Raw genomic sequence first — 144,179 nt, 5'->3', positions numbered from 1 at the left:
TCATGGCACTCAAATCAAAAATACATTTAAACCATTAACACACACTTAAAGTAAAATCAGACATCAGTGAAGAGTTTGCTGCAGAACAACAACAGACAGAGGAGCAATGAAGGTACGCCTGGCTTAACAAGTGGGTTTTGAGGTGGGATTTGAAGAGAGAGATGGAGACTTGACATTTTGTTGTATTATCTTGTCAGCGATTCGAAAAAAAAAGTAAAGTTCTTTTTTTCTATTTTGGATGATGAAAATGATCGATTATTGTTCACATCAGTGCTCTCTACTTTTTCCACACAGGATATGACATCGGACCAAAAAGATGCACAGAACTTCCACTTTTAAGTAGCGCCCTCTGATGGGGAAATATTAGTAATGCAACATGTGTCCCCTACTTTAACTAGCATACCTAACCTTTGCATACTGTGTATTTGAGCTAGTAGGGCCAGAACCTGCCGTAGCAGGCTAGTAGGTTCTGTAATGTAACATTGTGTAAGGTAACATAAATAACACCACTCAAATGAAGTTTTTCACATCTGAACTTGACCAACATGCACATCAAACAATTATGTCTTAAGGAAAAATACATCTTTTGTTTGGGTACAGGATGTATTTAAGATATATCGGTAAATTATAAAATATGCCTGTAGGTCAAGTTTGCCACATCGGACGCAAGGCACCTCTATTTTAGGAGCACTCATAGCATTTGATTGGTTCTGTTGTGTGAGTCCAGTGTCAGGTGAATGGAAGTCAACTCTTTCTTGGGAATATGTGTGATTGAATAGTAAGTTTGGATGGCTATCGCCATATTTAACAGGTAACCCTCTCTCTCTGGTCAAGCATGTCAAAAACCTGCATTCTCAAAATTTGCATTCCTGTCCACTATGTTTCTGTTGTCTTCCCTCCTGCAGTCTGAGATGGATGATGGAAGTGATTTATTGTCAGATAGTGAGTAGGAAGAGAAGGAGTGAGGAGGATGGGGGTTGGTTGTCTTAAGAGGAGTAATAGATGGACAGGCAGGGATCATGAAGGGACACAGGAGGCTAGAGAGGTGACATGGAATCACTTGAATAAGGGCTTCTCAAGGACTTCTGTGATTCACAGTTTGATCTTGGCCTGAGGGATCGAGGAGAGACGAATGGAGGGAAGGTAGAGGGGTGTGTAGGATCAGAGAGGAAAGGAGGGAGGGGCTCTCAGAGGAGCTGAACAAATTGAGAGAACAATCTGGTGTTGTAGAGAGAGAGGAGATGGATTGGTGTCTGATGCAGGATGACAAACGGGCCCTGTTTTTCCTAACCAAAGAAAGCAGCCAGGGTGATACTTTGTGCTCCTCTGTTCTTAAAGTGTGGAGAGGAGGCCAGTGTTGACAATTAATGAAAAGGGGGGCTGTCCAACAGAGGAGATTAATGTTGGATGGACGCTGCCAGGTTAAAGTGTCTAGAGTAATGAATTGCTGTTAAACACACGATTCAGTCCAAAACAGCTCAGTTGTTGCTCTTCGCACCTGTTACAAATTGGTCCCAGTGACAACAAGTGACCCAACATGCTACTCAATTCAATAGTATTCTTTGTTTTACGATCAATAAAGTTACAGCAGCATAGCTAAAACAACAGAGCACTAATTGTCTCTTCAGTTTTCTTCAATTTGCAGCGTCTTTAAGTCTGGAGAGGATCGCAGTCTTATCAGCGCCGAGCCAGGCGCCAGGAAACGACGACGGAGTCTCACACAAAAGCAACACACAACGATGATGCAAACACAGACATGCACAAGTGTACATGCAGGTGGGTATTGCATGGATACACACGTTAATAGAGCCCTACCTGTGAGCGGACAGCCTCAGAGGCTTTTTCATCTGTTCAGTCATGTATGTGTGTGTACTTGAATACCTCAAAGACTCGTGCTGCTACCTCGTTCGCTCTGCAGCCCTAAGCTGCAAGATGCAGAAGAAAAGGGATTTACAGGAGTTCACCAGTGGCTGCTGAAATGACTGCGATGCTTTGGCGAGTTCTGCTCATGTGGGATTTAAGTGACTGAGAAATTTGAAGGCAGTTTTTACTCCTTTGATTCAATCCACTGACTGTCTTTGGCAAATTTAATACACAAATCTAAGTTTTAAAGCCTTGGGGGTGAAGTAGCTCTAGACCACTTCACTTTCAGAGTGATGTAATAAGTCGGGGGGAAAAAAATCAAAACTTTGCATATCCCTCTGGGTACACTTCACAATATATTTGCGTATCATCAACCATGCATACATGCCTATAGTCCAAAGAGTTGAATCACAACTGTTTAACACTGTGAAATATATCACGAAATGGCGGAGTTAATGATTTATGACTGGTGAAATTCTACATTTCTTTAGGTTCCAAAATCTATCCAAAGTGTCAGTTCCAGTGGTTTTCCTTTGCTTATCCTTAAGCCAGGACCAGCTTAGACTGATAAGGGGAGCTAGCCGAGGGTCATCAGCTGCTTAGCCTCTATGTGCCTGCGTGTGTTTGATGATAGGCTATATGTGCATGTGTGCATCCTTGCATTTCCATATGATGTGGTATGTGCACGTTTGGTTGTGTGCATGAGCACATACTGTATGTCATTGATTCATTACAGTACGTGCAGGCATATGCAGAAACATTTTCTCAACAGTGCTGATGTGGAATGAATACGTGCAGAGGTCTTAAGCGAGGTTGGGGATCTGTCGCTGGAAATGATATCATGTTCTGTTCATATTCAGGGACCAATCCAGTATATCTGCAACTGCACTGACACACAGTATGGTCAATATGGCTGCTGCACAGTGCTACAGTGTTAGCCCTGATGCCAGCAAAATACAACTGCAGCAAAAACAACAAATACAACTAAAACGGATTATTTGAGAATTAGCAGAGTACCGCACTATGGCAACGTACATTTAACTTTACTAGACTTCAGCAAATAGGTTCAGAAATGTGTTTTAACAGAAGTTTTGTTTTGACTGGGATTCCCTTCATGTTAGGGTTAATTTCTGTGAACATGTGGCATCTGGACCCACCACAGTTGTAGCATACAGTTACTAATAGTTAGCACTATGACAGTAATTCACTGTCGGGGACTTTGTTTTCTTTTATAGCTTTCGGCATAAGCATCACTTTGTACCTGCGTGCGTGTGTGTGTGTGTGTGTGTGTGTGTGTGAGCGAGAGAGAGAGAGAGAGAGAGAGAGAATATGACTTATGATTCATTATACTTGTATAACAGATGGGTGTTTATAGGATGCATTATTGCATTATTGCCAGGTACTATACTAAACTATCTGTCTTCTTTTTTTTTACTATATCTAAAATGACTGTCACAAATAATAAATCTAACATAAAGTGCATTGTTGCTGAAACTATGTCCTGTACTATGCAGCTAAGAGAATGCCACTTAAACCCTGGGATGGTTCGTAACACAATTCTAAACTTTCCTTTGCAAATTATTGAATTAAAAACATATCTTCCCAATGTGTAAAACACAACTGAAATGGGAACAAATATTTAAAGGTACTGAGATGTTTACTAATCGATATAACTAGCCTGTGATTGAAGAATTAAGTACTGTTGATGTTTTTTTTTTAAAGAGGTAAGGACACAAAACTGCAGTCTAATTTGTTCTGCTCATAATGCGATCCACTGAATTACACTTCCCTCCTCTTCATTCATGTCTTTCAGTCTGTAGTGACGAAAACAACAACAACAAAAAAACAATTTAAACTGGCTCACGACAAGTTTAGTGAGTTGGTGTAAAATTGGAAAATGATAAGACGGAGAGAAGAAGTAGAGGAAAAAGAATATTTCGGGAGTATAATGAGGGGAGGAGAGGAGAGGAGGAGGAGGTCATCAGGTCTTCATAATGTAATGGAGAACACCAACTGCCAAACACTGCAAAGAGAGGCAGCAATGGCAGTAAGGAAATTATATGGCTCTTAGATGATTTGAAGTTTCCCTTTTATGATATTTCGGGACAATCACATTATTGTATAAAAACTGTTTACCGTGACGCTTGTAAATCTTGCTTCTTGTATTTTCGGATTATTTACAGTGCAAATTAATTGAAGACTCAAAGCGTCATTATTCTGGGAGGATTACTGGAGAAAATACGAGGTTTGAACCAACCCTCTGTGTTAGCAGAGCTGAAACTAAATCTTTCGTAGTTACACTGGACATAAATTATGTCTGCTCCTTGGAGCGCAAAAACACCGCAGAGTTAAGCAACATACAGCTTTACAGCACATTGAAGATCATCAGATATGAAAGTTTAATATTGGAAATTTATGCCTGTGGTTAATAAAGTAAAGTGGATGTAGCTGTTTCTGAACTGCAGAAATTAATTGGATTGCTACAGCTGTACATGTCAGCCAGACACCTACTTGATATTCTTTACAGTTCGAGAAATTCCTGTCTTTGATGTCAGAGTTTTCTATGGCACGATTATTGATTCCCTTTAACTCCAACTGTAAACTGGGTCCAGCTCCGTGAAAGAGTCATTAATGAAATCCGAACTGGTCAGATGCAAACAACTCAATCTCATACTCACATACATCTAAATAAATCATGTTTTGGATAACAAATAATTCTTTCAAACAGGATTCTCAAATGTTGTTTATCAGGATTGAATCACGTATCTCATTAAATGCTATTTTCTTCATTGGGATTCGTATTTTTCTTGTCTGAGTGAATTCACGCCACGAGATCAATACAACAGCTTTGTTTACTTGGTCTAGGTGAAACAATCACATCCAGAAGACCATTATTCTGCATCTCAGTATGATAGTTAAAGCACTTCATTAATATCTTCCATCTGGCTTGATCCTCTGAAATTGATAGTGATTTTATTGACACCTACCGCTGCGTGTCATATAGTGTCGGTAATGATGCATAAAAAGCCTCTGACAATACAATCTTCCCCGTTTGAGAGAGGCTGACCTTGACCTATGTTGTCGTTGCGTAGAAAAGTCTAGATTACACTCAGTTATGAGCCATGCAATTGATCTCAGCCACGTGTCTTCATGTTGGTTGTATATGGAGCTATTTTTCATCTTGTGATATCAACGTCAACTACTTCTCTGTTTAAAGCTGAATTATGAATGCTTATATTTAAGGCTCTATACTGCTATGATGAATGCTTCTCATTGTGTGTGCGCGCATGTGTGTGTGTGCGTGCGCGCACGTGTGTGTTGGGGGGGCCGGCGGCAACAGCAGTTTACAATATCTTTTGTCCTCTGGGTCCTCACCACATCGGTACCCTGGGACCCTTGCGTATTTTCCGCCACTGTCAAGTGGCAGTTAATCAATGATCTGAATCATCTTATGCATAAGAAATTAAATGGTACAGTAGCACCCGAAGGTGATGCATTCCTTGTTGCAAATGTTTGGCAGATTCAAGGGTTTTATTTTGGTGCCTTCATTGTGGGTAAAAATGATCTCTTTCTCTGTAGCATGATGGAGCTTATTTGATGAAAACGTCTGTAATGTCTGCAGATTAATAAATGAGGAGGGAGGTCAAGCGAGACTCCCGCGAGTGTTTCATTAAGAAATGTCCGCGCTAAAAATTCTGCTGCATTAATGAAGATGAAGCCAAGAAATGTGCTTTGAAGAGACCTGGTGATCATTTTGGTTGTTTATTAGGAATCTTCAAATGAAAGAATTCAACTTATTTTAACAACGAAATGTATGAATGTGGAGAAGTATTGAAGAAAAAAGATTTGGATAAAAAGAAGAGTGGTCATTTTCGGTTTCTCTTTGCGTTTCTCTCGTCAAGATGACGACATCATGCGACTTCCAGAGCATTTGACACAAAATGTTTTCTCACTCCTGCAAAAGTGTGCACACTCTTTCTTTTACTTCCGTGTTGGATCATGGAATTCCATTTAGGATTGTCCACTTAGATTGTGGAACATCTTTGGATTGAATGGCAGCACTGGTCAAACCGGCACTTTGGTTTATCCCTCCGACTTAGAGAGATACTGTATCAGCCACCATCAGCAGCACCTCGGGCGCTGTTGGTGGTGGTGGTGGTGGTCTTAATGGATCTGTGTGTGGGGTTATTGATACCAGCAGAAGGACAGAAACTCCCCAGGTTAAATGAGGATTCTGTGATTTATATTATTTTAATAGGAATATGAAAACAACGCTTGTATACACACCAAGAAACGCACACGCGTGCGCTAACACAAACTTAGGCACACACATATATATGCATACACACACACACACACATATACGCATGCTGCATGGCAAACACATATACAGCGCCTCACAGAAATCCGAGGATTAAAAGCTTCTGTTTGGTCACAAATTAAATGTGTGTGCCTTTCCGTGTGCCTGTGAGAGTGTGTGTTATTAGAATATGATGAGAGAGAAGGGGGGGGGGGGATTTTTTTTGGCAGTGTGCTGAGCAGCAAGGAGGTTCAAAGCAATGGGATTTTTTTTCCCAGTCTCATTGCTACAGCATGTGCACCACCAATGACCTCAATTAGCTCAGTGCCTGAAAGACACACACAGAGAGCCCTTAGATCACGCACACGCACACACACACACACACACACACACACATACACACACACACACACACACAGAAATGTGGATTGGAACAAACATGCAAATATCATATCAAAAGGGTGGGGACAGTGGCTTTTAAACATGGTTGCGAGCTTTGCTGTTTCATCTGGATCATCAACGGACGGTTCCCCTGGTCTGGGGAGCGTAACCAAGAAACTAACTCACAAAAAAGACCCTATTGAGGATCCTTCCATCAGTGAGACACAAAAGTATGAGTAGATGTTGGACCAGATCAAAGATGAACTGTTAGGAAAGAAGCAAAGAGAAAGAGAGAGAATCACAGAGAGTAAAGGAAGAGGATTTCAATAAAAAAACAAAACAACTGAAAACCATGGCAGATGGTATGATAAATGAATGAAAGGAAAGGAAAGGCAAGTACAAATGCAAATATTCAATGCAAATATGTAGAACAAGACTGAAGATGAACGAGCATGAAGAAGAGGAGTAAAAGACGAAGGCTAGGAACAGATGTAGACGGAGGAAGCAGGGATCTGTCAAACGGCAGGCACACTGAGAAACAGTGCTCTGACCTTCACGGAACAACCTGCTACCACTGACAAGAATTTATGCATGCTCTCACTTTGTATTATTGGCTTAGCACAGTGTGCGGGTATAGGTGTACAACCATGCATGCATTTCAGTATATGTAAGAATGTGTGTGCGTGTGTGTGTGCGTGCGTGTGTGTGTGTGCGTGCGTGCGTGCGCGTGTGCGTGCGTGCGTGCGTGCGTGTGTGTGCGTGCGTGCGTGTGTGTGTGTGCGTGTGTGTGTACGCATGTGGGTGCCAGCCACAGAATGAATAAGGTAAAAATAGAGGGGGTTTCCCTTCATCACACCCGATCTCTGTCCTTCTTGGTCATATTTATCTCTCGTCCCTTGTCTTTGTCTCTCTCTCTTTGTCTCTCTCTCTCTCTCTTTCTCTCTCTGTAACCTCGTTCCTCTCTGCTCACCACAGGAACTCCATTAGAATTTTCACTATGTTATCTTATCCAGGAAAAGTAGCCAAACCGCCTGTGGTTCAGAGCAATTATTGTACATCATATCTCAGGGGGGGTTACAAATTGAACATGGCTTGGGTCATGCACCTTTAAGTTAAAGTAACACTTTACAAACAAATAACTTTCTAATGAAAAGCATTTACAGTTGATTTTTGTTGGATATTCTTCCATCTTTTAAGTCTACTGGGAAAATAGGAAGATGAGTAATACTCTCTTACCTCAAATCTCCTTAGGCAGTCCACTGAAGAAAGGAGTGAATGATAGAATTTTTGTCCCAAACTTTTGTCTGAGCTTCTTAGCAAGGAAAAGTGGTGGAATTCATTGCGATGTAGGAGCTGTATTGCTTCTCTTCACAAGAACGACCAAGCTGGCCATAGGCGAGGAAGCTGTATTAGCTGAGCTGTGATCCTCTCAGTGGTTTACCCGATTGGTTTGAAAACTAATGAAAAACGCTGCAATATTTTCTGGTAAAATGAAAGCTTATGAATTATTTTTCTCTCCATATACAAGTGGTTCACTTATTGGTGAACCTGATCACAGTCAGTCACAACCCTCAACATATTTGGGGCTGATTATACAAGAACAGGTGTGCAGTGTGAATACTCATTTCCTTCTCGCATTAAATGCTGCAATAATTCTTAATTTGGAGTGTTTGAATGATATGAATCAATTCCAGCTTATTCGATGTATTGGGTGAATGCCTCAGTGAGTTTTGAGGTTTATGGACAGTTATTTTACAGCTCCACCTTACGTAACTGAATTAAACCCAGCCCATGGGTTTGGATACAGATGAGCTGGGGAAGACATATTTTAGATGCTTTCTGCACCACTGCTGTACTTACAGGGAACACTGTAACCAAAACAAATTGCTTCCTTGTAGCTATCCTGCAGTACTAATGTGGAATAGCTGCATGAAAGGTGAAATTTAATAGCCACCACTGCAGCTTCATTTTCTGTAAATTAAATAAAAATCTGCTGTGTAGCTCAAAAATGTCAGGGGACTTACAGAAACGTGCAAAAAGTCAGTCAAACACTTTTTCAGAAATTGTCTATGATGCCCCACTGCCATTTTCTGATCTGAGTGTGTACACGTGACTGATCATGCATTTGGACTCACACATCTGCGTGTGTACACACTCAGAAATACAGTTACCTACAAATGCTTGCCACATTTGAAATGCAATTATGTACCTTTCAGTGAGTTTCAAATCACTTTGTACTGTTTCTGTTAAAAAAAAAGGCACTTCTGCAAGACCAGTGTTGTACATCATGAGGTAACAATTGTATCTCTAAGGGAACTTTCTTCCAAATTGCTCAGAACACTTACAGGTAAACTTTTGAAGAAAGTTCCCTCAAAGATACAAATGTTACACTGTAGCTACAGTATATCCGCTCTATCAGGCCGGTTGTGTTAACCTAGCGGTGTTACGCTGGCTGTGTTATGTTGCCGTCTGTGTATAAGAAAACGGGAACACAGGGTGCCAAAAATGTTAAAAGTGTTGCAGGCAGGTAAAGAGACATGCAGTACATACGGTACTTTGGACTGGTGGACTTGTTAGTGACTAAAAGACGTTCTCACACCAGTAGCATCTTCCTGTGCGACATCCGGATAAAAGAGCAGCTGACTGTTATCTACAACAGCTGAGACCAAGACTGGGCATCAGTGTCTCATACAACCCCTAATCCAAATAACTGAAATATCCCTTTAAATCAATTTTTATGTACAAAAATCCCTTTCAAATTATGTTAACGTCCTGTGTGTTCCATGAGTACATTTATAAGAATGCTACACAATACATCCAATAGAGGGCAGGTCAGAGTCCAGCGCCATGTTCCCCTTTTAATTTGCTACCTTCCATCTCACATACAGTTTTCATCCAATATCCTCTGAGCAGTTTTGTTGCAGTTGTCTGTTCCTGTGCCTGAGCTAAAGTAATGGCCAGGTAGTTTGGGGTGGCCAGTACAGAAATTATACTCGGTTTAGGTGGGCGTGTCAAAATGAAGGAAAAAAAAGAGGCAGCATGTGTGTGCAAGTTAATAAGAAAATAAGAAGAAAGACAGAGTTCACGTCTTTTTAATGGAGAATTACTGTCTTTGTCTCATCAACAAATCTAAAAAAGTGGTTTGGGATAATTTGCCTGTTTATTAAAGGGGTCAAACAGCACACTGGCTGCACGGAGACCAATCAGTCAGTCTCATCTAAGAGTCCTGCAGCCGCTCATTTGCTGATCCTAATTAAAGCTAGAAAAACAAGTGTAGTTTAATTTGTATGTAACCCAGAAATATACGTGAGCAAGGAGGTGCAAGATGTCTCGACATTAACAGCTTTTCTTCTGGCATCAATGATGTGCATTCGTCCTTTAGTGAGTCGTCAGATGTTTACAGACATTGGTGCATCAGATGCTCATGTTCAATACATGAGTGTATCATGGGTCGCGGATTGGTTTTTGGCATTAGTTATCATTTATATTTCCAGTCAGGCGGGGCGTTGTGGTCATTGAGTGGGAAGCAGACCAGGGAGGAAACAAGCGCAGAGTACGGACTCCATCTTGATGCTGAACACAAATGAGTCTTTTTCCTGAATTCAGGAAGCGCAAACTTGCAATCTGGCTAATCTTACGGAAGCATCTTCATCTATGACAGCAACTGTTGTGAGAGCCAATGTATCAGGAGTGTTTCCAAGAGCTCGCAGGGATGTACAAAATCGCACACACACACACACACACACACACACACAAAATATCACAAACAGACTGATAGCTTCTGATATCTGGGCAGTTGGAGATTTATGGCTAGAGCCCATCATCAGATTAGAACAACTGGAGGGCAAACTTTTAACTTCCTTTAAATCAAAAGGAAACACACATCTGGTGGCTTCACCGAAACAATACACACACTCAGCTTTGGCTTGGAACACCTGCATAGAGCATAAAGCTAAAGGCTATCTTACATTTGATGAGTGATTAATCCTAAAAGTTAATCTGGCCTGTGGTTGCACGTAAACACACTCATGGGAACACGCTGTACACACAGACACTCGGGTAAGTTAAAGAGGTTTTCTGCCCTGTGGTTGTCCTTGGGTAATATCATCACAGAGAGAATCAATAGAGCCATCGCTCAGAGTGAACGCAGAGAAGGCAGGAGACATTGAGAAATGTAAAAGGGGGCGAGAGGAGGGTGTACACAAAGATGGGGGAAATAATAGATCTCAGGCAGAGGGAGGGAGAGAGAGGAGGAAGGAAGATCCGGTGTAACAATAAAAACGAGAGAGAGAGAGAGAGAGAGAGAGAGGAAGGAGGGATAAACAGCAAAGTGAGCAAAAGAGTGTATCATTAGAGAGAGTCAGGACTGGGCAGGGGAAATCATTCCGGCTGGGAAAATACGAGTCTGGTGAAACCATCCGTATCTTGCCTGCTCAAAAGTTGAGCTCTGCAGTTATGTCTGGCTCCCTTGCTATCTAAAACCACAATGAGAAATTAGAAAGTAATCAAAGTCATCAGGATTTTTTTTTTCTAATTGGGCTTCTGCCACCCAACAGTAATGTAGCTCCTGATTAGTTCTCGCAGCCAAAGCAGAGTCATAGAAATTACAAAGCAACAAGCATTAATACTAGGATACAAAGCAGAGTCGTAGAAATTACAAAGCAACAAGCATTAATACTAGGATACAAAGCAGAGTCGTAGAAATTACAAAGCAACAAGCGTTAATACTGGTACAATAATCATAGCTGTTCAACTATGCTGTTATGTAGAAATGGACAGCAATTCATGCAATACTGGTGGAGGTTCATGGCGGAAAAAAGACATTTTTGTCATTCTTACAACTGGATTTTGCCTGTGACATCATTAGGCTGACTGGATCAAGCAGCTTATCAACCAGGGCAAGAACCCGGACTCTCATAGGAGTTGTGGATTGGTGGAAACTGTGGGATACTGTTGGTCTCACCAGACTACAGGGAGATACATTTTCCGTCGATCCAGTTTTTAAACTGGGGAGGGTCTAGGTGTCCTTCTCCAGAAAAATTGGATTTATAAACATCTCTTTTAAGTATGCACTATATATATGATTTTTTTGCCAATAAGCAAATATGTTCAAGTTGATTTTGCCGACAGCCGATATTTGCTGAAAAACACACATAGGTTGAATTGAAACAAACATAAACATTGAATTAAATACCCATAGTTTGTTACATTGTGAAATTTAAAAAGCATCATTAGAAAGAGTATGTTCTTCTTTTTTATTGATATGTTGAGAAGACATGGAGATCTTGTTTCAAACTAGGGAGTAAAAATTTCATTGATTTGTTTCCACTTTACTCGAGAGCATAAATATGTGTGTAGAATAATTACAAACCTCTGCTTCGATGTTTCCCTTTTCAAGAGTTATTAAAAAAGACATTAAAGGAGCCGGATATATGCAGACAGAGCCGCAGATTGTAACTGGGATCAATTTGAATGTATATTTGAAATTATTTTTCCTCGCTAACACTTTGTCACACAGCTGAGCCACTAGCATCCTTTGAAAGGCTGTAGCATCTCATTTGATATGCTGTGATGAGCACTTAGTGAGCAGTTCAGCTGTAAAGATGCAAATTCCATCCTTCAAGCTCTAAAGGTAAAGATAACTTTCAGCAGAGGATGATGATGATGATGATGATGATGATGATGATGATGATGATGTATGGCTGACGATAGCTACATGAGCATGTTTATTTTTATCCCTGACTAACCCGGTGGTCAACTTGCGTGATTCTCCAGAAAGAGGTTTTCTTCTCTGCTGGTTATGCTAGAGTAAAATAGATACAGCAGCCATCTGTGCCTTACTGGCTGCGTCACATGATGCACAGGTGTTCTAAGAAAGCTCCAGGATTTACCCACTAACTGTGCATAGGCATCAAGATAGTTTTATGAGAAGCTCTTTTTTTTAACAGATTGGGAAGCAGAAAACTACACAAATGTCACCTAATATATATATATGTATATATATATATATATATATATATATATATATATATATATATATGTATATATATATATATATATATATATATATATATATATATATATATATATATATATATATATATATAAAAAACCACCCAAAAAAAAAAACAACAACAGCACATTGCCCTGTGGGACAGCCTGTGTCTCCCCAATAAGCACATTTCAGGAGCAACAGCTGCGGAGGTGTCATTAAAATAATTTGAAATCACAGCAAAGGAATAAAAATAAGAACTGACTCTCCGCGCAAGCTTCTCTGAGGTACACCACAACAGGAACGTCAGTGTATAGGAACCTTGCATTCATGTAACAGCAGCTATCCAACATTACACTTACGTGCTTAGAGCGCCATCGCTGTAAACAACTGTCCTGTAAATTAACAGTAAATTTCTTGCAACCCTGCTGCCAGTAATTTACTGTGAATGTAACAGTTTCCTACAGTTATCTATTTTACACTATGTGACTGTAATCATACCACACACTGAATTACAGTATATTACTGTATTTTCTTGATTTCACCGCAAAATACTGGCAGCAAGGTTGCCAATAAATGACTGTTTTTCCACAGTTTGCTTGCTGTAAAGTAATTAACAGTTTCTTGTTGTTATAATACTAAGTACATGATATAGTGCTGTATTTTATTGAATTCATAATATGCCAGTGGCAGGGTAGCAACTACAGTCTTTTTTCCCATTAGCAATGGAATTTAACAATAATCTCAAATACAGTGCCCTGTATATTCGATACGACATGTACTGAAAATATTTAGTTAGCTAAAATGCAAATCCTATGGAAAAGAAGAGACTTATATGATTAAATATATAACAACTCCATCAGTACATACAGTGAAGGTTCATATGTCAACACTCAAACATAAAGTGAAGGTTCACACCTGAAAAGTCAAAATTCAAACATATACGTGAGCAGGATAACAAGAACGCAGGATGCATAAAGACAAAAACAAACATGGCTGATATGAAGAGCTGGGGCATAACGCTCTTACTCACCTGTATGAAATTCCACTCTAAATCCATCAAGTTTTGAGCAGAGTGGCAACCCTGGTATTCACTGTGGCAACCTTTTTTTGAACAACTTTACCTGTCCTCTTGGAAGTGGTCTTGCCATTGCTGGCCTTGGTCCCCCTTTCAGGATTGATTCCAACAAATCGCCTGGAAAAACACAGTAGTCTGAGATTATTTCAGAGAGCATCTTGACTTGTATAAATATCTGTATTTGGATGAACATTCAAGCTTTGCTGGGATACATATAACTTCAGCTCTTCTGATATGAAATAAACAGTGTGTTAATTCACTGAAGCCATACCAAGCAGTACGAGACAAGGAGTCGAGGGTAGGATGAGGGTCCTCTCGATATCAGCCACTGTGGAAGACAACTATAGGGCACAGAAAATAAATAAATGTAGTGAGAATCTTTGCATGACAGCTATTCAATGCAATAAAATTACCGTCAAACCAAACGTTCACCAGCTGTAACTTACGTTCCACAGCTCGCGATGGAGTTTCATCAAGCGCGCTTACTGGAGAAAAGAGCAATATGATCATAAGCAAACAACACCAGACAGATGAATGAAGGTATTGATTCAAACTCACCGTGTCCAAAATGCAGGATTGAGAAGGAGAAAGAGTCAGATGGCCTCTAACATCACTCCCAGACTTCCATACTATTTTCTGTATATTACATTATTTTAATCAGAAACAGCAAGCTGCCCATAAATGTTTCCCAGGATGCATTGTTTTCCTACAGTTCGTATATTAATTTTAATGGAAAACAGTATGTTACTTTTAGAATTAGGCTTTTTTTTTAACAGCATTTTGTTACAGCGGAATAGAGGCATGTGTGAATAGTGGACACACACACACACACCACTTTTACTTTAAAAGATGCCCTGCAAAGTTGTTGTCGGGAAGAGCAGAACAAAACCCTCACCATTCCTGTCCGTTACAAACACAACAGCAAGCAGGTGTTGCTGTTTTTACTCTGTCAGCGTTATTGGTGTAGAAGGGCCCAAATGTAGGAAACAGCAAGGAGGCACTAGTGTATGTGTGGAATTGAAAGCTTTTAATAATAAAAAAATAAATAAAAATAAAAATAAAAAATAAAACCCCCAGCACTGGAGAACCGAAGCAGAGGGAATAACAGGATGATGTAAACAGGTAGGGTGACATGGAGGATCAGACTCAGACAACGAATCTCAACTAATGACACAACAAGAAACGGGTGTGAGAACAAGCTGGCCGGGAAGGAGCTGATGAGGTGAGATACACAAGGAACATGGCTGAGACTGACAATGACAAACCAACTAACACGCAGCAGGTGAACGGCTCAAAAAAAAGGCGGGAAAAAGACAGGAAGGCCGGGAAAAAGGCAGGAGGTGTAAAGCAAACGAAGACAGAGAAGGGCAGTGATTACAACATAAAAAGGGAACTGAAACACGAGAGGACCGAGGAGCAAGACAGATCATGCAAAATCACAACACGCAACAGCGAAAATGTCGAAATGTATCATCCACAACTATTTGCTTCCACACTGAAAATGAATTCTTTGGAGAAAAAAAAAACAAAACATCAAAAATCTCAGTTGCTATTTCCTGTTTTGCACTTAATTCATCATTTTTCCACTCACATACAGCAAAACACAACACAGAGTTGCTTTACTTAGCCTTCAAAAATGAAATCCTTTGCAATCATTTGAAAACACATCTAATCATGTAGAGAAAACTGAAATTGGCAGCACCATCAAACGGTGCATGTGTGTGTGTAATTTTGTCACCAAAAAAAAAATGCAATTTTTTAGAAATGATTGGTGAGTTTTGATTGCAAGAGTTTTATTTTGACATGGAACGAAGCCACTTAGCTGCGAGTGCTGCGTATCATTTGGCTTTTGAGTAGGTTTTCGACGCCATGAGTCAATTTTAGTGTGCATTTAAGCAGTTGGTAAAACTGCTATTACTAGGCTACTATGCCCTAGTAAAACACACGCGCACTTCTCATAGGCTCCACACACCTACAGCTAATTTATGTGTCTGAGTGACAGGCGGGAAACACAAAAAACAACCATGCTCCTACAAACGTAATTATATCAAAGAGAGTAGATATTGATCGGGGTGGGTGAAGTGAGGAACTTTAGTGAAAGTAAAACTACTCAGGTGGTAAATGCAAAAGAATGCTTCTTATTATCAAGGTGTGGTTAAGTCAAGCAGCATATTGATTTTTTTACCTGCTGTGTTTGATATACCTCTGGGTTTTTATGCGACGCGCAAGCTGTGAATGCCACTGTGAATGTCAGTGATTAGGCGTTTAAATTCATCCTCATTAAACTGTAATCAGCATCAATATCACATTATATTTTGTACTTCAGATAGATGCAGTTAGACTACATGACATGTAGTCCGTAACATGAAAAGCGCACATCAGAAATCCCTCGTAAAGACGAGTGGGTAAAGCATATGACAGAAGAAGGGAAGAAATTACAGAGGAGAGAGATAGAAGTGATGTAATTGAATGTGATTCCATGAAAAAGAGGGCAGAGAGGAATGACAGAGGTTGGGAATTAAAATTGAAGGAAGGAAAAAGAAATTAAGGGGAAAGGTTAGGCGAGTTAGTGAAGAGGGAAAGATGGGAGAAAGGGCAAGGGCGGGAGGAAAGAGAAGACATAAAGGGTGTGGGGGGGTAGTGAATAAGTGTTAAGCGAGACAAAGAGTGACCCTGTGAGCTTGCTTTATGGTGTAATTGCTCTTGCCAGAATGGCTGTTGAGAGGGGAGACTTATTTGGCTTGGACAGTAAGAAAGGTCAAAGAATAAAGTAAAGAGTAAAACACAACTGCACATTTACGGCACAAAGAAAGACAGCAAAGTTTAATTGTTTGAATTACGATCATAGAACAGGTATAGTGCAGGGAGGATGATTTGTTGGTGGGACAAACGGGATTTGAATACCGCGAAGACTTCAAGCAACTTCGCTGCATTTTTAGCTTAAATTAACAGATTCAACATGGTTTTGATGACACTAACATGGGATACGGTCCCTCTTTCCTTCCTCCTCTAAGCTCTGAACATATATTCCTGCACTTTATTGTTTGAGCTGAGGGGCATGAATATATCCTGCCAGTTTGTAGTGCTGCTTATATGCTAGCTCAGAACTTGCAGTGCAGAAACCATAGCAGGGGCAAAAAAAAAAAAAGACAGAATACAGAGAAAGCTAAGATTAGGACTGGTAGTCACTCAGTCACTGCTGGTAGCGGCTGCACTTTAACAGTAATAATAGCTCCTCCCATCTTTCAAGACCCACACAATATTCATTATAATTATGAAAAAAGTGCACACATCAGAAAAAAGATAAAAGCCTCTATTTTATTTTAAATCAAGATTTCATTGTAGGTGCACCCATTCTTTTTTTTTTATCAACACTTTTAATGGGTTGTTTTCTAAACAACTGACATAAGTGAGTGTTAAGCATAAAATAGATTTAAAATTTGTAATTATTTTGGAGTTTATTCTCATTCCCATAATGTTATTTCAGTTGAATACTGTAAAAATGAATTAGCAATAGTCATCAGCCTGGCACAGTTGCAAAGCCCCCCCAGACACCCAGCGGTTCAGTTTGTCTCCTCTTCCCATCTTAAGTGCTCCCAAGTCGACTTGGTGCAGGGCCTTGGGCCCCCCTGGAGAACTTTAACGTAATTTTCCAGATTGTGGAGCTTCCTCGCTTTTGGGACTTAGACGGCTAGTATTCTTTCACAGGGTGCGTAACGGCATCCTCCACTGGATGACAGTGAAAACATGGAATACCAGAAAAGCTTGTCAATGGCAGGGAAAGACTTAAGCCGGAAAACGAAAGCTGATGTTCTATGTTGTAGTTTTGACATTTGTGTCCCTGTAAATCTTGTTACAATAGTGAGGTACTCTCCTCACACCAGCATCTTGTAGTTTACCACCTAGTATCAACAGAGGGCGCCACTGCTCAGCAAAATTTCTGTATCAAGGCTGGACCAAGGCTAGCCTCTCAGATGTCCCTGCAGTGAGAGATGGAAACAAGTACAGCTGACCATCAGGATGCTGGTTAAACTTATTGACGAATCATCTGTCAATCAACTGGATACAGACAACTATAAAAACACTGACGGGGAGACGGAAACCCCAATAGGAGCAGAAGATCCTTCAAGCATTCAAGAAAAAAAATGAAGATGCATTCTAAAAATCACGTGGAGGAGACTGAATTAGATTCTTCCATCTCCTAGGCAACCTATTGCAACCTGGAATGTCCAGACCATGGACAGCAGAGAGGACATCAGTCATAGTCAATGAAATGAGGATATACAAGAACTGTCTATGTGGCAGTTCAAGTAACTTTACTATTTTGGTTCTTACAAACCTAACAGAAAACAGGGTAGAAACAAAAACAAGATGAATAATAAAACTCCCAATAAATATTGGAGCTGCTTTGTCAGACATGCCAGTGTTCCCTAACATGCTGCAATATCAGCTTTATAAGGTCATAATAAGTCAGCGGGTGTGTGGCTCACTCTAATGGTCTCTAGTGAGTGCAAATCAATGTCATTTTAAATATCTGAAATTGATGGCTGGCTATACGCTAGGTAATCCTTTACAGCATGCATGAGTGCACTATTACCCAACAAAGCAGCATCTATTTACAATTCCTTGTAAATCATAAAACAGGAAGTCTAGATTTATGCAACCTGAGTTCTGAAGACTTGAGAACAAAGGGGGTCAAGGATGTAAAGGAGGTTGTCAGAGAGGGTGTGTTCCGATGAAGACATAATTACGTTCGACCAGTCTTGGTCTGGAAGGTAGCCTGTCTGTCACCAACTTCATTAGCAGTTCCCATGTTAATGCCGTGACAAATGGCCTACACGGGAAAGAGGCTGATTAGATTGGAATAGATCATAGAAGACACCGATTACCTTATATTAGCCCCATAGAGGACCTCTCATTACTACCCAGCTGGCCTGTGCTCCTGCTCTCTTCCCTCCTCCTCCTCCTCCTCTTCCTCTTCCCCTCTCCCACCCCACACATGCTTGGCGAAAAGCATAGCAGCCTATATTAATGTAATCCCTTGCATATAGCACTGCAAGCTCAGCAACACTACAGCCCCCTCTATGACAATGGGAGTAATGTGCACTGCTCCGTCCTATTATCACAGCTGACTATTAGCCGGGGGGACATTAACCTGTGGAACTCAACATGTACATCTTGCTTCCCATGACACTCTGCCGCAGAGGGGTTTTTCTCTCACACAGCATGGAGAAACAGATCCAGGAATATAAGCTGTATCCATAGCTTGGAGAAGAAGCACTGGAAGTATTTATCTATATTTCTGCAGCTATAAAAATTGGAAAGGTACAGCTCATCTTTTTTTTTTTTAAACGTGTAAATTAACAAAAAAATGTCATTAACCCACACAACCCTAAGGCTTGAAATGAAGACACACACAAACTCGAACACACTGTCTATTCAATGATCGAGACGATTTCTTTCAATCTCAAAGACGATCTTTAAGATATAAAAATTTCCAAAGAAGTCAAAGCTGAACTTTTAGTTTAATCAATCTACAAAGATTGTTTGGAAATGGCTAAATATTGTGGATCAAAGACTTGAATGTGATGATGAAATCAAGCGGATGGTGATGACATGAGAAATTAAGCAACTGAGAAATATAATGCAAGACCCCAGTCAGACACTTTTTTTTTCTTTTTTTTTGGACAGACTGAACTTGGGGAACTTTATGGAGACCTGCATACAATAATTTTTTGGTCATAAAAATATATACATTTTCCATTTTTACAATATATTTTACAGATTCTGAAAGCGTGTCAATTAATTACGGGTCCCTGCTGTAATTATGCTATAAATGAAACCTGTTTGACTGGCCGTCTTCTTGTCATGTTTATAGTCCTGATGTGCCTGAGCTTCTCAAAAATTAAGATCGCATTTCCCATAAACCTCATTATGTACTAAAGTGGCTCGTTACTCCTCCTCCTTCCCAGATTTGCTCTGTTTACATTTTTTTTTAGTGTTGTACTTAAGCGGATGAATATGCTGAAAGTGATTTTTAAGCTTTTCCTTTTATCTGCCTTAACATGAAACTCTGAGGGTTTTAATTCAGCTTGTGCATAGAAAAAAAAATAGATGGCGACAATTTTCTTTCTGTTCGTAATAATGAGCACAACTGAAGAAAATTCCTTTAATTATTTACTTTTTCTTCTGGAGTATAATAAAGGTATTATTTGCCTGTATTTCCTCACTGATTGGCAGTGAACACTGCAAAAAGAATAACTCAGTTTCAGCTCCATCAAACTATCAGACTATAAATTTTCAGCTTGTGTTGACTTTCTGACCAAGAGCTGCAATGTTTACCAGAATACAGTGCAACACAATACAGTGATGTATTTTTCAGCATCACCGTGGGTTCCCTCCACCAAAAGCCAAAGAAAATAGACTCTGTGGCTAACAAAAGTTTACATGTTTTCCCTGTAAGATAATCTCTAAAAATGAACACCATCATTATTATTATCTTTGAAGATTGCTACACATACGATTGCTAAAATTAAGAAAGGTATCCACAGTTGCATGACTTTAACGCCACTGCAGCGATGCTTCTTATTCATACTTCTACGGTTTCATTACAACCATGTTTAATGTCCGGTGTTTAGCACATTATTGTCATGGTTGTTGTAGTTATCATTCTAAGATTGTGACAGTTCCAGAAGGAGGGGGCATAGTTCAAGTGCTCAGTCCTGTGTAGTCAAGATTTGCAGCGGAGGAGCAAGGTGGTGGGGAGGAGTGTGCTGGTGGAGGGTGGTGAAAGGCTTCATGGGTGAGCAGAAGGACTTTGAGATGGATGTGTGGTGGGTAGAGGGACCCAGAGCAGGTTTTGGTGGACAAGGGTTGATGCTGTCAAGTGAGCAGGTGTGGATAAGCAGGTGTGGGTCAGCAGATGTGTGTGAGCAGGTGAGGGTCAGCAGTTGTAGGTCAGCAGATGTGTGTGAGCAGGTGAGGGTGAGCAGGTGTGGGTCAGCAGATGTGTGTGAGCAGGTGAGGGTGAGCAGGTGTGGGTCAGCAGGTGAGGATGAGCAGGTGTGGGTGAGCAGGTATGGGTGAGCAGGTGAGGATGAGCAGGTGAGGATGAGCAGGTGTGGGTGAGCAGGTGAGGATGAGCAGGTGTGGGTGAGCAGGTGAGGATGAGCAGGTGAGGATGAGCAGGTGTGGGTGAGCAGGTGAGGATGAGCAGGTGAGGATGAGCAGGTGTGGGTCAGCAGGTGAGGATGAGCAGGTGAGGATGAGCAGGTGTGGGTGAGCAGGTGAGGATGAGCAGGTGAGGATGAGCAGGTGTGGGTGAGCAGGTGTGGGTGAGCAGGTGAGGATGAGCAGGTGAGGATGAGCAGGTGTGGGTGAGCAGGTGAAGATGAGCAGGTGAGGATGAGCAGATGTGGGTGAGGTGAGGATGAGCAGGTGTGGGTGAGCAGGTGTGGGTGAGCAGGTGAGGATGAGCAGGTGTGGGTGAGCAGGTGTGGGTGAGCAGGTGAGGATGAGCAGGTGTGGGTGAACAGATGTGGGTGAGCAGGTGAGGATGAGCAGGTGTGGGTGAGCAGGTGTGGGTGAGCAGGTGAGGATGAGCAGGTGTGGGTGAGCAGGTGAGGATGAGCAGGTGTGGGTGAGCAGGTGAGGATGAGCAGGTGTGGGTGAACAGATGTGGGTGAACAGGTGAGGGTGAGCAGGTGTGGGTCAGCAGGGGTGGGTCAGCAGGTATAGGTGAGCACAGGCAGCAAAGACCTGGATGTACTGGAGTTTCAAGCATTTGACCAAAGCACTACTATATAGACATTCATTTGTTGAGACGCAAAGTACTTAGTTTGTCGGATGCATCGTGATAATCCTATTTTTGACAGACTAATATGACACTGGTGATTGATTGTCTTGTTAATGTTAATCGTGCATGAATGAATACAGCAATTGTCATTTTATATTCAATCTGACATTCTTCTCACAAACTAGTGGCACATCATTGTCAAACTGAAACCAACATGGGATATTTTTTTAAGAAGCGAATAAAATTGAGTTTGTGACAAAGTTAGATAGAATCAAATGAAGGTCAACAGCCTCAGTGTCAAGTTTAATGCCCGCACGATGACACAAACTTTGACATAAAGCTTACTTGAAATGTTTTTAAAAAAAACAAAAAAACATGAAACATAATAGAAATGTTGCCCCTCATCCTTTTTGGTGTGTATCAGCAGGTGTTTGTCGATATTTCTGCTGCTACACACGGGTAAGGGAATCTCCAGATCTGGTTTATGAGTGCGCCGTCACATCACCTTTCATGAAGTGCCTCGGGTCTTATTCTGAACATACTGTCACAATCAAGGAACACTACAATAAAGGTGCAGGCAGCTCCAAGTTCCACCTTGGGAAAGTTTAAATGATTAAAAAGCTCACATTCTGACCTCTCCACCATCCTGTTCATTATGCATTGTGTCCTACTATTGGACCTCATCATTTTCTATAATTACCCCCATTGGCCAGATTCCTATCTGGCCTATTTTGTCCCATTCTGTTGAGAAATTAAGGCATTCCTCTAGTGACCCTGACCTGTTCCAGGACTTGTCGTTTGACTGACAGCCCATTAGCAGCCATTGATTGGTGGAATCTTAGGAATGTGTGAGCCAACCTAATTAGGGGCTGGGTTCCTCTTCTCTGAATGTCAATTGAGAGTGTTGGGGTAAAAGAAAGGAAGCCAAATAAGGTCTCTCTCATCTTTTAAAAAGAAGCTGTTGTTTTAAACATCAGAGTGATTTATAGTCGATGTTACTGCAGTTATTTTCAGATACAAGCGTGTTTTGGGACATAAATTCACAAAAATAGCCTTATGTATGTTACACTCGTATAGTAATTAATCACAGCTCTGAGTGCAACCATACAAATACATATTCACATGGGTTTTGACGATAGTCACACACACATATGCATGGAACATTTGCCCGGGGTCTTGATTAACAGCTCACCTTAGTCACCTCCACGTCTCATTGGGGGGTGATTGAGCGAACATATAAACCCGTTGTATATTTATAGAAAAAAAAAAATCCCACGGCTTCCTTTCTGGTGCAAACACACTCCTTCAATGCATTAAAAAACACACACCCATACATGCTAAGACACACACTGGCTTGATCTAATGGGATATTTGCATGTTTGCCACCGGTTCCCCGTGAGTTGGTTTTACTTGAGTAAAGCAAGGAAATGAAGACCATTTACCGTTCACCTACACGACATTCTGAGGCTATTCTTTTGTCTAATCAGAGCGGCGCTCCAGCACAGATGGTCCTTGACTGAATTTACTGCTATGTCGCTATTAGTCATCTCGCCTTCTCCTCTCTATTCATGCAACAACGATATCTAACACCCAAAATTTACCTTGACAGTTCCTGTTTTAATGGCTTTGTCAATTCAATCATGAAAACATCATCACTTGTGTGGTCACAGGAGCGCTCAAGACCATATTTTGTTTTTATCTGAGATGAAATGCTAATGAGACGTGTCGTCTGTGATGCTTTTGTTTTGAAAAATGGGTGGCAAGTAGTTGGCAGTTTATCCAAAATATATTAAGCAAGCTTTGTGGAAGACATTTAATTTATTTGTTGAGATGTCTTTTGTAGAAATGGGAAGAGTTACATTTGAGTGTTTTTGTTGTTGTCTTTGAGGGCCCAAGGTCTCTTAAGGACACAAACTTAACTTGATTTGCTTATCAGCTACAGTTCTACCCGGCAACAAAAGGAAAAGAAGAGAAGGACAACTGGTCAGGAAGGTCAATGCATACATAGTGTTTAAGAAAATAGGATTCTTAAGTAACATCAAATATTAAACCTAATGTAAAAAATACATTATAAAAACACTACTGCAACTTTACTTTGCTACTTTTTAATATTTCAGTCTCATATTCAATTGTTAAAAGCTTTTCTTGTGAAATAATTCAATACTAAAAAGCATTTCTTTGTTGTGATGATAACTAGAGTGTTTTAGATCATATGGTCCAAAAACCTCTTTCATATCAATGAACACATGTGGGATTAAAGTTTAAATGTGTAAGGTTTGGAATTGAGCCAAATATTTTCCTTTTTTTTTTTCATTCTTTTACTATGTATATTTATTGCTAATTGTGTGTTGTTGTTGGGTTTGGTTTTTGCTCTTTTTTGAATGGATAATTACAAATAAACAGAGGTGGCACAGCATGCTTTACCCACAACTCAGACAGATTTTATATTGAGGTTCCTCGATCTCCTGCAAACAGATTTACATATCAAAGTCCTCATGGACAAGTCACGCCACTCTGCAACAAACAGACTCGCCAATGTGGAGTGAGACTTTGCTTTCATACCTCCTCTCGACTTGTGCGAGGTGTCATGACTCCAGCTTTTTCTATGGCTCTATCCAGAGTGCCGTAATGTGTGATGCCGTCATCCCACCGGTCCCCCGCCGTTGTTTACATTCAAAATCATGTCAGTCAGTCTGAGAGCGAGAGCGAGTTCACGCCTTTTTGTATTTTGTGATGTGGTTTCATCAAAGGTTTGGGGTTTATATGAAGTCAGTCTGCACCAGCTCCTGTTGTGCATCAGTGCAACAACACAATTGGCTTGATATATTTCTCCGTTTGGCTGCTGTAAAGCAGACAACTGAGTGTTCTTTTTTTTGGGGGGGGGGGGATAGTGTTACATAAGTGCTTCTTTTTTGGATACAAGATTTTTCAAGTGGTTTGTCTAATCTCTTTCAATGCCTCATAAACGCTTGCATTCGGATTGTTAATTAAACCACCAATGAAAAAATGATTACTCTATTCAATGTTACCCTTTGCATTTCAAAAGAGTGATGTTTGGAGTAAATGTCACAGTGACTTGCAATATCCTCCTAGATGATGCACATGTGAATATGAGAGGATAAGATGATACACAATGTGTCCCACAAATTCAAATCAAGTAAAAGTCATGATGTAAGTAGACATGGAAAATAAATGTAAGGAAATAAAAACATACAATCATAAACAAAACATGTATAAACAAGAGGACATTTTAGAAATAGCAGCAATACTTAGAAGAGGAAATGAAAAAAACCCCATCAAGACAAGACACAGACTCACAGTTGAAACCAGATTACCAAAATTAATGTTAATCTCAAAGTAAATCTCAGGCTGAAGAGAATGCCAGTTGTTTTTCAGGCACTTGGTCATAAAATCAAATTAAAAGTTTATCCTAGTGATGGAACTTGACAGAATGCATGCTGAAAAGTTAAAATCAACTCCTACTGCATTCGTGATTGTCATGTCATGGTAATCCATCCAGATTTTGAGACATTTTACTACGAGACTGAAATGTCAAACGCATGGTGGTACAGCAGGAAAATCTGCACACAAATGTATGCTTTTATTTAACTGTCATCAGGATAAAGATTTAGACACATAGTTCAGGTCTTTCAAATGCAAATATTTCAATATTCCTTCCAGCTTTCAAAAACAGATAACCATGAAACCTTTTAATCCTCACCTGAGTGCTACCTGAGAGGTGGCTGCAATCCATAAGCAGAGCCTGGCACAAAATGGAGCAAAGGCGCTCACAAAAGCATGCAGTAACAATGCATGTGCAGACATATACAATCACACACACATATACCACACTCATGGACACAATCCCACTTTAAAACAGAGACACACATCAAACACAAAAACGCATGCATGTACACACGCACGCACACACACACGCACACACGCGCGCACACACACACACACACACACACACACACACACACATTCCGCGTGCTGCTGTTCTGTTGCTTCCAGATAAGTCTCTCTCCGCAGACCAGTGTCTTTGTACATCAGTGGGAGCAGAGGGTGAAAGGAATTGAGAGGAGTGAACTCATGTTGTTAATTTGTTTCAATGCAAAAGACGCGATGCGTGCCAACACCGAATCTTCCTTAAACACTTCTCCACACTTCTTTACCACCTCCTGCTCCCGACAACCCTCTCCACTGTTGCTACACTTGATAATTTGTCTTTCTTTCTTCCATTCTTTCTTGCTGCTCTCCATCTGTCTCCCCATGTCTCTCTGTCGGGCTCCTTGTTAGTGAGCATTGTGCTAAAAGGTGATATTGTGCCTTTAATGCTGTGCCAGGAATACTAACTCCGAGATCCCTGGCATTTGGGCAGCTTCTGTGCTACCAAAGTCTGTACTGCCAGATTACTTAGGATTACATTTACACACAGGCAGGCAGACACATGCAGACACATATACACAATGTGAGGCACACCTGCACAGACTAATTCTCTGTCACAGAAAAGCACTCACCCCTGCTAAAATTGGCAGTTGTTGTTGGCTCACCCTTCAGCTGAACCACCATGCTCTCCAGCAGTCTTTTACCAGTGTAATTGCATTTTTGGTTCAGGAATGAATGCGTCTTAATGGCTTATATGGTTTTGGGGCAAATAGCAGTTTTGCTCCGTACCTCAAAGAGACGCAAAAATATGAGCAGGAGAATAAGATGAGCGGGAGGGAAAGATCAGAAGAAAAAAAGATCGGAGTTGTGTGGAGGAAACATTGGACGTGTGCGCGTTTAAAATGCAAAGATAGGGGGGCAGGTAGAGGGTGGTAAAGAGCAAACAGAGGGCAGGAGTTGATGAGTGAACAGGAGGAGGGATCGCACACAGTGAAAGTGAGACAAGGCCTCACAAGCAGAGATGAAGGGCTACTTTAATTGGGTTTCTGATGCCTGCTTAATCCTATTCTCCATATTAATCCAGTACAATGTACATCATCAAAACAAAAACACCCATGAGGGGAAAATTATAAATAAGAAACAGTATTACAGATAAATCGTGCATGTGGGACACCTGTAAACAACCTTTAGGGACAAACTAAGGACATGTCCCAGGCTTTGTTTTCTCAGTGCCGTGATTGAGAGCCAAAGGATTTGCAATCACGCCTGAAAACCCCAACAAGTGTCCTTGGGAATGTGTTGTGCCGTTGAAATGCAATAAGACCTGATATCCATGAAAAAGAGCAATAAGTGAAAATAAGTCACCTTGCCAAAAAGTAAAATTACATCTGCATGTAGATTTTTGTCACTCCTGTTTATGCCTGCTGTTGAAAAATGTCTGCTCCCAGTGCTCCCAATACTTCAATTCATCAAGCTGGCTCCTACTAGGGTAGGGTCTTTGCATATAAATTATTGAACACAGTTCATTCAGTCAGGACCACTTTAGTCAAAAGGAAAACTTTATTATGATTGGAGTAAGTTTGATTTGGCAGCATGGCTCTGTTCTGGGACCTTCCTGCCCTTCCATGTGTATAAGTGGAAAGTCAAAGGCAGGGAGAGCAGCAGTAAAGAGTACTCGTGTAGGGTACAGACGAGAGTTGGCATCAGTGGCTGCAGATGTGACGCTGATTAAGCCAGACGCAGCATGTTAAGGAGGAGCTGGAGGTGGGGGTGGCTTGCAAGATGGGACTGCTGGCTGTTCCTAGAATTCAAAATAAACTTCTATGCTGCTCAGTCATAGAAGAAGCAAGAAACTATCAAACCACATTCAAGGCTAAAAAAAAACAAAACAAATTTAACAATGTTTGGAATCAATTTTGAGTAATGCGTAATTGTTGTTTATCATTCTTATCCATGTGTGCTTTCCCTTGTTTCATTGTGATTACTTGCTTTGATTGTTTAGGCTTCTGTTGTTTCTCTTTACTTTGAGCTGCCTTATTCAAGTTTTGCAAGATCTTACAATGATTCTCTTCTAAATTTGAATAAATTAGACTGCACTGTAAGGGATTTTTACATCGTATACGTTTCAAAACACGTTATTCAACATACAAAACATGTTTTTACCATTTATAGTCAAATGAATAGGAACAGCCATATGCTGTGACATTAACATTAACAAGGTAAATAGAAACAGGCATTTGATATAAATCCTTATCTCTGAAATGAGTATATTAAGGAGAAATGCATGTTTGTTATCGTATTTGTATATTTAAGGAACGGCATAGACAGAAAATCTATTTTGTAAATACTTTATACTCTAGTAAGACCAGCCATGCCCAGCCTCAACAAACTCATGGGGGAGAGCGTGTGAAGGGCGATGCTTGTTTAATGTTGTTGGTTTTGGGGGCAGTACAAGCTCAACATACACAGACACACATAGACACACACAGACACACACATTGCCCCTTCGTTGTTTTTCATCTTCTCTCTCTGTCGAGCAAGTGGAGCATGAGGAGATGGAGGGAACAGTTTTGGCCCAACTGTGTTAGATTTGTCAGTAAACCACACCGATATCACACCAGGTCACCCAGCAGGCTGTGAAATGACTTGCTGATCCCAGGGATGCGTGTGTGTGTGTGTGTGTGTGTGTGTGTTTGTGTGTGTGTGTGTGTGTGTGCGTGTGCGTGTGTGTGTGCGCACGCGTCTGAGAAGGAGAGCAAGGGGAAAACACAGGCAGTGATACCTCCATCACCTTTTCATGTCAGACCAGAAATGGCCCGGTGGCTTTGACCCATGCTAAAGCCACAAAAGCTGGAAAAACCGAGGCGGAATAACAGGAGAAAGACATTTGAAGCATCAGTGGTGTCTGTCAAACAAAGAATTATCAGGGAAAAAAGTGTGAAGAGACCAAAAAATCCACACGCCACTGACCAGACTTCACTGGATGGACAAAGATTGACTGAATGCTCTGCTCTAAGGATATGAAATTTGATCAGAGGAATGAAAAGTGGGTGCAGAATGAATGAAGGGAGGACTGAGTGCTGTCCCTCGCATGAAACCAAATTAGTATGCACAGCAGATCTCTTTTATTGCGTTGGCTCTGTCCGTGGTGCTGAAAAGATGTGGTTGCACAAAGGATAATGTTCTAGTTGGACGCCAGGAAGGAAGTGGGAATAAATCTAAGCAGAAAATTGAGATTTCAGCAAGCCATTAGCTTTATGTTGCTCAACCTAGCAGGGACAGTGACGGTCAGAGTTTGAAAGGTGGTTAAAAGTAGGATATCACCTCACAAAATGAGCAATATTCATTAACTCTTTCACAGGGCAATAAATTATCCTTTTTAATGTCTTTCTGAAAAACAATATGGGTTTATTTAAATAATTTTAAAGCATAAAATCCTTTAAGTTCAATGCATATTGTTGTTGCATTGTGCTTTAAACGGCTGTGTGTGTTTTAATCTATTTTTAGCAACCCCCGGATTACGAAAATGGTTGGCAAGACTGCTGCTCTAGAAGAAGTAAAAACTCATCTCTGTAGTTTGGACTAAATCTTAGAATATGAATTATAAAATAATTACAAGGAAATATATTTGTTTCCTTCCTGTTGCGTGTTGTCTCTGTTCTAAATGAACACAATATGTGGAAAATCTCCCTGGGACACGGAGAAGCGGAAGGGAAAATGTTACCAACGAATTTCCATTAAAATTCAACAGGAGGCAGGCTCCGTGAGAGGTTAGATTATTGGCGAGCAAGCGCGTTGATACACACACACACACACGCGCGCACACGCGCGCACACACACTCCACAGCTGGTGCGCCTTCCTCCAGCAGAGACTGACAGAAGCGGGGCGACCGCTCGAAGCTGTGAGCGCTCATCACTCTTCTCCTCCAACCGCGCGTCTTTTACTGTTGGCATCAAAAACTTTGAAGAGGTGAGAAACGAAACCTTTTAAACGGCGACATATCTCCATCAGCATCAGCAACAAACACGGAGGGAAAGAAGAAGAGCCATCAAGTCCGAGAAAAGCGGTGGAGCCGGGAGAAAGAGGGAGCTATGCCATCTCCCGCCGAGCAGAGCCCAGTCCTTCTCTGTTGCGTGTCGGAGCTACAGCATGGTGTCTCTCTCTGGACTCTGGACCTACTGCCTCGCCCCCGGGAGACCTCATCTCCTCTTCCTCACTGCCAGACCGCTCCTGCTGCTCCTCTTATTAACTACCCTCTCCTCCCCCGAGCCCTGCTTTCTGCACCCCCAACCTTGCCATATTCTCGCCCGGATAGGACACACAGTGCGCCTCGGTGCGCTCTTGCCGACCCGTCAGCCGGCACGGATACAAAACGCGCTCAACCGCGCCCTGGCTAGCCTCCGGCACCAGAGCGGAGGGGCAGACTCGTCCACGACACCCTCTCAGACACTTCCCCTGCTGCCCTACAACCTGAGCCTGGAAATGGTGGCTCGGTCACCGGCAGGATGGGACCCGGAGTCTTTGTCCCATAGCGCCTGTCAAGACCTGGTGGTCAGGGGGGTGTCCGCTATGCTCGCCTTCCCCCGATCCAAGGAGGAACTGATCCAGTTGGAGTTCCTCTCCTCTTTCTTGGAGATCCCCTTCATCTCAATCCTGGAGGACACAGAGCCTCTTGTCACCAAGGTAGAGTGTGTGTGCGTGTGTAGGCGCGTGAGCATGAGCGCGCACGTGTGCACGTGGGTATATTCAGTCCCCGTGCACCTGTAGCAGGCATCCTTTGAAGGACAAGCAAAGCTTAAAACAAACTGAATTTCGAATATCAGAGAGCTGGCAGGCACTGATGGACCTTTGACAGACCCATGAGGCTGCTGCAACGATTCTGGTGCGCTGGCGCAAACTGTTCTCACGCAGGTTTTAAAGGTTAAATAACAGTGTAAGGGAAAAGTCAGGGTTGCAGGGTTATTTAGGGTAAATCTGAGGAATAACAGCATCAGGAAGCTAAATGATGGATACATAGTATTGATGTGTGTAGATTAAAAGAACAGTGAGCCTCACGCTGAAGTTGAACCACTAAATGTCCTCTTCTGCAGCAAAGTCTGGTGTTCACATTGATCACAGCTGAGCTTTTCTGGTGAACCTGCAGGCCCTTCCCATGCATGTTTAATGTCTGGTAGCTCTGTATTGGAGTGAACCCTCAAGCCCTCCAGCAGTAGAAGGTTTAAAGTGAGATGGTTTTTTTTTTTCTTTCTTCTGGAGTGTGTGTGTGTGTGTGTATGTGTGTGTGTTAGTGAGTGAACAGTCTGGCTGCGTGTGTGTATGTATGATTGAAGACAGCTGTGTTTTGACACCTTTCAGAGTGAATCATTCAAACGGAGATACTGATAGATTGATGCTGTGGAGAGGTGTGGTGCCTGCCGCTCGTGGTATATATGTGTGCATGCACAAACGGTGATTACCTACGTGTGTGTGTGTGTGTGTGTGTGTGTGTGTGTGTGTGTGTGTGTGTGTGTGTGTGTGTGTGTGTACAGATTTGTAGGTGGGCAGCCTGTGTGTCATGTTAGTATTCCCAGCAGCATTGGAGCTCCCTGCCAGTCAGTCATTCCAGCTCGACTCATATTCACCTCAATCCAACTGAGCTGCCAGCTCATTCACACTAACACACACAGACACACACACACACACACTAACGAAAAATAGCGAGAAAAACACACATCTGAGTGTCGGTTTACAGACCAACTAAAACAGACAGTTATGATGTTGAGGACTTTCAACTTTCTTATAGGAACCAAATGCTTGCGCGCGCACACACACACACACACACACACACACACACACACACACACACACACACACACACGCACACGCACATGCAGAAGCAGCATTACAAAGAGGAGGGAGAGAGGATGAGGCAAAGTTTAGGTCAGAAATCTTCACCCTGTCGCAGCTTTTTGTCAATAATGGGCTGCTTATTCGATTTCAATAAAGCATGCGTGAATGAGAGGATGAGAAGTCAGAGCGCTTGACGAATGTGTCGGCCATGCGAAGAGATAAGCAGCTGAAAGCAGAAGGAGAGTGAGAGAGAGACAGAGATGGAGAGGTAGATAGAGAGAGAAGGAATGAGGGGAGGAAAAGAGAGGAAGGGGGTGGACTTTGGAAGGCTGTTTTAGTTCTGTGCCAAGCAAAGAAACACAACCATCTTTCTTTTTTAGCCTCATCTTTTCAGTATGTTTAGCAATAATTTCAAGCAGCATTTCAGATAAGAGAATCACAGTTTTCAATGAGCTTTTCCTGATTCAGCGTTGTATTAAAATAATGGGTTTTTCTTTATTCATAGAACTGGGTGATATACCTGGCAGCAGTGCTATCTGATTTGTGTAAGGTATTGATTTAGTTCAGCTACAAAGAACAGTTCTATTGTAGCTATAAGAGAAAAGTAAAAGAGGAGCCAGGAACTCAAAATCAACTGACAGGAAATCCATGGTTAAAGATAACACAGTATTAAAGGATGGTGCCTGCCTAAAGAGTGCTTTCTTGAAGAACAATCTGTCTCTCTGCTCTTGTAACAGTGTATTTTGTACCTGTGGTAAGTCAGTTAAATAATTAGTAACTCAATCGATCAACCAGAAAATTAATCAAATTGTCTTGCAAGCCATTTATCAGTTGGAACTCCTGTTTACTTTTTCTCACCTTCTCTTTCCAAGCTCTTTTCATTCCTTGTACCTAAAAAAAAGTAGTGCTATATTAACCTATCACCATCTGCTGATACTTACTTCATGTTTAAATGCCCAAAACCCTAACGAGAGTGTCACAACTAAAATATTACATTTTTCACTGAAAATGACAGGAATGTTTGCAGTATTCTCATCAAACATTCGTAGGATATCTTAAGTAATGCCCAATGTTTCAATATCCTAAGAATGTTTGATGAGAATATGTTGCTCATTCATATGATTGTGATTAAAAATCCTCGGATGTCGACGCTACAAAGGACTGATACATTTTTTAACAAAGTATTTGAAAATGATGATTGGTAGTTACGATAGCTTGTGAAGCACTATAATATACTGTCTTTCTGCAGCACCCCAGGGTGTACCTTCATACAAAGGGTGCAATGTGAGAAACAAGATAAAAGGAGGCTGGGTAGAGGTGGAACAGGTTCTGAAATACACACAGAGAGGGCAGTGATGAGTGGTCTGGGTCAGCCGGGAGGCCGATTGTTACACTGCACACACACAGGGAATTATACAATGGGTTCTGTGATGATAGAAAAGAAAACACAGTCTAGTTAAAAATGCTATTTACATTTGAGGAAAAGAGGGCGGAGTGTTCCTGAGAGGGGCTGGAGAAATACAGAGGCAATCAGAAGCCAAAAATTCACTGAATCTACCACAGACCGTTCCAAAAAATATTTATTTATTTTTTTGTTTTCAAAAGACGAGTCTTTTCCTGAGGGTTTTTTGCGGTCGTGGAGATTTTTATCTGCAGGTTATTGTGCACCAGCTTGTGGTTTTGTTTTGTTTTGTTTTGTTTTTTTTCTGTTGAGTCAGTTTGCCGGACATCGGAGAAAGCCAGAGACGTACAGTACACACTCCCTCTCCGGACTGAGATACATATCACAGCACTTGAAGTTGTTGAGTCTGTTTTCACTTCACATGGACTGAGCGATTCCAACAATAAAAATCCAATTGAACATCTTTATTGTCATCGTCATCAAATAAAACAAAATTACACTTGTCTCATACTCGAGGCAGTAGATAGAATACATACATTAATAAACACAAATGAGTACAACTGAGTCGTGTTCTAGCCTGAAAAACAAGTCAATGATTAAAGCAAAACAGCAGCATATCCTCTTATGAGAAAACAAGAATCTGTCATTAGTGTCAGCTAGTATTGGCCCTGTTTCACCTTATATCTGAAGACAAAAACAAAGGGAGGCACAGCCATGTTTAGGATGGAACAGAACATCTGTTTTGGAGAAACTAGAACTTCCTTAAAGGCTCCGCTCATAGAAACTCAGGACAATCTCACAGGCTTTGTTGCCTAAAGTGAGCTGCCATGCAGAGGCTGTAAACGCCGTCCCATCATGCACATTGTAGGACAGACCAGACCAGTTGCATAGAAGGAAACTTTAAATGTTCGTTGATGTTTGTCTCGTTTTAGGCAAAATGTGTTCATCAGTTAAAAACTAACACAGTCTTTTATCAGATGAGTTATTTAACTGCTGCTTTCTCTGCGTTACAAACTCAAAAAAATTAAAAATTAGGTGTGTAATGTTTGTCTTTGAGTGGTGGTGCAGTGGTCAGCACTGTCGCCTCACAGCAAGAAGGTTCCCACTCGGGCACAGGATCTTTGTGTGTGGAGTCTCCATGTTCTCCCTGTTCCTGTGTGGGTTCTCTCTGGTACTCCAGCTTCCTCCCACAGTCCAAAGACATCAAGAGGGGACGAGGCTGATTGATACTCTAAATTGACCGTAGGTGTGAATGTGAGTGTGAATGGTTGTCTGTCTCTATGTGTTGGTCCTGCGATGGACTGGTGACCTGTCCAGGGTGAACCCAGCCTCTCGCCCGTAGCCGCTGGGATAGGATCCAGCCCCCCCCCCCGACCCTTAACAGGAATAAGTGGAAGAAAATGGATGGATGTTTGTCTTTGACAAAAAGTGTGGGTTTGTTAGCTGCCACTCTGGCGTTCAAGGTCAGTAGTTGGCGATCTCTGACGTCTGGTATGGCCAAAACATTTGGGTACAGTGCATCTAAAGCCACCGCTGAGAAGTTGTCATTATATATCCGAAAGTAAACTTTTCACATTCGTCTCAATTTTTGAAATTTTTCTTTGTTGACATCCTGAGAAAATGTCAGTGACAGCGAGTGTGAAAAGGATGCAGACAGATAAAGCGGGGCATGAAGGCAGAGAGAGGTCGGTTGCCTTGTCAGACGGAGCTGTGGGACTTGGTGATGCGTCTCAGCAAGGAAGTGCTTATTCCTCCCAACCTACTTAAGCTAATTAGAACCACTGTGTGACCCCTAACAGTAAATCTCTCCTGTCCATCTATGACAGAGAGGATGGGAGGAGAGGAGGAAAGAAGGAGGGACACAAGGGGAGGGGGGTGAAAGAAAAAGAAAATGGGCTTCTAATTCCCATCAGAACCATCTTGGGTGTTTTGATTTGTTCTTTATGAAATGAGGCTATGAAATGGAGGAAATTGATGTTTAAGCCGAGGAATCCAAACATAACCTTAATTAACGCCTCAGTATGAATGGAAGTGGTTAAGGAATTGTCATTCTTGTAGAATGAGCCGGTAAATAGTGCACTGGGGCTATTGCCAAAAACTGTAATTGAAAAAAAAAATACATATCCGTGCCATCACAGTTCATTTTTAATGTATCCAGCCATTTTAAAGGTTTCTCTTAACAGTCTATTCTAGATTCAGCTGATAATATCACAGAAATTATTTTGCCGATCATGATTTCTGTGCCGGAAATGTATTAGCAGAGAGAGCAGGAGGAAATGGTTTTTGCTGATTTCTGAACGTGATTATGTGAGAGACGTGGGAATTCATTATTTGTCAGTGGTAGCTGTGTTTTCCTGCAGCTCAGATTCTCTCACTGAACTCCCAGCTCCACTTAATTCCGTTGAAATATACCCACAAATTCCTCAAAGAAGCATAGTTTAACAGGCTAATTTTGAATGCCAATCATATTCTCTCTTTGTAGTTCACTTACCTCTATTATTTCCACATTAAACGTTAACTACCTCCAGCAGGGGCATTGTAATGATAAAACAGGTTAGTTTTAACTACTTCATATTTTTTTTCAAATCTTCTTCCTTTTTTTTTTTTAATTTATTACCATTTTTTTCCATTATTATCCTCCATTATCTCCCATTATATTTGTTTTGCTGTTTATTTAAATCAATAATTCAATGCCCCCTGAGTATTTAAATAGCTGAATTGCAAATTTGAATTATCATTAGAATAATAATTACTACAAATTCGGGAATCTCACAATATATTCAGACTCACCTTTATCATTCTAGTGGGAAACTACTTTCTCTCGCTGCAATCTATCCATCCTCCATTCTTTCATTAAGTTGCTTCTTTTTAATGACCTACCTCATTCTGCTTAGTAAAATGAAGATTAATACAGTAAAAAAAAAAAAACCCAATTTGTGACTTTGAATGAAATTACATTTTAATCCAGAGACCCTGCTGAATAAGACGCATTGTCGCTCTGAGCTAGCTCTGCTCTCTGAGGACTCACACACACATATACACACTGCACATTCATTCACATACCCAAACATGCACACTCATCTTTGCACGCAGGCGTATTCACACACACACACACACACACACACACACGCACGCTACAAGAATGCATACTTGCATATAAGTGATGCACATGCACACATTTAGACTGTGTTGGCTAAAGGTTATTAAGCCTAATGAGGCTTTATAAGGCTATGCAGCCTTTAGTATTTCCTTTGAGATGATGAGGGGATTTGTGCCTCGACCACAGTGGAATAAACGAGTGGAAAGGACAAAAACTCGCGCCGAGCCACAGAGCCGCAGGCAAACTGGCAGTTAGAGACAAGCAGGCCACTTAATGCAAACAGCTCAGAGCCTTTTCTTTATTATTGTTATGATGACAGTTCAGCGCGGTCTTGACTGAGCCAGATTAATTGAGCGGAGCAGAAACAGCAGAGTGTAAATTACCAACAAGACTGTGGGTCTGTTTGAGCTGCTCAGTATTGCCATTTGAGATAGTGGTTTAATGTTGGGCTTGTATTTGCCTTGTGTTATTTTGCCCCTAGTAAAACAAATGTCTCCAGTAACTCCACACCAGTGTTACACTTTATTTTTTTAAGAAGATAAAAACGAATACATAAATTAAACAGAACGGTTAGCAGAGAGGAGGAAGGCTACATGTGTCTAAAAGAGTAAGTGGGTATCATTATACCGATATAATTGAGGGATGAGGGACATATCTATGCCCACACATAAAAAAAAGAATAAATCAGTTGGTACAGGAACTGAGGAATGGAAGATCAAGGAGAGGAACTAGAGGGGAACGAGGGGAGGAGATATCAAGGTGAAGGGAGGACTGAACGTCGGAAAAGAGCGGAATGAAAGGAGACAGGGTCGAGGTCGATACTGGAAATTTAGGCGATGAGGGACAGAGAAATTGATAAAGAAAAGGGAATGAGGCCATGGCAAATGATTTATGACAGGGAAAGGATGGCTCAACGAGGGATCATGGAAAAAACAGATGATTAAGTATGGAACGAGAGAAGGAGGGATCAAGTAAAGCATGAGAAATCAGGAGTAGTACGCATTAAGTAAGAGAATGATCATGGAGAGACGGGGAGAATCAAGCGGAGAAGGGAAGATAAGGAAGAATGAAGGGGGCGATTAGGTAGGGAATGAGTAAAGATGTGATGAATTAAGAACATCGACAAGAAGAAATGTGGTATAGTGCAAAGGAAGAAGAAAAAGAAAGGATGAGTAAGGGATCAAGTCTGACAGGAAGGTAAGAAATGAAGTAGAATGAGAGGAATCTGGTACGATGGAATAAAAAAAACGGAAGGCGGTTGATCAAGAGAAAAAGGAGGAGGGATCTATGAAAACAGGAATATGAAAGAAGGATTTGGGGAGCAAAGGAGGAATCAGAGCATGAGGGATCAACAGGAGGAGAGAAAACGTCAAGTTTGCAGGTGACTAAAGAAGTGATGATGTGATTGGAGCGGATGGAGGTGTTGAAAGAAAGCAGGGAAGGGTGACGGGAGGCTTTGTGTTTTTTCTTCCAGTGAAGAGTTTGATGGGAGCAGTTTTATCTAAACTGTGCCAGTTCATTAAAGGATTAGTGAGTGATAACTTGGAGCTATCTGTGATTGAAAAATACGTTCACACCTTCATGCACACACCCAAACAAATAAGTGAACACACATACACACACACACTTTCTATCGCTTACACACCATTGAGGTCATCACGGAAACTTATTCAAAACACACACAGATTAGAAGATGGAAATGTACCTTTCACATCTACTTATAGTTACTTTAATCTTTTTCTTGCATGCACATACACACACAAACACACACACATGCACAAAAGTGTGTGTTATTGAGTTACAGTGGGTGGCAACTGAGGCACACGACCAGAAATCTGGGCCAGGTGGGCTTCAGTGATAAGGACAGACTTGGAGATGAGACACACACACACACCCACACCCACACCCACACACAAGGTCCTATAGAAGTTCCCATAGGTCACAGGTGAAAGACAAGCAGACGGAGAGTCAGACAGGAGGTAAGACAGGTGAGAGACGGTGAGAGAGACATGTGCTGATGTGAGATTAAACAGATGCTGACAGATGGCTGTGGGACATGGTTGAGCGAGCGCCAAAGCGACAGGTTAGCCAAACACCCGAGGGTGAAGATGAGAAAGTGGGGTAAACATCCAGAAAAGGGGAAGACAAAATTCTTCAAGTAACCAAGGATAAAGATTTAGCTTAAGAAAGACAAAGAAATAAACCAGCTTAGACAGAACAGCAATTCAGTCCGAAATGAGGAAAATAAGACTAAAATACACAGCAAAGTAAAGTGAGCATTCTTGTCAGAGATAAAAGGGGAAAAAAGAGAAATGTGACAGAGAGGAAAGCTGTCAGAGATGAAGTTATTTGAGAGGTGTGCAAAGTGTAGAGGATGAAAAGATGGTGGACCTTAGGGTGATGTCTATTCCCTCTGGGATATTTATGTTGGTAAGAAAACAGGGATGATTTAGATCCCTCCTGCCCACGGAGGAAAAGCTGTGTGTAAAAAGAAGCGTGCTCCACCAGGCCGACCACACATTAGCATGTCCTGTTAAATTGTTTACATCAATTACATATATGCAGCCATTTCCCTTCAGTTGGCTCAACTCCAGCTTGTTGGATCCGAGATTAAATGGTCCCTCTCAAATTTTGATTGTAATTTTCAGTCCAACACAGCAAAACAATAATCCTAAACACACCAGTGATATAACCAGGGAGTATCCAGGACCACACCAGTGGCCTTTGCTTGACTGTCTGAGTAAGTCCGCTGCCCTCAATCCAAGTGAGTATTTGACTTGCTAAAGAAGATGAAAGGACCATGAAACATGTAGAATGATGGCTGCAGCACAGCTGGGGCAAATATGTCTTCTGATATCTGTGGGTTGCTGACTTCACTCGGGATCTGCTTCCAAACTATGAGGACTTCAAGGACCAGACAACAAACAGATAAGAGTAAAAAGTTTAACAGGATGAGAAAGTGATGGAGAGGATGGTTGAATGAGGAAGGAAATGAGAGGAGGAAGGTAAGAAGAAGTTCAGCCTGGTCTGGCATAGATGTAGCGAAAGCTGGGGAAAAGGAGTTTCGGTGTGGGGGGTCTGTCTCAAGCGTTGCATCATCCAGAGAGTGGCTGTTCTCTATATGAGTCAGATTTAAATAGATCTTTGTTGAGCACGAGTTCTACAAAGATCATTACGACTTTTGCAGCGATAGTTTGTTTTGAAAGTCTGGCTGCTGTAGAAGCTGCACAGATGCAGAAGGAATGGCTTCAGAATAATGTTCAGAAGATATGCCAGACATGCTGAGGACTCCTCCTTCTCTGCGGTATGAATATGAGAGCCGGATGTATTAGTTTTGGAACACTTCAGGAAGCAAATGCCAGCATGAAAATGGACGCTAAAGCCAAATTGACAATTGTGGATGTGTAGCCTGAAGGTAGCACGGCAAGCTTCTCTCCTTTGATTATCACTGGGACATGGAAAGGAGGTGTAGAAAGAGGTTTATGTGATGTTAAAAAGGGTCGGTTTGTTGTGTTAGTTTGATTAAAACTGTACTTTAACGTGTAAGCACTGTAATTTAAAAGTCAATCATTTTAAAACATGTCTAGATGTTTCTACTGCATGTATATGGTTCAATGACTTCCCAATGGCCTTGGCATCCTTTGCATGTTCCGTAGGTCCTGCAGCAGTATTTACCCTACATACCACAGTCATGACAGTACCGTCATGCTGGGTCTGAAAATAGCACGTTTCTGGACAGAGAAAAATGTGCAGCCCTGTAAAATTTTTAATTTTTCAAAATTTTCAGACCTTACATCAAGGGCAGCCGCTCTCTAACTTTTCAGTTTCAGTTTTATTTCAGTTATATGACATAATAGGTAAACTTTAAGATGGTTTTGTTACAAGCAGCTGTCAGGAGGCACACTGCCAGCTAGGCAGACAAACTGTACATGCATCAGTACATTCACTGGTTCCTGTACTGAGATGACAGTAGTCCAATTATTCTGCCTGAGTGCAATGTGCATGTAACCCCCCCAAATGATTGCCTGTGACTAGTATGATGAACAATTTTGTTCCACCATGTAAGTCTGGACAGATTTTTCAGCATAGAATGAACACGGATGATAAAAGAGCACAGTGACATACAGAGTAACAGCTGGTATAGGGGTTGTGTGGAGACATCTTTATCTGTGTCTGTCAAAAATAAAATCATTTGAGTATCTGTAGCAGGAAGTATTTTTGTCATGATTAGTTGTTAATAACAGAGAAGAGCAAATCAATTGTTGCTAAATTAACATTAGATGTAAAAAGTTAAGTTGAATCTGGTAATGGAATCGTGTATCAAAGGCAGAAGAACAAAAGTGGTCTTCAAAAGGCCAGAAGTGCACTTTCTGAAGAACAGAAATGGCACAAAATTGAATTGAAGGCTATCTTCAGAAAAGTACCTCCCAGCAACTACTGTAGTGTTTTTACCCTATTAGAAAGGGATGCACGTTGTCAGCATCGACCAACATTGGCTTTAAAAATTAACTATTGGTACTGGCAAACCTGCCGACATCCAATATGACTCACCAATAAAAAACAATAACATGAGGCTTCTATTTCCTTGATTGAATGCTTGCTGTCATATCTCCAGCGTGAGGGAGCTGTGCATCACGTGATTTACTGAGAGCGGGTGAGCAAAATGACGGCGTTGTTTCTGTTTTCATTTTGTTTGTGTCTGAAAACAGATAAAGAATTGCTATTTGCAGCGATTGCTCAACGTCATACATGACAGGAGGAGCCAAGAGCTGTCTGCAGGACCAGAGTTTGTTGGACAACAAACAAAAACACAGCATGTCCCCAGCTGATAAACCTCAGCAGCAGCTTCTTCTCCAGTCCTGGATGAAGCCAATTCTTCTAAACCACTCTGTGGAATTTACTACTACTGCTCTGACAAGCGGGAGAGATAGTAACACCCTGTTGCTTCACTCAGCCTGCTGGCTTGCATATAGCATAGTAACGTTAGCTTGATTCCCAGCACGGCGGCTATGGTCATCTCCATTCCACAGCAAAGTTTGTTTTTTTCATATGTAAAAAATATTGAGTATATGCGTAATTATTTGTCAATTCAACTGTATAAGACATAACTTTTTGTTCTGAATATGTCGGTATTGGTTTAGGCCAAACAAGTTGCAATATATCACCACATCCACAAAAAAGGCAATATTCTGTATCCCTACCTGTTGAGAGAAATATGTTGAAAAAGTCTTGTGTTCTGTGAGCCGGATGGTTTGAAACACTCCGGGGAAGAGGACACAAATCCACTTTTCTAAGAGAGATTTGATTTAAAGTTCTGTTTTGAAGTATCTTCTTGCTGTTTGTCATTCTTTTTGAATTGAAGACAAAAAATAAATTAATATCTTCTTCCTCTTCTTCCCTCTCCTTTTCAAATTCGTTCAAAAAGTCATTAAGTGTTTCAGTGTAATAATAATATTTACTATTATTATTAATTCTTATCCTGACATTTCCTGTTGTTTACATATTTTAAATAAACATTTTTTCACTCATTTGTTTCATTCAAGATAGATGTCTATCAGATAGCCACATTCTTTTAGCAGAGTTAATCCAAGTGTTTACATATTATTATCATCATCAATAAATAATTTTACCATTATAATAATGATAATAATAATTGCATAATAAAGCCCCATGGAGAACTATTACAAGTCCGTCAAACATCTTGGCTGGTTCCTTCCTGTGTCACAGCACACCTTTTCTTCACAACACACGACACAGTTTTGTCAGAATGTAAAGATTTGTTTTTAACATCTGGTTTGTTTGTGGCAGAAAAACAGCATTGTGGATAGTTCTGGTGTTGACCAGGTCAACAAAGAACAATCAATTTGCTTTACAAAAAACAAAAAATAAAAAAACCAATCTTTAAATATTCACATTTCCCCTGAAAACCCTGATTATGCAGTTTAAGTGGAGAGAATAGTCTCCATGCCCCTCATCAAATTGGTCCCAATTGGAAACATAATAGACTTAAGTGCTACTTACCTCCTCGTACTCATTCCTGCCATAGTAGAGCGGCTTGCTGAGGTACAAATATGCAGCGATGCAGCCCAGAGACCACCTGACATTTGACTGTGTGAATCTACCCCCCCCCCCCCCCCCCCCAAATGACTTTTGGAGGCCTGGGAGATGATGAACACTGGAGATGAGCCATGAAAGCTCCTTCCATTACCTGGAGATTTCAGTGCATTGATGACTGATATTGTCACTGCAGTTCAACTTGTTAAACACATTGGTAACTCAAGTGAATGGATGAGGGGTCAATGTGAATATTTCTAGTTTTGTTCTAGTGTAATTTCTACCAACCTGGTTCCAGTGACTCACCAGTATGGATGTGTTTGGATATGTGAGTCACAGCCTGTAGGGTTGCTGCACATGTTTGACCAACATTAAATTTCCAGTTTAATGTCCACTTGTATGATCCAAACAACCCTCACCAATCACCTTTTGGTGCGTAGGAGATCTAAAATTTGAGTAAAGTTACATGCAATGACAATATTCCAGCTGTAGCATTTTCAAAAATGTTTGTTACCGCTGAAAGAAATGTGGTAGAGAGTTGAATGAATCCTGAGGGAATGTATATTAATCAAAGCCATGTGAAATAGCTATAAAATGTCTGAAAGTGTTTTGGCTCATAATGACAATAAAAGAGGCCTTTTTGTAAAAGTTTTTTCTTTTAGTTTTTTTTTTTTTTTAATTGGGATAGCTGTTCTAGGCAGCACGGTGGTGCAGTGGTTAGCACTGTCGCCTCACAGCAAGAAGGTTCCAGGTTCCAGTCCCGGCTCCACCACAGGATCTTTCTGTGTGGAGTCTCCATGTTCTCCCTGTTCCTGTGTGGGTTCTTTCTGGTACTCCAGCTTCCTCTCACAGTCCAAAGACATGCAAATGGGGACTAGGCTGATTGATACTCTAAATTGACTGTAGGTGTGACTGTGAGTGTGAATGGTTGTCTGTCTATATGTGTTGGCCCTGCGACAGAATGGCGACCCGTCCAGGGTGAACCCCGCCTCTCGCCTAAAGGCTGCTGGGATAGGTTCCAGCCCCCCCCCCCTCCCGCAACCCTTAACAGGAATAAGCGGAAGAAAATGGATGGATGGATGGATGGATGGATGGGATAGCTGCTATGTTCAGTAACTTGCTCAAAAAGTCTTAAAAATCAATACCAGACAGTGATAAAATTGTGATCCTGCCATAAAAATATCACATTATATTTTTTGCCGTGTCGCCCACACTTTGACCATTTCTTTCTTCCTGTCTCTCTATTAGTCTCTGTCCATTCTCTATTTTGGTCTCACTGCGTTTGTCTCATTTTCTCCTTGCCTCAGTTTGATGGACGATACAAATTTTTCTCTTGTTGTTTTCACTGCGCCACAGAACCATGCTGAGGCCCTGTGTCCCCCAGTCTTCTGCCTGAGTGTGCACTTCTACACTCCAGGGCTCTTGTATATGTGAATGCTAATAGTTGGTTGTCTAGATATAAACACTGGTACCTCCAGTTTCGGGTGCCTAGCAGCATTGTTGGAGGTCATAGCAGCATCAAGTGTGTGAATACTTTGATAGTCTTGCTTGTACTGTCCTTGAGACTGAAAGCTAAATATGCGTCGTTTATTGTGAGTGACAGTTATGTCCACTGGGCTCATCATTGTGTCAGTGACGCGCACCAGGGTCAAAGCAGCTTATCATCATTACCAAGTGATTCGGTAAATATCAAGGTAAGAAAAATATGTGTCTTCGTCATGTTGTGCTTTCCCAAGTTCATGTTCAGTTTTTGGCTCCTCCAAACAACATTCTCACCAGTTAAGTAGTTTTTGTGGGTTGAGGAATCGAAGGGTTAGGATTTTTCCAGTTCTGAATGTCATGTTTGAAATCTATGAGTTTGGGACAGAACCATTATCCTATTCTGGGGCCAACAAGAAGGCTTTATTATAAGAGTGAATGAGTACAGACTTCTTTGGCTTTTCATGTAGTGGAGGACTCTCACATGGAGACAGGGGAACGACTACTGCTTTGGTCAGCAGCTTCAATAGGAAGGATGTCCCATGAGAAATTATGTTAATGGAATAATTGGCCAAGAAGGGTAGGCAACATGGATTCAGAGCATCTGTCTTTGAGCAGATTGTTTGAAAGAAGCAGAACAATGTGCTGTGTTTGCAGGGTCTATAAAGAAAAAAAGAGTCCAGGGAGGGTGATGCTCAGAGCCATGGAAGCGCAAGGCCTTGAGGTCATTTTGCCAGACAGGATGGGACAATGCTGGTCACAGAGAAAGGAGCGCATTGTTATTGATATCATGGATGCCAATATAACTTCTTAAGCAATGGATTAAATGTTGGGACAGAAATGGACGATGCCCGAGCGTGGGTGAAAACAGAAGCTGCAGATGAGAAAGCGAACCAAGCATACTTACTTTAATGGGTCGTACAGGTGCAGCTCCCAACGTAAAGTATTTCATGGGTACCTCAATAGAAGAAGCAGATGTGGGACAGTTACAAGGCCAGAGGAGGCCAAGGTCTGTGATGTCACATGTGATGACCTTGACAGTAGATGGCTCTGATGTGAATGCCAGAAGCACAGGGTTGCATGGGGGGGCTGAGTGACGTTAAAACAAACTGGCTTCATTGTTGGTGTTGTTGAAGGGCACATGTTTTCTTTCAGGACACGTAGGAGATGGGCTACAGTCCAGCCTCTAATGTCAAGTTCTGATTACTGATGTAAGGACAGGAGATGAGGAAAGAACAATGACAGTGAGTCCGCAAAGGTGGACTGCCTGTAACTTTATATGAGGGAGGTGACTAATGAGGATAGGATCAAAGGAGGATGCTGTGGCTTGTCTGTGGTTCTTGGCCCCGGCAGGTGATTGAGAGGAAGTGAGATCTGGAGAGAATGAATAAAATCGTGTTAGGGGATCTTGAGTGGAGGTGCTTGAGATCGGCTGGAGTTCCAGATCTTTGATAAGTGTTCTTGAATTCAAAGTCGTTATCGTTTAGAAAACTAAGCCTGAATGAGTAATGAGTAGCTTCACAGATGATTATTAGAGGTGCAGTTGAGTGGTAACCTTGCTTACAAAGTGATGTTTTCTCACTGACTGTATTTAACAATGCACTGAAGTTGCATTTGAACAAACGCAATTCTGTATCAATGCAGGGTTTCTTGCCAAAATATTGTACCAACTTCATGTAACTTCATGAGTTTTGTTTTGAATAAGAAATTTCAGCTTTTTGGTGATTTGGTAACCAGCAAACTAGTTATGTCACCTATTCTTTTTTTAGCTTGTATATTGGTAAATGTTGTGGGGCATTTATCACTGGTCCCTAAACTGTAGAATCACTGCCATTACATCTGGTCGTCAAAATATGACATACGAGAAAAACTGGACTATTAATGACAAAAATAACTCTGCTCATAATAAAAAGAAAAATATAAAAACTTGCTACATTAAAAAAAGGAAACGGTGTGAAAAAGGGGGGGAGGGACAAACCCCATCCATCAAATAAAGCTGAAAATAAGAAAAAAAATAGGCTTTTTCATGAAAATCAGTATATTCTTATGTATTCACATGATTTCGAAGGTGGAAATATATGCACATCCACGGAGCTTGACAAAACAAATGGTTCCTTACACAGAACCAGCTGGTAAGTCTTGTTTGGAAACCTTGGGACCTTGGCAGATGGTCATGATCTTCCTCCATCAGTTACTCTCACAAGCTTGCTGAAGTGAGTCAGGAAGAAAGTGAAAACATCTTGAAAAAGAAAAAGCCTTAAGTGCCATTCTTTACAACTCTTTCAGTGAAAAATTGTGATAGAACGGATGCGATGGCAACATCTGTACTTACCTCATTGGGAGCTATCATTGTCATACGTGAAAAGGCAGTCGCTTCCTGCGGTTACATCAGCTCACAGCTAGAACAGGCTTGTAGCTGTTTTCTCTCGTCGTCAGTGAGGGGCGCTGATGCATTCAAAGCATGTGGTGTGGGTCCATAACTTGAAGCAAGATGGAGTTTCCTGTCATTTTTCAAATCTGGGGAGAATCCAGCCGCCTCACAAAGTAAACGACCCAAGAGAACATGGGGAATATTTTGATAAAATACTGTGAAAAAGTACATATTTGAATGAATTCGAACCCAATTTGTCATATCAGTTCATCCACAGCTGACTTTTCAGCCCACATTGACTTGGAGGAGCATATGTGTACACAGAGGAGACAGTCAGGCCCTAAAAATGATGGACAACAAGCATATTTCCCACAATTTCACTCCTGACGCTCAAATTTCATACTGATGCAGTACAAAGGCCACTCCTCCTGGTACACATCTGCCACCACCCATAACCAACCTACAGTACGCAACAATGTCCTGTGACCCACAATAAAACACACCTACTCTTACCTGTACTGAAAACACCGTGAAATACACAGCGAGACACACAGAGCCATGACAGTCAACAGCTCTACCTCACTCACGCGTGGATACACATGCTCATTAGGATTGTAGCCAGGAGTATCCGTCAAACAAGAAAGCAGTTGTCATTTAATGGGAATCTGGTTTACATCATCTCTCTCTTTTTCTTTGGTTGTCACTCTCTTTTGTGTTCTGCCCTCTGTGTTCTGTGTGTTGGGGCTGTTGTGTGCCGCCTTCATGGAGCAGAGCAGAGCGGAACGAACGATAAATCTGCTTGTGCAGTCAAGACGAGCTGAGCCTCACATGTACAACATAAACACAATTTATGGGCCAAAAGGAGACATGGCACAAAAGATAAAATGAAGTTTTCTCTCTCTCTCTCTCTCTCTCTCTCTCTCTCTCTATATATATATATATATATATATATATATATATATATATATATATAAAAAACAAAGTACCGGGGAAAAATATTTGAAATGGAGAGTGCTGAAGGAATTGGATTGGTGAATGAGGCATGGAGACAATAAGTGACAGCATAAAGGTGGATAGACAAAAAAAGAAAAGAAGAGATAGAGACTAAGAAACTGACTGATGCAATTAATTTTCCCTCCTCATTACACTTCACTACTGAGGACAAGCCGTCCTCCACACAGCGCTAAAGCTGCATCCCTGTTGCACTTATCTCATGCCAAGTCACAATACAGAGCAGAGCCATATTTCACTCCAATTCAGGTCACTAGCATGCATATATCTCTCTGCCATTTAAGTTGCTTTTTTTTTTAAATTGAAAACGCCATAAAATGTATAACACTTTTGGAGATTTACTTTTATGTCCATGATCCAGCAAGAAAAATGTATTGCGATAAAGTTGCCAAAAAACATGACACAAAAAACAAATCAAAGAGGAGTATGACAACTCCATGGCCGAATGCCATGTATTTCCAAAGCCATCTGTGCCTATCGAAGTTCTCAGTGTGACTGATGATTGGATTCTTGGTGGTTGATACAATGTTGAATGAGAAAAAAAATGTATTTCTGATGTTGCAAAGAGTCTTCTGCAGTAGGAATGACACAGATGGGAACTGGCATTGAAGCATTCATATGGAAGCATCTGATAGAAAGAGTCTTTGCAGACAGAATCCGCTGGGCGGAACGGTGGGATAGAGATCTGTTTTCCAGGTAGCTCACCGGTGAGGACAGATTTGTCAGTTGAAGAACTGGACAAGGTAGGAGACGTCTCACTCCTGATTGCGATGCCACAGAAGTGTGTATCATTAAACTGTATAGATTTTTAAAAAGGTGACCATGCATCATGTTAGGATTCAACATAAATTGTGTTTCCATCAACTCAGTCTGGTGTATATTAACAAGTACTGCATTGGAAAAAGTTGATGTAAATGGCAATTTTTCAACAACTAGCGATTCCGCTAGTTTTCGGTGCTTTTTTGCCCTCTGTTGAAAATGCAAAAATAGGATACGGAAATCACATTTTCAAATAATCTCAGAATCTTTTATCTTGAACATTGTGATGTGTTAACTCAGGTGACTGAAACAGCTGTTAACACTCGCCATGTCCTCTTGAATATTTCCAAACGTACTCAGTGGGGCTTTTTTTCAACGGAAAAAAACCTTGGTTTACCAAAATCGTCAAAAATCGAATCCATTTCTTAGTAAGTTATTTACAAAAAGCGTTTACTCAATTCACTAAATACAAAAAGGTAACTCCATTTAAAAAATACAATTTATGAAGCAAACCAGCTCAAGATGAGAGAGTTTTGGCTACCCTCGTCTGACAGGCGGAAACTGGCCTGGTAGGTTCCTCCCCTCACGTGCTCACTCGCTCTCCAAATGACAACGAAGGGTGGTGGTGACACGCGTTCGTTTTGACATGTTTTTTGGAAATAATACTTCACTACGAGCTTAACTATCAGGCCGTTGTTTTGTAAACATGATGGGAGACAAAGCAGGCAGTAATATCACATTTCTACATTGGCTGAATGCCTAAATACTTTTTCACTGTTTACTCGTAAAGTTTTTACCACTGTAACGACGGGAGCTGTGGTCAACTCACCATGGGCAGTGTGATCGCTGCTCTGACAGTCAGCTGTGTGTGTGTGTGTGTGTGTGTGTGTGTGTGTGTGTGTGTGTGTGTGTGTGTGTGTGTGTGTGTGTGTGTGTGTAAGCACGTGGAGGCGTTTGCCCTTGGATAAACAGCAGTACCACGACCTGATGACTTTACTCCTTCGTACAGAAAGTTGGCACCAAACATTTTAGCATGTTTTGGTCGTGGGCTTGTACCAATGTGATTTGTTAGGTCCCTACTTTCAGTTAATCTGTCATTAAACCCCACCAGAAATAATAGATTAATCCTGGATAGCTGTTAATGTGGCACCTTTGTCTTTATGAAACGTGGGGATTCCTCGGCCGGCGAGACTTTGATCGAATGAGAGCACAACAACCAATTTTTCGACCAGTCAAGGAGGAGACTGCAGCCCTAATCTCCAGACAACACGCAACATGTTCTCGCTGGTACAAAAGAACAAATACAAATGAAAGCAATTCCTCATTCCTCCTCATTTTTCATGGCTAAATGGCCACAGTTCACCAAGATGACCTCTTCTGCTTCTCCATTTGTTACAGCCATGTGTAATGTTGCTATTCCACCATCTTCTAAAGAAAATACATGTTGAATTACATACTTCCCTACAAACTCCATACCAGTTAATGGAACCACACTTTATTTGGATTTCCTTATTCTCAAAATTTCCAAAGTTCACATAATGTTTGCTTGAAATTAAATGGAATTTTTTTTTCTTTTTCATTTCTTTACCCAGCAGTCTACACCATGAAAAGATATTCAAAACAGAGTCTTTCCACCTTGTTTAATGTTGAGTTTGATGAATATAACTATTTTAGCCTTCAACAGATGGCTCTTAGGGGCTGTCAAGACATTTACTACATTAAGTATTCACAGCGCTGTCCTTGTCAGCAGGTTCTAATGCCAGAACAGTTGCCTATTGATAAAAATAAATACATCCCAGCCTTGAATTTGCCAAAATACTTTAATCATTATGAAACAGAATAGGTTTGTCGAGATTATATAATGTATTAATCTTGGACTGGCAAGCTTACTGTAAATACTCATCCCACAATTCTCCTGCTGGCAATTAGAAAAAGTTGGATATTTCCATGAGAGATGGAGCATGAAAATTGAAATGTCACGGTTTTAATTTCCGTCATATTTTTGCTGAAAGTAAATAAGCAGTCAGGTTTTGCATGTGAATCCAGTGGGAGATAGGACATCCTGAGTCTGGCCACTGGTGGACATCCAGTAATGGAGTGATTGTGTTCTTTGTCGGTCCTTCGGTTTTGGCAGAAGAAACAAAGAAAAGCGTATGACTCAGCTAAGCGTTCATTCTTTTTGGACATTGCCGTGGCAGTAACCCCCAGACTTTGTTTAAACGTACTAATTTTTTTAATGGTACTATATTACTGTTCCAGCATTAATTGACACCCTTGTCAGCTCTGATTTAAGGATGCCTGATGGACCAGGATGTGGCCAGTCTGCCCATTCCAGTTTTGTCCATTCTTTGTCAGTCTCAATCAAGCGTTCTGACTGGAACAGTTCTGCTCCACTGGTCCACTGCCAAGGCTTTCCCAGCAGTGATGATGCTCTGCCAATGTTGCTGTTGGTGTATGTTTCTTATTCTCCTAACGTTTTATGGAAACAATATTTTGTGTCTTGTGTTTTGGGTTCTGTGCACGTGGCAGTTTCCCAGTTGTCATGAAATTGTTGATGTTGGAAAAATCCTTTCCACTGAGTATTTTACTGCCATGTTAATTGTTTGCCACATGTAGACACAGCAAGCATTGAGTTTGATTAGTATTCATCTGGAGTCATGTTTCTGCCCACTGATGAAAAGACTTACAATTTATCTGCTTCAGTAAATATAGAGTCACCACCAACACCTAAGGATGTATTATAACAATCATAATAAACAGCTCACCATTGGCATTTGCAGGTATTGTTTTGTCTTTTTTTTAAATCAGTCCCATGTTTGCTCTCAATACTCATTTTTGCACACGTATCAGAAGTATTTCACACATTATCAATGATGAGAAAACAATAAGAATACGATTTATAAGCTTGGAAATAAAGAAGCTTTTTTTTTTTGAAATTTAATGTTTTTCATTCTGTTCAAAGTGTGAATAACAAACTTATTTTATATGGATATCTGAAGAAAGATTCCCTCACACTGCAATAAACTTTATTAGAGCAAGGCGAAACAAGTCAACATTTAGATCCAATTTTGGCCAAAATAGGAGATATGCCCCACGCGCGCATACACACACACACACACACACACACACACACACACACATTTATAACATAAATATTCCTTTTCAATGATAAGATATGTATGAAAAAAAAATCCAATATCGTACAGCCAAACTCCAAAGAACTGCCAACTACTTCCTGATTCTGTTTATCCACCAATAGGAAGCAGACAGGAAGATTACAGTGACATTCCCTGCTGAAACTCACTGCCTGATGCTGCTGTGAAGAAGGTCAGCGAGGGTGGAATTTATGGGCTGTATACTATCAAAGTAATAAGCTAAGAAATGCTAGATAGGCTGACTAGAGCTGTGGGGAATTGAAAAGTGAGATAATGTTCCTTGGCTTTGTCACTATGATCTTATGCACGGTAATTTGGGCCACTGGTGATACAGAAAATATGGAGGTTTTTTTTCATGTTCTATATGCTATATATGTTTCATCAGTCAGTATTTCAGCACGATGAAATTTGCTTCAGGTTTAATCAGATGCTGTTAACGTATCACGCATAAATGTGATGGGTTTTCGTAAAAAAAAACTTGTAGGTCATACAGAGGGGGCGCAAGTCAGTCCTTATTCCTCTGCTGGCACTTAAAGGATGAGATATTGATTCCTGCACGGACAACTTATTTTCCAGCTTTACGTAAATCAGATTGTGATTGACAGGTCCTGGTTCTGGAGCTGTCCATTCCACTGACGGTTGATTTCATCAGCACACGTCCTCTATTCTGCATGCAGCGGGATAACCATTCTCTCAAATCAGCATCAGCTGCTCCCTCCATGAGCATTTATTAACAGTGGATATTTTCCAAAACTTAATAATGCGGCTGGTTTTCTCTCTATATGCCTGAGATTGCACAAGACTAAGTGATTAGTTTTGCTGTGGCACAAGTTGCTTGGAGGTAGATTGTCAGTGGAGAGTGCATGAGGTCCTGGGAAGGAAAGCATTCAGTCCTCCAGCTATTTAATTATGAGGGCGACAGACCCCTGGGTGCACAGCTTCATTCTACCACAACAGAGGCTCGCTAACAAAGTCCGTTGAGTGCCTTTGATTGATCTGTGGCTGTTTGAGGTGGCCGTGAAAAGACAAAGGCAGTGACAGAGGAAAGGGAGGGGTGGAGGTAGAGAGGGGGGGTGCAGGAAAAGAAAAATGGAAGGTAAGGAAAGAGGGTGGGGAAAGGGAATTAGGAATGAGGAGGAGCAGGGCATGGATGGATAGCTGGAGGGACTGGCACAACACTTCTCTGCATACACAACTAACCCAAAAGGTGCGTTGAGCTGAGCACATAACCAAACACATTTGCACACAAAGAAGAAAAAAACACTGTTAAAGTGTTTCCACACTATCAAGGGAGCAGAGATGTATTTGCATAAGTGGGTATTATACTCTGAGCCAGTGGACAGTAGCGATGGCTAAAATAGATAAGATGCTTTCATTCTTTTTTCCTCCCTTGTCTAGCCTGTTACCACACACAAGCTGACTGTACTTATTGTTTTGTCTCCTTTGTTCTCTCTCTTAGGACAGAAATTCCCTCTTCGTCTCACACACACACACACACACACACACACACACACACACGCCGACCGATTGTCATCCGCAACACTTCCTGTGCAGCAAACACTTTAGCTCCCTCAGACTTCTCTTATCTGCTTTACTTAACTCCCAGTGTGAGAACTTTTTCAATTATACCAGCTTCTACCTCTGAGGGTTTGGGATGAAGGCACTGTTTTGGCAGGATAAACAGTCCGCAGAGGAGAGATGGAGAGGGAAAAAGGAGATGGGAAGAGGCGGGAAGGGAGGGAGGGATGAGAAGTTGAGGGAGAGATTCCGCAGTGACTCTGTTCCAACAAGTCATCTTTCATTTTTATGACTTCCATCAAGTGTCCTTGAAGCTTAAATTTACTCAGATCATCCACTCTTATCCTGGCTGGAGGGCTGTGATACATTTAAGTGTAATACCCGTGCTCGCCTCTCTAATTTTAATTTTAATGACAGTCACATTAATTTCATCTATTAGCTTTGGCACAAATACAAAAATATAAAGCTTGGGCATTGTTTCTTGCTGTGTCACTCAGTTTCTTTGTCTTTTGTATCCCCTCCCACACATTTTATTCTACCTACATCTCTCTAGCTCTCATTCTCTCTCTCACCCTTTCTCTCATTCCTCTCTCTCTCTCTCCCTCTCTGGCTCATGCACTCTATCCATCCCTTGGCAGGACACCACTGCAGTTTGTCACACACTGTGCAATATGGTACAGCTTGGAACCACTAAAAGAATATTTCTGTTTTTGCACAGTTTCTGACACTCTTTCCATGCGTGTATATGTGTGTATATGTGTGTGTGTGCACGCACGCGTGTGAGTGTGTGTGTGTGTGTGTGTGCGTGTGTGTGTGTGTGTGTGTGTGAGAGACAGCGAGAGACAGAGAGCGTGAACTTGCTGAGAAAGTAACCTTGCCCAGAGAATTCTTGCTTCACAGAAAGTTGCCTGTCGCCTTTGTGTGTGTTCCAAGACAGTTACAGAGTTATAGGTGTGTGTAATTCCATCTGTCAGAGTGTACCTCACTGGGATGTACTCTGTACGTATGTGTGTGTGTGTGCATGTGTGTGTGTGTCTATATGTTATATTCATCCAAAAGCACAGGACTACCTTCTGTTCCCTTTAGCCATTCCAATCCCTCGTCCCATTCCCACAGCTCTTTGTCTTGGAGAAACTTCTCCCTTCTCTGTTTCTCTGTCACTCTTTTGTTCACTTTATCCTCATGAGACATTCATGCGATATGTCACAAAATTTAATTCTCAATTTTTTTTTGCGTATAATCCAGCAACACCAGTGATCGCTGTGCCAGACTAAAACCCCCGACAGTAACAACTACAAGCAAAATTCTGGACAAAGGATTTTTTTCTTAAAATGTGAAAATTTAAAGGGATAGTTTACAAGTTTGTCACTTTTTCTGAATTGATCAAAAGATCCACAATATATTTGAATACTATTTTTGACAGAAGGTGGGTCAAGCTGCATAGAGCACATAGAGCGAGACAGGAAATCCCCAAATGAATGGTCTAGTGATTCTGGTCGGTTTTCAAAATAAAGCACTATGTGCAGAGTTAAGATTAAAACAAAACAACACAGAAAAGGACACAAAGAACCCACAAACTCCACATACGTGAGAGGAATTCATACGCCCCAGGAAAAACTCGGTGGCAGTGAATGTCAACCACTTCAGGACTCTTTGATTACTTAGGAACAGCAATATAACCCCCCCCCCCCCCCCCCCCCCCCCGCGACCCTTAACAGGAATAAGCGGAACAAAATTAATGGACCGATGCATGGGTTTAAAAAGGGACCTTTAGCCTACACCTGTGTCGGACTGCAGAGATCCTGGATTGTTTGTCTTGTCACAGTATAGACTTTGACTTGTATAGACTTTGGTAAAAAGACAAATAAAAAGTGGGAGGAGAAGCTCTGGAGTTCTCAAAGCCTTTAAAAAAGTCCGTCCATCTATCCATTGTCTTCCGCTTATTCCTGTTAAGGGTCGCAGGGGGGCTGGATCCTATCCCAACATCAACAGGCGAGAGGCAGGGTTCACCCTGGACAGGTCGCCGGTCCATCACAGGGCCAACACATATAGAAAGACAACCATTCACACTCACAGTCACACCTACAGTCAATTTAGAGTATCAGGCAGCCTCGTCCTCAATTGCATGCCTTTGGACTGTGGGAGGAAGCTGGAGTACCAGAGAGAACCCACACAGGAACAGGGAGAACATGCAGACTCCACTCAGAAAGATCCCGTGCCCGAGCCAGGACTCGAACCCGGAACCTTCTTGTTGTGAGGTGACAGTGCTAACCACTGCACCACCGTGCTGCCCCTTCAAAAAAGTCATTACTGTTTTCACCTACATAAATTTTAGCAATAAAAGACTGAATATGTTGTACATCCAAACAAAATCACAGTACCACCAAAGTTCAAAGAAATGAAAGCACTGATTAATGACATCAAAAAGAATACTTGAGGATGTGGAGTCTACATGTGACGTCAACCAGACCCTCTGACTCTTCCATGTTATGCCGTATGACCAAAAGTGTTTCTGTGGCATTGTGATGGCTACGTGAAAGCAACATAGATGTAACAACTGTGACAAAATGTAGACATTGACCCAGTGTGGGTTGTAATGGCAGACATTTTAAACACAGAAAAAGAGGATGGCAGCTGAAGTGTTGTTTTGTGCAAAACGACTAAATGAATCAATAATAATGATTATCGGGCCACGTTACTCTGTGTCTGGCATTTCTGTGTGGCCATGCCCAGTTTCATATAGATTCTGCTACCCGGAGGGGAAATAGGTGGATTTGAGCAGAGAAACAGATGGAAATTTCTTTATTTCATAATAAAGCCGTTTTTTTTAGTTTCAATTTACTTCAATTGTTTGAGAGATTACTGCAACACATTTTCTTATGAAACAGTCTTTTGTGAACTTAACCAAAACTTCATCCAACCTTCTTTTGTTATTAGGTTATTTAAAAATTGACTGAATTGTCATTTGCAGGTGAGCTACCCCTTTAAGACTGTGAGGTTTAGACACAAATCCCCTTGGTTAAGGTAAGAAACAGATCACGTTATGAGTTAAAATGCAAATAAAAACAGCTGCAAGTGTCCCCATGTCTCACTAAAAGCTCAGTTTTGTTGCTGGAAAAAAACGGCTGCAACTGTCTCACTGTCTAGCACCTGGCTCAGGGTTATGTGGTTACAATTTATATTACAGCGCATTACTTTTCATGAAGAGTGAATGAGAACAGCCTGTTCTATTCCTCCCCATTATCGCCTGCTTGTGCATTTTTCTGTACATTTTCAACACTTTTTGGTCTATCCGTCGCCTCATACTATCCATTTATGTTTTACCTTTCTCCCCCTTTCATCACGTCCCTCCTGTTCATTTCGCACCTGCATGAGATTACCGTTCAGAGCCATCGAGTCCAGAGCTTGTAATACCCCCACCAGAGTTATTTAGCCACGCTATGACAAGTAGGGAAATGAAATCACCGCTTGCTTGTGTGTACTTTTTCTTTTCATTTCCCTTTTGTGCCACCCCCCCCCCCCCCCCCACACACACACACACATTTATGAGATGCTGCTGCAGGACTATTTTTAGTTGACTGCCACTTTACATTGGCTTGTAAATCCTGACCGCCAGACTTTCACTTAGGCAGAAAATTCTCTGTCATGATTGCAGCATTGATGAATGAGATTGTTATCTGCACTTGTGTTATGACATTCGCTAAAAAAAAAAAAAGTGTGGGGGGGGCACCCTTGCACCATTTGTCATTTTATAATAGTTTGGATCAGGATTTACAACCGTGAAAAGTTTGTGTTTCAAAGTTGAAGAACGCAGATTAATTGATAAATGGATTTAAAGCTACAGAGCTTGTAACTTTTACCACCGCCTGGAATAAAGTAGTAATCACAACATCAGCACGGTCGGAAGTTGTAATTATTGTGGTGTGTGTCGTGTCAGGCGAGACGTAACAGTTATTTATTTTCTCAGTGTTGCCCCCAAACACAAGATTTAAAAACTCCTAATGGAAAAACTCCATGAAATATAGCGAGATTAACCTGGCGGCGATAAGCTTGATGAGTGATGTGTGTAATTTGTTTGACAAAGACGTTCATTTATATGTAAAAATGACACATTATAATTTTAATATCCATATCCCGTAGCCTTTTGAGGTTCTTATTCTTAGCCACACTAATTTATATATTAATGATATTCTGTATTTCATATTTATAACATGTAAAAGTCTGGACTTGCGCCATGTGAAAAGTGCCCTGATATAAACTGTGTTAAATGATTTTATACAAATAAAATAGACCTGACCGACATAGAGGCTATTATTTTTTTCTGACAGAAACTTGTTAAAGTGAAGAAGATTCAATTAATGTGATAAAATCTTACCCTTTGTGCTGATTTGATGTGATTTTTTTTTTGTGGGAATATAACTGTTAACATGAATCAGTCTTAAATGGCAGAAGAGCTTTTTGTTGGTACCGGTGAAAGCTTATTATGCTCAATTGTTTCCCCATACTCTTTGTAGTTTCACATACACACACGCGCGCGCGCACACGCGTGTAACGGGGTAATTGGTCACCTGACTTCTCAAGCAGAAAATGGTGGATTATGCTCTCAGTCATTCTCCCATGGCTTCGTGTTTTGTGTCCAAACAAAAACTGAACCAGAGGTGCCGATTCTCATATTTATTCCAAAAAAAAAAAAAACATTTCACACTCCTTTTACCATAAAACTCTAAGGTGGATCCATTTGGTCATGCTTCAGTAAAGAAGTGGGTGTAGTGGCCAGGAGGTTGAATTGGACTGCTGCCGGTGGGAAAATGTGGGAGAGTATGGTGAAAGGTTCTCCCCAAGGACCCAAAAATACTTGTATAAGAAGAAGAGCTGCTGCTGCCTCTGTCATGGTGCCCTTTTTTTTCAAGAGCGCATATTTCCATCTGCATTTTTCTCTAAGCTTAAGTCCTCGCGATGGTGACAGATTGCTCTCAAGGAAAAGGACAGACTGCAAGAATGAAAGATGTGTGAAGTTCTGATCCGTAAATGTCATTTTATCTCTTGGCTATCTTTCAGAAATTCATTTTTCTCTCGATCTCTCTTAGGAGTGTAGTTTTCGACATACACACACACACACGCTCTCTTTCTCTCCCTCCCTCTCTCTCTCTCTGAGATACTTAAACTAATATTAAACATATTCACAAATGCTACACTGTCTCCCATTTACCTCTTAACACATCCCTACCTGCCAGTGACACTCCATCCTCTCTCTCTTCAGTTCTCCTTCACTCGTAGGCTCAATCTTTCTTAAATATGAGAGCACACTCGACAAACACATTGATTTCTTACCCACTATCTCTCTCAAACCTGCCAATACATCCCCAAAAGCACCCTCTTTTTTCCCTTTGAGGCAGCATTCCCTACAAATGTCAGGTTAGGTAACGTGAAGGAAGAGGACGGCTGGCTGTTGGGGGTGGATGAGGATTGAGTGAGAGATGCAGACATCAGACATGAGGAGGATTTCATTTTTGCGTGAAATCAGGTTAGCAGATTGGTGCAGGGTATGCCAGCTGAGAGAAGGAACCAGGGAAGGGAGGGACTGACAGGAGGTAAAAAAAAATTTAAAAAAAGATGTTCAGTCAGCTTTCATATCCTGGCTATGGAATATCTTACAGGCATATATCTTATATTGATGAATTATTACTAGAAAGGCTCACATTCTTTGCTCTGATAAGCGATTCATTTGGATGTGGATGTAGTCCGGCCAATGGGATTGGGTGTCAATTTCATGCTTACTTTGTCTTGTACACCAACCTAAGCTTCAAAGAAATGTCTCAGATAGAAAGGGGAGCATATAATCGCTGACATAATATGCACACACGCGTGCTCATGCGTATTATACATGCTGTTGGCATAATCTCTCCTGCTTTGGCACATGGATGAACACTCAGAAATGCACACTTTCAGTGTATACCCGCCATATTAGACTGCATTGGAGCGTACAAACACACGTGGAGTTCTCAAACCTTACACACACATGCAGAGTAGGAAAATAATAAATAGCATATCTCGCAATGTGCTATTTATTATTTTCTTACTCTTCATTTCATTTGGGTGATATTAATTATTCATTTCTTCCGGTAGCCCACAAATATCATCCCAGGAGATTAACATAAAATGTATCTATCGCAGTTCCCCACCAGTGTGCACACTCACTACCCATAATGTACCTGACACTGACACAGGAAACCGATTTACTATGCAGTGGAAAGTCCTAAGTTGAATTAATTAAACATTAAGCATTAATCAAAATGAAATCGTTAATCTTGACACAATTATCTATGTTATTTGGTAAATTATGTGTTCCTTCGGAGTGCGGGAGGACACATGCTCGGGCATACACACAAGCACACGGGGAGGATAATTTACATAACCCAGAGAGTGTGTGTGTGTGTGTGTGTGTGTGTGTGTGTGTGTGTGTGTGTGTGTGTGTGTGTGTGTGTGTGTGTGTGTGGCTACAAGCTCATTGCTCTTTGATGCCCTTTACATATTTCAATCAACATCAATCAGCAACTGGAATGCAGTGCTTCATTTTAATTTGGAGTGAAAAAAAACAGCTATGGAGGGAAGGAGAGACAGAGGGAGGACGTTTACAGATCACTGGATATTACTTTGCATTTGGTTAGAATTTAACAGGGTCAAATGTCACTGTAGACCATATAACTCTGCTGACCTACACAAACCACCCTCACACACACACACACACGCACGCAAATTAAACAAAATGGTCCCCCATTGCCAACAAAGGAAATTAAGTTTGGCTCCCATAAATCCCAGTACTTAGGAAGATCTGACGCATGCAATCTTTTTATTATTCACAATTTGAGGTGACTTTGTAGAGTGTTAAACTCTGAGTTGGCATTTACAGAGAGATTATTGTAAATACATATATTCCAACAATTGTTCCAGTGTCCCATTTCTCCTCAGATTGTCATGGTTCCTTAGCACTTGACGCGGACCTCATTGACCAGGGAGACGTCCGAGCGTGTTTGACTCTGTCATTTATTTTGTCACTCATGCCCTGAGGTAGGCAGGTGTAGCATTAGGGGTTTTGCCTAAGGACCTTTATCCTGGATGTTCCCTTCCCCTTCCCCTTCCATGGCCGGGATTCAAACCCTCTGACCGCTGGTTGACTTAATCATTGTGCGGTTCAGCTACTCATGACGTACTGATGTGATATCCATGGTAATAGGAGCACTCAGGCGGTGACCTCCAAACTGGGAGAGTTGCTCCAGCAGGTTGCAGCACCAAATACTGAAACCTCAGTCCAGAAGAGCACAGTTCCAAGAACAGCTAGGATACTGCATAAAACCCTCAAGCTCCCATATATATATATATATATTTATATTTATACATACACAATTCTGGATCTCCACACTTTGTGTCTGGATATTTTTGTTACTATACACACTAAAACTGCAACAGACACTTCCAAATACTCACACACACACACAAACACACACACACACAGTGCACATGAGCATTTCACACATATCGCACAGTTCACATGTAGTAACATCCAGCAGCAGAGAAGCTGCCGTCTAATCCCTTTATTTTGTTCTGAACTGTAGATGCCTAGCTCTATGTGGGCCACCCTTGCGCTTTTGTTGATGATAACACCAAGTTATTTTCCCCAACTAACTGCTCTAATTATACCCTCTGGCTAGAAGCCTTAATAGCAGATAAGTGATTAGGACCTAGTGCAGAGATTTGCTCCATTTATTTGATGCAGCAATTAATACAGAAACTGAAGTAACAGAAAGTCAGATTAGTGACTTAATGTTCCTGCACCCCAACGGGAAGCAGCCAAATGCCCAACGATGCTATAGTGATTACATTTGTACATAAATGAGGGGGTCTTGCATGGCTAGAATAAAATGGCCTGAGCTACGTCTTCAGTACCTCCAACTCAGTATTCTGAAACAATATCTCACTTAAGAGAAATGGCAAGGGCAACTTGACTCTCCCTTTACAAATCAAATCAGAGAAGATGGATAAGGGCTAAAATATCTATCAGTCCAAGATGGAAATGTAATTTGATAATATTCCTCCACTGGGCACATTTCCAAAACATTTGTTTGGTTAAATTCGACATCTCAAAGCTTTAAGTACATGGTAGCAGGCGTGTGTGTCTTTGTCCTCCAGAACAACATGTATGTGTTTCCCACCCCTGCTGACATCATTTCAAAGCCACAAAATTAAATCGCGATTCAAAGGTAACGACGGTCAGGATGAGTTCTGTTGTGGTTCTAACAATATCACATCCTTGTTTGCTCCTAACAAACAAGATCCCTCCTCTCACTAGAGGTCTTTGTTGCTTAAACTTGAACACGCTTGGTTTTAGGTATTAATTGCTTTAACATTTGTTGCTGTCCTCTGTAGCTGATGACTAAAGCAAACTGGGTGCATAAACATGAGTAAAAGGATGAGATCAAAACATGCACTGCAAACATTTCTGCCAGCGCCAGTGTGTGTGTGTGTGTGTGTTTGTGTGTGTGTGTGTGTGTGTGTGTGTGTGTGTGTGTGTGCTTGGTTTTTGTTATCTTTTGCAGACCTTTTCTGAAATAAACACTAACCTTATCAGGACCCCTAGTCCTCATGTGGACCAAAGACCGGTCCTAATGCTGCAGAACTTAATTTATGAACGCCTGGTCAAAGTTAGCGTGAAGGTGTAAATTGCAGTTAGTTTGAGGTTGAGGTTAGGCATCAATGGGTTAGGATTAAGATTAGGGCTTGGGTTAGGATATTCACATGAATGGAAGTCAATGGAATGTCCTAATAAGGATAGTGTGTGTGTGTGTGTGTGTGTGTGTGTGTGTGTGTGTGTGTGTGTGTGTGTGTGTGTGTGTGTGTGTGTGTGTGCTTCATTGTGGTGCGATGAGGAAAAAAATTGCAACTAAATTGAAAACAAAGGTACAACTCTGAAGTTAATAAAAACAAGAAAAAAAAAGCCTTCATTTAATTCACAGTTAAGACAGAGACTGGATGGTAATGGAACCTTAAAGGCTGATATGATACCTACAGTATGGTTTGGTTATTTGATTTGTCATTTGAGAAGGCCTCATTCTCTCCAGGAAGCTCCTGTGCTTGCCGTGTAGGATCGCAGGGTTAGGTTAGCATGTTCTATTAGCATTTGCTATTAGCTTGTCTTGGTCATGTAAAGTACAGGTCTGTCAAAAGGCAGTCCTTTGTGGGCCACCCTCACAAATTTCTTGCTCTTAATCGACTTGCTTTATGTGGTATTAAATAAATCAAAATTGATTTGATTGTAGATAAAGCAGGTACATACAGTATGTCACTTTTCCACATGTTCTAAATGTCTGCTGGTTGAACAGGTGTGTAACTGCCTATTGGCTTTTTACTTTTAAGGCTTTGCTGCACTAAAAGTAACTAATGTAACTGAGTAATCTTAAGCAGATATGGTCCACCACAGCCGCTCGATCAAACACGGTGTAGCACCATCGCTAGCAGGTTGCCGGCATAAATGACACCAAAAACAATTTCTGTTTCTCCTGTTATTCAGCACACGCATTGTGCCTCTGATTACCTTGACATTGTTTGGAGATTGGAGATTGGAGATCGGCGTAGATTGATTAGCCGAACCATGAGCAGGTAGGGATTGGTCGACATCTAATTAAAATGATGCACTTGGACTGCATCCTTTTGGAGTTAAAGCATCTAAACTGTGAAAGAAACTTAAAGGAAGAAGTGTGTACTGAACAGTCCAGACAGCTGTGTGTGTGTGTGTGTGTGTGGGGGGGGGGGGGGGTTTCAGGGTTACATTCAGTAAACATCCTTCTACAGAAGGTATAAACATACATATAAAATACACATATAGCCAAATGGTTCTGCATTTTTGTCTTTTAAGCAAATTCCTGCATGTGACATCTCATTTCATCTGAGGGGAGATGATGCTGTAAACAATTAGCTCAGACCTCTGTATGCGGGATAAGTCATCAACATGACTAATGGTGTATTTACAAGGCGTGAAGGACTCAGGGGCTATGTTAAGTGCAAGGTTCTTGTAATAATACTTGCATTTTTTAATCTGTATCATTCCCCTTGTGTATGGTAAGTATGCCACTTAAACCCTGAGAAAAAAAAATCCTTGTTGATTTACTTGGTTCCTTAAGTAAGAAGAGCGACAGGTTATTATCCGTCACACACCATCGGTTACATTCTCCGTTTATGCATTTATATGGGAACAAATCTTGTTACTGTGTAAAATGAATGAGCAGGTAGGGATCAGTGCTTTTGCTCTCTAAAGGGAGCAGGATAATGCACCTAACACTGAGGTTGCATACATTTTTATGTGAAATGCTTGTTTCCTTACAACATCACAAATTTTTACAATAGCATTCTAGGTGAGCCTTATTCTTATGAGGGTTGGCCGTGAGATCAACATAAGCTCAGTCAATGTGTTCCTCCCTCTGCTTGGATAAATAATCAAGCAAGCCGTAAAAATATGACTCTTTTAACATTTTCCGAGGAAAAAAGGGGAACAGGCCGAAACATTTCCCTCCTGGGAGCTATTTACTGCATTTTCAAATTAGCATTCAATGGCTACAGAGCTGTTGTTTATGTTTTGTAATTCAGCCTCTGATGAAAAACCCAGGGTGATGCATACCTCATCATAATGTAACAGCTTACGGCCAAACTGGCAGGCAAGGTCGCTAACTTTGAAACCAACAGAACATTTGTGCGCACACTTTACTTTATAAATGTCTACTGTGCTGTCCTTGAGCAAGGCACTTGCCAGCAGTGTGTTGCTGTTTAAAAAAAAGAGTGCAAGATGAACACAAGATAAATGACGGTTTGAATATACTTTACAATAAAATGATCGCTATTATGGCTACCGTGAACTCGCGCTGCGACAGCCTCTATAAGTAATCATGTTGGGAAAAGGAGCTAATGACAGGCTCAGATCCTTGCGTGTTATGTTGGTCGCAGAAAAATGCTGGTCTAAAAAAAATGTTTGTTGTGTCGATCATGAGAAACATTACCGGGTTCTCCTCTTCAAATGCAAGTAGCTAAAAAATCCAATAAGAATCAGTCAGATGGTAATGAAAAGCCTTGTAACAAACCAGCTTAGTCAAACTCCATGAAATTTTACTGTTCTTTATAAACACCGTTTCAGTTTCCAGACTGACTTCCTTTACCTGCCATTTCTGTGCAGCCAGTAAATCACACAGATTTCTTGCATAATTTGGGATTAACTGTGACCTTTAAAGGACACTTGCTTTCAGTTACCTCAAAACGCAGTAGATTTATATACCTTTACTATGAAGCAGCATCGCCAGAGTTCCATTTTATTATAAGGAGTAAAAATCACGGGACAAAACACACCATATACACAAGTTTTGATCAATAGTGTTTCTATGAAAACTGAGCTGAAATAACCTTTTTGTTCAGATCAGATCGGTGATATTAGTCACATGTTAACTCAATTACAAACATTTATATGTTTTATGCTGGGTTTACACCAGAGATTTTCATGGTCACAGACTAAAAACTGAAAGTCAAAAGGAAATTTTCGGAATTTTACTGGAGTCACGGTGCGCTCCCATCATCTCAATGGTTAAGTATACGATGGTAAACTGAGCTGTTTTTGATCAGTCTTTTCCTAGAATCGGGCTTACGAAAACATCAGTTTGATGTTAGCGCAAGTCTTTCAGTCTTTATAGTGACCTAACACAGCAACCAATAGATGAGCTCAAACAAAACCAGATACAGGAAACCTGGTAGACAAACAATCACCGTATTGGTGGCAGAGACAGTATTTGTTGGTGGCATGGATGAACGGCAACAGCAAAGGACGTCCCGATCAACATGGACCGTTCAGAAAGAGGAGCTGTGGGCAGAACAGCCCAGCTTGCTCAATGTCAACACTCCAACATATCACGACCGAGTGGAGAAGGAAAGGGAAAAAAAAAAGAAAAAATATGAAGAACTATATATAAATATATAATACATATAAAATATATGATTTAAAGAAAAAAATTACTGAAAGAATCTATTCGTAGTCTTGTAAATAGTGACCCTGTAAGATTCAGTCTTTGTAAAATCTCAGTCTGAGACTAGGCTGCGACTCAAAACTCCAAAAACTTGTCTTTAGATGTGAGCAGATGTGAGATGGTAGTTTCCCACAAGTCTTTTCCAAGTCATCTGATGTATGGGTAGCACTAGTTAGAGGGACAACTACAGTTCCTGCGCAGGTGTAATGATCTACGCAGGAGTAACACTGTCCATTCAGTAAAAGCACACTTCAGAAAACAAGGAAAATCCATCGAACATAAAGCGTGCTTCAGGTTATTCAAATAAGTGTACACTGTCGCTCATCTGGCACTGTGAGATGTTGGTGATAGGGCCGTGTTCCAGTGTCCCCATCAAACTCCTCCCAAAGTAATTTCCCACCTTTTTTTTCTTTTCTTCACTTGGAAATACGCCATGATACAGCACTTACACCGCCAGAGGTTCTCCTCAGCACGATGCTTCCTGTTGTACCTCATTACCAATTGTTAAGTGCATACTTATAATGTTTCTGTCTGCATCTGCATCCATATCCTTGTCCCCAGTGTTGTTTTACAGAGCTCATGGTCTTTCAAATTACCTTCTCCAAGTCATTTGTTTTGTTTCTTTAACAAAAACAAAAGACGTTGAGAACTATTTAGAAACCCTCCAGACCATTCCCCCTGAGGGTAGGTGGGGCCCATAGGATTAGTCTGGGAAAAAAAAATAGAACACAGTACCGCTGAGTTTCATTTCCTGCAAATGTTCTTTATTCTTGTGGTAAACACAACAGTTTTATAAGCAACGGTATTGAGATGACTAATCTGAAATGTGGCTCACGTTGTTGCCAGGAATCGTTTTCAGAATAAGCTTTTTTTTGTTTTTTTTTAAATGGCTGATAATCCATTTTGTAATTAACCTCTTTAGTTGGACGTATCAATTTCTACAGTGGCTACTTCTGCAGCAATGCATATTTGATCATGTAGCATCAAGTGGCTGGAAGCCAAACAGCATGCTCATGTGTGTCTCACCCCAAATGGCACCTCATTTGACTAACGCGCGGTCAGATTAAAGAGGCAATTTTGTTGTTAACAGGAAGCCGTTTGTCATACATTTTGCCCCAGATTCAGATTAGAAACTAATAGTCTTTTTTTGTTCACTTATTCCATCTCTGTCGCTCTTGCGCCCAAAAATTTTCCCACTTCTCTAATTAGCCTCTTTATGTTCGGCTCTTGTATTTGAAATCGTTTCACTCTTCTCCGTGCATATTCTTCTCCTGCCCCCCCCCCTCTCTCCATCTCTCCATCATTTCTCGCTTATAGAGATGGATGAAAGGGGATATCAGGGAGTCTGGGTGGAGAGCTCAGTTGATAGGCTGAATCAAGGCAGGTCATTTACTCACCACAAGCCCATCCATCCTGAAACATACACACACACACACACACACACACACACACACACACACAACCTTGACTCTCTTACACAAACACACTGCCTCTGAATGACTTCCATCTCTCTTGGTGTATTATTTTACTCCTGGGAAGTCTGGTCAGAGTATTTAACGTGACTGGAGCAAAGAGATCCTTTTCATGAAGAATTTCACACACACACACACACACACACACACACACACACACACACACACACACACACACACAAGTGAACATGCACAAAAATCAGTACCACTTGTATTTAGACAGACACACAGTCCCCAAAGCTCCAGATACCTCATTACAGGCCTGACATGCTTTCACCGCTGGGATCTTGTAAATAAATGTTTCCCTCCTGAAGTTTTTTTTGCTGCTTTCAGCAACGTTTCCCATGGGCTGACTGTTAATGACATCACGCCACTTTGCATCTGTACTTGGGGAACTGTTTGGTATCATTCTCCCGCTAACTAAATAATGTTGCCTTCTCATCGTTCCAGCTGCCTGCTGGTGCTATTATGACCCAGCACAAGGCTATTTTCTTCGTTGACAGCCTCTGCACCAACACCCCTCAAAAACACCAAAAACAGCTTATTTCACCCTCAACATGATGGCATGATTACTGCAAATGCTTGACGCCACCTCCAGGAGGTTTGCAAGTGAGCGAGAGAGGAAGATTAAAGAATACGTTGCGGTAAAGGGGAGAGAGAGTTATGATCCAGCAAAGTGTTGTGATGGAAAACCAGAGGAAGGTCTTCAAGAGGGAGCACCCCCCCACACACACACACCTCCTCTTCCTCCGCCATCATTCAGACTTGGTACAGTTACTGACAGATGTGCAGCATAATCAGAATACAGCATGTATGCGGTACTGTAGAAGCCGATGGATGAGTCAGGAGAGAAAATGCGATTACAGTGGCAATCATAACTCAGATTAGCCTTCCTCTGTACCTCTCTTCACTGTTCAACACAGGAATCAATCACCATCCTATTCACTATGCCGCTTCATATCACACATAGGGCTGCACCAAGAGGACAAATATTATTCTCTCCGGCAGAGAAAACAACATTGTTTATAGAGCAAGGACAACAATCGCTCTTTTTAATAAATAACAGCAGCTATTATGATCATAAATAGTGAAGGGGCTAGAGGCTGTTTGTCGGGGGGAGGTGAGGGGTTGATGCATGAATTCATTCAGCATATTTCGGCTGTGGGCTTGTATCTCTGCAACTGAGGGGATCAAAGGAGCTCTGACAAAAGAGGCGCCCATGCAGCGTGCTGAGATGACAGCCTTCACCCATGCTAGCAGTGCACTCAGCACTAACATTGGCTGACTAACCAGTCTAGAACAGCACATTCAGTCCCCCCGCTGTTTCCTCGATCTGATTATTATTGATGACATCAGGACATTTGCAGGCCCGTAGAGGCTCATTAAATCAGAAGTCAACTGATAATGAAAGTGAACACTCCGCACTGGATTACTTCATTTTTTTCAACATTACAGACTACGAAGGATTTTCATACTTTGATGTGCGCTTGCGGTTTAGTTTTTCCCTCCGGATGGCCATTTGATTACACTGGTTGATTTAAAACTAGTTTAAACATGAAGCAAAGACTTCTTCACTCAGTCTGTGCCTGTGTTTGTGTTTAGTAATACATGTATGCGTGCCCTTTCAATTCTACACTAACTCATAATGCTCCAGGGTGGGAGAAAAAAATGCTAATGTGCTTCTGTGTCTTGATCATTTAAATTAATTTGGAGCCACACTGAGAACAATATTCCATCAAATGGTTTGTTTAGTCTAGGTTTGGTTTGAGGCTGATGTACAACATGACAAAGTCCCATTTTCTCTCAGCCAATCCATAAACTCTTACCCTGGAGGAAAAGAGGAAACATAAGAGGAGACATCATGTATTCTAAGGTCTTTAAAAACAATTTCTCAGGACTACACCATTGTAGTCCTGAGAAATTGCACTTGTCTTTCCTAACTTACTAAACCGCCATGGAAACTAACAAGATCTTTTTATTTAATGGACTCATCGCACTCGTACCTCCAGCAGTCACTGAATTGTCACTGCTACAAGCAGACAAAGCGACGGGCGACCATTCACTCTAATCAAACCTAATTCAAAGAGCACTTTCCACTTTTCGCCAGCTGTTACATCTGCCTCCCCCATGGACGACCATCCCTTTGCGTATTTTTCAACTCGATCACTGTAAGAAAACTGGTGGGCGGAATTGGATCGAGTCAAGGTATTTGCATATGTAATTTAGCAGTGACAATCAGAGAGACAATGCAGCATCTCCATCAACTGTTAACCGTGAAACAAGATTTAGGCCCTCTCTCAATCTGCAGTTTGTCCTGTGGTGGCGCCTAATAGTGTGTATCTTACTGCTTATCACTGTGTTTCTCTGAGCCAACAGGCTGTTATGCTTAGATAACCGTAGTCATTTGCTGTGCTAAGTGGCTGATTGCTTCACTGTTGTGTTTAGCGTGAGAATGTGTGGCATGCTTTCATGCACGTGGAAGAGCGTAAATGTAATTTTCTGCTTTTGCCTGGGTGTGTATTGTGGTTTGGTGTGTGTGTGTGTGTGTCTGTGTGTGTGTTTGCTACGGCCCCTGCCTCTTTTCCCCCTCACCAAGCTTAACTCCAGTCTCTGGCAGCATGGCTGAGTAAGATTAAAGTCATCCATATTACACTTAGTGCCAGAAGACGTAAGGAAATTAGGAGAAAATTCAACAATGTCATTTGCATAGAATTACACAGCAGAGCAGCAAACTGTGTGTTAGCCGCTGTCTGGTCACCTAAAGAGCGTTTCGATGTTGCTTTATAAACTATCCAAACAACTTTGTTTATTTGAAGTGTGAGGAAAAACTGCACGTATTCTTGATTATATGTGAGCTAAGACCTGTAGTTTCCTCTGTTTTTGACAGGAGACATCTCCGCACTGCAAGTGCAATCAAATTTCTACGTTTTTTTGGATTTTTTTTTTTTTTAATATGTGCGCACATGCTCAAATCTGCTGTGACATTTCAGTCTGACACTCAGGTTACAATACATTCAGTTTTTAGGTGTTTAAAATATCACACTTGCACCCTGCTGAGAAAATCTTCCTCTACTTTCCTTTTCTCTGTCACACACACATTCAGATGCAAACCATCACCTTTTACTTCCTTTCACAAATACGGATATTAAACCACATTTCTCTTCCATCCGTCATCTCAAACACGTATTTACATCTTCACACCGATCTCTTTCGCTCTCTCTTTCACCTCCTATCTCCGCCTCCATCCTTCTACATGGAGCCAACTCACCAGGTGACAGCACTGGTGAAATATTAATGTGTTCAGTGAAGTGTTGGTTTTGGAGTGTTGCCCCGACCGTAAGCTTTGTTTCTGGACAGAGGAGGAAGCTAAGCAGCCATTCAAAGGCTCAGGCAGGGATCCACCACTGCTGTATGTAACAGAGAGAAAGAGAGGACAACACCAAGTGGGCCCTTGCTTGCTGCTTTGCTGTTTGCAAATGATTTATGACTGCAAAGTTAAGTCGGTCCACAGTTACAGTGGGCTTTCTCAATAAGTCAAGCTGCAGCGAGTTAAAGAGATCCCTAGGCTGAAGCTGTATAAGGAAGGAGGAGAAGAGATACCCAGTTTTTCAGAGCTTCAGCTCACAACTTAGGCCCCTTTAGCCCTCCACGACTACACACATACGCATTCTCCCAAGTCCCACCCCTCGACTCCAGAGCTTTAATAAGCTCTCAAACTGCAGGTGCTGCTGTTTCTATTGTGCTTCGTTTTCACACAGGGATTTTTTTTTCTTTTTGGCAATGTGCATTGAGTTGCACACCTCCCAAGGGTTGATGCTGTTCTTATGGAAGCCTAAATAAGGAATGAGCTTAGTAACTGGGAGCTGTTCCCTCCTGTTCTGATTCAGTGAACTCATGTTGGTTTGCTTACTCCACATTGCCCAACGATCCCTCCGGGTTTATGCTCAAGTATTCACACCACGGCGTTGTGCACTGGATCTGAGACTTCTTGCATGGGTGCTTGTGTGTGTGCTTGTTTGTTTGTACTAAATGTGTGCTTTTCTGATTGCATGCATGTGTGTGTGTGTGTGTGTGTGTGTGTGTGTGTGTGTGTGCGTGCGCGCGTGTGCGTGCGTGTAAGTTTCAAAGAATGCGTTCATGAAGTTTATTTGAAGACATGAAAATCTTTGGGCCAGCACAACAAAAAGCACTGGTTTGTTAGAGGCAGTGGTTCAGTTCAAGGCTCCTAATTTGCAGATGTGTGAGAAAGCATATGGACTTTTATTGTATACCTGAATAATGCTGACATCCCATAAAGCTTGCTTATCTTGCATCCTTGGTCTTTTCTCCCCATGTGCTTGGAGATGGAGCGTTTACCTGGGAATGGGAAAAAGATACATATCAAAATGCACACAGCCGCATACATACACACTCTGGAGATCCACACAGGTCGAAAATGCACATCCATGACATTTATAAATAAGCCTTTAAAAGACTTGGAAAAAAGATCAGCTTGAATGTGGACTGACCTGAACATCAATGCTGGACTTAGATGGTGGCATGGCTGTTTGCTGGTCCAGTGTGTCCCCTATGTGCCGAGACAAAAATCAGTTTCATAAGAGAATATTTTACAGACTATAGTCAGTAAAAATCTTGTCTAGGTTCTGACATAATAAAAAAAAAAAAAAATACGACCAAGGTTCCTCAAGAGATTAAAATTCCTCTCAGGTTTCCTCAGGTTCAGTAAAAAAAAAAAGAAAAAAAGACAAAGAATCTAAATCCAGGGTGTCATAAGCACAAATTCATGAAGGTTGTCACAGTGGTGGATCCATCTGAAGTATTCACATGTTTAACTCTCAGGTGTTAGCTCAAACGCTCACAGCTTGTTTACTGTAGACAACATGTTGGATTAAGCTGGACTGTTGACTGGCAGGGATTTTACTGCCTCTGATACACAGCAGCACTTAAGAAGCAACACAAAGGATTTTGTCTTGGTGTTAATTAAAGCAGCTGTATCACTGGACTGTTCGTGGGTGACAGGGGTTTCTATAATGACAAACTCACGGATAATCACCCAACTCAGCTAATAGTTTCGGGTTCTTTTTCCTCTCACCACTGTCATCGGTGTAATTTCTGGCTGCAGTAGGCAGCTATTTTTTCATGGCTGTGACAAAACCACGTGTTACTTTCGACAGCATCGACCTGCAGATGGGCAAAGATGGTGACATAATGAATATAATAGAGCATTTAGCTAAAATGCCCTCTATTATCCCTCAGAGTTTAGTGTACATTGGAAACAGAGCTGAAATGGACATAATCTAGATCCAGTTGGATATTGGAATAATCAGGTGTGCAGAAACATGACTCCGTGAATACTAATGTTGCTTTTTGTGTTTTGGAGGATGAATACAACTGTTCTGGATGTGAACTTTAAGATAGAACATGTCATAAACATGTTATTACAGGGTGTTTCTGCTACAACCCGACAAATTTGTCACATTTCACACTGCTTCTCCCAATCCATCCCTCAGTTGAAAATATAAGTTTCTTAATACGTGTCTCTAATACTTCTAAAGGCCCATTTCCCTTGGCCAAAAAAAAAAAAAAAAAAAGCATTTGTAGCTTTATCTGTATAGCACCTTTCAACAATCATCAAAAATGTGCTTCACTTAGGCAAACAACATAAATAGTCCTAAATGCAGTAGAAGCAAAGCTGACAATAAATGGAAAAGTTACAAGAGGCAAGTCAGAACAAATGGGTGAAGAGCTGCTTTTTAAACGTGCCAACCACTTTTATCTGTAATCAGAAATGGTTGTAATCTGCATCGACTTCAAGATCATGCAGATTTATACCAGTTCTGGCTCAGGCTCCAACAGGCATTGCGGTAAACTCGGGTGAATGTGATCGTTCATAGCTCTCTTCCGGTTTGATGCTGTGACGCATGTTCTCAGACTGGAGCAAAAGTAGAAAATAGTAGCCACTGAAACACTGTCACTGCCTTCCATGCTGCTTTCTAAAACTGTCACGTTTGTGACATCAATCTGCTTTTTTTTTAGCTGGTTTACCCTGAAAATACCTCTGCATGTACTTGGGTACGTGCAGTGGAAGAAAAGATGCACAGTCTCAATGTACTTCCTTTGCTTGCTTGATGCCCTGTTTGTGCTTTTATTCATAAATTCATCTTTGAACATAACGCTGCATCCCGTGTGTACACGTACGCGCATTGATTATACTCTCTTGTGCGTTATTGCGCTGATAAATCATTGGATTTAATTGTGTAGGAGTGTTCAAAAGCTGAAAACAAAGACCTGTTTGTTATAATAATTCAACAGATGTGTTTTTGTGTTTTTCATTGGTTTTATTTCCTTATCTCCTCAGAATCAAATCAAGCCTCCCTCATCTACCTTTTTTATTTTCTTGTGTTTTACAACTTGAGTTTTGCTCCTCTCCCAGAATTGTACTTTTAATTCCGCTGGCTGTTCTTCTAGTTTAGAGCCTCAGCTAAATGCCACAAATCTTAACGAAGTTCCATCCATCCATCAATTTTCTATACTGCGTATCCTTTAGGGGTTGCGGGGAGGGGCCGGGGCCGGGGCAAGAGGCGGGGTTCACCCTGGATGGGTCGCCAGTCCGTCGCAGGCCATCAGGAGAAACTAGGGGCTCAGTATCTTGCTCAAGGATACTTGGACACAGTCACCGGGGGAAGGAAGGATGGAACCAGCGACCCTTCAGTTGCTCGATGGCCACTCTACCTCTGAGCCATGCTGCCCCTATCTAAATGAAGTTCAGGGACGCTGGAAGTCATTCAGAGTTGGGGGGGCTGAAAAACACTACAGTGATGTCATGGTGACTCATCACAACCAACTTGTATGAGACCTACAGAAGTTTTTCAACCTAAAGACTACATAATTCTCAACTCAGGCTTGTGAATGTGTTACATTGAATCACACATGAAAAGCAAATATTTATCAGAATGTCTTTAATTAAGACTTTCACACCCAATGGCTTGATTAGGCAGTCTTATAAACAAGTGATAAGCTATAAGGGTAACTGACCAAACGTTAAAAAGGCAAACTCCTCGCATCAAACTCCAAAAACTCATTTAAAGCCAATCTCTCCCTCTCTCTCTCTCTCTCACGCGTGCACGCACACACACACACACACACACACACACACACACACCATGACACACGCACGCAACCACCCTTGCGTACTGACACATTCTGCATTTGTCTTCCACTGTTTGGCATCATGATGCCCAGGGGATCTTTGAAAAAATCCTAAATTGTTTTCTGACTCATATTATATGCAGCTCACTCAGGTTCTAGCGCTACTGCGCTAGCTACAGTAAGTCGTTGGCGTCCAGTCACAGTAGGAAGCTACGTCACGCTGTGTTTGTGGTGCATGTTTATATGAATCAAATAAATCAGGCTTTTGACATTTAATCGTAAAATATGTTGGTGGGGTTCTTTAAAATAAATAATTTTAAAATGATTACAGTGTAATAATTTATGCATTTTTTTTTGCATCATTGTAAGTTCGACCTCTCGCCACCTGGGAGGGCTGCAGCCCCCCCCAGCACCCCCACTTCCAGCGTCCATGCCATGATAAAGATGTAAAAGAGTATCTCCCCAAAAAAATGAATGAATGAAATGAAATAATGAAATAATAAAACAAAACATCTGTTACCCTGCAGATGATCATTATTACTTTGACAATGATGTATTTAGTAAGAATCCTCCTGTCCAGCTTTAGATTTGCAACTATGTTTCGTTTCATTACTATATATGCATTTTACAATGTTTGTTCATATTTTATCCTATAATACAACATTGTCACGCATCATTTAGCCGTACATATTATATAAGACATATGGCTGCTACAGAGCAGCCTGGAATGAGAGCAGTTATAGATTTACATACTAATTCCTCCAGCTGCCTCAAGGCTGTGGTTTGATCTTTCATTGTCATACCTTGACAAAATATGCATAATGCCAGTTTAATTCTTGACTGTAATACACCGAATAATGTTCACAACTGTAGTGGACACTTCGTTCCTATCTCTGTCCTATCCCCTGTGCCACCCACTGCTGTACAGCCACCCAACTCACCAGCCGCCTCCACCTTTTTTCTTTTTTTTCTTTTTTTTTGCGGCCCCCCTATTGAGTTCAAACGATGAGGCCTATCTTCTCTTCTCCCCTCAGACACACCTAGCATCTCCCAGGAGGATGAATAGATACGCTGAATTAAATCATCCATGTCTCTGCAAGCTTCAGTCAAATATTTTCCACTTCCCTTAAGGGACTGAAGGACGTTCAGCAGTGGGTCGCTCTGTTTACTTTGTTCTCCCGGGTGGGATATTTCCATTTGAATGAATGTGCATGAGTTGTAGTTGGATATCTCAGCTTAAGACTCACAAGCATTGTGTGTGTGTGTGTGTGTGTGTGTGGTGTGTCTGTGTGTGTTTGCCACAAGTTTATCTATGCAAACTGTATCCACCTGCATGAATGTACTACATATGTATAAATTCAATTAATTCCGTTTTTTTTGGCACATGCAACAGCAGATAAGATATATTTATGCCAAAGGATATTTATGTGCATAATGTGAAGTGCATACCTATCATCTCAGTTCAATGACAGAGAGCCACCCAGAGCTAATCTTAAATCATGATACGATAAACTTTGGGGCTCTCTATATGAAAAGAATTCCCCCTCTCAACCTTGCCTGAAGCAGTGATAGGATGAAAAATGGATAGAAGCCCCAAAGGAAGGAGGGGGAAGGTCCATCTGTGAGCTGCATTCAAGGACAACAGTGTTATCCAGTTTGGAACAGTATGAAACAAGCCAGTGTTTTCTGTGGGGTATGGAAATGCAGGCTTCTGGATGAACTGTGGATGCTACTGTTATCTTGCCAAACCAACTGTGATGTTGCAGATTAGATGTGAATCATTGACTCCTTGTTTGAATCAGCGTGGCTCCTCTTATTCAGAGTGAGGGATAATGAACAAGTGTGACAGATTGTTTCTGATCAGTGTTGTGATGAATTACTGAAACAACTGGGATTGTTTTGTAGCATAGTCTGATGCTCATGAAAGCTGCATTTAATGTGATTTTATTTTATTCAGCCCGGAAGATATCCATTAATCTCTTTTTTGATCTTGTCTTTTTCTGTCTTCCCTTTTCTTCACTCCTCTTGTTTCAACTCCCCCATCACCCCCTCCCTGTCCTCTCACATAGAACCGATATCACCTGCAGATGTCTGCCCGCGTGCCTCCATCGTCCCTGGGCAGTCTGCTTCTGGCCGTCCTTCAGGGGGGAGACAGGGACAGAGGTAGCCAGGGGGACGGCAGCTGGGGCGGAGCAGCTGTGATCTGCCCCGGGTGGGAAGAAGGTGGTAATGGGTTGCTCTCTCACCTGCAGATGCATAGTGGCTCTGCCTGGCACTTGTGGGACATTATCAATATGACCCACATCACAGGCGGTGGGGATAGAAGGGGGGACGCCAGTGAGGAGAGGAGGGAAGATCAGAGGGAAGAAGAGGCTCTACAGATCCTCTCTTCCCAATTCCTGCGCTCCCCCTCCCCCATTTCCTCTGTTCTCCTCCTGGGCTCCGACCCAGAGTGTCTCTCCTCTGTCCTGCGTGCTGCTCAGCGACTGGCTCCTGCACTACCAGCGCTGCAGTGGATCATGGGATATCCCTTGTCACCAGATTCGCTACACACCTTAGGAGGTCCCCTTGGCTTGTTGGCTTATGGCGAGGTCGGACGCAAGCCAATCAGCTTCTACATTCGGGATGCTTTGCAGCTGATTGGCCGAGCAGTTACCGCAGCCACCATGGTGAGGCCAGACTTGGCGCTGATCCAAAATATGGTGAATTGTTATGACAAATCCAACCGACATGACCTTCCTTCTTCAGGACAATATCTAACCAGGTACACACACACAAACACACGCACACACATACACACACTATGCACACACTAATTGAAACGGCATATTGCCAATTACTCAAACAAAGTTTCACTCACCTTTTGCAGCCAGCAGTTTTTAATTCAAAGTTTCAAAGTTGAACTGAAGTTAAACTTTATTGTAGCAGGAAAAACAACAAAAAAAATGAGTTTATGTAGGCTCGGTTTTGTGTTATTTGGTTAAACTTTGGTTGTGTCCCCTGTTGTGTCGTGTCATGGGGTGTGAGATGTTGGCAACAACCGATCATGTACTGGATTTGATTGATGCAGTTTCAGTCTAGGGGGCACTCTATTAGATATGGTGCTTCAAATGGCTATCAGAGAGGTAAAATGTCAGCATGCAGTTCAGCCCATCTGTAATTTAAGTCTTCCCATTGGCTCTGTATGTGGGTCAGTATATCATGCTTTATGGTGAGTCTAATCAAAGGTGGAGTAAGAAGTTCTGAGGTTACAGGACAACCAGTCTGCAGTTAAAAATGTTGACATCACAACATCTGGCCCTTTGGAAAAGAGATGGCAACCTTGGAATAAATAATTCAGGATGAACCCATCAATTGTGCAGGGGCTTCTTCACCAGGTGTTGAAACATCAGGGTTAATGCTAGCAAGCTAGGCTAATCACCCTTCAATTTCTATGCCAGGCTCGTGAAAATTTGACATTTGAGACACTCGACTTCACAAAAAAACGATCTGAGCACTTTTAGTTCGTGAACAAGTGCGTTGGAGGGAAACCGCTGAAGAGGAGACAAATCGCACAACATGTGTAAGCTTGCAGAGAGAACTGATTTTACCCCATTAAAAGGACAACAGTGTGATCTTATCCCAGCAGACCTTTGGGATCAGGATTATCTGCAAGCTTATCTGCAAGTGAACAGAGCTTGGTTTGCCTTGCCTGCAGAAATAGACGATTAAAAAAAAAACAACAACAACAAAACGTTCAAATCAGCAAAATCAGTTTCCCAAAAGTGTGTCTCTGTTACCTTGACATCCAAGGCTTCATGATTTATTTGTGTTTTTGTTCCATCCATCTTGGATTTTTATCATGGTTGATGTTAGGAAGCGTGCAATAATGTAAAAATAGAAATTATTTAGTGCTAATTCATTAAAACACAATAATGTTTTTAAAAAATCAAAAAGAGACACAGGAAACTCTTAGAAAAAATGAACTGTATCCTTTTGGCTTTATGTGACCCCCAACAATTTGGTTATTACTGTCAGCCCATGCAGTTACGGCTGTATTTCTTTGACTCTTTGGCAAACTACAACTGAATCACTAAGTCACGTCCCTAAATGTTTTCGGGCTCGTTAGTTTTTGACTGACACTTTTTTGTGAGGACTTGCTGGCCCCACTCTTGGGACCGTACGCTCCAGTCGTTGCCCTTGTTTGTCCTCTGCACTACAGGGGAGTGGCGGTGGTGGTGGTGGTGGGGGGGGGGGGGGGGGGTAATGGATGTTGCTAAATAGCGTTGTCATAAAAGGGGGTCTTTATATGGCATACAGATTCACAGAGTGATGGACAATTCTGTCTGTTTCTCTTTAATGTTGCTGCTGCTTCAATCCCTGTAGATCCTAAAAGGGCCTCTGACAGCTTTCACGGGTCTCTGTCAAGGTGTGATAACGCGCGCACACACGCACACACACACACACACACACACACACACACACACACAGAAAAAGCATATTGAGAAACATATTAAACCATAAACAATTTCACTTACAGCAGAAAAGGGGCTTTAATCCTCACATGTGTACACACTTAAGGAAAAAAAACTCAAACACACTGTACAACCCTTTTATATTGCCACTCTGCCTGAGTGATGCTCTCCAGCGCCGGCTATTCCAAACTTAAAATTCTCTGCTCAGCCAAATGACACAGATCTGTTCTTCAAATAGCTCAATGGATAAAACAACACGCATCCAAATTCTGTAGCTACTGAGTGAAGGATTTGTGATTTGAACAAACATTGAACACACACCGTGCCTGCCAGCTGAGAGTGATCATCAACATCATCCACATAATCGCAAACTGGATTCTCATTTAGTTCCCTACTTCAGCAGTTTAGTTGAACAGAACAATTAGAATGGAAGGCTAGAGGCTAAAGCAAAGTGAGTATTGGGTAACAAAACAATATTATGTGACAAGTTTATTAGGTTTGAAGTGATTAATAGTTCATTTAAACTCTACAGAATAAAGAAGTAAGTAATGTTTTTAATCTGACTCAAACTTCGGCAGGGCTGCAGGGGAAATGTTCCTGTGGAGTGCCAATTGGAACACAGTCAATGCTATCAGAATAGACTATTTATAATAGAGTCATTCACGCCATAGTGTAAGTGACCTTTGTTCCTGGGCTGTGAGAGACCGATAAAAGAGGTTGTTCTATCGCAGTATTCAACCAGTCCAGTAAGACTCTTTGCCCTCCGGTGTAGTCCCCGATTCTTATCCGCCCCTGCAACAGCCAGACGTGCCACTGCTCCACAGAGCACTAACAAAGCTGAGGGAAGTGAGAGACTTCCACATGGAAAAGGCAATTAACAGCTCAATGCCCAAGGGAAACGGTGAGGAAGGCAAGCGGAGAGAGTGAGAGAGAGAGAGAGAGAGGGAGGATGGTCTGGAGATAGAAGGGAGAGGAAAGAAGTGCATAATATCACTGTTTCCAATTCAAAAGCTAAGGAGTGAGACTACTTTTGATGTAGTTCTTCCAAATGTCCAGAGAAAAAAACGAATCCCTGGATGATTACTCCCAAAAATACATTAGAGAGAAAGGAAACAATAGTCAAACATAAAAGACAGGGGAAGTAGGAAACAAGTAAAGAAAAACAGAAATAAAGTCAAAGAGAAGTCAGGAAAAAAAGGACAAAAAAGGAGAGGAAATAGATAAGAGACTGTTTGTTATCAGAAAGAAATCTGCCAGTCAGTGCCATCACACTCATCGCAGTTGCCACACTGATTCCATCTCCTCTGAAGAGATTTGAACCACTGAAACAAGCAAGTCTGGTATCATCCCAGACATAGAGTACACACACAGGAAGTAGACTTTCCTCTAAAGAACCATGGAGATGAAGTGATAAGCGAGTGTGACAAATGCCTTGGACACTGTTATAGAGTCATCATTTACAGGGCACTCTGCTGACTTTTACTCAGAGCATGTTAACTGCAGCCAGGTGTTATTGACAGGAAGCAATCCTTCTCCGACGCTGCAGGCTGACTTATCAGCCTGCTTTGACATTCACAGTCATTCTTTAAATGCGCTTTCAGGTGTAATGCAACACAACAATCCACAGAACCCATAACTTAAAAGTGGTGTTGCTGGAAAGTGTGTGCGTTTGTGTGTGTACTTTTAATGTACCCTTATCTAACATTCTTTTGTCTGTGCATGAATCCAAATCGCTGGCAAGCTGGAGGAAAGAGGGCCGTGCTCTCTTCCGCTTAGATAAGAGATGTGAAGTTTATGTTTAATTTCTTAGTGGCCAGCCGCAGCCACTAAAGTAAAGTATGAGTCTGGAGAGGGTTGACTTGATGAATGTGCTGTCTATGGGGTATGATGATTCAGTCACTATTACCATGAGTGATTTTTTAGCTCTAGACTGGAACTTCTGCTTTAGAGACGAAGAGGGATGAAAAGGAAACCTAAGTACATTAAATCAGAGGCTTTTTTGAAAATCAGTTTCTGGATAAATATTGCGAGGGAAATGAGTTTAATACCTGTTGAAATGAAAAATGTCTTTTCATGCACATGTATTTGCCTCCTCTTCAACGATGTGTAATTTCTTTGCTCTTTTTTTCAATCAACATCTCCGTCTTCCTGTAAAGCAAAACAAATTATGCATGCCTACAACAAAATGTACAAACTGAATTCGATCAATAGTAATTTTGTTGTATGCTCAGTCTTTCTAATATTCAGCTTTTAGCTGAATGTATACAGTATATGTCTACAAGCTAACATAGTTAGCTGGCTAGCAAGAACACTACATTGTTGTATCATTAGCTGGTCGCTAGCTCAAACCTACAGTGGCCAAAAAAAGCTCACAACAACACAAACACCGCAAAACAAATAAAAAAGCCATGATGCAAATAAAAGACACTAAGCAAATACAAAAATGTATTAGGCAAATATTCAAAGACACGATGCAGAAAAATAGGCACAAAGCAAATAAAAAAGACACCTAGCTTGTTTTATTTGCGTCATGGCTTTTAATTGTGTCATAGTCTTGGCATTGTGATGAGCTTTCTTGGCCACCATACAAGCCTGTTTGGTTTTCTCCAAAAATTGTCGTTACGTGTCATCAGAATCAAATTTTTTCATATTGAGGAAAGTAGGACAGTTCCAGAATATGGGCGAGGCATTTCTCTGAGGACATGTGCATAATCACCATCTCTCTCAGTAGTTAGTCTCTGAATGCTATCTTTTCCGTGTACCATTGAGGCCTCCCCTACAATAACTTATATATACTTAACAACACGTCACCATAAAGCAGCTGAAAACTCTAGCTGGTATTACGCTGCTGAAGTAGAATCAAGAAAGGGGTGCTGATCAAAACAAAACAGAACACACAAAGCATTAAACACATTTCTATACTGTTTAATTATCTGTGGAGTGCAGTCAAGCTTTAGTTCAGGGTATAGGCTTAGAGGTTAGGTTAATGACCCTTGTGATTAATTAAGTCTTCATTTTGACACGCATAAAGTATCTCATATTAAACTGAGGACCTTTTCCAGCAGTGCTTACATTCAATATAAGGAGTTATTGTGTCTGTTTGTCTGCAGGATAACTCAAAAAAATGTGGTTTGATTTTGCTGAAATTTAGATATAGGATGATAGCATTGAGCAGCAAGATTTTGGACTTAATCCAGATCTGATGATGTATAATGGCTTTGGCAGAGATATTCACTCCCAGAGTGGCCTCTAATTTGGAGAAAAGTGAGGCAGAGAACAAAAAAGCATGAAAAGACTGAAAGGGAAATGTGATTTTTCCTCTCTAAGAGAAAGCTATCCCCCTCTTCTCCATTAACCGAAGAGGAAAACTTGCCAATTCTAGCCTCGGCTCACACATAATCAACAGTCCCTACACGGTTCAGCACCCATACCGAATGCAGTGATCCTTGCATTCTTTAACATTTAAACAACCACCCGTACCAGTGACAATGACCTCCTGACAATCCGCCACTAATCAAGACATGATCAAACAGTACTTGTATGAGTTCACATTGAGAGAACTGCTGATGATGTTCATATGATCAAATGCTAAGTCATGACCTAACAATTCCTGCTAGGTTCAAGAGGCCAGAGCAGATTTATGTGCAAACTGGGATTGCTCTGCCTAATGTATTCCGCCATGAAGACTAATGCACTGCCATCAGGCGAGTGAGACGAATAGCAATGGCTGTCTGTATGGACTGTCAGATAGCAGGAGACCCTCTCTGCACTGCATTAACTTTTAATTATGACTTTCTGGGAGATGCAATTATCCATCTGAGACGAAGAGCTAAAGCTGCACATCCAGACCAAGCCCATCTGCAATATTGTTTAACCTTTAACTATTTTTTTTCCCTAATTTTCCCATTTTAACTGTGCGTAGTTTTGTGTTCCGTATATCTTCCATCTCTATACAGGATTATCTCGACAATGTCAATCATAAATCTAGAAGTTTGTTCTCAGCCTTAGTCAGTTTCACTCTCTCTCTCTCTCTCTCTCTCTCTGTCTGTTTCTCTCTCTCTCTCTCTCTCTGTCTGTTTCTCTCTCTCTCTCTCTCTCTCTCTCTGTCTTCCAGGTTTCTTGCCAACACGTCCTTCACCGGGGCCACAGGCCTGATCCAGGTGGATGCTGGCCTCTCCAGAGTTTTCTCCTCACAGCTGTTTCATGTCTGGAGCCTAAAACGAGGGGCTCTGGGCCAGCCGGCCTGGGTTACGGTGGGCCATTGGTCCAGAGGCAGGCTGGAATTAGAGGGGGGTATCCTTGGACTGGTTGGGGGGTTTGGAAGCAGCCAGGGACAAGGTCTAGGAGCTGGGGTGAGAGGAGGGGATGGCCAGAGGGATTTTAATGCTGGAGGGCGCTGGAGGCCTGGACTGTCCGTTGAGGGACACCGTCTGAGGGTGGTTACACTCGTGGAGCACCCGTTTGTCTTCACACGCGAGGTGGACGAGGATGGACTGTGTCCTGCTGGTCAGCTCTGTCTGGACCCCCGAACCAACCGGACCGATGTCATTCAGGGTCTCTTCAACCAGCTGCACAACCCTAACAGCTCAGCTCCAGACTGGGACGGCAGTGGTGAATTTTGACATGTTTTTTAGAGTTTAAAGGACGTACTTTATTGATGAAGTACTTTACTGTCACTTCAATTATAGATTTACTGTAATCGGTGTCAGAAAACATTTTACCTCGTGGCGGGACATTTATAAGGTCTAATTAATGCAAACTCTGGGCTTCGATGTCACCGGCCACATCTGCTGTCTTTGAGACTGATTGGATTTTCAGAGTAAAATCAATATGAGATCATAGCTGGTCCATCTAGTTAAAAATATCTATCACGAGCAATGTCAAGGGCTCCGTTCTACAGCTACATTCTGTGTTTCACTAGAGAATTAAAGGTATTAACAAGATCAAGGTCAAGTCTGTTTTATAGAAATACCAGCTCGAATATCTCTGGCTCAGAAGACTCTTGGACATCCATATGGGATAGAGGAGGGGCAGGACTGCTGTATCCTTTTGAAATACATATTCCGATATCTATACTTTAAAAAAACAACAACAGGTGGTTTTATAAGCAAAATACCCACAGTACAAGCCCTTAGTGGTATTTTTCTTCCTCAGCTACACAGTTATTGCGATGCAATGTCGATCAATTGTTTTGCAGAACAACAGATATTGCAGCTTGCTTTATTACTATACTAGCACGATAGTATTGCATTATAATCTCAAACTCCGAGCACTGAACGCCTTTGCGATTCAGTCCAACCAGATATTCCCAACAGATAACTGGAAAAAATTAGAAATTAATTTTTGTATTTAAGATAATCAAGGAGTGTAGAAAACTCAAATGTGTGTTTTGCCACAAATACATGATCAGAAAATGATAGTTTCATGGGTAACTGGTACACAAATGCACCTAGCAAGCGCTTAACTGTGACTGAATGTGTTTCCAAAAAAACATAAAGTGTAGAGGATTGTCAGGTTATCATCATGCTTACATGGAACATTACAAGGGCTCCCCTGTAAGCTACTCAGTTGTTACTGTTTTAGCTGTAGAACAGTGGGCAAATTCTCTCGTTTCCCTATAGAATTTTTTGTTTTAATATCAGAATTTAGTCCACTTGGTCTTATAAGACTGGGAAAGTCGAAAGAAGCAGGAGGGTTCAATTATTTATCCACGTTCAATCTAGCAGAGGGCTAACCTCAGCTTGAGCAAGTCTCTGGTTCACATTCTCTGCCCATAACATGGATCCCCCTGGTCGTGCAGGGTTGAGGTGATAATGAGCTTAATGAGCATTTAAAGTTTTCATTTGGAAAGGGCTTGAAATTAAATCATGTTCATTTAAATTAAAATATGAATCACTATAGCTTTAATGTGTACTAATCTAGAGGTCATCACATTCCCAAAATTGAACCTCCTGCACATCGAACATCCGCATGACACGCCTCTCCTCATTCTCCTCATCCTCTCTCAGGCCTGCCAGAGGACCTGAGGAAGTGCTGCTATGGGTACTGCATCGACTTGTTGGAGAAACTTGCGGAAGACATGGGTTTCTCCTTTGACCTCTACATTGTTGGAGATGGAAAGTATGGGGCATTGAGCGGAACAGGACGCTGGACGGGGCTAGTTGGTGACCTGCTAAGCGGAACCGCTGACATGGCCGTCACCTCTTTCTCCATCAACTCTGCCAGAAGCAGAGTCATTGATTTCACCTCTCCCTTCTATTCCACCAGCTTGGGCATTCTGGTAGGATTCCTTAAAGTCATCATTAGTTTGTTTAGAGTTTACATTTTAATGATTGCAGAGGAGACGGGCTTGTCCTGACATTACACTACATTGTGAGTCAGTGGCAGCATCACAGTCTTCACTGATACTTTGATTTGTCAATCTCTCGTTCTGTTGCTGACAATATGTCGGTATTTTTTGACGACACCGTCTGCAACTGCTTAATTTCACCCTTATGCCCCTCTCACCCAGTCTGGTGAGGATCAGGAGTTCATTAGTTGGTGAATAATTAGTTTGCTGAGTTTTAGTGGACCTTTTAATTATGAAAGTTTAAAAACGAGAGGCAGTTTAAGAGTGTATAATGAGTCTGAGAGGCATTTAGGGAAGACGTCTAAGCAGAGTCCAGAAACATGCTGCACTTATTCTTTGATTTGTTAACATCTCCCTCTGTGGCTGACACGCTGCAATGCCTAATATGATCTGACAGCAGGGGCACCATTTCAAAATGAGAACGCCATTGCTCTCTCTTGCCCATACGAAATGATGAATAGCAAAAAAAACACGCAAAAAAACAATGTGTGCAATTTTTAAACTCTAATTATGCCCAGGAGTGTTGAAAATAAGCTTACTGGAAAGATGCTGCGGACTGGAGACAAAAATTAGCCTGTAGTCCAGATTGTTCACAAGATGCAATCTCCGTAAATAACTCCCATCACGCCTGCTTCTTGCACAGTTGTTTGTTTTTGATCTACCAGGTTCGAAGCCGGGACACCGCCGCCCCGATCGGTGCTTTCATGTGGCCTCTCCATTGGTCCATGTGGGTGGGAATTTTTGTCACACTGCATCTCACCGCGCTCTTCCTCACGCTGTATGAGTGGAATAGCCCCTTTGGCATGACACCGCATGGAAGGAACAGGCTGCGTGTGTTCTCCTATTCCTCAGCCCTCAATCTATGCTACGCCATACTGTTTGGACGCACTGTCGCCACCAAGGTAAAGTATCTCCCCCTCTCTGTGATAAATAGACATCATGCAGGATGGGGGTAGAGATATTGCAAGGAGAAAGGGAGGAGGAGGGGTGTGTATTAAGGGTAAGAGTTGAAAGAGGAAGCACGGAGAAAAATTATAAAGATGGCTGAGGAGGGTGAAAAGATGGATAGGGGAGAGGTTAAGGAGGGAGGCAGTGATGAAGTAGAGAGGTAGAGAGAGGATAATGCACATACGGGGAGGGAGAGGGGAAAGGGTAAGTGAGTCGACAGAGATTGAGGGAGTTATGGTGAGGATGATAGGGATGGATGAAGGTGAGGGAAGAGGGAGCGAGTCGAGGTTAACTCTGTCAGACACAAAGTTGCAACCAAGCAGGGGGGCGGGCGGCGGGATACAAGGAGGTGAGAGGGCAAGTTAAGAAGCAAGTATCCGAAAGTCGGTAATAGGGAGGCTGACTGAATGATGGTGAGATGGGGTTGAGAGGGTAAGAGAGTAAGAGGGAATGAAAAATGCAGCAGAATGAGGGTTACGGTGAGGTGGGCAACACTGGAGAGCCTGGTCAGTATGAGACATAAATGAGGTTACTTCCTCCAAGCCAAGTCTGTTAAATTAATAGAAGTATATTTTTGTTTTTTTTTTACTGCAGAGATTAAAAATATACTTCCAATTTTGCAATCCTATTAGATTTTATGATCGCCTCACGCTTAGAACTGTTGCACATTCCCAATTACAAATAAATACACCGACTCGCCTGAGCATTATACTGTGATAAAATCGAACTATTATAAACTACCTGGTTCCTGGCTTTTCTTTAGAGAGGGCGTGAAAATGCATCTGCTGGTCTCGACAATTCAGATCTACACCTACGACGGAGTAGGGCTGAAAGGAAGAAATGAGAGGCGGAGGATTTTTTTTTCTTTATTATGCATTTCAAGGAAAAAAAGTGAAGAAATGTTGAGAAAAAAAGGTGAAATGTCCAGGATAAAGACAAAAGTAAGAAGATTTATACGTCATCCTTGCACTTTGAGAAAAAAGTGGAAATGTAGAGTGTTCAAAATTTCCAACTAATTCAGTAGAGGAATTTTTTTTTTTTTATTGTGCAACATGAGAATAAAGTCGACCTTTTCAGACTATATCAAAAGCATATACGGCTGCCTCTATAAAGTGCCCTGCGTGGATGAATGATTGAAATTGTACTTCAGAACTGGCTTCAGTAAGAAAGACATTCTTTTTATGCATCTTAAATGCAACATATCGAAAAAATCTTCCTCTTCTGATTTACTTCAACTTCGTTTTGACATTTCTACTTTGTCTCCAAGTGCAAGATAAAAAAAATAAAATCTTCCTCTCATTTTTTTTTCCTTTTCCCCTGCCCTAATACTCCTTCGTATCCATCACAGGATCCCATTTCTGAACAACTTCTGCTTCAGAGTGAACATGACACACACCCATCATTAAAGAATCACACCGTCAGTGCACTTTTGTGCTTCTAGGCCAAACTCCATCTGAAAAATGAATGATTTTACTGCTCCAGTGACCGACGTTCACCTGCAAAGTCTTGTAGCTCCAAATGTGGTGCATGCTGGTCCTCATGAAAGGGAGATGTGGACCTTCCACTGCAGAGCCTGTCCGTCTTAAGTTGATGAAAAAAAATACAGAAATAAAAAAAAAAAACAACTGTAATTTGGATGAACTGCCCACATATTAGGAGCCTAAATTCCTCAGTTGCTTGAAAAATATTCATTTCATAAATGCACATATTACCGGTCATTTAGCAAATATTACATCATGCCTGCTAGTGAGGCTGATGATGGAACGGTTTGACAGTCACTCAGGATCTGGCTTAGCGGGAGCTTCCTCCAACTTACATGAAGTACATTCGGGTAAATATGTGAAACCTCATTGAGTTAACTTATTCCCTGTCTGCGCTGCATAGTGAGCATGCATCGTAATATTTCTTTCAACTCATCATCGTGCCCCCGAAGACGGTAAATGCAAATGACTTGGGTGGAAGAGAACAAGAGGCCAAGTGATTTCCCATAATTGAAAGGTCACAGGTTTGATCCCTGCAACTGGGAATGTGTCAGTTAACAGCTTGTGAGCATTAGCAGGATTGTGACCTATTGAAACGCAACAAATATAGTGCTGGTTCAAGGTTGAATGATCATGTGTGTTCTTTTTTTTTTTTCTTTTTCCCATGAAAATATTTCCAGCTGACTCACGGAGAGAGCGTTAGCTTAATCGACTGTCCTTTTGTTTCTTGGTTGTTTTTTTTAACCTCTGTATGAAATCATCGACCTATTGTTGCATGAATTATTAAGAATTCAGAATGCTAAATCTCAGCACAGAATGATCAGTTCCATTTTGTCTCAGCAGATATTTTATTTAGTCTACACATTTCCCATAGATTGCCTTGAAATGAAAAACCTTCTGAAGGAAAAATCATCCTCAGCTGCACCACAAGGGAAAAAAATACTTTTCAAATGTGTATGCCAACCTTCTTGTTTTTCTATTCAATTCCCCTGCTAATTATTTGTCACGATCACCTTTGTAATTACGGGTTACAACCTTGTTTGTCAAATTAATGTCTCATTCATGTTAAGCAGACTAGAAAGTTTCTTTCTTTTCCTTTTTTAAGTGGATCTTAATTTGGGGAAACAATAATAAGGTATATTAATTCTCGTAGGCAATTACAAGGAAAGATGTTCCTCAGGCGCCTCACAAACAGTTCCACTTTATTAAAATGTATTTTACTCTATTGGCTCGTCCTCTGTTATGTTTTGATTAACCTGATAATTACATTTCTAAAGAGGAGAAATGGGTTGAGAACCTCAAGGGTCCTCTGAGTTCATGTCAACACCTGTTAAGCTCTATTTTTACACATTTTTGTTTTTAATTGTGTCACCTCTGCCCTTATTAAGCTGTTGGGTCCACAACAGCTGTGGCCATTAGTACTACTTTTAGTGTTATTATGCAAATTTGGCACCAATGTCCATTTGGACTCAAAATAAGAACTAATTGGATTTTGCAGGTCAAAGGTCAAAGTCACTGCCACCTCATGTTTGTCCCTTTCTAATGAAGGAAGACGTGTTACATCTGGCACAAATGTCCACTCTTGGGCCGACGAGCATTTCAATAAATCTCACCCCAACACATTTATGGCCATAATTCCATCATTCATACCCTGACTCTTGCACTGTTTCTGACAAATATTTAAAAATTCACAATAATCACATTTTGTATCTCAAATGTCAACTTCACTGTCGGATCGTAATATTTAAGTGAGTTCTATCTCCTTTATTATTTATATAAAAGATCAAACCAAACAACTTGGCTCTTATCTCCACTCTGCAGACTCCTAAATGCTGGACGGGGCGTTTCCTGATGAACCTTTGGGCCATATTCTGCTTACTCGTGCTATCCAGCTACACAGCTAACCTTGCAGCAGTAATGGTCGGTGAGAAGACCTTCGAGCAGGTGTCAGGAATCCATGACGACAAGGTTAAGACTACACAAAAGGACACAAGTAGCATGCATGTACACACACACATATGCAGTCAGGTTGCTACACGCGTGCAAGCTAAATAATCTTCCACAAGGACATGCTAATGAGTGGAATTATTTGAGAAGGATTATCACTTTCCATATCCCTGTTGGGAGTTGATGTCCACAGTGTATTTTGATATGAGCCTAATGATTCTCTCTCATTTTAACACCTCTGCTACCATCTTTACTCACGACTCCCTGCGTCTCAGCTGCACCACCCCTCGCTGGGCTTTCGTTTTGGTACAGTGAGGGAGAGCAGTGCTGAGGATTACATGAAGAAGAGTTTCCCAGAGATGCACGACTACATGCGACGTTTCAACCAGCCCACCACCCCAGAGGGTGTGCATATGTTAAAGTAAGACACACACACACACACACACACACACCCAATCAAGTGCCTGATCTCATATTCACTGGAAACGCTTTTCTGTATTTGGTTTGTGCGCTCAAAGCAATAGCAAGTCATTTATAGTTCAGTAATTCTGTTGAGTTCGTATCATTTACGTAATTTATATAGACCAAAATAAAGATCACAAATCTGTCCTCAAAAAAATAAACCTTTGAACTGGTTACAGGACAGCCCAACTTCTGGACAGGTGGACAAAAAAGAGAGAGGGGAAGCAGAAAAAGAAGGAGAGAGAGAGGCAGGCACTTAGTTTAGACACCTGTGCATGTGGCACAAATAATAAACAGGGCTTTAGAGAGACGTGATGGTCATCAGATAGTTTTTGGTAATCTCCCTGGCAGGACAGACAATGGAATTTCTAAGGCTTAAAAAATGAGACAGAGACCAACCCACTGGAATGATAACAAAGGCCCCAAAGAAATCAAATAACAGGCATCTATGTGAAGGTTAATATAAAAAGATGAGTTTTAATTTATTCTTTAAGGACACAATAGACTCAGACCATCTGCAATCTTGATTATTAGTGAGGAAAAAGAGGGCTGGCATCAAACATTTATAGCCATAAGAGAAGATGGAGAAGCTGCTATGTAGTGAAAAGAAACTGCGCTGAAAGAGAATGTGGCTGTTGTCTCATTCTGACATTTATAGCTAACGATGTCATCTAGAGACGAGACAGAGGATAATGGAAAAATTCACACGCATCTGATCACATTTTCTGATTCACCAGTTGTACGGTCATTAATGCTTTGCTGATGACACCATCAATTCAGTGTGAAAGCTCAGATTTCCTGGTATAAGCGTCCGATTTACACAAATGTTTTGTTTTGGAGCTGATATTTCCAACAGCAGCATCTAAATGCACAGTATTTTATTAATAATATAGTTTCCTTGTTATTTGTATACATATTTGATATTTAGCTCCAATATCTTATTTGTTTTTGTTGTTTTTGTGGTGATTTCCGAGTCATTTCCTTGCAACTTTTTTACCATTTCCTCGCTAACTTTCTGGTAATTACTTACTAATAACCTCAAATTGGATAGATGACGTTAATTTCCCTGGGAAACTATTGTTAAACTGCCAAATAATTGGGGAGCGACAACTGTTTCCACACAAACTAACTTTATCGAAATTCTATCCATCCATCCATTTTCATTTGCTATACCACTTATCCCCTAAGGGTCGTGGGGGGGAGTCGAAGTCTATCCCAGCTGACATCGGGCAGGTTCAGGGTTCACCCTGATTGGGTTGTCTAAATTCTATTCATTAATTCATATTTTTAAGTTCAGATCCCTGACACTGGATGTGATTTCTTGTGTTTAAATACTTTTGATCCAAATGTCAGCTGCAGTATCTCTAAATATGAGGGACTTTGCTTTGCAAAATCACTTCCAGGGGGGGTCTGCAGCTTACTTAGATTCACCTCAGGGGTCCCCAGTATGACAAAGTATAAAACCGCTGTTGTAGGAAGCAGACTGTCAGCCTTTGCCTTTGCATCTTACAGACATATTCTAAATAAATCTTCACTTTGGAAGCTACTTATAATTACATGTTTCATTAGTCGGATTTGGCCTGAAGAACACCTTTGGAAAATAAAAAAATATATATCTTGGCTTATTAAAGTCCACATACACATTAACACTCTTGCACACACAGCTTTAACAACACACTGTTCTCACTCATACGCCACAGAGGACCAGCAGAGATGCTGAGATAGTGCCTGTGCTGACTTTGTGATACAAGAAAGATGATACAAAACTTCAGAGAAAGAGGTTGAGAACAGGGAAAGAGAGGGGTTTGCATCCGAGGCAAAGCAGAAGTCAAAGTCAGTGCAGAGACACACAGAAGTGAGGCAGGAAAACACTGTGTTGGCAGAACTACTGACCCCAATACTGCACTCAAATCTAAGAGGGGAGAGAAAAAAAAACCCTCACAAGCTTTTTCCTGCAGAGATAGAATGCCGAGGGCTCCACGTGCACATGCACACAAATGTATGGCTTCAGATGAAATAATGTGCATTTAAGACCATACATACACAAAGGCTTAGAACTTAGCTGTACAGACACACTTTCACGCTGACACACACCACTCAGGCGAGCATCGGATTCTTCCGACCCTCTTTAGTCCCGTGTCTCTATCCTCTCTTTTCTCCTGTTCCTTGTATTTGACAGGTCTCGACAGGAAAAAAAAAACAACAAAAAACAGACTTTTCTGCTTTGCTAGCACTGCAAAGACTTTATAAAGTCAACCTTTGGTTTAGTAGTGAACATTCTTAATAACAACAACTTTAAGGTAATTTGTTTAGTCTGGGTTTTGGTTTCCTGTTAGACCGTACGTGTTTGTGTGTGTGTGTGTGTGTGTGTGTGTGTGTGTGTGTGTGTGTGTGTGTGTGTGTGTGTGTGTGTGTGTGTGTGTGTGTGTGTGTGTGTGTGTGTGGATACATGTGTGTTTTGGGGAAGCTCTTCTTTTTTTGGGTGTGTATGTGTGTGTGTTTGTGTATTATTCATACGCTGTGTTGGGCTCAGTGTCCTGAAGTTATCTGCAGCCTGCTGCGGTCAGCCGCAGAGGAACAGTCTATAATTAAGGGTCAATTAGGTTCAATTGGATCAATATTGATAGAGAGGGAGAGTCTTGGGCAGTATGTATAATACCTTATCAGTCCGCCACAGAGGCTGTTGGTTTGGGTAATGATATATGTGTTTACACAGTGTATTAGGATGCAGGTAATCTCATCCTGCATATAAATGACAATGTTGCACCAAATACAGGATGGGATAAGTCTGGGTAGTTACAGAAGGAGGAAATTAATTTACAGCGCTACAGAAGTTAGAGATTGTCTCCCTCTCACCCTTGTTTGTGTGTGTGTGTGTGTGTGTGTGTGTGTGTGTGTGTGTGTGTGTGTGTGTGTTTGTGTGTGTGTGTGTGTGTGTGTGTGTGTTGGTGATGAAGGACAGATCCTCCTGCCTTGGACGCCTTCATCATGGACAAAGCCTTATTGGATTTTGAGGTCTCTATCGATGCAGACTGCAAGCTACTCACAGTGGGGAAGCCATTCGCAATTGAAGGTGCTCAACCAGGCGCTTGTGCGCGCACGCACACACACACACACACACACACACACACACACACTTAAAATGTTCTCTTTACACATGTGTAAAATTCTAACTGATATTTGTTTTTTTAATCTTCAACATTTTATGTTTGTTTTATGCCTTTGGTTCTTGCTTTAGCTAAGTTGACATTTAAAGAAGTGTTGAACAAACAAATCAGTTGGAATGGATCATTTTAGTTAAAGATATGCTCCAGGTTAACCTGTCAAACAAACGGACATTTACATTCTACTGTATTCAGACCTGCACACACCTGATTGCTGTTGGTTACTGTCTCTTCTGCTACGTGCCACTAAATAAGGACTTGGAAAGAGACAGACTGATCCGAACGATGAACGAATCCCTCTTTATAAACAAGGACATCAAAGAAAATGACAAAATTGTCAGGAACATTTCTGTGTCTGTAATAACATACTGAACTTCTTGACATACCTATATACCTAGTATTATTGGAGACATATTTTAGAAAAACTATTAAAACTCCAAAGTTTCAATACATTTGTGTATATCAAGTCAAAAGAATCAATTCTGTGAAAAGAATCGGTCTGCCCACCACTGATCTTACTGTGTTACAAGATTTAGTTTACAAACAATGACACAAACCAGATTTGCTTCATGTTCCTTCATCCAACACCCCAACTCTTCCTGCACTGCAAATATCAATGAAAATGACCTTGTAAACTAATTCATTGAGTTCTTACATTGACTGCGTGAAAAGATTCACCTCAGCGGGGTTAAATGACTCACTCACACACACACACACACACACACACACACACACTAAGTGGACGTGCATGCTCTCACACAGACATATGGAGGAACTGTACTTTCTATATACTTTCTATACATTTATAAACACACGTGCTATACGAGACCGCAGGCTGTCACATAATACATCGCACATAAACACACATTTATGTACCTTTTGAAGTACGTCCATGACACACAACAAGAGGCGATCAAATAGTGTGGGAAGCTACATGACTGACAGAAGAACACCGTAATTTACTGCATGAACTTGTAACACTGGAGGGTGAAAGTAAGCAAGCATCTATTATTAATGGAAATGCATTGTCAGAACATACCGGATGACTCGGGATAACATATTCATGAAGCATATAAGATGAAGGAACATTTACATGCACATCCTGGCATGTTTTGTGTGTGTGATCCAAAGGCTATTCTAACTGATGTGCCTTTTAAAGTTTAAAATAAAACGGTTATTCTTTCAGGGGAAGGTAATTGTTTCTCCTTTTATCTATGAAATAATCATAAAATCCTTGGCAAGAAAGGAGAAAAAAAGAAAAAAAAACAACAGAATAGAGCCGAGAGCCTTACAGACATTTTGCACTGCTGTTGTGTTTAACAAAAACACTTCTCCACTGTTTTTGCCATATTCTCACTCTTCTTCTCCTCTTTTATAATTTATACAGCTAATTTAACTGTCATTTAATGTGTTTCTGGAAAAGCATTATGTCATTTTAAGAAGCCTAACCTGCCCCCCCCCCCCCCCAAAAAAAGCTATCACATATATTTGTGATGGCCACAATCACTACCTGCGATGAATCCCATAAATCATTGACACACTGGGCAAACAGTGCCGCAACTTGCATCAGTATTGTTTACTTATTGTGAGTCAATAATTCAGTATGTCGATATAGTTTTATTTCATTCTATTTGAAGTATGGATGCTTGGTACAAGTAACAACCAGTGTGGGCTATAGTATATGATCAGTAATAAATCATTCCAGACAGATGTGCATTGTGATAGTTAGCTGCTGCATTGATTATGGTAGTAAGAACTGTATACATTAATTTTACTGTAGACTTATGAGTACATCCAAGTGCTTGCTGTATTTTCTCCTCAGTAGTAAATTGTAGGGCACTGCTGATCTGTCAGAATAAATAATATCCTGTTTCTGATAAATGTCTTCTCCTCACTTTCACTGTGATAAATTAAGCATCCCAGCCATGATTGTAAGTCCCGCAGTATTCCAGTCACATGCCATTTGCACATATTCACCATCTGAAGGTGACTTTGAAGTGATTTTTTTTTTTTTTTTTTGCTGGCAGAACACATTTATTGGATGTATCATGTACTTAACCTCTAACCCAAATGCATTTTAGTCACTGGAAGGTTTTTACAGGTGTATAGGTGTGTGTGTGTGTGTGTGTGTGTGTGTGTGTGTGTGTGTGTGTGTGTGTGTGTGTGTGTGTGTGTGTGTGTGTGTGTGTGTGTGTGTGTGTGCGCGTGCATTCGTGCATGCATCTTAAGCCACTTTCAGGAAAACAAACCAGACCAAACACCAGTTAATTGGGGATGGCACTTTCAATTGGGGACAAAAGTTATGTCCCTGATTGTCAAACTGATGCTGTGTGTGTGTGTGTGTACGTGTGTGGGTGTGCGCGTGTGTGTGTGTGTGTGTGTGTGTGTGTGTGTGTATTAGGTATCCTTGTGAGCTGTAATCAAGCATCCCTTCAATGCACTGTGCCAGCACAGAAGAACCACCTGTCTCAACCCATTATCATTCTCTTATAGTAGAAAAAAAATTCTTGAGTTGTTTGTATTTCTGTAGACCAATCATGATCGACATGCAAAATAACATCTGGGGAAAGTGCAAAAGGCCGTGCTCAATATAAAAGAAAACAATAACACAACAACACAAAAAAGACATATAATTTCGGTAATGAATAAATTTGGCACGAGGCAGTAAAGGCAGTCAAGTGTATGGTTGTGAGCAGTAGCTGTGATAGAATTTTCAGGAATTTAAGTACAAATTGCTTTTTGGAGAAAAAAAAACTGCCTCTGATCCTGATTGTGCATGTCTTGGCCAGCCTGAAGCACCTGCCTGAGGGCAACAGTTCAAAAAAGCAGTGGTCGGGGTGTGTGGAGTCTTTAATGATGTTAGTTGCTCTCCTGATGTAGCAAGAGGTGGAGACATCTTCTAGAGAGGGCAGGGGATAGCTGGTGATTTTCCTACTCTTTTGGGTGTAGGTTGCTACTCTCCAAAAAGCAGAATCCAGACTGAAATAATCTCCCACTGGCAAGTTATATGAAAAAAGTTGTTCCGGACAATTAGACCATCTATGCTGTGACACCGTGGGGACCCTCCTGCCTTGTGGGGACATGAGCCCCCAAAACTGAGCCCCTGTGATGTTAACTGTTATATTTTAGCGTGAGACTTGGTGGAAGTTTAAGGTTAGAAAAGTAAAAGTGGTTTCAATTTCTGTCTCAAGAAAAGGAATGCAAGTCAGTAAGGCAATGTGTGTGTGTTTGTGTCTGTGTGTGTGTGTGTTAGAGAGAGAGAGAGCCAGAGAGAGAGAGAGATATTCACACATACACAAAGATAGTAAATAGATAATAGCAAGAGTACCACATGGGAACAAACACCAAACTTCGATTCTTCTGTTTCTGTCAAAGCGTAGCCTCAGAAAGACCCCTCTCCCGAATTCCCTTCTCACTGTCCAACTCATTTTCCGCTGGAGACATCTACTGCTTTCTTCACTGCTATAAGACAAAGTGAGTGCTAAGACATCGCTGAGGCATTACTCATGATTGTTGGGTTGAGAGAGCTCCTCTTTGGTATGTAGAGTGAGTGACTAAGCCAGTAAGTCTGAATGATACAGAAAGAAAGCAGGAATTGCCTTAGACTGGAAATGCGAGAAGGGGGACAACCCGGGAGGAAAAACAGAATGTGAGATTCGATGAAAAAGAAAACATGAGCAAGAACAATAAAGGTAAAAAGAGGGAGGTCCAGTGAGGAAGGTAAAGGGGGGAGGTGGGAGTTGAGCACAGGGAGATAGAGGGCTTTCATTTGCCCACTGCCAGTTTGCGCCTCTCTGCACAGCGAGTGATAAAAGAGCCAGCCAACAGAGTCCCCTAATCAAGACAAACCTTCACCCCAAGCAGAGAGAGTGAAGGAGGGGGGGAGAAGGGGGGATAACAGAAAGAGAGAGAGACATGATGGAGGGAAGGAAAAGAGGAAGAGCGGTTCAGGCCATCTGAGGATGCAGGCAGGATTTATAGGTTTGTGGTCAGGAGATACCGAAGGAAACGTCTGTTGAAGTCACTGCAGGCAAGGTGCTCGGCTGAAATCTTACTTAAGTGGAGAGAGATGCCAGGGTGTTGCTGTGCGTCTTGTTTCCACTGAGTGCTATTGCGAGATGTTTACGACAGCCTAGACACAGCCCATTAATAATATTGCCACTGAACGTGCAGACACTCACTGCGTGTGTGTGTGTGTGTGTGTGTTTGTGCAAAGTGGTCCACACAAGCTCAGTCAAGCAGGACAAGGCACGTCTGAAGATCAAAACGAGGCTGCCAGAAGATTTTGTTGACAGGGTGAGCCTACTGTTGATCAGGCAGCTCGTGTCAGCCGAGAGTGACATACCAACGCCCCTGCTTATGCTTGTCTGCGTTTGTATGTGTGCAAATGAGGGCATAATTCTGCCTGATTCTCACAGAATGTGCCGTCAAAAAAATGGGAAAATATGTATAAAAAAAGATAATGTCATAGTGAAGTGGATAAATATCTCATCTAAATTGCACATAATTGTACACATTTTTCAGTAAAAGCTACATGAATTAGTAACATCCAAGCAGATGTGCAGAATCTCATTATGACTTCCATCTCATCCCATAATTAGCATTGATTGAGGCATTGATTGAGCTACCGGACTTAATTTGTTTTTGCATTTCCTTCTTGGTTTCAGACAGAGATTTATAAATGTAACCAGTGTGATATTCAATGCCTTAAATGAACAATCAATCAGCTGCCTTGATTACATACTGCTGTTATGTTTATATAGGCGGAGTTAATGTTGACAGACATGACAAGGACACATATCAGAGTCCATGCTAATGGTGGTGCAGTGGGCTGAATATAACATGCTAATCATGATCACAGTGTTTACTCACTGCCTCAGTTTTGTGTGTTAGCGTGCTAAAGATTCAAAATGATAGATAGATAGATAGATAGATAGATAGATAGATAGATAGATAGATAGACAGATAGATAGATAGATAGATAGATAGATAGATAGATAGATAGATAGATAGATAGATAGATAGATAGATGTTTTCCTATTCATTATTTTTATTTTAAATCAAAACGTTTATGTATTAATGCACATACATCTGGATTGATAAGATGTAAATGTACCGGACAATGCGTTCAAGAGTTTTTAAACATTTTTATGGGCAGTTTGCTAAAGCAGTCAGTCTCCATTAGCTTAAGGCTACAAGCATATGGCTATCCTTTTCTGCATTTTACTCACCAGGAAGTGACTCAGAAAAAAAAAATGTCTTAGTGAGCTCATAGGTGGATAGATAGGCTTTAACATCTTGCACAAAATCCTGTAGCTGTAAATGAGCAGATAAAGGACAAAAGAAAAACACATAGATCAAAACTTAATTAACTTAAAATCAAAGGCAAAGATAATAGCATTGACTATTTGGTAGTGTTTTGTGTAAACCGCACAGAAACCTAATAGAGAAAGTCGGATTTCATAGATTCCCATTTAATTGTTTTAAGGGATAAGAAGATATTCAGCTAAAGTTTATCCTCTGCCATTTTTAATAAGATTGCAAGATTTATACAGAGTTTTTTTGTTTTTTTTAATCAAAACTAGTTATGCTGTGGTTTGTCGACGTGAAAAGGTGTGTGGGTTGGTGTTGAATGACAGCTTTGGGACTTGAAGCCTGTGAGGGAATATCTGAATGTCTGAGGGATTAGATCAAAACAAATGACAAGAGGCTGCCCACTTGTATTTCACTTTTTGACAGAGTGCGTTAAAGAAATGGCGATGGAGGCTGATGACAGCAGAATGCTTTCTGTCATCTAGAAAAAATAAAAAAGGAAAGAGAGGGAGACATCCAGAGACAAAGGAATGGGCTCCGGAGAAAAGCTAAGAGATTAAAAAAAAAAGTAGAATGGAGTGAAGCAGAAATGGAACGAAAGTGAAGGGATGACAGAGATAAGGAGTGGACTAAATGAAGAATGGACTGGCGGCTATGGTGGGAGAGAAATATCCTCGGACAGGGGAAGAGGAGGGGTGAGTTGGAAGGGAGAGGAGAGGTGAAGGACGGAAGGAAGCGTAGTTTTTTCATGTAGGAAGTAGAGTGTGACAGTTGCGTAAACCTTTGCCACTCTCCCCATTTGAGTTCATAACCTCACACACCTTGACATCTTCAGCACACACACCAACAGCTGGCACTTCCGGGACAATCTCACGGAGACGCACGTAGAAAAACACCGCTGGCATGGTTTTGTCTTCGACTGTTGAACAGATGAAATGACACAAACAAACCCCAGGTAGTCTTGAGTAGCAATGTATTTCTGAGAGGGTCTTTTGATTCAAAGCAGATGGACAGATTTCCCTCAGTTTGCACCTGCAGAAATGTGTGCTGTAATGCAAAACAGATGCAGTTTGACATCTGGGCACGGCAGCCAAAAATGCCTCCCTGGATGTAAAGTTGTATAATGATACAACAAGATGCAACTTTCGTACAGTGTTGGAATAGAGTACTTACATCCATTTCTTAATGAGAATTGTTCTATAATTTTATCGCTGCAACCACTGTATATTTTCTTGCAGTATTGTACCTTTTACCAAGAGGGAAATAAGAACGCCTAAAGCACTACAAATCAAGTGATGGTGAAACAAGGTCTACAAATCAAGTGCAGTTAAATTTAATGGACTATAATAATGAGTTGCATTACAGACTGAATTAAAATGTCTTTGAAGCTAAAGAAAAAAAAATCCTTTCACGTCGGCAGATTTGAACTCTTAATTGCACAGTTCCAATGTTTAGAAAGTAATCGTCACTTTGCAAGTAAGCAGCAACCACCAGTTGAGTGGTGGAGTAAAAGGAGCGTCCTGTAAGGCTTTGTTCGGACTCACAGGCCAAATTAGATTTAGAGAATATACAAACTGTATCTGGATTTGAATCTGAACAGCCAAAAACAAATTTGTTGGTGCGATCCTCCCACACGCTACACCCTCCTGGTAAAACTCAGCTTGCTAGGCTGAACTGGCCGTATGCAATTTAGAGAAAATTGTTGGGGAAAGGCAAAGAAGAGATGAAATAAAATACATAAATCTCGAGACAACAACAACACCAAAAACAAAAAACAAAAAAAAAAAAGGTCCTGTCAGGAGACACTACAAGCAAATTGCAACAAATAGCAACAGTCCAGCAATAATCAGAGGAACATTTTCAACAACAACGTGGATACACCGCTATCGAGCTCCTGTTCACAATCGAGAGAATCTGGCCTTTCTTTGGCCTTTGTTGTAACCAGAGGGGATGAGTGTGAAGTGAGCATGACGTTGTCTATGATGACGCTTTTAATACTGACAGCTCCAGTGATGAGGCTATGCCAGGAGAGGGCTAATTAATCCTAATGATTATGATTTTAATGGAATCTGAAAGTACGGTGACAAAAAAGTCTACAGCATCGGACGGTTCCTCATTAGTACGACCAGGATTTTTATTTTTTTTACTCCAAGTACTTGTCGTAAAAGGACTAATTAAAGATTGATAACTGGCCTATGAAGTGTCATGTAGGGTTTATTGTAACATTCCTCAGAAATCCTTCAGGGAAGTCATACTCTCGATCCCTGATTTACTAGATCACGTCATGTAAGTCATGACCTGCTGATCTATCATATTTGCTATCTTGAACTATTTGTGCAATCCTTACATTAAGATTTTCCTGCAGTCCAACAGCAGTGAAAAGCCTCTCGAATAACAGCTACAATTTGACAAAGTAGGGAAGACACAACTCGATATGAGAATTTGATCCAATATTTATTCAGCGCCACAGGGGATGCCCCCAGCAGCTTCTGCAAATTTGTTTACCTATGCAAATACCTGTTCAGAGAAGCCGTGATAATATATTTGCACACTTTGTACACAATTGCTAAAAAGTGGCTGATTAGAATTCCTGTTGAAGTCCTGTAACCACATAAAATTACTTTTTCTAGGGGGCATCTGCCCTTTTGCTTCCTACAGATGGCTTCCTACACAAGAACACCGCAGGAGACCATCACCTCCTTTCCAGGCTGTAACTCTGGGCTCAGTTAACCATCATGTATACATTTAGAGCTTTCTGTTCTCTCTTCCAGGCTATGGCATCGGTCTGCCACAGGGTTCTCCTTTAACCCGCAATGTGTCAGAGTTTGTCAGTCGTTACAAGTCAGACGGCTTCATGGACATGCTACATGACAAATGGTATAAGGTTGTGCCCTGCGGGAAGCGAGTCTTTGCAGTCACTGAGGTAAGTCATTGGAGGGAGAGGGAGTGTTCATGTATTGTGTACGTGTATTGTGTGTAAAGCAAAGACTTCTGCTGCGGCACTTCAATAAACGAGTCTCCCTCTGGGACGCAGACAGGATTGCCTGCCAGCTTTATACACACACACTGACAGACACACACACACACACACACACACACACACACAAACACACAAGCAGAGACGTACAATCACACAAACTCAGGCCTATTTACAGACCTTAACCAGAGTTACCAGCACATACTGTCTGGGTGTCAATACTTGTGTTATCCACTGTGTGCAATGGAAAAGTACTCTCGTCCCTCTGCTTTTTTATACTTTAAAAAACTAGAAACCTCTTGACGGAGTAAACTGTCTGCTATATCTGTTGTTTGTGAATGGAGAAGCTAGTACACTCCCTTTGGCCATCCCTTTTAAATTCCACTTCAAAGTTGGGGGATATTAAAGCAACAAACACAATTACACAGTCAGAGCTTTCTCCAGTGAAATGAAAACCTAAACTTCACCCCGTATCAGGAAGTTAGTCCTCCTATTTGAAGCCTACTTTCAAACAATGTGGGATTTAGTGTCATTTTGCCCTCTGGATTGGGAGCAAAAGGAGGTCAGAGTAGGCTGATGAATATGTTGAGTCAGCATGGGGCTAATTACCATCAGAAGCAGCGTAGAAATGAGCTGGGTGGAGGAAACATGATAATAGAGCACTGGAGAAGCTGCTTCTTCTTCCAGCTCCTTCAGGCCCATGAAACTCTCAGAAGAGATTGACATTTTGTCAACTTGAGATGTGAACGAAACACATGGGAACACATCGCTCTTTATAAATCATTATATTTTCTTTTAACTAGAAAATTCCACTAACTTTTTCTTCTTCTCACCCCTGCCTCACATGCTTTATTCCTGGCATGTCTCACTGGCTTGAACAGGCAAATTCAGTCAATTACACATTTAACAAAAAGTGGACCAAATGGAAGTTATGTCAATAAAAATCATCAGGCTGTTTTTTTTGGCTAAGTCTCTATACCAAACTGAGGTACTCTCCTGACACCTCCCTCTCTCTTCCTTTGCATGTGTGTGTGTGTGTGTGTGTGTGTGTGTGTGTGTGTGTGTGTGTGTGTGTGTGTGTGTGTGTGTGTGTGTTGATGATGCCACCTCCCTAGACTCTGCAGATGGGGATCCAACATTTTTCTGGTCTGTTTGTGCTGCTGTGTATGGGAGTGGGCGGAGCCTTGCTGACCTTGGCAGGTGAACACACCTTCTATCATCTGGTCATCCCTCGCCTCCGCCGCCGACACACACTGCAGTATTGGATGCACACCAGCCAGGTGAGTAAAGACAAACGCACACCCTTATAATCATATCTTTGTGAGGACCTTGAATGACACAATGCATTCCCTTGCCCCTTTACCCTAAAAGTAACCTCTAAACTTATCTAATGCAACTAAACCTGACCCAAACCTAACCATGACCTAACCATAACCTAGGTTTAACTCCGACCCTAAAGCCATGTCTTGACCTTCAAACAGCCATTTGCAGTTATGGAGAATAGTAAAAATGTCCTAACTTGACAAAAATGTCCTTTTTTTTGGTCGTTAAAAATGTGTTCACACACACACACACACACACACACATGCACAAAGAAGCACAGTGCTTTAGGAGTCTTGTACTTGCACTTTCACAAGCACTCATATAGATGCTGCTCAAACTGGGTTTGCAATCTGTTCATTGGCCGCAGGTGTACATGCACACACACACACACACACACACACAGACTCACACACACAGACTCACACACAGCAGCATACGTGAGCATGACCGTATGTGAGACGCTCCTCGCTCCCTTGAGTTCATTGTTTTCTTGAAGGTAACTTATACCCTCTACTGGTAGAAAAGTGTCATACATCAGAAGGTCACACAAGAAAATCTGAAATAAGTATTTCTGCACAGTAAACCCGTTTGATGTTTGACATCAGTAAATTCTTGTTCATTAAATGTATTCTAAAATTATCTTATCCATTCTATTCTCATTTTCGTCTTAAATTCCACACATCTTTTGCAGGTAAACCTGCGAATGCCAAATAACGGGAGCGAGCGGAGTCATACCACCTCGATCAAATCTCATTACAAGTTACGCTGATACAATGATACGTGTGTCAAATTGAAATGAAAAAAAAAAGTATATTTATATGACGTTTTGATATTTTTGATATGATATGTTATGAATGTAACTATACCCAGAAAAAAAGTCGAGTCTAAAAAAGGGCCACTGATTTGTCAACAGAAAAATGACTGCAGATATCCCTCTTATATTATATATACCATTGTGCAATGAAGTGTTAATCACAACAGCCTGAAAATGTGTCCAAATTTGCAATAACTTTAAACATATATATATATATATATATATATATATAGAGAGAGAGAGAGAGAGAGAGAGAGAGAGAGAGAGAGAGAGAGAGAGAGAGAGAGAGAGACATTTATGACTTCTTACACATGCAGACTGCTGATAAATTAAAGACAAGTCCTGAAGAGATGATGTAGACACGCACGGTCGTCCTACAGAGGAATCACTGAGTGGGTTGATGAGGATGAAAATGTTTTGAATCATGTTGCTTTGCTTTGCAGTCAACAGATCTCAACCACATTGAAAAACCCGTGAGAGATTTTTGTGTTTGACAGTGTTCTCCACAACCGATATCACGACACCCTCCAGAGGGAATATTTTTGGAAGAATGGCGTAGATCCTTCCAAAAGAGATACAGATGTGTAGAGTCCTTGCCAAGGCACATTGCAGCTTGTCTGGCAGCTCGTGGTGTTGTTTTCCCTTGAATTATTCATCCAACCTTACCTTCTTTTTATTAATGTCTTTTCTTCTATAACTCTTTCTTCTACGCAACATCAATGAAACATGTTTTTCACGGGAACATTTTCAAGAAAATTGATTTGGTTCAAAATGAAGATAAAGCGTAAACCAGAGCTGCAGAAGTGTGTTTACTCCAATTTGACTGCCTGAGAAATACTGTGCATGACAGGATACACAACAGAACTGAAAATTGGGGATTTAAAGGTCATGTATATTTTCTTCTTTTTTTTTTTATTTATATAAAACTCAAGAAAAACAAAATGGGGGGCCTCTGGCATTTTTTAGGTTTTTTTTTTTGTTTTGTTTTTTTTGGAGTGAATAATGGAACTCGCAGTGTGAATATCAAGACTGCTCCCATTTGTCTGCGAAATCTTTCTAAAAAGGGCAACCACTCGCAGGCAGCCTCCAGCGTTCATCACATCCCCGGCACAGCTATCTGAGGGAATGACATCAGAGTTAGTCCCTCAAGATAATCCCAGTCTCAATTAAAAACCTCCTGTTCATTTGGATGTCCTTGTAGCACAATATAATTACAAATATTAGTATTGTCTTCACCTTTTTTGCCAAAGACTACTTTAGAAAGGGCTTAAGCAACTCAACCTCTCGACTAAGCAGAAAAGAAATTACAATCGTTTGAATAAATTATTCAAAAGGCCCACAGCAGGATTTATGAGTAATAGTTGGCAAAGAAGGATATTCTGCGTAACTAGAACAACTCAGAAATTCAAATAAATCCTCTCTGCTCATTTATTTCAAAGCTGATTATCAGTTATCAGTAATTCTGCTGTTTATTTTCTCTTCTTTTTCAGAAAATCCACCGAGCGCTCCACACAACATATGAGGACGTAGGGAAGGAGCCGACTGGCCTCGACCAAAAGTAATGATGTCACCCACTAACCTGTGCGCATGAAATGTCACAGCCAGTCAATATGTCATCAATACCTTTTAGACTTGTTTGACCATTTATATCTGGCAGAAATGGTGCTGAATGATTTTATCCTTTTTGCCGCATGTGAGTGGCATGAATTGAAAAAAACTAATAAATTCAGATTCCACCAGTTTGAATTTTTATTCCGTCCTCTCTTATTCAATGGCTACATTTCCTGAATAGTAAAACACAATGGACCAATACATATCATTTCATACACATTTCAATATACCAAATAAAAGTACTTAGCAATACATTTAACTGATGAAACCAAAATTAGCCCAGTGACTGGGTTAGTTTGCTTGTTGAAGTCTCCTCTAGATAAACTTTGAGTAGAAGCAGGTCGCCTCCTCCATAAGATTACCGTTCACGAGCAGACTTTACCGTTTAGATATTTAAAATGAGGTGGAACCTAATCGGACGTCAGAACAGTTCTAGTACTGATTGAGCATCGCTTCCTCACCATCCAAATGGAACCTGGAATTTACTCGTCTTTGTTGGGATATTGTTAACACGACTGAGTGCAGGCTTGTCAACGGTTTCTCTAACTGACAAGGCCTTGATGACGCTCCACAACGTTATAGCTTGAAGCGCATCCACCCCATTGGTGGTGCATGCTAACTGGAGCCTTACGCTTTACCCCTCTGCTAACTAAAACATAGCTAAATGACTTCATCATGCAAATCTTCTCAGCTTTACAATCATTATCAGTCCAAATGGATGAAATTGTTGTAGTAACAGTCACTGCCAGAAGATGGAGACAAATGCTCCACGCTGCAGCTTTAACACGGCAAAGTTGTTTCAGGAGTTTTCTCACGTCAGATGTTGTTTAAGTCTTGCATGTGAAAAAATCTACTGCGTAAGTTTCAGGAAACATTAAATTTGCAAAAAATAATGCTGTTCTAACCTGGTTGATGTTTTTTAATCTGTAAGACAGCGCCACTTATTTACAGAAACGTCGCGATTAATTTGGTATTTACAAATTGAAACTATAGAATTCACGGGCCTGGCAATAAATCTTCCTTTCGATTAGTTTTATAAGGTCTGATTAAAATTATGATTTTCGTGGTCATAGAGTATTTTAATTAGTGTACAAAATGATTTGTTCTGTTACATTTTTAATGAGCTAAATTCATCTTAGCCAAGTGTATCATTACTTCCTATCCTCTGTGCGATATCATTGCGATCGTAAATCTGACGCAATATCGTATATGGCAGGCGCAGTAATCTGATGGCCAAATTGTCCATCATCTCATATTCTTATACGTGTGATCTACTAGACTGTGTGTGAATGTCATCTCGGAGGTGTGTGTGATGTCATTATAGTAATGTATGCCATTATAGCTTTGAGTTGTACCTTTTCCATCAGGGGACGATAAAGTTTATCTTGATCTTGTCAGTATAACAGTTCAACAGCCTCAAAATTACAGCCACCAAATGGCCTTTAAAACAACTATTTTATTTCTGACTCAGTAAAAGCTGAACTTCATGAGAGGAGGATTTGTTCCCGGGCTGTTGTACGCTACTTCATTCATCGTTCCCGCAGGGATTCTTTTTATTTGTGATTCTTTCGGTTAACAATAGCAACTTTTCTTTAAAATTGTGACAAAACAGCAGTTCGGCTTTCCAACGGATGTAATTCAACAGACGAGTGTTGTCAACAATCTTTGTCACATGATTGCGTGTGTAGGGCGATGATGTGTCGCGTCGCATTCAGGAGTTGACATCATCTCTTGATGAGAGCGTCTCCTGCATCAGTGGAAAACATCTCCTACTTTTTTGTAGTGAAACCACTGACTTTTTGTGACAAAAGTATGTGTGCAAGTATGTTTTTGCCGTTTGCTTGTTGTACTGTTCTGTTGTACCGTATATCTCACTGCACATATGCCCTTTGCTGTGATCTTCCTCTCTTTCACTAGCCCCTCCTCTTGTATCTCAGAGAACTGCACCCTCCACAGGAAGCAGCATCAGCCTCCGTCCGTATCTCCTCCCACATCGCTACCTGCTTCCACCACAGCTGGAGACACTGGCAACTCCTCCTCACCGTCCCATGAACCCAAGGAGAAACGTGTGCACTTTGACCTGGATACCCTCCACAGCTACCGACTGCGCACACACACCGCTTCAGTGCGTGGCCGGCCTGGGATGGTCGGCCGACCTGGTCTCGGCCTGGGAGGGTTGGGGCTGGGCAACTTTGGGAATTTTACCACCCCTTCACAGATCAGCCTTCATGCTAATGGGGGCCCCGTCTCTGCTCTGGCTTCTACTGGTTTGGTGCTCTCTCCTCTGGGAAGCAGTGCCGCACAGACCAGCCTGTGGGAAGGGGAGCTCCAGGAGCTGCAGGGGAAGATCGAGACATTCCGTAACCAGCTGAGAGAAGCTCTGGCCAGGAGAGCAGAGATCCAGAGCAGCCTGGAGAGAGAGAGGAGCGGACTTGTGTGTAGGGACACCAGTCTGGAGCAGGAGAAGGACAGACAGAGGATACAAACTATTAGCACAGACAAAAGTAGCTCCTCTCAGTCAAAAATCCTCGAGAGAGACAGGACCAGCCAACTTCAAACCTTGAATAATCAACCAACAGGGAGGGCTAACCAATCAGCTGGTCCGGGGACTCTGAAGCTTGGGAGGAGCAGCCAGTTAAACACAGTCAACAGTTTGGACAGAGGGAGAGCCAACCAGTTATGCGCCATTAACACTCTGACAGAGGAGAGAACTGTCCAGTCACGCACTTCCACCAGTTTGGAGCGAAGTCAAGTCAACCAACCGGGTGCTGGAAACATTAGCGTCCAATCACGGAACTCTTCTAGCCTTGACAGACAGAAGGCTAACCTATCACGCGCTCTGAATGCTCTGGAGAGGACAAAAGCCAACCAACCGAGTGTAAGCAGTGGGACTTGATTGTCTTACTGAGTTCTGAAGGTTCGCAGAGTTACATAGCCGTGGGAAGAAGGCGTCAGAATAGTTTAGGGAGGCTCTTGCTGAAATATAATTTTATGAATTAACTTACTACATTAATTACTGCAGCTTAACACAGAATTGTTGCCATACTTGCTTTAAAATACCTTTTTAAAAAAATGCATCTTTTGAAATAAAAAGGAAAAATAATTCTCAGTATCTTAAGTACAAGATCAGCGACTTTTGAAATTAACCTTTGGAAAATCTGGCAAATTCTAAAAACAATGCGAACTATGAAAATGGCCTACAAGCACGTATAGAGTGATGGTGGCAAGAGCACAGGAAAAGCAAACTTGGCCAAACAAAAAGAAGGAGAACATTATCAGCAGCAGAGGTTGAATCACACACATACAATATATATTTATGTAATTGAAGATACAATTTCCCCAAAGTTTGAATAATAAAAGAAGGCAGAAATGTGTGTAGTTACCAAATCCTGAAAGAAAAGAAATGCCTATTTGTGCTGGCACTGTGTATCTACATCCCTTATATGTGAAAAATTTTTATTTCACATATTTTCATAGCAGAATCCTACCATATGCTTTTTCTATTAAGTCTTAAAATTGAAAAAATGTCCTGCAAAAGCCTTGTGTGACGGTCATTTCTCTCTGATTTCATGGGTTTCCGGAGGCAGGGGGATGCGGAAGCAGGATTTGACAGATTTTACGTTATAATTCACGTTGTAATGAAAGAATGCTTCTTTTACCGTCCACAATAGAATCGATTCAAAGCATTTTAGATCCAAACATATTGCTCTAACCCATAGCTGCTAGCTTTAATTAACATGAAAGCATTTCTGTCTGTGCTTACACCTCGACAAACTGGCATCATGAGCAAAACAAAGAGAAACAAGACGTAATAAAATAACAATTTAACAGTCCAACATCTTGTTAATGGGGAGACACAACAACAAAAAAACTCTTCCATCCAAACATTAATTATCAGATTAGCCCATTGCGCCAATCACATCCAAACATTTGTCCACCATCTGGCAACAACTGTGCACGCAGTGACTGGATCGAGAAATTAGAAGTCACTCACTCAGTGCAGATTAGCATCAGCTCGAATATTCTTGTGTGTGTGTGTGTGTGTGTGTGTGTGTGTGTGTGTGTGTCTTGTTTTTGCTTCAGTTAATTTAACAGGTACTTTATATTTTCTGCTCAGACAAACCATAGTATTTTTGCATTCTACCAAATGCTATATATTTTTTAAATACACTCATTTATTCGAAGGAGCAGACAAGCTGCTGATAGCGTTGTATCATTCAGTTAACCTCTAGAGGGAGCTGCATCCCTGCTTCCCACAGCTATGAACTCTTCAAGATTAAAGTTTTGTGTTGTTGCAAAATCACTGAAATAAACAATTTCAAGATGAAATGTACTTTTCAAGGAAAAGTGGCGGACGTAAACTGTGTTTTGACATGTCGCTTGCAGCAGAAGAGGACGTGCAGAGATAAGGCCTTTATGAATTCACTCCAGCACTATTCAGTGAGACGTCGCCTAATCGTATTGTGATACTCAATCTTGTGCGAGTGTCTTGAAAACGGACGCTGGGCGATTTCATTGCTCCAAAAGTCTGAGACATGATGTAATGAAGTTTAGGCTTTTATGGTGGTATTGATTTCCCATTTCCAACCTTGCTGTGGTGTGAAGTGGTCGTGTTCACATGCCATGGTGTCTATGAGGAATATTATTATTTAGGAGAAAGAGTTTATGGTACTGGACTTTTAAATTTACCCCCTTATACAAACGGTATCTGCATTTATTGAAATTTTATCATATCATTCTCATATTTTGAAATAAACATTTATATACTGATCTACTCGCATCATCTCTAATATTTCGAGTGTAAAAACGAAAGTTGTTCCCGCCGAGGGCTTTGACTGCGGGATAATGCAAACGTTTGTCATGTCTGACTCACAGAAAATAAATTCAGGCCTCATCAAACAAGTTTCAAATACATTACTCCACTAATTTCACCGCAAACGTGCGCTGTCGTTACGTCAACTATTTCATCAACGCACTCAAAACACCTTCTCAGCTTTGTGCAATGTGCAGTTGATGCATACGAGCTCCGACGATTCAATTTGTTTTTTCAGCAACACAAACCAGACAAACAGAGCAGCTTCAAGTCCGGTTTGTGTCGTCAGTGAGCTTGAATTGGAAACAGGTAACAGGTGTGTTGGGCACATTTACCATAATAATCACATGATAAACTGATATTTTTCATATATCTGGTCAGTTCTATTTGGTATTGTGTGGTTGTTGTTGTTTTTTTTCCTTATCTATGAGGGGAACATGTCGATTTTGGATGGATCTTTCTCTTTTTTCTTTGGACGTCTTGTCACCCACACGTGTGACTCGTTGGTACCAATCATCGGTACGAGCACGACCCGTTGCTGCTGACTACGTTTCACCAGATGACATCATTTCAGAGGATTGAAACAGAGCATCTTTAGTTCGTTTTGGTTTTTTTGCTTTTTTTTCTGCTCCTTTTCTCTCCTTCCTGTCGTTCGTGTAATGATGAATTTGTAATGTGGTCATAAAAAAAAAACGACAACAAAAAACCAACAACAACAACAACAACAACAAAAACCCCATTTGATAAACCCACTTGAGCCTCCGGATACCAGAGCTACAGTAGTTAAACAAAAGGCATTAATATGCAGAACTCGTTTACCAAATCAATAACCTTTTAGTGCAGCTACAAAAACATGAACTCTCTCCGCTCCACGCAAACACTTTTTAATACACTGTATTAAAGGAATTGCATAGCATTAACTTTAGTGAGGAAAACAAGCTGCTCTGACTACTTAGAATATGAACCAGAAGGACACTGTTCAGAGGGCAGATCTCCATCAAGGTCCATATAATATTTCCTTTTCAAATGCATTACAATCTCCCTGGATGGGACTTACTACGTGTTTAATATTTGTATGAAAATATCATGCCTCAGTTTGTGAGTGACATGTCTATGTTTGAATAGGCCTTTATATCGGAGACCAGAAGACGAGGTAGAGCGGCCCATTGTTGGATCCAGCTCATTATTCAACGTGATGTCTGATGAGAGGGTTTGTAAACGCTAGCACGAGATCCATTAGCTGTTAGACTGAGAGAACTATCGGCCATTTTGGAAACGCCGCAGACATCAAGAAGCGGTCTGATCAGCTGATGGGTTCAACTGGAGTTTCCCTCAGAGATGCTAACTGCTTGGATTCAGCTGAGACACCTCTTGAACTCCAGTTTACGACTCAAAACTGGGACCAGCACGTTTTTGTTTTGTTTGTTTTTTTAATACATTGACATGCAGAACACTCTGATGAATGCAGTTCTATAAACCATTTGTTAGCCATGACTCAAATGTGGGAGGGTCAGCAAGTTTAAAAAGTAACATTTTATTTTTATTTTTAGTAATTCTGGTCACTCTTAACAGCGAGAGCCCCATCAGGCCGTTGGAGTTTGCTCAAGATTGTATCAGAATCGCATTTTCAAAAATAAGCACATCACAACATGCACTGTTGCAGTGATCAATTCTGAGTAATCAGAATTGCATCAAAACAGGCGCGTGGCATTGTTTATTTAGATTTTATTCATTTGTTTTCATGTAACATTTTGGGTTTGTGGAGCTCTTCAAGTATTTTAAGTTATATTGGGAGGTCATGGAGCAAATTATGTGTGATTTGCTTTTGCCTTGATGTAACATTTTTAGGTTTTTAAAAGGGCAGTTTTACACCTTCGCCCACTGATACTTTGACATCACCCACGATTATAACATTTTGTTTCATTAAATGTCACACCTCGCAAGGTTAACAATAGGAAAAATATAATTTGCGTATCAAACTTGGGATTTGTAGCTTTTGCCAGAATCGAACGCATCCTTTCCTGTCACAAATGCTGCGCTTTCGCCAGGTTTTAAATGAAATCAGCATTATCCTGCTTACACTGAACCAAAAATCACCCAGATGTGGTTTGAAAAACATGATAAAATCACATTTTTCTAACATCGTTTCGGTTAAAATATATAGTTTTGGACAAAAATAGCATAAGTTGGTCCGTCTTAATAGAAAACCATGAAGCATTAATGCCACTAAGATGTGAGATTTCATCTTGTTGGTGATATAAACCCTTATTCACACGATCTTATTCAAAAATACTGAAGTATCTCAATGAAAACTATGACTATCTTCATGTACAATGAAACAAAGTGGGAATTCAAGGTGTTGCTGATTCATTTGACAAAATACGATACTATGATGATAATGTAAGTCATGTTCCTGAGGTTAATGAGGTTGAAGCACCACTCCAGCCAAGGGTGTATTGGTTCTGATTCATTGTTGTGTAATGACAGCTTTTAACCACACAGTGGCGCTTGAATCTATCCTTGAGCTCGTGAATGGGAAGAAAGGAGAGACCCAAAGGGAGGAGAGCCTTTGCATTGTGGATATGTTACTGCTGCTGATAGAGACATCCTTTCATTCCCTATCATTTTGAGGTTTTGTTTTAGATATATAATGTGTGTGTGTGTGTGTGTGTGTGTGTGTGTGTGTGTGTGTGTGTGAGTGTGTAGTTCCTCTTCTTGTAGGTTGATCTTTTAACAATTAGCCAATGAGGAGACGGTTTAAATAACAGAGAAGGGCAAATCTCTCAATCTGTATTGATTTTTCTAGATTACGTTACAGGGGAACGTTTTTCTTAACCGCATGGATTCATCATAGAACTATTAATTCTCTTTTACAATACCCTTTATTGTCAGTTGCATCACTGAACACTGAGTATTTCTATGAAACTTGACACTAAGTGAGAGGAGAATTGAAACTGATACCACCAGAACTACCTCCTCAGAAGAGAAGACGGAGAGTTACCAGCAGCACGCTGATGATTTAGTGCCGCTGCATTGATCAGACTGTAAAAAAAGTGAAGATAATCACATGGTGATAAAGCCAATCAATCACTCATTCTCTGCGCTTGCACATGCTTGGATTCTCCTCGTTGTAATAAAGTAAACAATAGGCTCTTTGTCGGGTGTCTTCAGAGCACTGTGGGAGCACTGGTGGAGGGGTTGTAAAAAAAAAAAAATCAATAGGAAACCAATTGCAGAATTGTGTGAGCTCTCATAGATACAGTAGATGGATAAATGTGTCCACGTGCAGGAAGGTACGTAGGCGGGATAACATCAGGTACTGTAGGACATAGTTCGAAAGTTTTGGACCCAATTTTGATTTCACGCTAGTGCATCCTAAATTTTATATATGTATAATTTTGTGCCAAACACATTGCTTTGTTGTTGTTTTTTTCAGATCCAGAAAAAAACAAAATTTAAAAAGGAAAAGTTTTTCAATTAACTTCTTACTTTTGGGACTTTTGAGTCTAAATTTGATCATTTGTGTTTCTACTGTGAAATTTTAGTTTTCTTTTTTCAATAGCTTTCATGTCGTGTGACTCCAAATGAGTACCAGGTATGAGTGATCATATAGGACAAATCTCTTTATTTCATGTTTGGAGCACATCCTTTTTTTTTGGTAAGTGTTTTTGTGCAAAATGATTTTTTTCTTATAAAACAAATTTTAATGATTTTGTTCAAGTAGGTTTCAAGTTATGTCAGCTTTTTTTTCCCTGCATCCTATAGTTTTGGAGAATATTTTAGAGTGAAAGTCTTTTTTTTTCAGAATAAATTAAGCTTTTTTTTAACTGCTTACTCATCATGTGATTTAAGGACACCAAGTCAGCTCCAGATATTACTGGAGTACTTGATGGGGGGGGGGGGGGACACACTCATTTTTAAAGCATCCTGATGTTTTACTTTATTTTAATCAAAATTCATTGTTTATGTCATATAAAGCACATGTTTAGCATGTTTTCTTGCTACGTAGCTTCCGCATGGGTGGCATGGCTCAGAGGTAGAGTGGCTGTCTAGCAACTGAAGGGTTGCTAGCGTTAGATCCTCACTTCCCCTGGTGACCATGTCCAAGTGTCCTTAAGCTAGATACTGAGCCCCTAATTGATCCTGATGGCCCTGTGACGGACTGGCGACCCGTCCAGGGTGAACCCCACCTCTCAGCCAATGTCAGATGGGATAGGCACCTGCCCCCCCTGCGACCCTTAACAGATAAGCGGTGTAGAACATGGATGGATGGATATACATACATGAGTTTGAAGAAAATAAATTGTTTTTCTTCCAATCTTAATTCTTTACTATCTCTGCAAAACGACAACAAAAAAGGCTACATTTCTACATTTCCCATATGAAAAATGGACATTTCTCATTCATGCTGGTATGCTCTTATTGTTTCAATAGCTTCCCTGTCATGTGACATAGGGACCTCAAATCAGTACCAGGTATTGATCTTTGATTGGACACACAGGACATATTCATATTTTATACGGCAGTTGTAGTGCAAAATGAATGTGTGAGAGCGAGGTAGCTGCTCCAGCCTCTGTGTGCGTGTTTGACTGAACATACATAACTGAGCATGTGTGTGTCCCTGCATCAGCAATGCAAACCTGCACATGTGCTGCATGTGTGGGTGTCTGTATGTGGGTGTGCAAGTACCTAAATACGTGGCCTGTATCAGAATGGGGGTGGTCAGCCTTTACCATTGTTCAAATGAGGTAATTGGTTCATATGTGTGAGCAGCAGTCAAGAATAATTTTAATCAAACGTATGAATCCCCAATGTACGTCCTCTCCCTGGCAACTAATTAGCTTTCATTTAGGGTAACGAGTGCTGATAGTGCATGTGAATATGAATGTGTTTGCATCTCATCTGTGTTCATAATAACCACAATTCACCATGTTGATAGAATATTGGGACGTGGAAGTGAGGAGTGTTGGACCACTGCACCTCAGTCCCTCCACCTCCCTCTTTATGTGTTGTCGGTAAATAGGCGCCAGGCACGCTGAGTGATGGGTTTATTAGCTCCTGCCAGCTGTGACCAACCCTTGGGTATTATTGAAGAGGTGGTGGTGTGTGGTTGATGATGTTAGGGTGGGGGGTCTAGCCTGGTAGGGTTTGGAGTGAGGGTGGGATGGGGGACAGAAGGGGTCGGAATCTGAGACAAGGGAGTACCTCATGAGAACCAGAGAAACTCCCTGGCAACTGAGACTGTATCAACACTAGATGGGGCGCCCCCATTCATCCAGCAGGGACACGGAGCCAAATGACAGAGATTGAAGGAAAGGAGAGGGAGGGAGGGTGGGTGGAGGATTGGATGCTCCTGTGTACAAATATCTGAATGAGTGTTTAACTATTGGAGGCTGGTCATATCAGCAAGGAGCTTCCTACTGGACCTTCACCATTTATACCCTCAGATCTGAAGGGTGACTGTGTCAGCTGTGATGGACACAGAGAGAACATGTGGCTGCTAACTGAATGCTTAGTTCAGTTTTAACCCTTATAAAAAATTAATCACCTGGGAGAGGAAGACCTCAACCACAACACATACACACATATACAGCCCGGTGTTTGAGTTTAAGTACTGCAATACTACACATGGTGACTCAGTGAGTCTCTGAGGTGAATGTGATGATGCAAGCCTGAATATCTACGATCCAAATGCACCACAGTGGTCAGACGTTTGCCACACCCTTCCAGAGTAAACAAAGGCAGAGAGCAGACATGTGACCGTGAGCCACTGTAAATATGTTCAGGGTCATAAAACCGGATCTGATGGGATCTACAAAAAGCACGGTGTGTATTGGTAGGGAGCATCATATCATAATTACAGTCTGTCTCTTGCTTACACATGAGAGGTTATCTCTCCAAAACCGCCCCTCCTCGCTTTACGCGCACCGGCGCAGGCCGCGTTTACACCGCACACACACACACATTCCCAAATCCTCCCCTTTGTCTTGGTCGCCTCACGGCGGTAGCCCCGATACAGGAATTCAGCGGGGAAATAAGGAGAGAAGTGTGAACCAGACTGTCTCCTCCCCCCACCATGAGCGCACACACCACACTTCCCTCCCCTCCTTTCCTACACACCCCTGCTTGCCGCCCCCCCCCCCCCCGTCTTTGTGTGTGTATGTGTGTATACGTGTGTGTGCGCGCTGTGAAGCTGACTGCGTACCCGAAACCGTGTAACGGATGCCTTGCATAGTCAGAGAGCTCTTCAGATATTTCTTCTTTTTAGCGGCGGAGTGTGTTCTGGACATTATACCTGCAGGTGCAAATAAAGGGGAGGAACCGGGCGGACGCACGTGAATCTCTCACTTCTCTACAGCCAGGAAGCAGAAAGGAGCGTTAGCAGCAAGTGCTGCAAACTGGACTTCCCACCATCAGCAACCCCTCTCTCCTCTTCCTCCTCCTCTCCCTACCTCCTCTCTAAGGCTCCCCACTTACCCCCATCTAGCCTTATTCCTCCAGCATCCATCCCAGAATAGCCCCTCTCTGCTCTCTAACACATCTGTGGGGTTTTGGATTTCGAGGTGACTTGGGAAACGCTGGAGATGGATTAAAGGGACGGCGCACCGCAAAACTGGAGCAGCACGCACGACCACGCCGGGGGGGAAGGGGGCGACGGGACTCGGTGAATTCACGGAGCCCCCGGGACAGAGGTGAGTGTGTCGGCTAGTTTAGTGGCTCTCAACCGCATGCAGCCTCCAGCAAACCTCTATGAGCTGAGAGGCGAGAGAGGAGAAACCAGCACATGGCTCTCACGTTTCCATAATTGATGATCTCATACGCAATCTGCTGATTCCTGCTTGTGGTGGAGTAACTGCTCTGTTATCAGTAATAACCAACACACAATTGCGTTCCTCTCTCCTTTGATTTCTGTTTTCATGTTGTATGTCCTCCAGTCTGATTGGGCAAAAGCAATTAAAAGCTAACTGGGTATTCAAAAAAGCTCGTTCTGTATGAGAAATGTTGTAATCCTCCCCAGTGTTTGCACTTCAATTCTTGTCCAAAATTAGAATGAATCAAAGATGGCCCTCTCCCACAGCCACATATGGCCCTATATGTCGGCTGCTGTTGAGGCCCCTGCAGTGGATGTGTCTCTGCAAACCAGCTCTGTAACTTTCTTGCTAACAAGATAGTCAATAGAAAATGAATTAAATGTTTGTTTTCATCTCAGCTATTCATTTTCAAGTTCAAACACATGAACAAAGTAATAAAAATGTTGTCTTCACTCTGCAATTCGATTTTGAAATGTAATTAATGACACGTTTGAGAAAAAGGTTAATTTCATGTTGTACTGTGTCTCCCAGAGCTCAGTATTACTGGGCAGCCTGAATGCACTGCACAAATTAACGTAAAATTTAATGAAATGTTAAAGATCTTGTCTGATGTTTGGAAGCAGACAATATTTTCTAATAAAATTGGCAGTTTTTTGCAATAATTTGACAACATTACAAATTTCTAATCTGGAAATGTTACCTTTCTATGTACATGATAAAAGAACTCCTGGGGTGCTGTTGATCACATAGAAGCATCGAGTCTTTTAGTTGATGGACAGGAAAACAAGATCCAGCAGATTTGACATTTGTTAAAAACGCGTCCATGTTGGATTTCACGCCAAATCCGACGAAATGAAATGTTCTATTTCCCAGCAACAGAAGCACTGTAGTCTTGTTGAACTTCATACCATCATAAAAACATTAACTAGTTTCACCATTGTCATATTTATCTTTAACGTTATGCATTCTATGAGCCAAATTTTATATATATATATATATATATTAACTTCAATTTCTTCCAAAACCGTTGCATGTGCTCTGGTCTGCCTGAGAAGGGCGCTTCAAGATCTCTTTGGAGGCAGTGTTGCTTATCCTCATTCTAGTAAACATTACCATCTCTGGCCAGAGGGGCCGCCAAAGTCAACACAAACTGACAGTTAAAGTAGCTGCTTTAAATAAAATCAGATGTGGTTTTCCTGGTAAAAACACACTCTTGAGGCGGTCAGGGTAACCGTTGGGGGTCTGTCTTCAGATTGAAAGTTTCATATTTTTATAGAATAAAGTTACAAGTGTGATCCATGGCTTTACTTTAATTTCTTGCTCCTCTATCTTTTATAATATCAACATACATGTATTGTAGGGCTCCAAATTATGCCAAAGTAGGATACTTAACTTCATTGATCAGTCATTGGAAAGAATTTCTATTTTTAGCATCTGTGATTTCAGGTAAAGATCAATACCAAATTGCTGTTCCACACTGTACAAATATGAGACTTTGCCGATTTTCTCAATCACGCACATTTATTTATGTTTCAAGCCATCATAGGACAAAGAGCAAGTTGCATTAACACATTTTTTTGGACATTTATTGACAAAATGATTACACATTTGAAAACAACCAGCAAATCAAACTTACTTTACACGAAAATATTTGTGAGTTGTAGCTCTACTGTAGTATTCTGAGAAGTGTGCGCTCATGCCAATGGGTGAATCTTAAGGAGTAACTTGATTGAATGAGAAGAAAAAAAAAATTTAGAAATATTTCCATACAGGCCGCGATGGATTCCTGAATGTACTATAATAAGCAGCTGAGGGTTCTTTCAAGCCACTAAATGAGTAAATATCTGTTATCCAAATAGAATTAGTGCCTGCAGTAAAGTGAGAAGCACCAAACTCATTCTTGATCTTGTGTTAAAACTGCATTTTCCCAAAAATGTTAAAATTAGACACCGTGTTTGTCTGCTCCCTTCCTGGTATCTAACACCCCGCCCCCCCATTGCTGTGTTGGTGGTCACTGAGTCTTGTATCTTCCTCGCTGTTTGACAGACTGACATACTGTTTCTGTCCACCGCAGGCTATTTACACACCCACACACCCACACACACTCACACACATATGCATTACATACACAAATTGCTCTCAGTGTACTTCTGTGATGCACAAGCATACAGCAGACATTTTGCAGTCACACACATGAAGTACCCCAGAGGACAAATGCTGCTGCAATAGATAAACAAGCCCCCTTCCTCATTTGAGAGGCTCATTCTGTGCATGCTTGTGTGTGTGCATGAATGTGTACGGGTTGAGTTTTAAGTGCTGACTGGAGTAGGTCACTGAGACCAAACGGCTTGGAGATTGAGACCCAGGTCCCAGCATCTTCCTAAGCTGCTTTCAGCCACACTGGAAACCATCCATCCCAGTATCCTCCCTGTTTCTCATCCTCAACCCCTCTATCTCCCCAACACCAGACAAACACACACATACACACACACACGTACACTTGTCTGTATTTTTTTTTTTTTATATAAGATTGTTTTTCTTTATGTCTTTGATCTCCACTTATCATGTCCCCAGTCCTCTACTATTTTCCCCTTCAATGCATTTCTAGCGGTCATGGAAATTTGAGTGTAGAAGTCTTTGATTCTCCGTGCATTACACAGCCCCAGGGTCAGGCCCTCTTATCTCAGAGAGAAAGAGAGGGAGACAGAAACCGAGACAGAAGGGATGAAGAAAAAAAGAGAGAGTTAAAGAAAGAGGTGCAAAGAAAAAGGAGAAGGTAGAGATGAAGGGGGAGAGAGAGAGAGAGAGAAGGGGATTTATAGACGTCATAAACACAGTGATGAGAAAAGAAAGTAAGCAAAAATGAAAGAAAACATAAAAATGATGATAGATATAGAGATGCTTTGACAGTAGGTTAAAAAAAATGGCTGATTTCAGTGATATTGTGCTCACTAGTGTTGGGTGAAAATGAACAAACCAACCCTTTTGAACGAATCTTTTTAGTTTCTGAAATGGGTCAGCCTGTCAAACGTATCAACATGAATCAGACTTTCCCGTTCTATTCCTCAACACACCCACTCGCTGCTGGTTTGTGCGTTCTCTGCTGTGTGCCTGCTACCATGATTGGTGCACGTGCTGCATTCATGGCATGCGAGACAAGCAATGATCGAATCGGACTTTGAACAAGACTGTGGGAGGTTCCACTAGAGGGGCAATTCATTGAATTGTACTTTGAATAAGACCATACATTCTGTAAGCTGGGTACACAGTACTGGATAGAAAGAGCTGTTCACTACATTTAGTTCATACAGGAAAAAAAACACACACACATAAACAAGTTGAATTTGAAAGGGAACAATTTTTATTCATTTATAAAACATATGAAAACTCCATTGCTCATTGATACTTTGTCATAAATAACAACACTGAGCAAAATGAATGAATGAGTAATGTGATCTTGATCTACCATCAGACCAATACCTACATATTTAAAAAATTACCAGCATCTTCCTTTTCTGATGACATTCTGCCATTGTTGTTCGTCCCTTTATTTAGAACACAAATGTTTTTTCCATTTATTTTCATTTATTTAAACGCAACAGTGCACATCAATGAACATTTCAGCTTTTGAATCGGTGTGGATATGCCAGAGTTAGCCAGAAGGCTGATTTTCATCTGTAGTTCCTGGCTGGTCATCTGCTGTATACAGTACATAATACACTACATCAAGCCATAAAGCCATATAAATGATGAGAAACGGTCATTCTTAAAAACTGAACTAGGAGTTTACCAAACAGTGTATACAAATACATATGAACAAAACAAGAATAGAAAACAGTCCAATAGATGCAGCCATGTCTGACTCATGGTATTTGGACAATATTTTGTCTTAAAGGTCTATGCGCATCTATCATTGTCAAATGGGTAAAATAACTTGAAAAAATTTGTAATCTGTTCATGTACTGGATTAAGAATCGATTTTAAATCACATCGTGACCCCAAAAATCTAAATGAAATCTCTAGATATACATAATCACGCACCCTTAAAGTAGCAAAAGTATTCTTAATGTATTCAACTGGAAATGGAAAACAGCCACCCCAAAAAACTTGCTTTCTAGAAAATGTATTAAAACTTGAACGGTCCAAAAGGTTTGGTACATTTACATATCAATTTGAAGGACTGTGAAAGAATCACACACGCACCATCACTAGTGCTCCTGTTCTGCCTGCTTTAATTTGACTATTTGTGTGCTGAAAAGGGTATAAAAAAAAGTAGAATGAAAATGACACTGACACTATCATGAGAGGCCAAACCTCTCTGCTGCCCCCTTTTAATTGGATCAGTAGCTCCATGATACTGCAGGTTCATTAAGAGTCTAACACCCCAGAGACTATTCAGCAAAATCTGATCCTCGCTTTAATCATATCGGGCCGATGTGTAATTCAAATGACAAATTCAATAAATGAGCAAACTGCAATCAGGTGAATCTTGAAAAAGTAAAAGGCAGAAAGGTTTAAAAAAAAAAACATGAGTGATGTAACAGTGGGATGGCAGTTTTGCTGGAAGAGGGTGGGATAGTTTGAAGGTGACAGAGAGAGATAAGCAAAATGGGACAGGGAAGGATATGAGAGGGTGAAATTTAGTCCGAGAGAGCAGCCAAATTGAGTAGAGGACAGATATACAAGCGATAGAAGGACAGGCAGAGAAATTGGGCTCTGTAGGGGGAGTTGTGAATATTTAACTCTGTTTGATTTTCTATTTGGGCCCTTGGCTTCCACTTCTCTCTGAGGCCCTCTGATCGCCTACAGCTTACAGATGCCAGAAGATCTCTGCATGCATCTGCACCTTTGTATGTATAGGAGTGCGAGAGAAAAAGGAATAGAAGAAGTCCTCTGAAGTTTAAAAAGCTTCCTTTTGCATTTAATCGTTATTTTACACAGCCAGCGGAGCTCCATTTCCACAAGGATGTTTTAGGAAGCCATTGTTACCTGTCAACCTAAATCTGCAACAGCTCACTTCTGTGTGACAAGCAAACACTGTACTGCACCATCACTTGTTCATACTATTCTTGTCTTGCGTCTATCTTTCCAGCACACGCTGCATTTTTTACACCTGTTATCGTTTTTTTACCCTCACTTTTCACCTCTGCTGAGGAGACAGCGTGCCCACCGGCGTGTGTCTGTTGGTTGGATGTTTGGATCTCAAAAATAAATAAATGGATTTGAATGAAAGTTGGTACAAAGATCAAGAGAGAGAAGGTGATCTGTATCAAACTCTGGATCCTGGATCCTGATGACTATTCAAGGCTAGTGCAGGATGCAGCTATTAGTCGTATATTTGATATTCTGAAAATAATTCCTTGGTAATGCAGAATCTGTAAAAACTATTTTTGGCGCCTTAAAAGAAGTTTTACGAACAGATTTCGATGATGCTGTCTTCATCGTCTGTCGTGTCATTTCAAGGCCACTGGGACAGCTCTTGAGATGATGCCTTTCTACACATCCCAGTTCAGCATGCCAGTTCCTCAGTACTGGTGTAGCTAGTGTCCTTCCTCAGAATGTCTGTTTATGTGATCCTCCAGGCGCGGATTCCTGAGGACAGGTTTGATGAGGTCAGAGTGTTGCATGTTCGCCTTGGTTTTTCTTTGTCTTATCTTTGGGGTCACCAGTTGTACTTGTTCTACTCCACCTGAAACTTCAAAACCTATCCACTTTAAACTTAGAAAGCATAGTAAAACCAGATGCAGTTCAAGATGACTAAGTCTTGTCTGTGGTGTGGAGTTCAGGATGCCTGAGTGTACTGTGAAGCCGCTACGAACTGGGTTTGGCTGGTAGGCGTTTATGTACAGCTCTTCGCTATTGGTCAATTCTGCTCCGGCGCCTACCTGGACACCCATATACACTCCATCTATTGACTTTAGAACAGAATTTAGAATCGCACTAGGACAGGGCGATATGTCTAAAAAAGTAATTGATTTCAAATTGTGATTGACACCAAATCTTTGATGACACACTCCTGCATCTGTCTGTACTGGGGCAGATTACTACCAAATCTTATATTATGAGGAACCAAATCCAGTAAATTACCTGCTTTTTAGCAGCTGTTACAGACCTGACACCTGGAAGTATTTACCCACACACCATTACTATTTGGCTACATGTCTCTGTCGTTATGCTTGTATAAATTAGTCATGCTGCTGCTTATAGTTGCCACATAATGATGCTCAGTGTCAGACTCTGAAAAACTGAACCTGCTCCTGAAGGAATGAACTCCTCCATACTGTATAACCGTATTCTGCTGAGTTGATATACATTTCCTTTTGTTTGAAGACAACTTTCTGGGTGTTACGACCAGAGAATACTCTTCCCTGGAAAGTGGTGATGGTGGCAATTATCCCGGTTGAAGTGAAAATCGATTTTCATCTTTTATTTAAAATTGTCCTGAACCACAAATTGAAATTGATTTAATGAAATCTATTTAATGCCCAACCAGCATCCTAATATCCTCGTGTTTGTCAGTCTGACTGCATGTGTATATTTGCATACAAATATGGAGAAGAATACACCGAGTGTGGTTATTAAATGTGGAGATTTAAAGGCTTAATTATTTGCTATGTAACAACACAAAACAACAGGATAACAAAATAGCCTGGAATACATTTTAATGTGCCTTTGTGTTTTGTAATACAAGGTCTTATTCCTCTAACAAATGTATGGAGTACATTTAATGGTCTGCTACATAAAACCCCTCAGTCATCAGTTCCTCTTGGCAGAGGTTGGAACACATTTTCCGATCCTTTCAGAAACATTACCGGTGGAGTAAAAATGTTCTCCTCAATGACATCAATCTGTTATTTCAACAGGCTGTGACTGGTCCCACCCCAAGATGACATCTCCAAAAAATAAAGCCAAGAAGAAACCTCCAAAAGACAGCATGACATTGCTGCCATGCTTTTATTTTGTAGAGGTATGTCAGTGTTTGTGTGTGTCATTGTCGGTAGGTTAGTTTGATTAATGAATCACCTTTGTTTTCCTATTTATGACTCACGACATGTAGTGAATCAATCATAGGGTGAGTCACTGTTTCCGCTGTCACACTGATGCTTTCTTTGTTGTACTTATGTTTCTTTTCAAGGTAAGTATATATAAAAAATTGGTCTACTGGCCACTTTCTCAAATACATAGTAAATACTGTTTCCTTGTCCGCATGTGTGTGTGTTTGTGTGTGTGTGTGTGTGTGTGTGTGTGTGTGTGTGTGTGTGTGTGTGTGTGTGTGTGGGTGCACCGTGCGTGCATTGCTGTCTAGCTCCCCATCGTCCTGTCCTCCTTGGTGTCCCTGTACTTCCTGGAGCTGACGGATGTTTTATCTCCGGCAATGGTGGGCTTCCGTTGCCATGACCGTGAGCTCTCTATGCCCTACGTGGAGACGGGCGACGAACTCATCCCTCTGCTGATGTTGCTGAGTTTGGCATTTGCTGGTCCTGCAGCATCTGTAAGTAACCTCACACAAACACACACACAAACATACTTACACACATTAGGCTGTGTAAGTTTTGATGTTAGTGTATCTTAGCTTCAGACTTCAAGTTAACGGGATGTATTTCACCACCTAAGTCTTTACTCCTCACCCTTGAGTCCTAGTGGACATTTGCGCTACATTTGAAGAAATCTCAAGCATTCCTGAAACAACGCTGTCACATGAGGTGACAGTGACCTTTGACTGCCAAAATCTTCTCAGGTCATCCCAGAATCCCACTGGATGTTTGGGCCAAATATGACTACATTCCTTGAAGGTGTTCCTATGTTATCATGTCATATAGATACTTTATAAGATATCACGTACATGTGAGAGGGCAGTGACCTTCGACCACCACAGTCGTCTCAGGTCATCCCTTTATCCCAGTGAACATTTCTGATAAATTTGTTAAAATACCCTCAAAGCTGAGATTTCATGTTCATGAACAGTGACAGTGATCGTGACCCTTGACCTCCAAAATCTTTGCAGCTGAACCTAGAGTCCCGGTGGACAAGGTGTTCCTGAGGTATCGCCTGAACAAGAATGGGAACGATCGACTGACAGAAAACCTGAAAATATAACAGGCCGGGGTAGAGGCTGTTTGTGGCTGAGATGACCAAAAGCTGCAGGTTGCACCTTATAACGTCTCACCTGAAGTACGCATGACAATAAAAGTCTATTTGACCCTGGAGTGAATCCACATTAAACCCACTCCCACTGCAGACGCTAGCTGTTTGCAGGTGTTAGCATTTTTAAAAGATATCACTACACCGTCCACGACACTGCTGCTATGCTGGTAGTCGCAGCTGTTTTTCCAATTTATTTATTCTAATTTTTTTTTTACAGAAAACCAATATCCTATGGAGCTGGAAACAGGACTGATAAGAGGAGAAATTATGGACTATCACCATAAGAAATACTGTAGTTGTGTATTAAAGGTTATAGCCTATAGGTAGCTGAACTGAGTAATAATAGTTGTTCCATCAAATGCAGTCTTTTTATCCATTGTTCATTTAAAAATATATACGAGTAAAGTCTTCGGCCACTGAACGTGTCTATTGGTTTGGGGTTTTTTGGGGGACTTCAGAGCACAGAGAGACAAAGAAAACTTTGATGACACAAATATTCAAAGCACAGGTTCCCAAACACTCATAAAGCAAATTCAATCTCCCCTCAGAAATGGAGAATCAATGGACATGTTGATAAATACACACCTGACACTCCAATACACACCCTCAAGCATACCACCGGCCTCCCAAATCAATACACACACTCAGAGACACACACTGCTAATCCATCAGCGCCATGGAAATGAGCAGACCTCTCCAAAACTCATCTATCACTGTGATTGGAAGTGATCACTACTCGATAGCACCTCCATTCTCTCTCACTTTCACCGTAGATCAAAGTCACAAACGGATATCTGACATCAACAGCAGGTTTTCCCTCTTTTTCCTCCCAGCTCCTTCTTTTCCTGATAGTTTGGGCTAATGTCTGTTTGTTTTATTTTTTTTAATCTCTCTGTAGATCATGATGGGAGAGGGCCTGATGTACTGCATGCAGACTAAGCTGAAGACTTGTCCCAAGTCCGAGAGCAGCATCAATGCCGGAGGCTGCAGTTTCAACTCCTTTTTACGCAGAACTGTACGCTTCGTTGGTACGTCTAGCGACTATTCTCTCTAGGTTGAAGATTTTGAGACTTCTGTTCACATTCTGATCCACAATATCCAAGGACTTAATCACGAAGCAAGTTCAACATATCAAGGATATGTTCTGGGAGTTGGTGTGATGAAACCAAAGAAAAATAAAAAAAAATTGCAGCTAAGCAGTTTTGCAAAAGTAGTTGTCAGGTTGAGAAGTGAACCCAGGTTTGCTCAATCTGAAACAGATGATCAAACACATGATGAAGCTGCATAAAAATGCACAGTAAATCCATAACACAACACAAGCTAAAATCAAACGTTACAGCGCCTAAAACCAGGAAAGAAACTAGTAAAAAAATATAGACAGTGTGAGTGTGTAACTGAATGAGTAATTGTCCAGTGAATGGATCTGACTATAATCACAGGTATACGTTTTATATGACTTGCTTGGATGTATTATTATGATGCGTTAGTCAATATTGGTGTAAATCTTTCACCCTGATAGTGTTGCAAGGAGCCCCTAAGGTCATATTTTATATATCTGGTTTTCATGAGATCATACAAAATCCTATTTCAGGTCTTAAGCGGCATTAGCATTGTCGGGTGCAGGTAAGGAATAGATATTAAAACAGATTTCAGACCAGTTACTATTTACTGTGTTATGAGGCTACACACGCAAGGCTTCCGTGCTTTGATAACTGCGTTAGCTTTAAATCAATCCAACATAGATAAGTGATTCCTTATAAAGATAATCTATATCTTTCATATAGATGACCACAGGATCTCCCTGATGTACTTTTTTTTTGGTCAGTGGATGGTGCTTTTACAGGTTTTGATCTCTCGTCGCTATCTTTACCTGATCCACAGCAGTTTAGGCCTGCAGTATAAGTTACCATGGTGATTTATTCCACTGAAAACCCATCTATTTTTAAAGATGCAGTTAAGTAATGATACATAAATCTCTCTGCCTGTGTGTGTGCAATCATGACATTTCATTTGATAGCATGATTTCCTCCCTGTGACACTACATAAGAACATGACAAGTGTGACATTATCAGTTTGTGGTACATTTGAGGTCTTGACTTTGCTGTTTGTTTCAAACTTGCAAACGGATGTGTCTGCGTTTGGAAGAGACAGTGTAGCCACCTGTCACTCAGATAGCCTTGATTATGAATAATTTCAAGCCTTAATGTGATTTAAACGAATTAGTTATACGTAATTCATAAAAAATTCATATGAAAAACCCCTCCCTGAACAGTTGCGATGAAAGTGGGAGCTAACTAGAGATCAAACCTGTTTTTTGTACCATCTGGTAAACATGTTTATTTCTGCTACAAACAGTTTAACACAAGGTCTATGGGGATTACCTCGCCCTTTAGCGCCTGTTAGCATTAGCAGCATAGCTAGCATCTAATAATTATATTAGATGGATTTAGGTCATGTTAGCTTCTTACTTTACCTTTTCCTAATGTTATGAGAAGGCCAAAATAACATCCACTTGCAGAAACAGAAACGAGGGGATCTTTTATTCCTCTGTATCTTTCATTGTGCGTTCTGTGGCCTTTTATTTTTGTCTTGACGAAACAAAGGGACAAGTGTGGCCTTCACGATGATCCTTTGGTTTGATCTGTTACAGCTCTATTTAATCTGAGAGTGGTTTCTGAATATATCATTGAGTTCACTGGACTCAAAAGGCCTCCACAGCCACCAAATGTCAATCCACTTGGGCTCCTTTGAGATGTAGTTGAACAGCAGATTCACATCATGGAGGTGCTGCCCTCAAATTTGCAACAATATTTTGATTTTGTTAAGTCAATATAAACCAAGGAAAAGGAAAAGGATCCTAACTCCTTGTTAAATCTATGTCACAAAGCGTTAAAGCACCAGTTTTCCACTTTTTGTCTCAAGAATTTAAAAAGGGGCAGTCACGCGTATTTAGCTTGAAGCTAACAGTGATTTACAGCTAATAACAGTAAACTGCACAAAAATGTCCCAAATGCAGCTGTCGTTATATACATCTTCCTTATCTAGCTGTATTTTCAGTAATCCAGAAATACTTTTTGTCTGGGCTGAAAACAAAGTATAACGCTTTTGATTGTTTAGCTTTTAGCCATACAGTAAGTTGCCCTTACCGACATGCTTAAGATATGTAGCTGGCACTTTCTGCATGCTGGAGTCACAAAGAAGGCAGTGGTGAAAAAAAACAAAAACGTTGTAAACTGAAAAGACCTATTTGTGAATAATTGAACAACCAAGTTTACTTTTTTGTGTGAAGTATTGCTTTAATATAGTTCTGGAAGCTAAAGGTGGCCTGTGAGTGTCATTCAATTGTTTTCGAGTGGGAAATTAATTTTGGGTCAGACAAATTATTCCTTTTACTGACTGAGTCCCCAACTTTAATCCACTTTTTCAGCGGAGTGAAATAAACTAATTACATGTATTTAATGAAGGGTGACTAAAACTGAAAGTGGCATGATATCAAACTCCATGGTAAATATCTCCAGGCAGACTTTGAGCTTTGAAGTGAAAAAAGTAATTAATTCACCTTGATAAGTTTCAATTTTAGTGAAAAAAGCTTCTTAACAAACTGCAGGCGTGTGGTGTTCCTCCTGGTTGTGAGAGCCAAATTCAGCATTGTTTTTCCTCACTGCAGGTGTTCAGAAATAAACGTCTCAACTGGAAGATGCCGCTGGGGGGTTTAGTTCTCTTATCAAGGTTACCTTGCTGCATCTCTCGAGCACTACCTTCTCTCTCCTTCAGGTGTTCATGTATTCGGTCTCCTGGCAACAGCCCTGGTGACAGATGTCATCCAGTTAGCTACAGGTTACCACGCCCCTTTCTTCCTCACCGTCTGCCAGCCCAATTATACCGCCCCGGGAGTGTCATGTGACAACAACGCTTACATCACACAGGACATATGCATGGGGAAAGACCAGTATGCCATTATATCTGCAAGGTAAGACATATGTGACTTACACAGGCTGCACTAAATGTCTCTATCTGCCTGAGGGCTAAATCCCCATCCCCCACCACATGAAGAAGTGCTGATACACAGTTAACAGTTAATTATCGATTTATTTCAGCTGGATGTAAGCAGCTGTCTGCTTTTAGCCCTCTAACTGGAGAATGCAGTTTAGCTTTAGCTTGCTAATTGATAAACGGAACCACTATGCCTTATTCTATTTATATGACCTTTATTTTAAATCAATTCAGAACCAGTTCTGCCTTGCACTAATGACCTGGTGAGGAGGTGTCTGCAAAAATGTTAAAGAAATATAACACAGAATGACACCTGCAGCACAAATGTGGATGTTTGTGACATATACAGTATCGAATAGAGGACAGCAGTGCAAAAAAAAAAACAGGAAAGGACAGGTTAGAAATCAATAAACACGATGTACAGAAGGTGGGTAATTGGATATTCTCTGTAGAAATGTAACGAGAGAGAGAGGATGATGTTTTACTGCAGTTGTACAGTCGGTACTTGCACACATCATTGGAGGAGTATGTTCATTAATACTGCCTAGGTTTTTGTACAGGGATGTTTTCACCGTAGCCATCTGCTACATGTCATATGCAGGTGTCATGGCTAAGTTTGGCTTTTGAAGCTACTCTTCAGCAGCAGTGTGTAACAAACACACGACAGTGCAGCATATGGGTGTACCGAGCAGACTTAGTACACACACACACACACACACACACACACACACACACACACACACACACACACACACACACACTCACACACACAAGGAGGTATAGTATTAAACACAACAGTCACTTGGATCATCCTTCAACAAATACACACTCATTTGCAGCCGTCCCTCATTTTCTAAAAAAAATTGTACACCTTTTTTCAAAATGGTAGTTATTATCAAGATCAAAAATTTTCTAAAGAAAGTCAACAAACATATTAGCCCTGAAAAGTAGGCTAAGAAGGCTTTAAGAAGGTAAACGCCAGACGGCAGGATAACAACATTCATATTCACAAAAAGTGTCGTAATATTGCAAATTAAGTGAGATGTTTTCTCAGCTCTAATGTAGCAGCTTTGACCTCAACTCCCTCTCTTTTCTCCAATGTTCGCACAAGTTCATGAACACTCACATCCAAGGACTTTGAGTAAACACATTCAGGCAGGCACAAATACCAACAGCAGCCATGACACTTTTAGTTCAAGATTAAAGACCATGAATCTGTCTCACTGACTGATACCTTTACACGCCTTTCTTCTCTCTCCCTTTCAGGAAAACGTTTCCATCTCAGCATGCAACACTCTCTGGCTTTGCTGCTGTCTACATTTCCGTAAGCACTTCCTGTATCTTTATTTTCTGCATCTTTTATTTTGTGTCTTTTGAGTATCATATACTGTATGTCTGTGTGATGGTCTGTCCTCGGGGTGTTTGTTGAGTTTTTTGCCTGTATTTCCCTTTTTGATTTTGTTAAGTGGTGGCCTGGTGGTGTGGTGGTCAGCACTGTCGCCTCACAGCAAGAAGGTTCCGGGTTTAAGCCCTGGCTCGAGCACAGGGTCTTCATGTGTGGAGTCTGCATGTTCTCCCTGTGCCTGTGTGGGTTCTCTCTGGGTACTCCTGCTTCCTCCCACAGTCCAAAGACATCAAGAGGGGACTAAGTTAATTGGATACTCTAAGTTGACTGTAGGTGTGACTGTGAGTGTGAATGGTTGTCTGTCCCTATGTGTTGGCCCTGTGATGGCCTGGTGACCTGTCCTGGGTGAACCCCGCCTCTCTCCTGAAGGCAGCTGGGATAGGCTCCAGCCCCCCCATGACCCTTAACGGGATAAGCGGAAGAAAATGGATGGAGTTTGTTAAGTTTATTAAAATGGTAACCAGTGAAAGCCATGCTTCTACAATTCTACAATTCTACAATTTCATTTAGCAGACGGTTTTGTCCAAAGCGACGTACAACACAAGCAAGAATTCAGACTTAAGGAAAAACCCATAGTAAGCGCAAAAGTGCTTCAGTTGTGATTTGGTCACAGGTATTGCCATCTAGTGGCAGAAGAAGTGTCACCCCCCCCTCCTTTTTTTTTTTTTTGACAAACATATAACATCACACAACACAGTTAGTGCTACATAATCACTAAGTGCTGGGTCTTGGACCCTCTGACTTATTCTACCCCACAGGACAAAGAGGAGAAGAGTCAGGTTAAGTGCCTAGGTGTTCTCTGAACAATTGAGTCTTCAATTGTCTCTTAAAAGTAGAAAGGGACTCAGCAGAACGCACAGAGTTTGGTAGTTCGTTCCACCATTTGGGAACAACAGAAGAGAAGAGTCTGGCCAGAGATTTAGAGCAGCGCTGGGCTGGAAGCACCAGGCGTCTTTCGCATGCAGAGCGTAGTGGGCGAGAAGGAGAGTAGACCTGGATCAGGGATTCCAGGTAGGCTGGAGCCGTACTTGTGATTGTTTTGTAAGCCAAGAGAAGTGCCTTGAATTTGAGTCTGGCTGCCACTGGAAGCCAATGAAGAGAAACCAGCAGCAGGGTGACATGTGCCCTTTTGGGCTGGTTGAAGACCAGACGTGCTGCTGCATTCTGGATCATCTGCAGAGGCTTGAATGAGCATGCAGGGAGGCCTGCCAGAAGAGAGTTGCAGTAGTCAATGCGTGAGATGACAAGAGCCTGAACCAGAAGCTGTGTGGTCTGTTGGGTCAGGAAGGGTCTGATCTTCCTGATGTTGTAGAGGGCATAACGGCAAGACCGAGAAACTGAGGCCACATGAACCTTAAAGGTCAGCTGGTCATCAATCATGACACCCAGGTTTCTGGCTGAGTTTGTGGGCGCAAGTAGGCTCGAGTCAAGTTGGACAGTGACCTGAGGCTGAACAGATGGACAAGCTGGAAAGACCATAAGTTCAGTCTTAGACAGATTCAGTTGAAGGTGGCGTTCCTTCATCCATGTGGAGATATCAGCCAGACACGCTGATTTATAATCTGAGACCGTTCTGTCATCAGGTGGAAAAGAGAGGAAAAGCTGAGTGTCGTCAGCATAACAGTGGTAGGAGAAGCCATGGGAGCGGATCACTGCACCAAGTGAGGTGGTGTACAGAGAGAAGAGAAGGGGACCAAGCACTGACCCCTGAGGAACCCCAGTCGATAGGCCATGTGACCTAGACACCTTTCCTCGCCATGACACTCTGAAGGATCTGCCTGTGAGGTAGGACTTGAACCACAACAAGGCAGAACCAGATATGCCGAGCTCAGAGAGTGTGGAGAGGAGAATGTGATGGTTCACCATGTTGAAGGCAGCAGACAGGTCCAGCAGAAGTAGGACAGAGCACTGACCAGCAGCTCGAACTAGTCTCAGTGACTCAGTGACTGACAGGAGTGCAGTCTCAGTGGAGTGGTCACACCTGAAGCCAGACTGAAAAGAGTCAAGTAGGTTACTGTTCAGCAGATGTTCAGAGACCAGGTTAAATACTGAGCGCTCCAGTATTTTTGACAGGAATGGCAGAAGTGATACTGGCCTGTAGTTTTCAACCTGAGCGGGGTTGAGATTAGGCTTTTTGAGCAGTGGGGTGACACGGGCTTGCTTAAAAGTAGCAGGAAAAATGCCAGTTTCCAGGGAGGAATTGACAATGTGTGTGACTGCAGGTTTGATAGTGGACAAAATGGTCTGCAGGATGCTGGTGGGTACTGGATCGAGAGGACAAGTTGTAGGTTTTGAGCTCAGGAGAAGTCTGGAGACCTCATCCTCGCTCAAACTATGCTTAACTAATAAAATTTTTGAAATTTCTTTGGTGTGTTTTGGGACTATGCTTGCATTGTTCACTACATTTCATGTGCTTCTTTAGAAGACAACCTTTTCTTACTATGTTACTTTTGGCGATATTAAAACAGTTCCTGTATATCAAAGGGTCTCTCACTAAAATGATATAAAATTCTTTTACAAGTAGCAAAACTTCAACTTCACATTACAAAAATATCGCAAACTCAAAATTCAGCCTGCATTGTATCATCTGGGCATATTTGTGGTAGATTTCTCTGGATTCTAGCGCTGACTGCATTAGCATATGAACTGTATAGCAAAATAGCACTGTCATTCATTGAGGTATCATCCTCCCGTGCACACACACACACACACACACACACACACACACACACACACACACACACACACACACTCTGTCTGCACACCAGTGGCTATTGTAAGCTACTGGCCGTATCACTGCTGCCTCACTGAGCACAGTGTGTGCTCATTAAAGTTCACCAGACAGATTTCTGATGAGTTTAAAAAGCAGAGGAGGCGGAGGAAGAGAACAGCTGCTGTGGTGCCAGACTTGCAACATGTTGTCTAAACTCAGTAAAGTTGAGCAGCATTTCAGACATGCCGATGTCACTCGTTTTCTCTGTAATGTTACTCTTTGCTTCCCATAGAGTTCATTCATTTATTACTTGTATTAGGTCTCAAAAAACATGGAAGAAAATGAGAATATAGTAAAATAATTCCACCAGAGTTGGAAATTTGGGATGATGATTTGGTCACTCTACATTTGACTTGAAATATTTTTAAAATGTAAATTCCATTTCACATTACTGAAATGACATCCTGCTGACAGGGTTCTCTTGCTTTAAGAGAAGTAGGATTTGTATGCCCGCTGCAAACTTGGAATGCATATTTTTGCAAAGTCTGCTTTTGTGTCAATCAGCAGTCCTTCCCTTTATGTAATCGAAATATGCTTTGCATTCTGAGTGTGTGGCTTTGACTGAAGTGTATTCTCTCACTATTGTCTTTCCCCACATTTTGTTTGACTAACTCTTAATGTAGGCAGCACAGTGGTGCAGTGGTTAGCGCAGTCGCCTCACAGTAAAAAGGTTCAAGGTTCGAGTCCTGGCTCAGGCACGGGATCTTTCTATGTGGAGTCTGCATGTTCTCCCTGTTCCTGTGTGGGTTCTCTCTGGTACTCCAGCTTCCTCCCACAGTCCAAAGACATGCAACTGGGGACGAGGCTGACTGATACTCTAAATTGACCGTGTCTTTTGGCCCTGCGATGGACTGGTGACCTGTCCAGGGTGAACCCCGCCTCTCGCCCGTAGCCGTAGGGATAGGCTCCACCCCCTCCCCACGACCCTTAACAGGACTAAGCGGAAGAAAATGGATGGAACTCTTAATATAAACCTCCTATTTACTGTGTACCATTTTGATAGAAATTATGGGACATTTTGATTGCTATTTTGAGAGTCGGGGGAAAAAACAAACACACTCTCTGTCTTCACAGTAAATTTGAGAAAACTCCTGGCAGCTGGTTAGCTTAGCATAACAGAGGGTGAAGCAGCCAGGCTGGCTTTGTTTTGACATCTAGAAACAAAATCCACTGACCAGCAAGTCCAAAATGCAATGACGCCACTGGTTTGGCCAACAACCCAGCTAATACTCACTTACAGGGCTTTTGTTTACAATGGGAATGAGAATAATTAGTCCCGGGTCCAATAACCCTGCAGTAGATGCAGATATTTATCAACTCTGGTTCTTATTGGAAAGGATGTAAACACAAAATCCCGGATGAGCGCGGTAATCTGTGGCCCATTACTTCAGTAATGTATTCTCGGCCACAAATTCATTTAGTCTGTGTTCAAGCAGCACTCTAACATTGTTCAGTCAGGGTTGAGTTTGCAAAACAGAACAGTTAAGAGATTTTAAAAGGTAACCAAAGGAACACAGCCAAATGTTTTCCAGCACGTTCATGACAAAAGTGATGCACCAAGAAAAAAAAGATGGAAACAGAAAGGCTACTGGTCTACACACAGTGGGAAAGGGGTCAATTGATTTTCCCAGTGGGTTCTCCTTAGTTCAGAAACCTTCATGTTCAGCACATGGGTATGTGCAGTGAGGGAAGAGCTTCAGTATCTTGACCAGTGCACTGACTTCTTGGAGAAAGAAGCTCATGAAGCCAGTGACAAAATAGTAGAGAAATACTCCACAAATATTACAACTTGTTGGTTTTCCCTCACTTTTCCATGCAGATTCAACCTTTGAGATATATTGTGTCCAGCTCTGCAATAAAATTGAAACAGCAATATGTATGAATTTTTTCACAGCGATCATTTATCAATACTTAACAGCCCCTACGATCAATACTGTATCCAAATATAATGGAATAAAATCATATTGTGACCCCTGGCAGCTACAGTTAGTCTTCAGCATTTATGAAACTTTGCAAATATCATTCTAATAAATCAGAAAGAAAATGTTGACATTTTTTGACTCTGTTTCATCTTAAGGGGTTAGTGTCATAATGTGGTGTACATGAAATTGGACTACTCAGGTGGGACAAGGCAAGTTGCATTTTTAGCTCAGTTTTAAAGAAAATTCATTAATTTATGTACACTATTGGAGTACGTATCATATTGTGATATATTGGGATGAAATCATATCGTGACCACATATCATGATATGTATCATACGGTGTTGTGGTCCTTGCTGGTATACAGCAGTGAGAATGTGCTAAGCTTTGGAGGCATTGCTTTTGTGTTAACTTAAAACAAAGGCCGACTAGATGCCTCTTCACGCTTAACTGCTGATCCTCTTCAAAGTACTAAAGAAAATAATAAACCTCAAATGCTATTAAATTCCTTCTAATAATAGAATTCAAGATGCGTGGGACAGCATTTGTGTTCTTCTACACAGTTTAACTTTTGCTGACTTTTAATCGCATCTCCACCCCGGGCTTCATTTGTCTGTGTTATTGCTTTCTACTCACAGATGTACTTCAACGCCAGCATCAGCAGCACAACCAAACTACTCAAACCGTTACTGGTTTTCGCCTTCTGCATGGCAGCGGGCCTCGCTGGTCTGACTCAGATAACTCAGCACCGCAGTCACCCTATAGATGTCTACGTGGGTTACCTGATAGGAGCCGGTATCGGTGTCTACCTGGTGAGTTGGGGGAAGCGCGCAGGAGTGTGAGTGACAAGTAGAGCATTCAGACTGACACGGCCTACATACGGTATATTTATGTAGTCTGCTACTTTCACGATAATCGCTGCTTTCATGATGATGTAACTTGCTGAAAGATGTTTTAAACATATTGAAATGGATCTTTTTTACTGCCAAGGAATGTTTTTGAGCATTTAAAGACGATTTCTGTCCGCAGGGAGTAGTTAAGCAGACGAGTGCAAATGGCAGAATACATATAAATAGATTTTTTTCTCCCCTACAATTGAGTTGTTTTTTTTTCCTGCAACTGAACCATTCCATTGTAGAATTCTATATCACAGCATGTGCTAACAAACGCTTCTTTTTTTCATCACCTCGCCTTTCTGTGGAGCTTCATTACTTCTCTCTACTCGGCAGTTTTTTTGGCAAGCTATATTTAGCCTTTTCTATTACGGAAGGATGAGAGAGAGAGGGAGAGAGAGAGAGAGAGAGAGAGAGAATAATCCGATAAGAATTCTCTGGAACAATTTCACACTTCAATTTAAGAAAACTTGTCGTTGCCATTTTCTACGCCTCCCTCCTCCCCTCACTCCTTCTCTCTCTCTCTCTCACATCTTTCAGTTTAAGAGGGCAAGTTTGTCCTCCTGTCATTAAGGAAGGAATTCAAAGAGAAGGGGAAGGCTGTGATTCACACCGACCTCAGAATAAAAGAAAGAGAGATGCCTATTCATGCACTTGTTCCCCAATAATAGGAAAATCTACATTATCACCTCCCAAAGATGAAAAGAAAATACAATTTCATGTTCTAGTCTTTATTCATAATGTGCTGAGTGCCTATAATTCCTCATTTATTCCTCTTTCTTGTCACCTCCTTTCCCGTATCCCTCTTGTTTCTGCCAGGCTGTGTTTGCAGTGGCAAACTTCAAAGCATCAGAGGAAGATGCTCCTTCTCTGTCTAGACTGACACCAGCACAGCAGAAGGATGGCCTTAGGGTGCTGAGCCAGCGAAGCCATGACTCCCTGTACAGGAAGACTCCCAGGGTGTCTGAGAGCAGGGAGGAGCTTGGGGCGGCACTGGGCTCCGGAGCCCGCAGTAAGGTGAGGAGGGAGAAGGCGTCCCTGGCCTCCCTGAAACGAGCAAGCGCGGATGTTGAGCTTCTGGCAACGCGAGGTCCCATGGGTAAGGAAACCATGGTAACCTTCAGCAACACTTTACCCAGAGTTGCAAACGGAAATAGCCCCATCTCTCCCTCCGAGGAGCCGGCTCCCACGCAGCGCCACATGACCTTCCATGTGCCCTTTGACCCACAAAGGTCTCGGCAGCTAGTGTCAGAGTGGAAGCAGCGCTCAATGGAGCTCCGCAGTCAGAGCTCAAGAGAGGATGAGGAGGGTGTTGAAAATCCAGACGGCACAGAAGGAGATGACGGAGGAGCGGCAGCGGGAGATGCCAGCGAACAGGCGATGCCTTCCTCCCTATATCCGAAGGTGCAAGCCAATAAGGGCAATGCCACACCAACGTCAACCAGAATGGCAGTGGCACCTCCATTAGTTCACATCCCTGAAGAAGCCATCCGTCCACCGCCTGTCTCTCCCAAAAGTGCCAAAACCCGAGCCAAATGGTTGTCCCTCACAGAGGGAGGAGGAACAAAGGAGCCAGGAACAGGACCCATAGCTGTGTCGACTCCCCGTGTGCCCAACACACAGCCCACTCAGCCACCCACCCAGCAGAGAGTCACTCAGGTGAGGTCAGAATTAGAAAATGACTGTCTGCCACTCACTATAACAAGTTGGAGCGGTAGATATTTTCATTTCAAGTGGCACACAGCCAGTTCTGAAAATTGCAGTTTAGAAAGGAGAGGAGATTTAAGTGCTGCCAAACAGTCTGTGCGCCTGGGATTTATTTTGTTGGTAAAATCAAAAGAGAACAGCTCTGGTGGAGGCAGTTTCACTGATCTGGGTCCTCCAGCTCCAGATCCTCCAGATCTGGGTTCATACAGTCACACAGTGACTTCTGCTGCTTTTCTTGAGATAGAATTGTTTGATCCTCCCCAACTGTGCTGAGGAAGATTGAACAATACAATCAAGAGGGCCATGACGATGATGACAATAATGATGACGACGATGATGATGATGATGATGATGATGATGATGATGATGGCATCTTTGCCAACTGCTGTTTTAAAGGTCAAACAAAAGCAGTCAACAGAGAAATCATGAATCATAGTATTGCTTTGTGGATACATCCTGAGATTTTCTTGCATCCTGCAGGTCATAGCCATGTCGAAGCAGCCGGGCCACGGCCCCGCCTCTTCATCCACTAAGACGTCAGAGGGTGGCTCTTCATCTGGTGGTGGGTCCAACTGCTCTGAGTCCCCCTACTATCGGATCCCTTCTGATCGAGACAGCTGCACTGGCAGCAACCCGGGAAGCATAGCTGGCAGTGGCAGTATCGTCACCATTGACGCTCATGCCCCCCACCACCCGGTGGTCCGTGTGTCGGCCAGTAACGGCAAGCCATGGGAGTGGAGGAACACCATCAGTGGTAACTTGATGAGTGCCGACTTGGCCGCAGACAAACATCGTGGAGCACTGCAGCGACAGGAAACTGTCTCTCACTACCGGGATTACCGGACTCTTCCAGTGAAGACAGACTTGCTCTGCTCTTCTTCGCCCGGCAGCAGCACCGAGGGTGTAGCTGAGCTGCCACCCCCACCTCTCCCCACCTCCTCCTCCCCTCTCCCTCCCCCACCTCAGCTGTTGTCATCACCTCTTCCTCCACCACCTCCTCACTCATCTTCCTCCCCTTTGCCTCCCCCTCCACACCCAAGCTCATCACCAATACCTCCTCCTCCTCACCCCTCCTCCTCTCATATGACACTCCCTCCTCACCCGTCCTCACAGATGTCCCCACCACCCCTTCCATCGTCCACTCAAATGCTCCCTCCTTCTCATGCATCTTCCTCCCAAATGCCTCTGCCACCTCACCCATCTTCTAGCCAAATGCCCCCACCCCCCCACCCATCCTCATCCCCTTTGCCTCCACCTCCGCTCCCGTCCTCTATGCCACCACCTCATCACCCTTTGTGCTCCAGCATGCTCCCGCCCCCTCCCCATCCTGACCTACTGATGGACGGGCACAGTCAGATGCTCTCCCGCACCTCCACCTTGCCTCGTCGGCCCTCCGTGTCCGCGCGTAGCCATGCTGAGCAGGAGCACTACTACAAAGCCATGCAGAATGAGAGGATGTTATAGTAGAGGGGAAAGATGGCTGAAATCATATCGGTGATTGTACTTAAGAAGACTGAGAGAGACAGTGAGAGAACAGCAGGTGGAGTTTATGAATTTTGAAAAAGGTTTCCTGATCAGCAGCTTTTGTCCAGATGCAGAAGTTGTGGCAATATGGGAAGGTCTGGAAGCTCAGCAGGAGATCTGCTTTTTTTTTTTTTTTTCCTACTGACACATACAGCCTATAAAGGCTCAACAACACAGACTGTGAAAAGACTGGAGGGGGGAAAGGGGATGTCAAAGAAAGCAGGGAGGGTATTCAAACCCCTGTTCACCTCTAGACGCAGCTTCCTCTTTGTTACTCCATGACACATTAAAGGAAGAGAAGAGGCTGCACCTGAAAGAGATATCACAATGAACGGCCTGGGATTTGCTCTCTCCAGTTTTCTTTGTGAGGAGGAGGAATGAGACCGAGAAAACACAACAACTACAGGCAGTACTCCTTAAACAACTGCAGCTGTTTGAGGATGCCAATCCTCACACACAGACTTTGCTCCATAACCAGCTGGAAAACCCATGCTTCAAAGCACCCAAAAGCTAGGAATAAAAGGAACATAATAGTGTTAAGTTCAGCAAAAGGTTCAGGAGTATTTGCTGAAACTCAAAAAAAATGCACGAGAGTCTTCTTACCCCTCTGAATAAACCGACCAAATGGGGGAATTTTATGTGTGATGCCAAGCAAATCTGTCAGTATCCACCCGAGAGAGCCAGCTTAGGATTCTTCTTGCTGGGGTGTGAGAAGGAGGAGGAGGGGGAGTTGTTTTAAGAAGGATCATGCACATCACTGAATGGATTACTGTTGTAAACATGAGAGGCAGCGGAAAGGAAAGAGAATTGTTCCTAAAGTGAAGTGGGTGAGCACAATAAGCCACGTCGCCGCTCTGTCTTTCGCTACTGCAAAAACCTGCCATGGAGTCTAAAGCAGCACCGAGGAGATTAACGTGTTTTTATCAAACAATGGCGGAGGGAACGTTAGCAGAAGGCTGCCCAGCCAGTAGAGTCGCCCGTTGTCACCACCAACACGCACATTGACTCATGCTAGGTGCTCTTTGGACACAGCTAATTGGCTTGTGTTGCTATCGCACTCTGTTCTCTCTTTGAAGTCTCTATTTCAAAGATTTTGGTACCACTCTCTAATAATGCGAACAAGAGGTTTTTGGATTCACATGTTTTTACTATATTCATTACCATTCAGCAGGTATGTATGATGTCTGGTTGGACATCATTTGGGTTGTTAAATTGGTACATTTATGTCATATTTGACCAATTTAATTTCACTGGACGAAGGGTTTAAAGTTATGCTTTACTCAAAAAATATATTTTGTCCTTCATGCACTTATATATAGGTGTATTGAGCTCCCTAAAATGTTTTTTCATCACTGCATTCTTCATTCCTTGGGATTCCAGGATGCAGAAAGAGCCAGTTTCTCATATTTAGCTTGAAGCTAACGGTGTCCCATGGCTACAAACTACTAACACTAACTTAACTCTCTATTTACAAACCATTCATCCATTGTCTTCCGCTTATTCCTGTTAAGGGTCGCGGGGGGCCTATCCCAGCGGCAACAGGCGAGATTCACCCTGGACAGGTCGCCAGTCCATCGCAGGGCCAACACATATAGACAAACAACCATCCACACCTACGGTCAATTCAGAGTATCAATCTGCATGTCTTTGGACGGTAGGAGGAAGCTGGAGTACCTGGAGAGAACCCACACAGGAACAGGGAGAACATGGAAACTCCACACAGAAAGATCCCTTGTCCGAGCCAGGACTCGAACCTGGAACCTTCATGCTGTGAGGCCACAGTGCTAACCACTGCACCACTGTGCAGCCTCTATTTACAAACCCTTAAGCTCATTCTCCAGTATAATCCACGTCTTCTTTATCCTGTCATATGCTCAGGAAATCAATTTCATTACAGCCAAAAAAAAAAAAAAATCACAAATAAACCAAAACCTCTATGGTGTGGTGCTACCATGAACAAGCACAGAAAAGAATGAGCAAGCTGGTCCAACTCAATGGGTCAGGTGACCATGCCGTTGTTTTTAGCTCAAATTAAAGTGTTGTACATTACTGAATATACGGAATATAGAACACGTGGACTATACCAGATGATGTGCTTTGGAGTTCCTAATAGCATGTTTTGGATGGTGGCTATGTGGTGCCATTAGCTTAAAGCTGAATGTCTTTCTGCATTCTGAAGTCAAAAAGAAGTGATGCAGCAGTGAAAAGATGCTTCCCAGAGCTCAGCACACCTATTTATGAGTGAATTGAAAGTCTAAAAAAAACAAAACACTTTTAGGGTTAAGACTTGCTTAAACTTACAAAAAAGAACTGCAGAGTATCTAGGTCAAGTCTGTTTATTTGTACTCTCATTCATATTTACATCTCCTAACTTAGACCATTATTCATCCGTCCATTTGAACCTATTCATCCTTTGCAGGCTTTTAGGGAAGCTAACTGTGTCTGTTTGCTGTTTTTCATTCTTTAAGAACAGCTGGCTGCTTTCACCGAAAACAACAAACTGAGAGCGGTGAGGGTGAACGAAAACAGTTACATTGCGGCCGAATAGCTTAGCAATGATCTGGAACTTTCTACAAAGCATTGCAAGCCAAGGGAAGCTGCAGGGGAGTCTGTGATGATTCTCTGTGGGTTAAGAGTGCCATGATCTTGACACATTGATAAAAAAAAGACAGCCACTTTAATCAAGTATGCCTTATTAGAAAGTGGTGCTAATAGGTTCTGTTCCTGTTTTAATGTGGAAAAACTAATCAAAACATCCTCAAGGGCCTACAAAAACTAAATGTTAAAGATTGTTTACATTTTTATGAAATATTATAAGGAATCATGTATCAATAATGCCCATATTTCTTGGTTCCAGCATCTCAGACATATTAAGGTAGTTAGACTATATATCGTTTAGATTGTCGGTTGAAAAAAAAAAAGCAATTTGATGACATCATCGAATTTACAGTGTAGTACATGAAAAAAATTCAAGTGACGGTGAAGTAATCCAGGATACTCTTAAATATCTACAAGTACCCCTGTAAGGACCCCTGCCTCTTTATATTTTGTTGTACAAAGTTGTCGTCCAGTATCTATTATTTCATACAAGTTTGTTTTCTAACAATCAGAACATATTCCATCCATTGACAAGTGCTTTATTTTTTATAATATTTCAGTGAAATACAGACTCACAAACACACAGATGAGGAAGCCGGTTTTTCAGCTAAAATACCATAAAACCTGAAGGATCAATATCAAGCAAATGTAAAATTAGGAGAGGTGAGCATAAAATGGGAGGATTTGTATTTTGTAGTGGACCTCCTCTGATGAGGAGCAGGTAGGTAATGTTACTCGTCAGTTTGTGCTGCATGTGTGTACGAGTCCTTCTTTGCTTCAGGTCTGCACTGTTTACGTTTGACAGACATGCTGCATTTTTTTCCTTTTTTTTTTTTTTAGTGCTGGTGATTTATTATCATGATGTAAAAAAAAATTTCATAATTCTTAATACTGTTATGATTCTGTAGCCCTTTTTAATGGGCTACTGTTTTCTATCTGTTGTGATGTGTTACAATAATAACCTTATTGAATTAAAAAAGAAAAACTTCTTAATGTGGGTCTTGTGTTATTGAAAGTGACGTGTGTGTATGAGGGTCAGTGCCAGAGCAGTTTTTATGACTGCTCTAATGAGAAGGATCCTCTCCATTGATTCTTTGGGTACTTTTATTTCCATTCAACTATTTAAACACAGAAATACACTCTGTTAGACAGATGTGGAACATTTGCAGTGCAACATTTGCTCCTTTTCTGTGGGTTAGTGTCAGATTTCCATAATGAATTCTGCTAGAATGTTGTTCCGTCCCAGATGACCTGCAGGGATGCAGCCAGCCAGTGAGTGTGTGTGTGGGTGTGTGGCAAGAATTTGGCATTTTTTTTTCCTCTTCAACACAAATGTGTCAAACACATTTCGATGTGTATGTATTTGAGGTGACAGCTTACTTGCATAGTTTGAGATGGAAGATTAGTCAGATATGAATTGTGCGTGTGTGAGATGTATGTGGGATGTGTGTGTGTGTGTGTGCTTGTTTGTGTGTGTGTGTGTGTGTGTGTGTGTGTGTGTGTGTGTGTGTGTGTGTGTGTGTGTGTGTGTGTGTGTGTGTGTGTGTGTGTGTGCCAGTCCAGGCATGGTGGGTGAGATGTCCATTCAGATGTGTCTTTATTTTTCTTTTTGCTTACGAGGTCATTTGTTAGCATTTTTCAATCTCTGCATGCATGTTTGAATGGTTTTGTGTGTGTGTGTGTGTGTGTGTGTGTGTGTGTGTGTGTGTGTGTGTGTGTCCAGGGCTTCGGAGCATAGATCTGGGGTACAGATGGTGAACTGAGGCCTGAGGATAATCAGACCGTCTATGATTCACACTCATCGCTCTCTCATTCTCCCCCCCTTTGGTGGCCCAGAAAGCACAACACAACAAGCATGCATGTGTGTACATAACTGCAAGAGGCAGCGGCAAATGCGGGCAGAACTGTATGTGTGTGTGTGTGTGTGTGTGTGTGTGTGTGTGTGTATTTGACAATGAGAGCGGCTGTCCAGGGGAAGCTGCTGACATTCTTTTCAGGTCTGATTTACCACTGCAGAACAGCCCAACAGCCTTTTTTCTATAGCACTGCTTTTATCTTACTCACTTTGTCACTTCCATTCTTCTTAGTGTCATCTCACAGCTCCTCATGAACCTGCACACATGGAGGAAGAGGATTTAGAGCTTATATTCCGATTTTCCCCTGGTTCTCTATTCTTGAATGAAGAAATGACATGCAAAAAGAGTCATAGGGATCCTTTTACCCTCACTACATTCAATATAAGGGGTCATTTTTCTTCTCCGAATCTTGATCCCTTTTGAGCATGAAAAGGTTGTCATATCCAAAAGATTGCATTCTGAATATACTCTACAGGGAGTGATTAAATTTAGAATGCACTCCAGGTTTCAAAGAGTTCATTTTTTTATCCGGGTTTATTACTGAAATGGTTGAACTGCTGTTTAACAACCCTTATGAGGGGCTTCACCAATTATGAAAAGAAAGCAGAAGTGACAGTTCCATACTCCCACGGCAATTAAAATGTTCATCCAGGGATCCGTAGTAAATCAAATTTAGCCTCACAAGGACTTATTAAACCATGGTAGATATCTTGTCATTCATGGACCCACCAGACACAGACCTTGTAACCATCTCTGGGAGGTCGCTCACAACAACCAGCCCTAATGTGCCAGACAGCCATCTATTACCTCAGCTGGCGGCTATGGCTGACATTTCTAGGAGACTGGCTTGTGTGAACACATCTCTCTTCTTCCTGGGGGTTCAGAAAAGAAAAGAAACTTTTAAAATCTACATTTAATCAGTTTGTAATGACCGCTAACAACCTTCAAATTTAGTCTTCCAAAATATATGCCATTTCCTCTGCTCTTAACCCACAGTTATAGTCATACCAGGTTCTTTGCCTCACTTTTTCTACTTTTCAGGAGCTTTACTTTCAACCATCAGATTTTTCTTTTTTCACTTGAAAGACGGTACTTGATGTTTAAATCAAAAAGAGCCAACTCGCATACTTGAGGGTTTTGTGATGTTATCATCAGTTATATTCTCAATGAATACCATGCAAAATTTAGGCATATCATTAAGCGCGCAGCTCATGGTCTTTTAGTTTGGTGGATTCGTTGTTTCCAGGTTGTCATGGCAACACTGATGATAGCAGGATTGTAAACGTAATTGTTCACCGCAAGCTGAACTGTTAGTCTGTGTCAACAACATGAAGGAATTAACAGTGCAACAATGTGATGTAATTATACCCGATGTCCTCAAAGGTTTCTATGGTTCAGCCTTTGAGTTGCAGCTACAAAATGAGTCAAAAGGATCAAATTTGGGTTGCACAAAAGGAGGGAGAACAGCAGAATAAACTGAGATAAAATTTGAAATATATTCCCAGACTTGAACTTTATGGACTGATAATTTACAGGTAGAAAGTGTCTTTCCAACATTAGTTCAATTGACAGTGAAAGCAAGCAGACCATCGAGGTGGAAAGATATCGCTGCTGTCTAGTGAAACACTGGAAAGTTATTACAAAAGCATTGTTTTACAAATTCAGAAGATGGTTAGCTGTAATCCTTGAAATGTAGAATAAAACTGTGCTGTTATATTATTTTGTCAGACAGCACTCTAAATATTTGCTTAGAGTGTGCTTAGAGCTAAATGCTTGCTCACACTGACAATGCTAATATGCTGAACTGGTCCAAAGTCATCTTTACGCAAGGTGCTAGCCTGCTAACATTAGCTGGTTCATGCTAATCAGGATAGCTCAAGTTGATATTGAGAACTGCTGATCAATCATTGGTCAGACTGAAATTTCTAAAGCTTCATTTTGGAGCTTTAATGTATTTCAAATTAATAAATAAAATAAACAACTCAAAGACATTTCAGTCAAAAACACAAACAGGGAAAGCCTTTCAATTACTTGTCATAAGGAATAATCATCTGGTAGTGAATAATAGCCTTACAACATCTCCACACCAAGATTCTGTGATTGTATTTGGTAGGATAGGTGAAACATTAACAGGTCGACATATCGTCAGAGGGATTTTCTCTTCTGGGGACCATGAATGTGTAAAATGTCACAGGAATCATTTGGCAATCTGTCACCAGCATTCGCGCCACATCAGCAGCAGAA

The 144,179-nt window shown here is 41.5% G+C and overlaps 2 protein-coding genes across 2 annotated transcripts; both read left to right on the top strand.

Annotated features, from left to right (window-relative positions):
- The first annotated feature begins 29,173 nt into the window (after positions 1-29,173).
- LOC147246301 (glutamate receptor ionotropic, NMDA 3B-like) lies at positions 29,174-108,196 on the top strand. Its single transcript, XM_086182818.1, has 12 exons — positions 29,174-29,981; positions 74,723-75,417; positions 81,222-81,718; positions 83,116-83,387; positions 84,122-84,358; positions 87,707-87,853; positions 88,108-88,253; positions 91,252-91,367; positions 99,543-99,694; positions 100,864-101,028; positions 103,376-103,443; positions 105,414-108,196. Exons 1-12 carry the CDS (start codon positions 29,448-29,450, stop codon positions 106,390-106,392), a joined length of 4,008 nt encoding a protein of 1,335 aa, XP_086038944.1. The 5' UTR covers positions 29,174-29,447; the 3' UTR covers positions 106,393-108,196.
- A 6,339-nt stretch (positions 108,197-114,535) lies between these two features.
- LOC147246300 (phospholipid phosphatase-related protein type 3-like) lies at positions 114,536-140,984 on the top strand. The gene is made up of 9 exons (XM_086183123.1): positions 114,536-115,001; positions 121,985-122,088; positions 122,428-122,613; positions 124,165-124,294; positions 127,041-127,236; positions 128,526-128,583; positions 133,996-134,169; positions 135,070-135,909; positions 136,438-140,984. Exons 2-9 carry the CDS (start codon positions 122,008-122,010, stop codon positions 137,419-137,421), a joined length of 2,649 nt encoding a protein of 882 aa, XP_086039249.1. The 5' UTR covers positions 114,536-115,001; positions 121,985-122,007; the 3' UTR covers positions 137,422-140,984.
- Positions 140,985-144,179: the final 3,195 nt, after the last annotated feature.

This window comes from Aulostomus chinensis, chromosome 17, assembly GCF_037954235.1.
Source record: "Aulostomus chinensis isolate RoL2024-O1b breed Wild chromosome 17, RoL_Achi_v1.0, whole genome shotgun sequence".
NCBI lineage: Eukaryota > Metazoa > Chordata > Actinopteri > Syngnathiformes > Aulostomidae > Aulostomus > Aulostomus chinensis.
This window is presented reverse-complemented; position numbering and strand designations above follow the sequence as displayed.

Coding starts and splice junctions, on each gene's coding strand:
- LOC147246300 (XM_086183123.1), top strand. CDS start 122,008: ATGACATCTCCAAAAAATAAAGCCAAGAAGAAACCTCCAAAAGACAGC. Junction 127,237..128,525: donor TATGCCATTATATCTGCAAG/GTAAGACATATG, acceptor TCTCCCTTTCAG/GAAAACGTTTCCATCTCAGC. Junction 134,170..135,069: donor CCGGTATCGGTGTCTACCTG/GTGAGTTGGGGG, acceptor TGTTTCTGCCAG/GCTGTGTTTGCAGTGGCAAA.
- LOC147246301 (XM_086182818.1), top strand. CDS start 29,448: ATGGTGTCTCTCTCTGGACTCTGGACCTACTGCCTCGCCCCCGGGAGA. Junction 83,388..84,121: donor CCACCAGCTTGGGCATTCTG/GTAGGATTCCTT, acceptor TTGATCTACCAG/GTTCGAAGCCGGGACACCGC. Junction 84,359..87,706: donor GACGCACTGTCGCCACCAAG/GTAAAGTATCTC, acceptor TCCACTCTGCAG/ACTCCTAAATGCTGGACGGG.